This window comes from Gopherus evgoodei, chromosome 7, assembly GCF_007399415.2.
Source record: "Gopherus evgoodei ecotype Sinaloan lineage chromosome 7, rGopEvg1_v1.p, whole genome shotgun sequence".
NCBI classification, from domain to species: domain Eukaryota; kingdom Metazoa; phylum Chordata; order Testudines; family Testudinidae; genus Gopherus; species Gopherus evgoodei.
The window spans coordinates 102,586,732-102,730,910 of record NC_044328.1 but is presented as its reverse complement, the minus strand read 5'-3'; the positions used below and the strand labels follow the sequence as shown (position 1 = coordinate 102,730,910).

Sequence of the window (144,179 nt, the reverse complement as noted above, 5' to 3'; positions counted from 1 at the left end):
ATGTACATGTCGAGCAGCCTCATTATAGTGATAGTGATAACAGAAAAGTGATTTCAAAACAAGAAGATTAACTCTGGTAACCAAGGAAGGAAGGACATGACACTAGGAGACAGAAGTGGTGACCAAATGGCACAGCTGAATACCTACAGTATCAAAAGATCTCAGGAAAAATCAATAGAAAATGTTGTTGCTTGCAACTGCTATGGCTGGTAATAAGTTTTAGGAATATGTTCCTATAAAGGTGGGAAAATATTTATCTCAGCCAAAAATAAGCATCTATGATCCTGAATCTCTGTGTGGGTTCAGCGTCTGTCTATGCTGAGCACATTGCAGATTCGGGGCCTATGAGAGGTTTGTGGGACAGAATGCAGTAAATCTTCAAGGAAAAGTGATTTTGCTTTAATTACTATAAAGAGTTACTTGAATAGCAAAGAGTAAGAAGAGTCAAATTATCGGGGAACATCAAGGCTGCTGAAACTAAAAGATCGAAGTATATAACCCACAGTACGCTAAAGATTACAATTGAAATATTTTTTTTTTAAAAATAAGCAACTTTAAAAATGCTAAAAAAAAATATTTGCTGAAATTACAATTTAATTTTTTTTAAAGTTAAACCCTAGCAAAAATCTGTCATTCTCACTTGTTGAAACCAGTTTAAGAGAAACCAATTCTTAAAAATAGGGATAAGTTAAGTTTTAGCAGTCTGGCTCATGAAAGTAAACATAAAATAAAAATCTACAACAGGGGTAGGCAACCTATGGTACACATGCCGAAGGCGGCAAGAGAGCTGATTTTCAGTGGCACTCACAATGCCCTGGCCACCAGTCTGGGGGCTCTGCATTTTAATTTAATTTTAAATGAAGCTTCTTAAACATTTTAAAAACCTTATTTACTTTACATACAACAATAGTTTAGTTATATATGATAGACTTAAAGAAAGAGACCTTCTAAAAACATTCAAATGTATTACTGGCACATGAAACCTTAAATTAGAGTGAATAAATGAAGACTCGGCACACCACTTCCAAAAGGTTGCCGACCTCTGATCTACAATAAGGCATAAATCATGAAAGCCATAATCAGGGCAGCTAGCTCAGGACAGACCCTGAGAAGCAGGAGCCTGCAGAATAGTTCTCTTTGCAGAATCAGCAACACAGTATTGCTAAAATTAAAAGTAATTAAACTGAAAATGATTTAGTAAACCAGTAATCCAGGTTACGAAACCACTGTTATGGTTCAAGAAGAAACATAGCTAAGCAGCCTCCAGAAAGGGAGTATGCTAATTGCAGACAATCAGAGAATGAGAGTACTTGTGACCATAGTTTCACATGGGGAAGCAAAGAACGCTACCTTCGTGGATGTCACACAAATTTGCCTCTGTGACTGCTGGACCACAGACTGCTCCCAAGGAGATTTTTCATACCCCACGAACAGCGGCTGGGCTTTTGAGAATATGAAATGCACATACTGCGCATGTTCAATGAATTCTTCCAGCATCCTAACCAAAGCAGCGAACTGTTTTCTGGTGACATTCAGTCAGCCAGGGAAGAAATAGAAGGTGATTTCAAACGGAAGACTTTTTCTACCTAAGGTCTGAAGAAGAGTTATCAGAACTTCTGGGACAATTTCCATTATCATCTGCTCTGCAAAAGATAGTAAAATGGGGAGAGGCAAAAACGAAGATCCCATAAACAGAGCTCCAGTCCGGGTAGCTGACCATCAGTGTAGACAGCTTGTCCTGCCAGAAGCAGGCCACTGTTAGAGGAGAAGGAGAATCGCTACCCTTTAGTTTATTTGTTTAATGTTACAATATGTAGTAGGATATAACTTTGTATTTTTCTATACTGTAAAACCTTGACTGAATAATTGAAATATAGAACATGAAGTACTTTTAATTTGTTGAAGCATAACAAATGGAAAACATCCTTCTCAAACAGAAAACATCAAAAGATCATTATGAACATCACCCCACTTCTGTCCATGTCAGTAATAAGAACTGAAAGTATACAATAATAGGTGAACATATTCCCACCATTAACTTCTGCATAACTCAAAGGAGGACAAAGACATTCACAATATACAATAGCTACTGAACTATCCTACCACGATGCAACATTTACACAGAGGTCTAAGTTTGAAGCTAAGCATACGCTTCTGTATACTTCAGGGCAGAGGAAGCAGATGGGAGCCCACACTATTCATTCATTGCTGATATAAAATATCACACAATGCGGCACCAGCAGAGAAGGGCAAGGAGAACAAACCCACTAGAATGTGTAACTGGTGTTAGAGGATGAAGGAGGAAAACAATCCATTAACCAAAACTCCCACTTGATTCTGTTATCAGTGCTCTTCATGATTCACTTTTAATTCAAGATGCAGTAAAGAAGATCTGGCACAGCAGAAAGCTGCCCTTTGTCAAGATCTTCTCGTTACATTAGTCTGAAAGCTATGTTTGCTTTAGAGCAGGCTTCTCTGAGCCTGACATAAAGATGACGATCATCCTCTTTGGTGCAGCCATTAGAAACATTACTGAGATCCAAAGTTCAAAAAGATTTTTAAATTTTTTTGCATATTTCCTTTAGTCTCTAGAATGTTAGACAGCCTTTTTTGTTTAAAATAATTTTCAAATATTTTTTTTGTTTTCCCTTTTTCGTACCTGTTTTCCCTCCATTTAATATAGGAAAGAATAGTACTCAACCACTTTAACTCACAATATACAGCATTTTACCTCATCATAGATGCCATTTTCTGCCCTTGTAAGCCCCCATTAAAGTTAACACATTTGGGGTTTGATTGTACCAGATAAACAGAGTCCTGGGTAAAGGACAATGTGGACTGATACTGCCCCTGGGATTACTTCAGGTGGGATTTTGTCACAGGAAGGCACAATCCTATCTGAAGCTTCTGGATGCACAGTGCGTGTGCAGACTGCACCCATCTTGAACCTTTCAAATGTTAATCCTTTAGGATGGGAGGAGCCTGTTCTTCTGGTGCAGCCAGCCCACTCAGCAAGCCCTGGACTCCTCCCTGCCTTTTTGGAGCAATGCAAGACTCCCAGGGTACCTGACAAGAAAAGTTCCTCATTCTTGTTAGGGGTATACACGGAGTGAGAAGGTTCTTCCACTCTGTGTATCAGTGTATGTGCACTTTACAGTCTGGCCTTTAATAGGAACCATGGAAGAATGCTGAAAAGCAGAATTTGGTCCTAGCTTTATACACCTGTATCACAAATTATATCAATGGCACTTTGACAATAGTGTTTGCTAGTTTACTACTACTGCAGAGCCAACAGAAGACAAAACTTTACAGCTTATATCAGACCCTCCAGCAGCAAAACCCCTGGAAGGGAGACAGAGAACCTAGGAACACCATAAGGTTTACCTTGTAAACTTTTCAACTTATTGCACGCCTCATAAGATTTGGGGATCAGGGAGGAGGCAGGACTTTGTACATTCCTTGTAAACAGGATTTCATCAAAACAAATGCCAGACTCCATTGTCAATTTCTACTCCCAGCTGAAACAACCTGCAGGGCCCCAGACTTTGACTAGCCGCATGGTCTAAACAGGTAGCATTATGAAGGCTTTTCACAAAATAAAACAAGTTCCCTTAGATCAAATTAAATTCAGAAAATCCACAAATGTGAGATTTTCAAACCATTTTATGAATATTTTGCACAGTCCCCTACTACATATACAGTTATATTAAATAGGCTTTGGATGGGATATAAACCCACATGTTTCAGTGCAGCAACAAACCTCTAAATACAAGGGCTTAGAAAAAAACTTGCCTATAGGCAGGTTATTCCATGGTTTTTCCATAACTGTCAACTACAACATATGTTATACTTCAAGGAGAAAGGATGGTCCAGTAGTTAGGACAATAACATAGGGCTTGGAAGACCTGGTTTCAAGTCCCACCTCTAACACAGCTCACCCATGTGACTTTAGGCAAGTCACTTAGTCTCAGTACCCCATCTGTAAAAGGCAGATAAGAGTACTTCCTTGCCTCATAAGAGTGTTGTGAGGCTGAATACATTAAAGATCACAAGATATTCTGGTAATGGGGCCATGTAAATACCTAAGATAGATAAACTTGGAGTTCTGGCTACTGTCAGACACATAATATTGGACTAGCTGAACCACTGGTCAGATTCAGTAAGGCTATCTCTATAAACCAGTGGTATCTATCAGGCCCAATTTTAATCAAAGCAAATAAGCTGAGGCTCCACCGCCATGTGTGCTAGAGGCATTACCCATATATGTCCGTGATTAATGTTGTAGCCCTGTTGGTTCCAGGATATCAGACACAAGGTGGGTGAGGCAATATCTTTTATTGGACCAAAGTCCATTGGTGAGAGACTAGAGAGTCAAGCTTTCGAGCTACACAGCGCTCTTCAGAATACTTTCCCCAGACCTGAAGAAGAGCTTTGTGTAGCTCAAAATCTTGTTCCTCTCATCAACAGAAGATGGTCCAATAGAAGATATTAACACTTTGCCTCTCTAACGATGAATGTAACACATTAGCATTCTAAAGTATTTATAGTACAACAGCCTTAACCTTACCATGTTGCAGAGGGTCAGATGAGTTGTTTCTGTGCACATGGCATATCTCCCCACTAGACAAGTAGCTCAAGGGAAACAATCTCATGGCCAGAATAAGAAGGCAGGGGACAAGGGAAAGCCTCACCCCATAAGTGCCTGTTCCCTTATTTTGTCCTCTCACATAATTGCCAGCAAGGCCCTGAGGCAGCCACATGCTCCTTCACCTCCTTAGGGTGACCAGATGTCCTGCTTTTATAGGGACAGTCCTGATATTTGGGGCTTCTTCCTATATAGGCTCCTTTTACCCCCCACCTGCTGTCCTGATTTTTCACACTTGCTATCTGGTCACCCTACTCCTCCTCCTTCTTCACCCCACCAGCTTCATATTAACTGGGCACCATTACAGAGTGGGAAAGCCCTCCTGGTAAGCAAGAAGAGTCCTGCAAGTCTCTTAGCTGTGTGAGAGACTTTAGGTGGAGCTGGAGTTAGCACACAGGAAATCTGAAATAAAACCCCATATGGCCATTTGCTTTTGAATCCCACCGTGCTGTCAACATTTCCTTGTTTAGGGTTGGTGAATCCCACAAGACTCAAGGGTCAATAACCCTGCTAAGAGTAACAAAGAATCCTGTGGCACCTTATAGATTAACAGACGTATTGGAGCATAAGATTACATGGGTGAATACCCACTTTGTCGGATGCATTCAGCCACAAAAGCCTATGCTCCAATATATCTATTAGTCTATAAGATGCCGCATGACTGTTTGTCACTTTTTACAGATCCAGACTAACACGGCTACCCCTCTGATACCTGCAAGGGTGTATGGGAGCCAGGTACATAGGAGGCCCCTCAGGGCTCCAGGGACACATCTCTACTGGAATGGAGAGTACAACCTCGGGGATTCAAGCCAAGGACAGGAATCTGTTGGTCCAGGAGTGGTGGAACCCTTGGGGTTCCAGATGGTGGGGAAGGGGGAAAAGGTCCTGCAAAGCTCCTGGAAGAGGTCCAGGGTGGGAGTGTTACTGGTTTTTGAAGAGGTGCCTGGGGGTGCAGGTAGGGGTATCAGTCCCTCCAGATTGTCTTCAATTGAAGATTAAGCTGTTGCCTAATACGATGCTAATCACGATTTTGCAGCAAGTGCAGACAGTGATTAGTCGTGTTCACGCCACCTCATTTTCTAGGGCAGGTAAACACCCCCAGGGCCCAGCTCGGGGCAGCTCCTTGCCAGGGAGGCCAGAGCGGGGAGTCCCTCGGGGCTCTGAACTCGGAACAGTGCCTTGCCGAGGAGCTGGCGTTCCTGGCACAAGTCCCCCTTAGGAGCTCTGTGGCGGTGGGGGGAAGGGTGCTGGCTCCCTGCCAGCTTCCCGGGCGGAGCCGGCGGAACCAAAGCGCAGCGGCTCCAGGGCGGAACTGAAGCCGCAGTGCTCGGGCGAGAGCAGGGAAACTGCACACGTGACTCCGCGCTGGTCGCTCTCTCCTCCTCCCCCTCCGCTTCCTCCGGGGAGCCAAGATGGAGTCGCTGAGTAAAGCGGGACAGGAGATGAGCCTGGCGGCCTTAAAGCGGCACGATCCCTACATCACCAGCATCGCCGACGTGACCGGCCAGGTCGCGCTCTACAGCTTCAGCCCCAAAGCCAACGAGTGGGTAAGTGGGGAGCAGGACCCTGCCTTCCGCCCGTCCCCTAGGAGAGCTACAGCTCCCGCCCCGTAGCCGTGTGGAGCGACACCGACCTCCCCCCCCCCCGTTCCCCGCGGAGCAGAGCTGGGCACAGGCCCTCCCCCTACTCTCGGGGGTGGGCACCGACACACCCTCTCCTCCCCCGTCCTCAGCGTGCAGATGTAGCCACTGACCCGCCCTGCCCCTTTCCCTGCAGAAACGGAAACTCCCTCCACCAGGGCGGAGTGGCAGCCCCAGCAATCCCCTTTCCCCTCCCGCCCCTCCCCGGGACAGGAAGCCACAGGGGTCTGAGCCGTTCAGATTGTGGCGCTGTGGTTTGTGGGGTAGGGGTTGTGACCCTGAGAAGTTTGAGATCTTCACACCTTCCCTCCCCCCCAGCAGCTCGGACTTTTCCCAGGCTGTGGAGACCATTTAAATCAGAGGAAACAGAGTGAAATGGAATGTCTGATAGGAAAGAACAGACTTTCCTTGTGACGTTGCTTGAATGTGTGCTGCTATAATTGTAGCAGGTATTGTAGTCTTGCCTGTTGCCCTTTATACTCTCACTGCTTTGTTTGTACACACACACCCACCTTTTTAGTTGTCACTTTCCACTAGCTGGTAATGTTGAGGTTCACAAAGCGTGGAAATTGAGAAACGTTGATAATGACTGTTCTGCTTAAATACAATTTCTGTTTAATTTCAAGAACGTTTTTCAGTTTTGAAAATAAAGGCCATCAATATACATTATATTTCTAAAAAAAAAGTTAGTAGAGTGTAGAGAGCTTTGGGATTACTTTTGATAAAATCTTGTCAAAGACACACAGGCTTCCAGTTACACGATTGTAACTGAATAGCCTCTGGCCTCAGAGATCTCAGTCCTGCAAAAACTTAAGCGTGAGTGTAACTTTCCACAAGAGTAATCCAGTTGAACTCAGAGTTATTTGCAGGAGTCAGATGTTATTTTGCAGGTGGTAAGCCGTAAGGGTTTTTTTGTTTTTAGCTAAGTTTTAATGTATAAAACAAAGTCTGAAAAAGTGTGGTTTTTTACCCTCGAAAGCTTATGCCCATATAAATCTGTCAGTCTTTAAGGTGCCACCGGAGTCCTCCTTGTTTTTGTGGATACAAACTAAAATGGCTACCCTGGATATTTAAAGTCATGGTGCGTCACATACAATTATAATAAAAGATATGTCCAAAAAGATCCCATTGTAACTTCTCATTACAAGATACATGTTTAACTTTGCAAATTAAAAAAAAAACTTCTATTACTATGCATGAATATGGGGTTACTATAAAGAAAATATTTAATTTTAACTTTTCTAGTGAAGCTGGTTAGGAAGAGAAAGTAATCAGAAATTTCTTTAAAAATTGAATAATTGTTTTTATCAACAAGGTGACATGTATAACTACATATTTGCCTGAAAGGGTTAGCAATTCACTGAAAAAATAAGGAGATTAAATCTGAGACCTATGATGTCAAACCTTTTTTGTGAGATGGTACTAAAAACTCTTTCGTTAGAATGCTGCATAACTGTGTGAGTAAGCATATCACTGAAATAACTATAATTGCTGTCTGTTGTAGGAGAAGACTGACATAGAAGGTACCTTATTTGTGTACAGAAGGTAAGTTATACAAAAATCCTTTAATGTAGTATGTAACTATTAAGTTTAGATTTTGTCACATTAGACTTTCCAGCTAATTCTGATATTTGACCAGAAATTCACCTCCAACTGCCTGTTTTAAAAATAAATTTAGCATCTAGGCATATAACTCTTCAAAAAGTACATGCATAACTTTTCAGAAACAATCTTGAAGAAAATAAATGAATAAAACAAGAGAGAATCATAGAAATGGAAGTCATAATTAGGTTGCTTTGTTAATAATTTTGGTAATACGGCATCATTTCCTAATATATTCCTGAATGCTTTAAATGACCCAAGTGATGATGTTTCCTCTACTTTCCATACTCCGGAAATGATGAATTATATAATTTTATATTTTTTTTACAAATCTCTCTTAAAATAGTTTCCAGTGAATGGGTCTGCCATTTTCCACTGGTTATGATACAGATTGTCATTTAAAAGCTAGCAGTCTGTATGTGTGCCACTTTTGGATTTTTGATTTGTTTAATAGGAGACTTTTGAGAGAAATGTCCCAATATTTCCTTAATGAGAAATAGCATGTAAATATCACCAAAGATTCATCTTAAACCAAAGATAAATTAGTGATTTAACAATGAATTATTGCTCCATTATATGCAAGATATGTGAATGGAGAATTAATCTATCCATCCTGAGACAGGCAGCAACCCATTTAATATTACTAGTATTTCCTATGTCTGTAGCACTGTGAGGTTCTGAATATCCATTGGGCACCATTCCAATATTCACTTAAGCAAATGCTTAATTTCATTACATGAGTAGTCCTGTTGATTTCAATGAGACTTGTTTGCAGTAGTAAAATTAAGCATGTGCATAAATCTTGTAATCAAGTATGTTCAGTGCCTCTCAGGAGGCGCTCAGCACCTTGCATTGTTGGGCCCTTAGTGAATGTGGCCATGATGTTGATGAAATCTGTACAGCTAATTACATCTGATTATAATGAAGCAGATTTTTGTTTCTGATTGTGTATTTTTCCTCGGGGTATCCGCACAATATGACCAGAAAAAAATCATCTTGCTGCTATGTTCACATAAGTGTTAAAAGGCATAGCTGAGCATAAGGCTATATTATAATCTAATAATTTAAGAGGAAACAAATATGAAATTGTTTTGTTTTGACCTTCAAGTGTTTGCTTGATTTTTTTTTTCTAAAGCTAGACTGTAGAGCAAGTCTTACACAGAATATTTAGAAGTTAAATGTTGTTCTGCTTGTCAAAGCAATTTTTCTATATATTCATTTTCTTTTAGGAACTATTTTGAGGTCTGGGGGGGGGAGAAATGCTCCCTTTTATGAGGCAAGTTGGGGTGCTTTTGGATCCTCCCTGAATATATTCCCTGCTCTTTTAATAATGCTCAACTCTTAATATTTTTTTATTCTAATGAAGTTGTATCTATTTAAGGTAGAGGTAAATTTTGCCAACTGAGTTTTTTAGGAGGAAATACAAACATTCTTTTCAAGCCGATAAAATCTCATAAGCCGGCAAAGGTCTTTCCACAAGACTTTAGGAAACTAGTATTTTCAATACCAGTTTAACCAGTAAGACTATCTAATCCAATATCCTGTCTGGTAGGTACAAAAAACATGAGAGAAGCTTCTTCCTAATTCCGGGCAGAAAGGGTCTGATCCCAAGCCCAATTAAATCAATATGTTTCCATTGACTTCAGTTATCTATGGACAAGGCCCTTAGTGACTGTCCTATGCCATGAAACATAAGGGGTCTAAACCCACAGGCTGATTTTTACGACGACTCATTCCCTATTCTTACGTTTATACACTCCAAGTAGTTGCATTGACTTCAAAGATACTTCACAGTGCATAAGATTCAATATATGCATGAGTATTTTCAGGATTGTAATTTTTAATAATGGATGTCATCTGTAGTTAAATCCTGTTCTGAATCCTTATTAAACCTTTTGGCCTCAATAATATCTTGAAGTGCCAAGTTCAGCAAGTTAAAATTGTAAGTTGTATATGTAAAATTATAACATTTTAAAAAGCAAAATTTAAACTCAAGTATTTCCTTCAATCAGTTTTAATCTTGCTGCTTTTTAATTTCATTGAGTCTTCTCTTCTAGTAAGATGAGGAATATTTTTAAATCTGTTACTGCTATGATTTTCACTGTTTTGCTCACCAAAAGTGTCAGTTTTATCCATTCTTGCCATTACTTATGAAAACTAAAACTTTTCCCACATAGCTCACTTTAGATAGACAGATCATGTAAAGTACTTCTAACTATTAAATTATTGTTTTTGTTTACTCATCTTTGATTATTTGTTACGCTGTAGAATTTATTTGAATCTGTAAAATGTTTCCTTATGTGCATAGGCTTGGTTTTATATTGCATGATATATTTGCTTTGGGTTATTTACATGTGAACATGATTGTATAACTAGTAACTATGTATTAATGAGATATAGTTACTGGTTTCTGCATTTATAAACATATCTGTCTATCTTGGTAAAGTTTCATGTGAATGGAAGGAACAGAGTATTAGTAATGCTTAGTTGAACTGCGTAACAGTTTGTCGTAAAAATATATTGTGAAGGTGGCTATTTTAACTAAGCACATATGGCATTACAAATTATACTCTTAATCAATGCTTTGTTTTGGCATTTGAAAGCATAGACATGTGATCATATTTTTGCTTAAGTAAAAACTTGATATACATTTAATAAATGACTCTATTCTCAATGAAACAGGTCAGCTTCTCCCTACTATGGTTTTACGATTGTGAATCGACTGAATATGCACAACCTAGTTGAGCCAGTAAATAAAGACTTGGAATTTCAACTGCATGAACCTTTTCTTCTTTACAGAAACGCTAGCTGTGAGTATAGATGTTTTAAAAATCTATTCTGTAGAAGCTCAAACTCTATCTTCTGATGTAGGCCACTTTCAGGTTCTCTGATCTAATCGTCTGTTTCAAGCATAAGGTAATATGTCAGATTCTAATGAAATGTCTGCGGCTATTTCCTTGTCTATGCTACTTGATTTAATACAGTTATGTGTAGCTGCACATTACCTTGAAGTTGCTGTTTGTTTTAACTGTTGTTATCAATGTAGGGGCACTATACATAGTTTGATATTCATCCTGTTAGGTCATAAGTCAACCTTTTATTTTAGAAAAGGGATCACATATACAGGGTGGTATATTGTATGCAAAATTTTTCTGAAACTTTGTAGAACAATTCTGCTGCACCTGGTTATGTCTTATGTGTAACTTTAAACTTACAAATAAAAACAATTGTGACTGTGACTTCTGATTTTATATGGTTTTAGTTTTTCAGTGTCTTATTTTGCAAGTGGAGGGTGAGTATAGTCAGCTGCTTCATGGAAATGAGGCGGCTTGTGGGGGGAACTGCTCAATTCAGGGGAAGGACCTTCTTCTTTTCTTTACATTAGGATACAGTGGACTCATGTTTATGTATTCCCTCTCGACACACGTGCACAGAAATATATTATATCCTTTAACCATGCAAGGAAAACATTGAGCTTGCGCCTGCATAATAATATGCAGTATTATTAGGTGAAGTTTTGTAATTCTCCATTCAGTAATTTCCCTTTGAGCCACAGACAGCTGACCCCTTTAACTGTCTCTCTGAGTCCAGCAGTGTTTGCTTAACTCCGTCCAGATCAATTTCTAAGTTTAAATACTAGAGCATAGAGAGCTACATCTTAGCTTTATATCACATATGATTCTAGTTTCTTCTCCTCCTCCCCTTCCTTTTCCCATCCCATTTCAATTTTTGAGTTTTGTCCTGTTGAGATTTCTGAACTTCCAGAATTTCCCTGACATGCAAACTTCAAAGACAACATAATATATGGAGATGTCAGGTTTTAAAAGAATACTGTTTCATAGAAAGAGTAAACCAGATAACCCCTTTGTTAGAGAAATAAAATGAGCAGGCTGTATCTGAAGAGCACTTACCCTCGATTTAGTAAGTTGTATTTTAGAGGGAGATAATTCATGACTGTTGCCTTAAATTCTTTTCCTCCTTTCAAGGTGCAACTATGCAGTAGCCCATTATCTTATCTTTGTGATAGGCTTTTTCTCTTATTTGAGGTCAAACAAATCATGGGAATAATACTGCTCTGAGAGGAGAGTCTGCCCTTTTCCTTATACAGGTAGTTGGTTGCTTTGAGAAACTCCTGTGCAATTTCAAAGTCATTTGGAAAAGAAAGCATTATTTCCAGTATAATATAGTTGAGATTACAGTTTTGTTAGCTCCTAATTACAAGTTGTGGGGCTACAGAGTAGTATAGAATTTATAAATATGTTAGTTTACTGCATTTGGAGGAGAAATTGAGGATTTACAGGAATTAGGGGAGTGTGTGGAGAAAATTCTGGTCTCTCTATATATGCAAATTTCTCCACCCCACTCTCATCCTCATGGATTACTTTATGGAAAATCAGCCTTTTGTTCTTCCCTTCATGTTTGTAAAATAAATATTCCCTCTTTGGGACTGTTAGAAACATTTTGTGCTTTTTTTTTTTTTATAAAGTCAGCCAAGCATGATGACTAGAAATAATTTAGTATTGCTGCCTTTTCAGGGACTCACTTTTAAAATCCTGAACTGGCCTAATTACATAGTCCCTTTGTTTTAGTTACTTTTTCACTGAATTTGATGAGGTCCATACATTGAGCTAAAGAAAGGTACATTTCAAAATAGGCAAGGAAGCAGGCTCATTTATGAAACCCACTATTGTAGTCTAAGTTAATGATAACTTTGTGCTCAATGTAATGAGGAAATCTTGTACTGATTATTCTGCTTCCTGAGCTGATGGGCTGGGAATGCCTTGCATTTCTCAAGAACTACTAAAACCTCAGTACATATCATGGCCACCAAAGCTGCTCCACATTTCCGATCCTGAAAGGAGTTAATCTGTTTTATTTATCATAGGAAATGTGGTCCTGCTGTGAGCTAAGGTTTGCACTTCCCTGGGGCCATACAGCAAGGGGTAAAAGATGGCAAAACAATTTCCTTTCACCAAGTTAAATGTTGATATTAAAAATATGCCATATCAATAACACTTTTTTTTAAAACACAGCAGAAACTGTGAAGGCAGTGGCGTTGCAAAGTTCTTCACCATGCCCTGCCATTATGCCTTGACCTGAAAGAATCATTGGGGATGAGAGGTACCAGTTCAGTCTGTGACACCTCTGGTGAGACTGCCAGCATGGGAACTCCTTGAGTGATACAAAAATCTATTGACTATGAACTGCATTGGTCTCATGTCAGCCACAAAGTAGCCCTCAGATGATTATTTTTATGCTGGCTGCTTTTGACAGGTAACTTGCCTGGCTGGAGGGGATAGTAGGAATGATTTGCTTGTCAGGCTTTTTTTTGTAGTCCACACATTTCATAAAGCCACCAGAGGTTATGACTTGCATGCACATTTTTCCTGTGGCAGAATTTCAATGATGAGTTTATTGTGCATTAGAGCTCATTTGTAGCTACTGCAAAACAAAAACCTCAGATATATTGCCGTATTCATCTGATGGTACAAATAGCCTTTAATGGTTTTAGTATTGGACTAATAAAAATGTTTCCTATTAAGTCATTTAGATGTGTAATTAGAATTGAATACTGATCTGTTAGAGCGGTCTGTTTCTTCAGCAGTATTTTTTGAGTACTTTGCATGTGTCTGAAAAACATTTTTGTTACACACAAATGTATTAATTGAACAGTTATATGCTCTGTCATGGGTTGTACTGTCATGCGGATGGACTAAATGACCTAATATGTGTTTTTTTCATATAACTTCTGTTTTTCTAGGTTTTCATTCATTTTTTCCTCTCATTGAATTTGTTTAGTCTTTAATGAGATCATTTATCCTTTGTATCTATCCCTGTGTGGTATGTTCCATGTCCATTTTATTCTTTAAAGTTTTGTTTTAGAAACTCTATTTCTCTTTGTATCTTCCTAAGACAAGAATATAAAAGGAAAAACTTTTTCCTGTTTCAAATACAGATGTTTTGCGAAAACAAACGTAGGATTAAGACAGATTGTTTGCATCCTAGAACAGTACCAAAAGCTCTTTAATCATTAGTGAGGCAAGTCGCTGTCAGCTTTCAAAATTGTATATAATGCTGCTTTGAAATCTTAACTCTTTATCTATAATGTATCAGATCTCTCTGCTACAGAAATGACAACTTATGATGACTTAAGATCTTATTTGTCATTATACCAATTAAGATGATATCCTGGTAGAGTGGAGTTATTACTAGACTAGATAACAAGAAGAAATATTCCATCTCTGTTTTAGGAAGTAGTGAATTCAATGGAGAAAGCACTAGAATGATCCCAAGCATGAGAAATGGAGTTATCTGATTTCTTCTAGTCTTTGACATATTTTGAATTTATCTTAAGATTTTTCCTATGAAAACAAATCTTTCCGTTGTTTCTGCCGGTGTGTACGTTATACTGTCTCATATGTATGGGACTGAATATATATTGGTTATAAAATATATGTGGAAAACAGTTTACATTTTCCCACTCCCAGTATAGTTTAATACAGAGTTGCTGCTTGCATTGTGGTCACTTGTCAATTTCCCTTAATCTTTTCAGACATAAGGTGATTTATATAGTTCATGCTGTTTGAGAAGTTTAAATTTTTTCCCTCAAGAAGCATTTGAATCACACCGATAACATCAAAAACAACCTTTTAAATGTATGTTTACTGTTGTCCCAGAATCTTGGTTAAAATCATGCATTGTGAGCTTTTTACAGAATTTCACAACCCGTGATTTCTCGTCTCTTCATTTATACTGGTGGAAGTACATATAGCAACAACATTATGCATTGGTAGTTTGAAACGTTCATTGTGTGGTTGAAATCAAATCTTAACTTCATTTAAAATATGTGCCAGATTATGATTGCTCTTCAGTAATATTCTCAATAAGTCTGCTTTACAGTGAAAGAAACATTTTAAACAGAGTCAAACATTTTAAACAGTAATAAACTTACCTCTAAAAGTTTGCAAGAAGTATGCTTCCAGTTCTGTTTCACTTATAATTTTCCCTTTGTATCTGAGGTCTCTTTCTTGATGTAGAGGTTTTTTAATCAAATCTAGTTCACTAGATAGGTCAGGAGAATTAATTTCCATGGTGCTGAAAAGATAGATGCTAAACATAAACTTTTTTAATATTAAGAGAAGAAATATGGTACTGTGGTGTTTCCTTGCCTTAGTTCTCTGCTTGCCCTTTCCCAGTTCAAGGGTGGGAAAGCTAATGCAACAGAGAAGGTAGATCCTCGGGGGCGGGGGGGTAAGGGGGGGAGATTTGCACTGATATTCAAAATGAAATCTGAACTACAAGCTGCTGTCGTCTTTACTTGTCATTTAATGGCCTTTTAAAGCTTAAAAAGTACCTTCTGTATCCAGAATACTAAAAACCAAATTAGTTGTTTCATTTCACAAGATTTACAAACAAAACATTAAAAAAAAAGTTACGTAATTGCTTTTAGTGCTGTGTGTCGTAGCCTAAAGACACTGTCCCATTATCATTCATATCAGCAATGTATCCAGCATGTCATGTCTCCATGATTGCTGAAGGAGAATGGATCTGTAGCAACTGCATTAGCTCAACCTACTGGTCCAAGATAAGGAGGTAGCTTATTTTTGCTACTTCTATAGCGAGAAGGCGTAAAATACAAGTGGTTTTTTTTTTTTTGTTGTGGTTTGGTTTGGTTTTTTGAGGGGAGAGGGCATTCGATAGAGTTCAAGTAGAGGATAGTAAGAATAGTATGGTCTTTGAGATGGTGTTTTAACAGCAGTGACTTTCCTATTCTGGGTCACTGTTGCAGAGTAGTAGTAATCCATGTTGTGGCTGAGTGAGGAAACTGGATTTGTCTCAGAGCAAATCCATTAGCACTTGGCTTTTACATGTAAGTTCGTAAAGGGTTTAGCACACACTACTAGTAAATCTGGAATACTATTTACGCTAGAGAATGTTTGTTTTTTTCTGATCAGGTTAATTCACTTAATTATTCTCTGGGACAACAGATTAAATAATTGTGTTAGAAGGAGTTTGTTTCCTTGATTATCCTCAGTTTGTGCTAACCAACTGCCAAGAAGAAAGGTGAATGTTTCCTTTATTGTCCTTGAGTGCTGTGTCTTAAGGTTCCACACTTCACTGAGATATCATCTCTTTTTTGCTTTCATGTGAAATACAGAATGTTTTCCGGCAGCTGTTGTTAGGTCTTGTTTTATGTGATACTGTTTTTCTGCAATTTTTTCCTGATTAAGAACAATGGAATATGATACAAATATATTTCTCAAAGCCTTCATCCTAGAACTATAGTATTGTGCTCCCTTGGCAGGATAAACTCACCTATCATCGCAATTTTTATTAATTTTTTTCTTCTTTTTAAACATATTTTGCTAAGTAATAGCCATGGAACAAAAAATACCGCATAGAAATTTTTGCCAGGCATTTTAATCTCACATCAGAATTAAATTAAAGATAATTTATTCCTGGTTTGTCAACTCAGTTTTGGTTATGATGTGGCCCAGGAATGACACTAATTATGTTAAAGACTGCGTGACTATGCAAAATACAAATCTAACTGAAGATATTGGTTGATGATGTGAAACAATGACAGCATTTCTGTCTTACCACTAAAGATGTTGCTCAGCTTTCAGTAAATTAAAAAATGAAAATAGAGGAAAGCATTGGTAGAGTGACATCAGTGGAAAAACCAGAGCAACACAATAATGGATTAGGCCATAATTTACTACTTTATGTTTAATACCATTTAAACTAATTCAGCAATTGTGTCCATTCTGAGTGAAAATGAAATCAAGTATTTTCTTGTTGCAGTAGGAAGAAAAGCGATTGTACACTTGGTGCATCAACAGATGACAGTGATATCATTGAATAGTGAAACTAGGTAATCTCTCACACTGAGTTTTTTAAGATATACATAGTCTTTACAATCAGTCGCACTAATCACAAGCAAATAATTTTGTGTTCAATTAGCCAGGATGTAATCAATGTAATAGAAAGGAGCCTTTACTGCTCCTTGCATACAGGGGCACATTTAGCAGGATTTTAATATAACCAGGAGAAAGGACATCAGTTTACAAGGAATTAGTAAACACTTAATAATTTTGCTGCATCTGGTAAAAGCATTGTTAAGCAATGTCTTGTATGTGCAACAATGAAATGCAGTAGTTTGCATATCAAACATGAACATATATTTGAAACACGTTCAAAAATCTAATTTTAATGTTAAATATTTATGCATAAAACATCTGATTTTGTTGTGCTATTAAAAAGAGGGAGGGAAAATGAGTACCATAATCTTTGAAAGTGTCTGAAATCCGTACAGAATAGTATCTTGTTAGTAAACCTTGTAAATAGTTTGGTAATCTGTTTTCCATCATAAATGACACTGACAGGCTTTCATGGTAACTCCCTGTGACTCCTTGCCAGCAGCACAGAATGAAACATTATGATATGTTGGTAGACAAAGCAGATTTGGGATGCATTTCTGGTCTTGTGCTGGTCTGTTTCTGGCAGAATTGAGTGTTACTGTTATCATTTTCCTCCATTAAGCTATCATTATAGGTTCCTTATCTTTATTTCTCCAGCAAACATGCTTTTGAAGAATTTTTTTTCCTGGTAGCAGTTCTTCTGATAATGGAGCGGAGAAGGGGAGGATGCTTGTTTTATAATGCTAAATTGTGCTACAGAATGGATTCCTACTAAGGGAGAAATGGCTTAAAATGAAACCAAGCTTTCATAATGTTAAGTTGGCAGCTCAGATACTTGTTCGGGTTTTTTTTAATTCTCTCTGAATTGTAAGGTTTTTTTCATAGTATTTCTGTAAAACACTTTTAATTTTTGCATGTATGAAGTATGAAGACTCTCTTTACTGGCTCAGTTTCTGGCAATAGTATATTTCTTCAATTCAGTCATATTGATTTTATGATGGATGACAGGCAACAACCTCCTTCAGTGCTGCAGATCCTAAACTTTGGGCTTCTTGCATGCTTCTTAATAAATTCCAAAGATTAGACCTAGAAAATTATATTTGTTTGCCTTAAACTGTGTGTGTGTGTGTGTTAGAATGTGAGTGCAGGAGGTCAATCTACTTTGGTTGTGTGACACAAACTAGGAAGCTTTTAGTTTGCAGCATCCACGCTGGGGAGTTACAGCGCAGCACTTTGAGCACTGCTATTCGCATTACAGAGGCTTAGTAAGTTACAATTGGTAAATTAAGTTTTCTGGATCCCCATTGAGCCCTGATAGGCCAAAATAATTTCATATCTTAATATGAATTTCAGTTTAAGAACTTTTTCCTTTTGAATTTGAAGGATAGTTTAACCAAATAGTGGTTCAGACGTAATAAAAATCTTAACAAGAACCGTAGTAGGAAGGTAGTGGATTTTTTTTTAATGTTTTTATTTTTATAAAGTGACTTCTCAAACACTTGTGGTATGTAATAGGATTTAATGGAGATGGACAGGTGAATAATGTATTTTGTGGGGTTTTGATGAAGTGGAAAACTGCATTATCACGTTTGATAGGTGGAATCTTTTACTCACATGTAGTGAGGTCAAGGGCCTCTTTATGAGGTCGAAATGTTAGAAGCTATTATCCTTTCTGTGACGTACAATAAATAAATGGAAACATTTTTGTTGCTTTCAGTATGGCATTGCTTTCAATTAAGGCTAGAGATAAATGTTATTGACAAACCCAATAAAACAATCTTCCAACTCAGGAATCTGTTCACTACCTGTTCTGCATTCCATTTGTTGGCTGTGAGTATCTGGTAAACAAATATATTAAGTACAGCTAGAAAATCCAAATACAATTATTTTAAATAAACCACATCTCCATTAGGTGTGTTCCATTTGCAAATTACAATATCTAAAACCTTGGCAAGGATATCTTTCAGAGAAATAGCTTATTTCAATAGAATACAGAAATATTTCTAATCTTTTAAAAGATTTTAATGGATTGCTGAAATGGCTCTGTCCAGAGTCATGAAAAACATCTTTGTCTTTTTTGAAGAACCCCTCAGTGTTTGTGTTACTGAACTTTAAAATGGCCCTGTGAACTGATATTTTTCTGTTTAACCATAATTCAGTTGCAGGGCACTTGAGATAAAGTATTACTGTAGATCACACACTTGGCAGATGCTTTGAGCCGTCGCTTGGAAAGACCATCTTCCAAAGGCATGAGTTTCTTTCTGACTCTTCCATCGAGGGTGGAATGAAATATTATTTTTGAAAAATTACTCCATTTCACTTGGTGTATCTTTCAACTCAGTGTGATTTAGAACCTGATTCAGCCAAGTTTTAGTTGTACTGATCTCATGATGAAAATTAAGCATATACTTAATGCCTTGCTGAATCAGAGCTTTCATGGCCTCAGCTGATCTATGCTTACTAAATGTTAGGAGTAGAGTCTACCATGTACCTAGCATTAAGGAGCTCTGTAAACATAAGTCTGGTACGATTGGAATTTCAGTGCTGCCGACCTTGCACACAGTTAGATTTCCAGTGAAGAGAGTTTTAGATGAGTGAAGGTGCCAAAAAAGACTAAGGCTTAATTACCATACTGCAGTTGAAGTCTCATTAAGGCAGTTTTATGTGTGACTTAAACTATTACTGACCTCTAAGCAACAGACTGAAATAGTTCATGGTTTTATCTCAAATATTAACTGGACTAGAACTAGGTAAGTGCTAGATGCTCTTGATGACTTTGTGATCGTTAAGCTGTAACATTTGGAAAATGTATAGTACTTGCAAAACTAAAGTCATTTTGTGAATGAAAAAAATTTTAATTTTTTGTACATTTTAAGGTGCCCAATGAAATGTAATTTCCTAACCTAACTGATTTTGTTGTTTTTCATGCCTCTTCTGCACACACTAGTAATTCTAATTACCTGCTAAGTGATACTCATTCATGCATAGAATAGATGAGTGGAGATTGATTGTAATCTGTGTATTTTAGTGCCACTGGGCTGCTACTCTGAGCTGTTTTATCACCACCTGATTTTTGACAGTTTTTTATCTTGTTTTCTTTTTGTTTTCAAGTGTCTATATACAGTATCTGGTTTTATGACAAGAATGACTGTCATCGAATAGCAAAACTCATGGCTAAGTAAGTACCTAGTATTTTATCTTTCCACCCAAAATTCTGCCCTCCAGTGTCACTTATGTAATGTTCTTTCCATTTTTACTGTGAAAATATGCTTTTTATATTTAACATTTTTAAAATCAAAACTTTGATATTCTCACTACTTCTCTTTAACTTTTTGTAATAGCTAAATCTTTAATTCACATTAGAACTTAGAACATCGGAAGTCCTTTCAAAAATGTTAAGTTCTTATAAATACTTGCGCTAAAACAAGACACAATCAATAACATGCCACCCTTCCCCATCCTCATCTCCCCAGAAATATGTGCACATGCGTTCTGGGTTGTTTTTTATATAATATACAACCCTGCCTGAAATAACATCAAGGTAACCTAAATGGCAGAATATCTACACAGACAAAAAGGAATCCAACAAATAAATTGAGATGAACGATGAATCCATTTAATTACCAGACCAAAAAAGTGAAGATTTCTGTGTTGCCTGTTAGTTCTGTAGTTTTTGAGTTTATTTAATTATTTCCTATCTAGAAGCCAAGAGATGGGGAAAATGGGTGTAATCACTGGTGATTGGAGAATGAGTGGAATTATGAACTGTTAAGAGGGCTTCTTTGTCAGAGTCCAGAAATTTACTGGAAGATAGGCAAGAAGGTCCATTTAAAGCTGGCTACTTCATCTCTTCTACAATTTTTTTAATCTTCATTGTTTAATTTAGTAATATGTTTTTGCATTCTAACTAGAGTAAATGTGAAAACTGCTGAACAGTACTGGAAACAGGTGACTATATGAGTTTAACACTAATGTACTGAAGTTGATAATTACTAATCTTGACACAATTTGCCTAAAGTTGAAGAAAGTGGTGGTAAGCAATTAGAATGGAACAAAGTAACAAAAAGTTCCTCTTCTAAAGCCAGATGTAAACATTGTGCAGAGTGAAATAGCAAAATAGAATTTAAAAAACGTGTCCAGCCAGCTTAGCATCAAAAGAGTGTTTATCACATTTTTATTGGTTTGGTCAAAAATTCATAATCAGGTGCTGAAAAAGCAAGAAAGTTGGTAAAACTATACAGGTACATACTTTTATTAATAGAAAAACAGATTCAAGAGATTGTTAGTCCTAATAAGTTAGTTAATTGGGGGTCTCGATAGCTGTGGTCTTACTTTACAGAACTGCAAGCTTTTCATTTTGGACAATATGTGCCTTTTTATATTTTTAAATATTTATATTTTATAAATATGCTTCATTGAACGACATAATATTAATTTTTTCCCCTAGGGTTATCAAGTGATTAAAAAAATTAATAGTGATTAATCGCACCACTAAACAATAATAAAATACCATTTATTTAAATATTTTTGGATGTTTTCTACATTTTCAAATGTATTAATTTCAGTTACAACACAGAATACAAAGTGTACAGTGCTCACTTTATATTTTTATTAGAAATATTTGCACTGTAAAAAAAAAATAGTAATTTCAGTTCACCTAATACAAGTACTGTAGTGCAGTCTCTTTATCATGAAAGTTGAACTTACAAATGTAGAACTATGTACAAAAAATAACAATGTAAAACTTTAGAACCTACAGATCCACTCAGTCCTACTTTAGCCAGTCGCTCAGACAAACAAGTTTGGTTACATTTGTAGGAGATAATGCTTCCCACGTCTTGTTTACAGTGTCATATGAAAGTGAGAAAAGGCATTTGTGTGGCATTGTTGTAGCCAGTGTCACAAGATATTCACTTGCCAGGTGCGCTAAAGATTCATATGTCCCTTGATGCTTCAACCACCATTCCAAAATACATGTGTCCATGCTGATGACGGGTTCTGCTCGATAATGTTCCAAAGCAGAGCGGCCGACACATGTTCATTTTCATCATCTGAGTCAGATGCCACCAGCAGAATGGTGAATTTTCTCTTTTAGTGGTTCAGGTTTTGTAGTTTCCACATCGGAGTGTTACTCTTAAGACTTCTGAAAGCATGCTCCACGCCTCAATCCCTCTCAGATTTTGGAAGGCACTTCAGATTCTTAAACCTTGGGTCGAGTGCTGTAGCTATCCTTAGAAATCTCACATTGGTACCTTCTTTGCGTTTTGTCAAATCTGCTCTGAAAGTGTTCTTAAAATGAACACGTGCTGGGTCATCGTCCGAGACTGCTACACCATGAAATGTTCTGTTTTCTGCCATACAAGAGACATACAACTCTCCCCCGAGGAGTTCAATCACAAATTTAATTAAATTAAATTTTTTTAACGAGAATCATCAGCATGGAAGCATGTCCTCTGGAATGGTGGCCAAAGCATGATGGGGCACATGAATGTTTAGCATATCTGGCATGTAAATACCTTGCAACACTGACTACAACAGTGCCATGTGAATGCCTGTTCTCACTTTCAGGTGACATTGTAAATAAGAAGCAGTCAGCAGTATCTCTTCTAAATGTAAACAAACTTGTTTATCTTAGCAGTTGGCTGAACAAGAAGTAGGATGGAGCAGACTTGTAGGCTCTAAAGTTTTATGTTGTTTTGTTTCTGAGAGCAGTTATGTATCAAAAAAAAATCTACATTTGTAAGTTACACTTTCGCAATAAAGAGATTGCACTACAGTACTTGTATGCAGTGAATTGAAAAATACTATTTCTTTTGTTTATCATTTTTTACAGTGCAAATCTTTCTAATAAAAAATAATAATATAAAGTGAGCACTACACTTTGTATCCTGTGTTGTAATAGAAATCAGTATATTTGAAAATGTAGGAAAAAAATCTAATAATATTGAATAAATTTAAATTGGTATTTTATTGTTCAACAGGGCAATTAATCTGTTAACTTTTTTGAGTTAATCATGTGAGTTAACTGCGATTAATCGACAGCCCTAGTTTTCTCATTTAATAAAACCTCCAATGAGAGTTTTTTTGGCGCTGTGGAAAATCACAACCCTGATTTCAGTGAGAGTAAAGCTAAAGATCTGATTGAAAGCCCATTGAAGGCAGTGGAAAGAGGAGAAAGATATTATTGGTGAGATTTTTGGATACCTGTCCAATATTTTATTAAAACTTCTATCTTCATTTCTTAAAGACACAAAACAGAGGGAGAAATTACTGCCCTTCGCCCAGAGGGTGAGGGGACGAGTCTTCATAATACACATTTAAATTAAAATCCTGATTAATGTCTTTTTGAGAAAGAGGGAGGGGAGATTTTCAAGTTCATGCTCTCCTTCTGCCTTCCCTCTCTAAGTTGCTTTCTCTGGCTACGTGCTGGCTGTCTTTGAGCTTTGGCAATCCCTGTGCTGCCTGAATGCTTTAGTCAATAAACTTACTATGCAGTGATCCCACTTCTAAGTTAATAGAGCTGTCTCACACCTGCTTTTAAGATCCAAGTCATGAACATTTGGAAAGTTACAGTAATATAGCTAATTCTTAAATAGGAAAGTGGAATTTACTTAATCCAAAAATATTCTTTCCACCTGTATTTTTTCTAAAGCATCTCTTCTGATTGTCTGTAACTATTAAAACAGCTACTAAAGACTTCTAGCTTTAGATGACTTTCAAAATTTTTTTTGCAAGAGTTTACATCAATTTTTTTTAATGTATATGTACGTATTATGTATGACGTGTTGTTGAAAATACATTTCTGATTTTTGAATAATTTTTTTGCTATGGCATGTATAAAATACACATTTAATTTGGTATGCATGTCTGATATATTTAGAGCATTACAAAACCTGAAATATTAAAGAAAATTAAGGAATTGTAACTGTCTACTGTGGCGTTTTAACTATTGCTTTTATAGTTCAGCTGTGCTCTTGAAGCTCCTTCCTCATTGAGGTGAATGGTGTCAGGGAGATTTGCCCTTCGAGCATGCTCAGAAATTATTCTTTTTCAGTCAACCTTTCATTTAAAATATTTTCGCTAACCTAGCAAAGGCATTTGCTGCTGTTAAGGATTGTGTACCAGCAAAGTTTATAACTAAAGCTGGATGGGTTTGTTTTTCTGTCTTTAGTAAAAAACGTAAAAAACATGTATTTACAGTATAGCATGGTGGAAAAATAGCTGCTTCTCACAAAACCCACCAAAAACTGACCAAAATTTTCTCAAAACTCTGGAGAAAACTTTATGGTTTGGGCTAAGGCTAAGCTTGGGAAGTAACTGCCCTAAAAAGCTGGGTGGGAACCAGATTTCCATTTAATGGGAAATTCCATATGTTCTTGAATGGAACAAAAGCTTCAATTTCCTGTGAAATGAAATTCCCAGCCCAAACTTGTTTTGAATTTTTTGATGAAAATATTATATTCCGATTTTAATGGGTTGGTTTTTTAATTAAAAGAAGTTTCTAAACAGTCATTTCAAAACAAACTGATTGAAACAATGTTCCAAACATTTCACAGCAGAATGCTTCCATGTTATCAAAATGTTTCATGTGGTGTTTTTCAAAAATGAAAATTAGTAGAAATTGACATGTTTCTACAAAATGTTTTTAGCCTTTGACCGATGGGCTTTTTCTGATAGAAGAACATTCAGTCTGAAAACTCCCAACCAGCTCTAGCTGCCAGTATGAAATCAGATGATCTGAATCTTCTCTTTGCCCTCTCTTTGCAGTGCACTTGGGCAGTGTTACTGTCCAAGGTTCACCCTGAGGTCTCCTTTTATTAACTTATGTGACTTGGCTGTTCTTATTGCTTTTTCCTGCAAGACTTGTTGATTCATTACTTAGCTTTCCTTTTGTCTGACTCTCTTCTTCCTCCTGAGTTTGAAGCTACTGAAATCTGCCTGCTCTGGTTGTCAGAGAAGTCAGCTGACTCGCCCTGTATCTCCATCTCTATAACTAAACATGCTGTCACATGCTGTCGTAGACATAGAAACTGTATCATCCAAATCAGCAAATGTTATAACACTTAGAAAATATCTGGCAGAGCAAATATATAAAACTATGGGTTGGCATCCATATTATGCCTTTTAGTGAATATATGTCTGCTAATGGGGAGAAATTTAAATGCAATATAACTAATAAAAATGAAATGTAAGGCAATCCAGCAATTAGATCGGCAGTTTTTTGTGTACCTATACAATTAAATGGGTATAAAACTGCCTTGGGTAGTAAACTGGGAAAGAAACTGTGTTCTTCTGCCTTTTTCCTTGAACTGTACAGCCAGCTGTAATGTCTAACCTTACTTTGAAAGAGCTTTTCCAAAATCAAGTGAAACAAATTAGCTTAACTGATAGACCTTCCAGGGAAAACTTTTTAAAGTTTTTTAAGCTTTCTTTTTAAAAACAAGAATTAAAAAGGTATACATAAATAGCATATTTACTGGCCACTCTGTAAAATCAGCAGAAGGAGTTAACTTATCCTGGAACCCTTTATGACCTGAAAAAAACTGAAGGGTTGAATGATTGACGTTTTCTGTGATTGTTATGATAGCACCTTTTGGCTTTCCCATCAGCCATTAGTTACACAGCTTGAGATTTCTGAAGTGACATGCCAGATCCTAAGCTCTACCCTGTCTACAATGCTTGTTTTTCTTGAATTACTTTATTAATGCAGACTTTAAAAAAGGCTTTTAAAGGGTGTTTAAAATTTATCCTCTGAAGTAATGTTTTTGTATAGATATGTCTTATGACTATTGAGAGAGTGAAAATGTGTGCCACGTTTACTCTCCTCACATCACTGAAATGCATTAGCCATGTGCCTTCTCTTCTTGCACCTGCTCTCCCTTAGATGGGGAGATAGGAGAGAGGGCGGTGAAAGGGCTAATGGTGTGATGAAGAACCAGCTATACCAGTAATAATGCATACCTGTACAGAGCTGTTTTATGGCAGTGGTTGCAGAGTTAAGGTATTATGTTGCTTGAATTCAGTCTTCCCACTGAAGATTGCATTATGTAAATAAAGCTCTAGTGAACCTTAGATGCTGAAAATGTATGAGATGAAAGTTTTAGGGTTGTGGTTTTTTTTTTGTTGTTTTTGTTTTTTTACATCTTAATGCTATAGAATCGATTTTACCTTCTAATTGTTGCTGATGACCAAAATTATATGTAGAAGAATCTTTCTTCTAATAGGCCTGATTTTCCTCCTGGTAGTCAGTAATGCCCCAGCTCAGTGTCTGACATCATATTTGCTTCCATTCCTACATGCAGTAAACACATTTTCTTGGTACAGTCTTTCACAGCCTAATGCCAGTTGCACAACCTTTTAAATTATAAAAATAAATCCCAGATAATTTCTGAGAACAGCAGCAGTTCTTTAAATGAGCTGGTTAGTCAGTGTAACACAGTAGTTGTTATCCTCAGAAAAACAGTTTGAATATTCCTGCTATAATCATGTGAAAACTGTTTCAGATGGAGCAGCTTTCCTATAACTTTCCTTTGTTATATATATCTTGTAATCCTCCTAGAAGGGCTGTTCAGGCCAAGGCAGTTATCACATCTCTCTCTAAAAATGCATCACCTAGTGAATGGACTATGTCACATCTATTTTTTTTTTTTTTTAATCTATGGTAGCCTTAACTTCAGTAGCTCACTTGCCTTTATGTCTGACCCTTAACATGTCTTTCCCTGTGCTTAAACAAAAAACATTGAGGAGTAGATTTACTGGGGATTAATGATTGGCTAGGAAGCATTGAGGGCTCAAGGCCAGTAAACCCAGTCAGTGTTATGCACTGAACTAGTTACTGCTGCTGAAAATCGATATGAAAATTTTAGAGTATTATGTTAATATTGCCGAACGCAGCGGTGTTATAGCTGTGTTGGTCCCAGGATGTTAGAGACACAAAGTGGGTGAGGTAATATCTTTTATTGGGCCAACTTCTGTTTGGGGAGAGAGACAAGCTTTCCAGCTTACACAGAGCTCCATGTATCTCTTCCCAACAGAAGTTGGTCCAACAAAACATATTACCTCACCCGTCTTGTCTCTTGAATAATATTGCTGTTTTAAAATTACTTAGATAACATTTTAGTGAAGTCACTTCATGGTTGCTCATTGTGCCCCTCAGTCCTCTACATACTGTTTTAAAATTGAAGTTTGCAGATGTTTGCAAGGCTAGCAGGGAAGTGAGAAGTAGTGGGTCAGAGAAGGAGAGCTCCACTACATCTGCAAGAAGCAGTGAGTGGAAGAACTGCAAGGAGGCTGAAAGAAACCAGGAGCTCACTCTTCTCTTCAGAAGCTAGAGGGGAAGTTGGTGGCAGCCTGCTCTTACATCTCTGGTACTGAGGAGTCTTTATAATGAGGCCATCCAGTGGCAGCCAGCTGCCTTCCCCAGTGAATGTGTTTTCACGGCAGGCCAGATCCTTAAGGATATGTCTGTGCTGCAGTTGGACACCCATGTCTGGCCCATGCTAACTGACTCGGACTCAGGCTGTGTGGTGGTTTAATTGCAGTGTACACGAACCTGAGCTTTGTGACTCTCCCACCTTTTGGGTCTTACAGCCCTGGTTCTAGCCCAAGCCTGAACATCTACACCGCTATTAAACAGCCCCTTAGTCCATGTCCTGTAAGCCCAAATCAGCTGGCATACCCTAAGGCCTACAGTACGCGTTTATACCGAATTTAGCAGCGTTAAACCGAATTAACCCTGCACCCGTCCACACAACGAAGCCTTTTATATTGATATAAAGGGCTCTTTAAACCGATTTCTGTACTCCTCCCCGACGAGGGGAGTAGCGCTGAAATCGGTATTGCCATGTCGGATTAGGGTTAGTGTGGCCGCAACTCAACAGTATTGGCCTCCGGGCGGTATCCCATAGTGCACCATTGTGACTGCTCTGGAAAGCCATCTGAACTCGGATGCACTGGCCAAGTAGACAGGAAAAGCCCCGCGAACTTTTGAATTTCATTTCCTGTTTGCCCAGCGTGGAGCTCTGATCAGCACGGGTGGCGATGCAGTCCCAAATCCAAAAAGAGCTCCAGCATGGGCCGTACGGGAGATACTGGATCTGATCGCTATATGGGGAGACAAATCTGTTCTATCAGAGCTCCGTTACAGAAGACAAAATGCCAAAGTATTTGAAAAAATCTCCAGGCTATGATACAGAGTCCGCAGCACAGTGCTATGTGACAAGCATAACGGAAAGCCAAACAATGAAATGGATGCTTATGGAAGGAGAGAGGGGTACTGAGGACTACAGCTATCCCACAGTCCCCGCAGTCTCCGAAAAGCATTTGCATTCTTGGCTGAGCTCCCAATGCCTGAAGGGTCAAAAACATTTTCCCGGGTGTTTCAGGGTATATGTCGTCAATGTACACCCTCCCCCTCCCCCCGAAAGAAAAGTGAAAAAAATAGTTTCTCGCCTTTTTTTCATTGTCACTGTATGTCTGCTGCATGCTGCTGGTAGACGGGGTGCTGCAGTACTGAACACCAGCATCCCCTTCCCAGTGGCAGATGGTGCAGTATGACTGATATCCGTCTTCATCATCAGCCCGTGAATGCTCCTGGCTGGCCTTGGTGAGGTTGGCCGGGGGCGCCTGGGTTAAAAAGGGGAATGACTTCCGGTCATTCCCGGCAGATGGTACAAAACGGTTGGTAACCGTCCTCGTCATAGCAACTGGAGGCTGAGCTCCATCAGCCCCCCCTCCCCCTTCATGTCTGAAGAAAAGATTCTGTACTGCCTGGACTATCATAGCAGCGGGGGGCTGCGCTCCTCTCCCCCCCACACACCCTTTAATGTCCTGCCTGGGCTATCATAGCAGCTGGAGGCTTCCTCCCCCTCATTTTATCTCACTAAAAAGTCAGTGTTTCTTATTCCTGCATTCTTTATTACCTCATCACACAAATGAGGGGACACTGCCACGGTAGCCCAGGAGGGTTGAGGGAGGAGGGAAGCAACGGTGGGGTTATTGCAGGGGCACTCCTTAGAATGGCATGCAGCTCATCATTTCTGTGGGATCTGGGACTCTGACTCGGAGCAGCTGTGCTCTCTGGTTCTCTAGTACACTTGCCCCATATTCTAGGCAGGACTGACTCTATTTTTAGACAAAACATAAAGAAGGGAATGAGCTGGGGAGTCATTCCCATTTTTGTCCATGCGCCCCTGGCTGACCTTAGCGAGGCCAGCCAGGAGCACCTATGACAGCAGCAGAGGGTACAAAACGATTGATAACTGTCATTGCCAATTTCCAATTGCTAATGGTGCAAAATGACTGATAACCATCATCTCATCGCCAATTTACAATGGCAGACGGTGCACTAGGGATGGTAACCATCTCTGCTACCTTGCAAAGGCAAATGAATGCTGCTGTGTAGCACTGCAGTACCGCGTCTGTCAGCAGCATCCAGTACACATATAGTGACAGTGACAAGGCAAAACGGGCTCCATGGTTGCCATGCTATGGCATCTGCCAGGGCAATCCAGGAAAAAAGGGCGCAAAATGATTGTCTGCTGTTGCTTTTACGGAGGAAGGATTGAGTGACGACATTTACGCAGAATCACCCGCGACGCTGTTTGTGCATTGGGATCTCAACCCAGAATTCCAATGGGCGGGGGCGACTGCGGGAACTATGGGACAGCTACGGGATAGCTACCCACAGTGCAATGCTCTGGAAATCGATGCTAGCCTCAGTACATGGACACATACCGCCGAATTAATGTGCTTAGTATGGCCACATGCACTCGACTTTATACAATCTGTTTTACAAAACCGGTTTATGTAAAATTGGAATAATCCTGGAGTGTAGACATATCCTAAGTGTAGCCAGGCACACATTTTATTTTGGTGTTGTGGCCAAAAATGGAGGGGCTGTGCATTAGTCAGTGAAGACCGAGGAACCATGTTACTCAGTTTAAAATGTAATATATGTGTTCTTCGTATAATCCATGTTCAGGTATTTACAAATTTATTTTATTGTAAAAAAACTTCTAAATGTGACAGTTATGCAGAGACAGTTCATATTGCAGAAAAATTTTGTGGGACACAGACCAGTGCAGTCTAGGTTGGATGGTAATCATAAAATAGTCAAACTATCAGATGGACTGTACAGATTTGGTCGCAAATGCATAGTTCTGATCAATGACATATTAGCTTTTGATTCACACAGTACAAAATGTCTTCATAAATAGTAGTGCAGCATTCTATATGACAGATTCATTCCAAATAATATTTCTTTGAAATCCAATTTCTTTTCCCTCTTCTCTTCCCCGTTATAGAGTGCTACAACAAGAAGCTCAAAGATCTCAGCAAGTTTCACAAGACAGAAAGAGTCCCAGCAGAACTAATGGTTGCAGTGAAAACAAACCCATTGATATCCTGGAAATGCTTAGCAAAGCCAAGGATGAATATGAACGAGTAAGGAAACTTGTAGGGGAGGGAGGATTATCTGTATTATTAAAGTAAAACTAGTCTGAGTACTTCTTTTGATTAAAGACCTAAGGTAGATCTCATTGAAATCAAATGGAGCTTTGCCTTTGCCTCCAGTGAGAGTTGGATCAGAGCGTAGTCGAGCAGTTTTGTACATAAGCATTATAACCTGTTTCAGACTTCTTCAGTAATTCTTTACATTTCAAGTTCATTGCATTCACTTCTTGAGGTTCCTTTTTCCTTACAACAGCAGTTCTAAAGTGAGATGCTTAAGTAACATGGGTATTAAGTTGTAGATTGAGGCTCCCACTGGAGGAGTACACTATATATGTTTTAAAGAAATAGTATTTCCCATAATTTTAAAACTGGATGTTAGGAAATAAAAATTAAAGTTGTAATATTCTGATTTTGTTGTCTTTTCTGAAATTGAGATAAAAGTGATTAAACACACAATACAGTATTAGAATCATAGAATATCTGGGTTGGAAGGGACCTCAGGAGGTCATCTAGTCCAGCCCCCTACTCAAAGCCGGACCAATCCCCAACTAAATCATCTGAGCCAGGGCTTTGTCAAGCCTGACCTTAAAAACCTCGAAGGAAGGAGATTCCACCACCTCCCTAGGTAACCCGTTCCAGTGCTTCACCATCCTCCTAGTGAAAAAGTTTTTCCTAATATCCAACCTAAACCTCCCCCACTGCAACTTGAGACTATTACTCCTTTTTCTGTGATTTGCTACCACTGAGAACAGTCTAGATCCATCCTCTTTGGACCCTCCTTTCAGGTAGTTGAAAGCAGCTATCAAATCCCCCCTCATTCTTCTCTTCTGCAGACTAAACAATCCCAGTTCCCTCAGCCTCTCCTCATAAGTCATGTGCTCCAGCCCCCTAATCATTTTTGTTGCCCTCCGCTGGACTCTTGCAATTTTTCCACATCCTTCTTGTACTGTGGCGCCCCAAACTGGACACAGTACTCCCAGTGAAGCCTCACCAATGTTGAATAGAGGGGAATGATCACATCCCTCGATCTGCTGGCAATGCCAAAATGCCATTAGCCTTCTTGGCAACAAGGGCACACTGTTGACTCATATCCAGCTTCTCATCCACTGTAACCCCTAGGTCCTTTTCTGCAGAACTGCTGCCTAGCCATTCGGTCCCTAGTCTGTAGCAGTGCATGGGATTCTTCTGTCCTAAATGCAGAACTCTGCACTTGTCCTCGTTGAACCTCATCAGGTTTCTTTTGGCCCAATCCTCTAATTTGTCTAGGTCCATCTGTATCCTATCCCTACCCTCCAGTGTATCTACCTCTCCTTCCAGTTTAGTGCCATCTGCAAACTTGCTGAGGGTGCAGTCCATGCCATCCTCCAGATCGTTAATGAAGATATTGACCAAAACCGGCCCCAGGACCAACCCTTGGGGCACTCCGCTTGAGACCGGCTGCCAGCTAGACATGGAGCCTTTGATCACTACCCGTTGAGCCTGATGATCTAGCCAGCTTTCTGTCTACCTTATAGTCCATTCATCCAGCCTATACTTCTTTAAGTTGCCGGCAAGTTACTTGCTGTCTTATTTCTTTGACACTATTTGTAGTCTTTGTTACCAAAGATATATCATGAACAGTTCAGGAGAAATGAGCACTGAAGAAGACTTTTGTATTAAATATAGTCATAAATGTGTAATTTTTTGTAATACACATTCTCAAGAGATTCTGTTTTGTACTTGTTCTGCACTGTATTTCAGACTGCATTTTTTTTTTCCCCTTACTGAAATTCACTGGAGGAGATGGATTGATTGAGACATGAATCATGATAGGATGTGCATTACAGGTCCAAATTTAAATACTTCAAGGGGTGTTGAATCGTGAGACAAAAGGCCAAGGGCCTTCACCTACCCCCTAACTGTGATTTAGGCATGTTGTATAGTCCGAAATGACTTGCTGCCATTAAATTAAAAAAACTAAAAACTTCTGATGTATTTAGAAACAAAGCATTACAGAATAATATAGGGGTTGACATGTTTGATGCTGTATGTATCAAACCAGTTTCTCCTTTTACAATTTCCAGCCAATCTGATACCAAATTTGCTTTTGCCAGTTGTGTGTTTGCAATTTTTTTATTAACTTCTCTCTAAATATACATATGATTTTAAACACTTATGGATGTTATGTTTTATTTAATTTGCGAAGTGACATTCTCTCAGATATTAGTTGTGACTATATTAAAAAAAATCTTTTAAAATAGTAATTAGTATTAGTTTCATTGCTTTCTTTGATTTTGTGTCAAGCTATAAAGTGAATCAAAGCCAAGGATAATCCCCTGGCTTTCCACTCTTGTGTATTTGTTTGTGTCAGATTTTACCAGATAAGCAAAACTGAGCAATGCTAGTTCAAGATGTGGTATTAATAAAAGAATGACCACATTAGTTTTAGAAGGAAACCTCTTGTGGCATAGATTGACATATCTGCCATTATTTAATTATAGAGTCTTTCTCTTTATTCTTTTGTCCATGTATTTCTACACTTATGCTGTGTAATTTAAGTAAGCATATTTGCTGTAAAGAAGAGCGTTTCTTGGGAGAACATGCAGTCTTATTTCTTTACAAATTATTCTGGGGCACTCCAGTTGATAATTACACATGAATTTGTATTTAAGAGCAGAAAGTACTTATCTGCCTAGTACATTCCAGATGGATCATACAGTAATCCTTGTGTGCAGCCCACATGAGATTGGCAGAGAGTCAGCATGAGAAGGGGACAGAGGGAGAGCAAAAAAGAGATTTATAAAGGCCCGAGTGATTTAATCTAGGATTCTAAATCAGTTTAATCCTCCAAATACACTCTACATCAAGTCCATATGTGAAAATGAATGAATTCTGAGATTTTTGTATCAAGTGGGTGGATGTTTTTTGTTGGTTGGGGTTTGTTTTGCTTTGTTCCCGCCCCCATGATTTTGGAAGATAATGAAGTGTATTATAGCCAATCCCTTGGTCAAAGCGAAAAAAGGCCACACTTCTAAATCTCATTTGTAAGCCACAAAACAGTCAAGGACTTTAGGTCTAATGTATGTTACTACTTAAATGTTAGAAGCTGATATGAGTTGGGGAGAAATCTCCTGGAATCTAAATATGTAGTCTTTGTTTTGTTCCTAAATCTATTGCTCAGTCACTGTGTGCGTAGACTGTCGGTCCTTCATCAGTTGAAACTGAGCCAATCACAACACGTCTTCCAATCTTCTCTCCTTCTGGCCATCCTTCGCCATGCTTGTCCATATCTCCTTGTTAGAAAATCATCCCACCTCTTTCGAGGCCGACCGCGTGGCCATTTCTGTTCTCATGGATACCACTTGGATATAGCTGCAGTCCATCTGTTGTCGCTGAGATGGGTCACGTGACCCGCCTACCGCATTTTGCTGAGCCTGCTTTCAGTCACAACGTCTCACGCTCCAGACTGCTGCCTAATTATTTCATTGGGGATGTGATCGCGGAGCCAAATGCCCAAAAATGTTTGTTCCATTGCCCTCTGTGTAACAGACAGTTGATGTTCTTCAGTCTGTCAGCGACCATGTTTCGCTGCCCTGTAACATATCTGGAAGCACGGTCAAGTTGAAAAGATTTGCACGAGTTGTTTTGCTGATCTTTCCTTGGAGGATGTCCTTGATGTCTGTCATTGAATATGCACCATCCAGCCTTTTTTCTGCGCAACAGTTCGCCTTTCTGATCGTGACACATGTTGACTTCCTGGCCCAAATAGACATATTTATCAGCCTTTTGGATCTGCTCTCCTCCAAGAGGAGTCACTGAGAAATTTTAAAAACAAAAAATCACAGCCTCATAGCCCTTTCAGAAAACGCTCAAAATGAACTGTAAGATGCCATTTGCTGGTTTTGCAGCTGTAGCAGTTAAGTAATGAGCCATTCACCTGTTTCGTGCTGACATCACTTGATGATGCTGGTGTTTAGAGATATCTTAGGTGCTATATAGGCTGAAGTTCTTATAGTAAGTTACATCAATTTCAGCTTTTTAAATAAATGCATCATGAACAATACTCAAGTGAAAAGCCACTTGGATCATGAAGTTGCCTTATTATCTTACAGTTGGGACATTTATCTAACATCTCTAAAAAAACATGGGATCTGTAGTCTCAACTAATTTCCTGATTTTCTGTGCTCTCCTTGCCTTGTATTTTATAAGTGTTAATTTGTTCCTCCATTAATGCACTTGCATAATTAAATAACTACAATAGAGATAACATAGATAACTAGTCCTTTTTTCAGTGAATGAACATGTACAAATTCTTGAAACGTAATTTCTTATGTGGTATAAATCTTGCAGGAATGAAATGTAGCAGATTTTATTGTTTACAGCAAGTGTCCGTAGTTACATGATTAGCACCTTTTTAATAAATTGAACATGTTTCTATTAAGTGTGTGTGGGGGGGAAAATATGAAACTGAAGTCCTGTAAATTTCCCAGTAAGAGAACAACAAAATAATAATGAGCACAGTTGATAGATATAATATGTCATTGTCTCATTATATTTAAAACTTATAAAAATCAACAAGATCTACATTCTGTATATATGAGAGTTGAAAAGGAAGTACAGACTGAATTATAGCAATTGTGCTGCTGGGGGAGGGATAGAAAACAGATATATTTATGTAAATGTTTTCTTTTTTAGGCTCAGTTCAGTGACCTAAGTATTATATCAAGCTCTGGAATGCAGCAAATTGAGAATCCCACGAAGACGGAAAGCATGGAGACTTCAGAACAAACATCTTCAACATTGCAAATGCAAGACCAGGTATGTTCAATCCAAACCTAAATGAAGTGACAATCCTTTACTAATATTTATTATCAGTAATAGAAATACAGCATGTTCTGCACAAGTGAGATTTTTACCAGTACTTCTGCAGCACAAAAAGTGTGTTTACAATTCAGTTACACATCTTGGCAATTCATTTTTTATGTTCCTAAACCAATGACTATTAGATCTGTCTCCTGTGTTCTTTCTCACTTCTTCCTGGTGTATGCTATGGGCTTTTTTTGTCTGACCTTTTGGCTTTGGGTAAAATTTTCAAAGGCATCTATGTGATTTAGGAACCTTGATCCCATTTTCTATAGAGACGTGAACATATAGGAAAATCAGTCTCATTGAAAGTCAGTGGGACTCAAGTTCCTAAGTTAGATGCTTTTGAAAATTTAACCTCTTTTCTATATTTGGAAACTTTTTTTCTAAAAATTCCCCATCGTTATTACTGCTGTTTTATTTCCATTAGTAATAACGCTAGTATAGACAAGAAGGTAGAACTGGTATATAAGTTCACAGCTCCCTTGAAATCAGTGGAGGTATGATAGTTTACACAGGCTAAGGATCAGAACCAAGGGATTTGTGGTTACTAACATTTTAAGTAGTGTGTCTGCTAGACCTGCTGTGAACAGGGTTAGAAGACATTATTAAAAATCAACAGCTGGTCAGAGATTTGTCTATGTGAGTGATCCATTGCTGCTCCTACCAATAGAGTTTTAATCTGTGCAAAATATCCTAACGTAAATGCATTGCTTAATTTTCAGTTTCTCTCTAACAGAAGTTTCCCATGGTTCAAAACAGGTTTCCTTTCTGATTGGTAAGCAGCATCACTGGGCATTTTGTAGCATGGATATTGTCAGAAGATAAATAACTGTCTAAATTGGCTCATAGGCATTCACCCACAGTGAAGTCATATAGCTTCCTACTTTAGAGAAGATTCGGTTAAAACAGTTCTAATGCTGTAATTAGATGCCACACAATACATCAATAAATTGTGCCTACTAACAATGCCACCTAGTGGAGGCAAAAATGTAATGCTTAAGCATTAAGTAATCCTTAACTTCAGAAAATGTCCTTTAGCGATTTGGCTTAATAATTGGCTGCTTTAAATTCCCTGATATGGTTGTATTCTGCCATATCTTCATACAAAATAAAAAAAACCCCAAGTGTTCTTTTTTCGCACTTTTAAATTCGTAAATGAAATATAAAGATGTCTGTAGTTTGACATCTTTGGACGAATGACTGCAATTAGCAAGGCAGCTTAATATTTACAAAATAAATCCAGAAGCAAACACATATGCAAATTGCCCTGTAACAATAATACTTGGGGAAAAGGGAGATTTATAGAACAGTTGAGATTAGATATATTTTATTAGACTCACTTTAATAAAACCTTTTAAACTGAACTATTAAAATATTTATATATCAGCAATTTTAGAAACCTTTAGTCTAGTTATTAAATAAAAGATTACAGCCAGTTCTAGTGTCAGTGGGAGAAATGACTATAAGTAGCTAAACAGAGGTACAGATGCAGTCAACAGTACGTGAGCAAGATTGATGTTTTTCCCTTTATTAATCTAGAGAAGCATCTGCACAAGTGAAAGGAGAATAAGGAACAGCTCCATCTCCAATGAGTAAAATCATTTTCAATGAAATGAAAAATTCGGAAGGGCCAAGTTTTTCGTACTTTAAAGCAGGGGTGGGGAAATTCCAGGCCCCTGCTTAATTTCATCTGGCCCGCAGCAAGTCTCCTCACCACGGGTCAGAAGCCCAGAGCCTTGGCGCCTCCCTATGGGGCTGGAGCCACGAGTGCCGGCTCGCCCCGCTGCAGGGGGAAGCTAAGGTGCCAGGCTGGTCAGTCAGCTGCCCCTGCAATCCCTAAGCGCAGAGGCAATCAAGAAAGTTCTGAGTCCATGTGCACCTACCGCTGCCCACAGGCACTGCCTCCGCAGCTCCCATTGGCCGGGAACCATGGCCAATGGGAGCTGCGGGGTGGCGCCTGCGGGAGCAGACAGCGTGCACTGCACAGAGCTGCCTGGCCACATTGTGGCAGCTTTTGGGAGCAGCATGGTGCCAGGGTAGTGGGAGAGCCTGCCTTAGCCCCGCTGCCAACCGGAAGCCACCTGAGGTAAGCAATGCCCAGCCGGAGACCGCACTCCAAATCCCTCGGCCCCAGCCCAGAGCCCCCTCCTGCACCCCGAACCCCTCATTTCTGGCCCCACCCTGGAGCCTAAGGGAAGCCCCAAGCCACTGCGCCCCCCGTGGGGCTGTGAGAGGGCCATGACTGATTTTTTTCCATGGGTCAGTGGTCTCTGATAGAAAAAAGGTTCCCCACCACTGCTTTAAAGGATAAGATAAAGTCTTTAAAAAACTGTTCAAAATATTATCTATTTACAAAGTTCATACTATACCCACTCCAATAAAACCCCCACCCCAAAACGAAAAAAAACCAAACTTGTTATCTATATAACATTTGTTAATTCCACAACAAAGAAATACTTCTGACAGGTGGTTTAAAAAAAAAATCTACCAGCCCTGAAGTACTTTGAAGTTCCTCAAAAGCTCTGTATCTCAGCAATTAAGCAAGGAAATCAGTTATGTGGAGTGTTCCAACAAATCAACAGAACTAGATAACTTCTAAAATAAATGACTGACTATCAAAACAAAGCTCTCAGATTAATTGATCTAAGCACTCTGAAAAGCCTTTGCTCAGTTGGAATTCTGTACAATTTGGATTTAGCTGGGCAGCTATTGGCCCACAGGAGTTTAGCTCTGTGCCATTGAAGGGTCCTGTCTCTTTCAAGGATCTCTTTCATTCTCTTAATAATGCCAGTTTTGGCCTCTTGCATTTTATTAAACCTGCCCTCCCATCCCCCTGCCATGTATGGCAGTTGGGCTCTTTTTGAAGTGGCTTCAGGAGATGCACTGAGCATGCTACTGTGGAGAGGACTCAGACCCTAATAAATTTGGTAGCCAGATGGGCTTGTTGTTCAACCCAGGGGAAAAAGTACAAAGGGATTATATAGTCCAATGAGAGACCCTACTATCTTGTTGACAACTCTGAAACCCATCTCAGCCCGGGAAACGTCCTCAACCCCCAAAGTGGAGGTGAGAGTCTGCTCCATCAGCATTTGAGGCGATAGATGTGGATGGAGAAGGTTACGGTCACCTACACTTAGAGAGGAGCTCCTTCCTCTGCCATGACCCAGTATTTGAGGACTATAGAGTATCGCTCAGGAAAGACTTGTGAGCTTTTCATATTTAAAGGGACTGGTCTTATCCTTCTCCTCCCCTTACTCCTCTTAACTAAACCCTTCCTGATCCCAGCACAGAGGACAAGCCTCAGAATAGAGAGAAAAATATACAAGAGGTGGGGAGCTCACGGGAGGAATTCCTTGGCCAGTGAGCAGCTCTTCAACTCTGAGCTATGCAGTGGGATAGTGCTGGAGACCAAGTGGTATCCTGAACAGAATGGCCTACTGCCCAGCCCTCATTCTCATCATCTTGGGACTCATGCAGTCTAGAAGGCAGAGTAAACCCAAGGATAGATAGGGCTCTCAGTGGTTGTCTCTTGAATGTCTCCCAAGTGAATGAAAACATAGTTGGAACTAACCTTTTCAGCTAATACAATTTTACAAGTATTTAAAATCTCTTATTAGGCTGGCCTGATGACCTAGTAAACTATGATTTGGGTTGTCACATGGCAGGCTGATTCAGGATAATCTTTAGGACTTATGTTGTAGAATTGGCTGGGAGAATCACAGAAATAATGTTCTCTTTCTTAGAGAAGAGAAGGAAACAATGTGTATGTGACATTTGGGGGTGATCCATACCAGTAAGGGGTTCTGTCTTCATCTGCCTCATAACCTTGGATGCCTTTATGCTGTGCTGCTTTTGTTCAGAGCCCTGACACCCCTAGCTAGATCACAAGCAGAAGGTTTCAGCCTAGTTACTTTTTGCAAGACGACACCAACACTGCTTCCATTGTGAGGTCTCTCCAAATCCATCCATCCATCTTGAGTTCTTAACTCTCACACGTGGATTTTTTTCCTTTCTGGTTCCTCCTTTCTGATGTGTCATCACCAAAGGCATGAAACCTGGCACTCAGACACTATCTTATTTTGATGCATACACTCCACACAGTTTGCGCAAGAGTCCTCCTTGGGGTAAAAATAAACCAAAAGTTTAATAAATAGAAAAACCACAGATTCAAAAATGAAATAGTAAAGGGAAACAAACATACAAGTAACCCAGAAAATAAACATAAAGACCCAACCTCAGGCTTTACACATTCAAATTAAATTAAATCCCTTTTCTAATACAAGTTACCTATTGCCTTTGAACAGTTTCCCAGTAGACCCCCTGCCATAGAGGGAATCCAGCATTTGATGGAGAGAACCTGCCAAGTGACTGTCCCTTTCTTTCTGGATGAAGACCTCCGTTTCAGGCCTCCTTTTTTAAAAGGGCTTTTGCCCTTTTTCGTTCTCTCTCTGTCTCCTGGCTTGGTGACTCCTGGTTATTCAGGGTGGGGAAACTGTAGCTGGGATGTCTGTCTTTTCCCATTAAATCTAAAGACTCACTTCTTGTCTTTTCCTTGTTTTACAATGCTACGTGCTTGGAGCTAGGTCTGATCTATGCTACAGACCTGTATCAGTATAATTGTCCGGGGTGTGAAAAATCTGAGCAATGTAGTTATATAGTATCTCCTTGTTTAACGTTATAGCTATGTTCCTGAAAAATGCTGGAACGATGTTAAGTAAATCCAATTTCCCCATAAGAATTAATGTAAATAGAGTGGGTTAGGTTCTAGGGAAATTTTTTTCACCAAACAAAAGACTCCGTCTGTCTGTCTATACACATACACAGTATACATTTTAAACAAACGATTTAATACTGTACATGGCAGTGATGATTGTGAAGCTTGAAGTGGTGAAGTCAGAGGGTGGGATATTTCCCAGGGAATGCGTTGCTCCTAAATGATGAACTAGCACTCGGCTTAGCCCTCAAGGGTTAACACGTTGTTAATGTAGCCTCACACTCCACAATGCAGCACAGATGGAGGGAGGGGAGACAGCATGGAAGAGAGAGACAGAGACACACACCGTGTGTGTGCGCGCGTGTGTGTCTGTGTGAGAGACAGAGAGAGAGATGCGTATTGCCCCTTTAAATACACTGACCCCACTCTAAGAACATGGCCTTTTTAAGTAGATCAGCAAGTTAAGACAGCGGCTCCTGCCAGCAAACTTCCTCCGTCCTGAGCCCTGTAGTGTCTCCCCACCCCACCCCCAAGCTCTGTGGAGATGGGGGGTAGGAGCAGGGGGAAGGGGACACTCTGCCATTAGCACCCCTCTTACCATGACCCCCCTGCACAGCAAGCAGGAGGCTCCCGGGAACAGTTCCAAGGCAGGGGGCAGGAGCAGCACACGGCAGTGGGGGGAGGGACAGCTGAACTGCCTGGCAATTAATAGCCTGCCAGATGGTTGAGGCACAGGGAACTTAGGGGAGCAGGGAACTGATACGGGGGCTGCCAGTCCACTCGGGGTCCAAGCCCCCACCAGCTAGTTCCAATGGGTTGCTCTTTCTGTAAGCAGTGGACAAAGCAGGTGGCTGTCAAATAACATTATAAGGGAGCACTGCACAACTCTGAACAAGCATGTTCTCTAACTGATCAGCAATGTAACAACAAAACAACATTAACCGAGACGACGTTAAGTGAGGAGTTAGTGTACCAACCTAATCCACTGTGTAGATAGTTCTTTGTCAGCAGGAGAGCATCTCCCGCCAATATAGCTACTGCCTCTCGGGGAGGTGGATTAACTATGCTGATAGGAGCATAGAGTGTTTTCATTAAAGCGCTACAGCAGTGCAGCTGCGCTGATGCAGTGTTTTAAATGTAGACGTTCCCCATGTCTCGTCAGATTGAGGAGGCAGTTCCTCCCTGCCTGACTGCCTACAACCCTGCTGTGACATGGAGGTGAAGCTGCACCACAGATTATGAGCACAGTTTTCCATATACACAAATTCATAAATTCATGACCATAATCTGTATACATGTCACATAATGATGATTAAGTTTAGAACATTACAGATTTTCATAAAAGACCTTACTTGACATATTTTTATACACAGTAACACTGCATACAATCAGTTGAGTCAACTGCTAATTCTTTGGGGTTCAGACGCCTTGTTCTTCCCTTGGGATGTTTGGACTCTGATTGTGACAGTGTTATTCTATCATTCTCTTCATCATGGAGGCATTGGTAAAAACTCCATATAGATGAGTGCACCTCCTGCTGTGTAAATGAATAATTTTGAAAAAGCTTCCAAAATAATCTTATTTGTATGGAAATGCAAAGTGAAAAACTTGCCCTTCTTTACAAACTTAGCCAAGATTCCAATGCTTTTTCAGATCCTTAACTATCACACTATTTCACTTCAAACTTTCACACATTACATTATATAGTATAACTCTCTGCATGAGATTAATCCATAATAAAAAACCTAACAAGAAATCCATTGAAGCCATTATTCAACTTTAACCTTTTGTTTTGTGCCACAGCAGCTGAAAAAATTTTCATCATCCAAATTAGGTGTATAAAATTTCACATATCAATATTTTGCGGACACTGCCAAGTTCAGGGAGTGAGGGTAAAATGCACTGGCTGGCAACTTGGAATGATTGGACAAGAGCAGGACTCCTTTGAGGTGCTCAGTTGTTGGGAATCCCCAGAGGCCATTTCTGTAGCAGTTGCATACAAGCAATGATGTTTTTGAGAGATTGCTGGTGGAGCTAGAGATGATTTTGACCTGCAGCATTTTGATTATAATGATTACATGCAGCTCTGTTACCTTTCCATCTAAGTCTGGTGGCTGATTTCCTAATACCTCATCAAACCTAGAATCTGGATGAATGTGAAATGATTGAATCTCAGTCCAGATAAAGCCTGAAAATAAACTGGTGTGTTGAGATAAGCATTGAGGATATAATGGGGGTATTGCCCCCCCCCCCTATTTTTGAGGATGTGCCTCAACTCTTTGTTAAGGAAGTTTGCAGCTCAAGGGGGTGATTCCTGTATCACTGATTGCTCCTGGAGTTTCAGGTGGCATTACTGGTCCCAAATGCCTTTCATCTGCATCTGGGGAGACAACTGTGCATTTCACATTGTTGCGAAAACTGCAAAACAAACAAAACCATGCCTTTGTGACCTCCATATTGGATTATTGACTCATGCTGTTAACTGAGCCTATCTTTTGAAGATCGTCTGGAAACGACATCATCTGCTGTAGAAAACAGCTGTCTGCTTGGGTGGCAATGGTAGTTATTGCACATTCTGTATACAGGTGTGTCGCATCTTACGTGCATTTAACATGCGTAATTTCAGCTTTACGCGGTCGGCAAAAAAAAAAGAGAGAAAAATAACAATTTTAATACTGTACCTGTAGTGCAGGCGATTCTGCCTGCCATTATACTTGATGTAATTTTGATTATATGCAATTTTTGCTTTACGCGCTGACTGCGGAATGTAATCCCAGCGTAAAATGTGACAGACCTGTATTGCACCCAGAAGCCGGTAGATAACTGATGTACTTCAGGCTGTTGACATTGATTTCTAAAGCCTGTGTGGTTTGGAACCTGGGTGCTACTTCATAGAATCATAGAACAAGAAGAGACCTGAAGAGGTCATCTAGTTCAGTCCCCCGGTGCTCATGGCAGGACTAGGTATTATCTAGATCATCCCTGACAGTTGTTGTCTAACCTGCTCTTAAAAACCTCCAATGATGGAGATTCCACAGGCTCTCTAGGCAATTTATTCCAGTGCTTAACCATCCTGACAGTTAGGATGTTTTTCCTAATGTCCAGCCTAACTCTCCCTATCAGCAATTTAAACCCATTGCTTCTTGTTCTATCCTCAGACGTTAAGAAGAACATTTTTTCTCCCTCCTCCTTGTAACAATCTTTTATGTACTTGAAAACTGTTATCATGTCCCCTCTCAGTCTTCTCTTTTCCAGACTAAACAAACTCAATTTTTTTCAATCTTCACTCATAGATCGTGTTTTGTAGACCTTTAATCATTTTTGTTGCTCTTCTCTGGATTTTCTCCAATTTGTCCACATCTTTCCTGAAATGTGGCACCCAGAACTGGACACAATACTCCAGTTGAGGCCTAATCAGCGTAGAGTAGAGCGAAAGAATTACTTCACGTGTCTTGCTTGCAACACTCCTGTTAATACATCCCAGAATGATGTTTCCTTTTTTTTTTTTTTTTCCGCAATAGTGTTACACTATTGACTCATATTTAGCTTGTGGTCCACTATGACTCCCAGATCCCTTTCTACGGTACTCCTGCCTAGGCAGCATTTACTGTTTTGTATGTGTGCAATTGATTGTTCCTTCGTAAGTGGAGTACTTTGCATTTGTCCTTATTGAATTTCATCCTAATTACTTCAGACCATTTCTTCAGTTTGTCTAGATCATTTTGAATTATAATCCTACCCTTCAAAGAACTTGCAGCCCCTCCCAGTTTGGTATCATCTGCAAACTTTATAGGTGTACTCTCTATGCTATTATCTAAATCATTGATGAAGATGTTGAACAGAAGCGGACGGAGAACTGATCTCTGTGGGACCCCACTCATTATGCCCTTTCAGCATGACACTTACCCACTGATAACTATTCTCTGGAAACAGTTTTTCGACTAGTTATGCACCCACCTTATAGGAGCTCCATCTAGGTTGCATTTCCCTAGTTTGTTGATGAGAAGGTCATGTGAAACCATATCAAAAGCCTTACTGAAGTCAATATATACCACATCTACCGCTTCCCCCCATCCACAAGGCTTGTTACCTTATCAAAGAAACATGTGATGTCAGCTGGCATACTCTTGATAACAGTTCTAGATTTGAATTTCTGAGTGCTGCTGGCAGGGCATTGTCTGGTGGAATTACGAATTCCTTATGTGTTTCCTCAGTTAGCCAGAGGAAAAAATGCTCATATCAGTTTTTCTGTTGATTTAGGCAATAATAGTCCCTGTCCCCTCCCCCCCCCAGTGATGCACTTGGGCCATGTGACAATGGTAATATGATCTTTTTGTAACTTTTTCTTGCATGTATTAAAGGTAACACTGAGTAGGCTGATAGGTCCCAACTCTGCAGTCCATCTAATTCCCAAATGCTCTGTACTCTTTGCCCTATTTTGGATACAGTTTTTAGGAGACTACCACACCCATCCTTTTCTTTGTTCTAACTAAGCTGTACTTTAATTTTGGGCTCCTTTTTGGTTTCCTTTTATTGAACAGCTGCGAATGTGTGACTTGATTTATTTTCCCTATAACCTTCGTCACTCTGAGTGCCTTGCTAATCTTCCTGCTACTACTTCTCCAGTGTAAAGAATCCTTAGCTTTTCAGTTGCTTTTAAAGTACAGTGAAACCCCGCTATAACGTGATCTTTGGGGTCCAAAAAATTCCATCGCGATAAATGCGCGGTCACGGTATAGAGGGGTTTCAAGCCAGTCTGTTTAAGTCGGTGGTCCCCACACGGTGCATTGATGTGTGCCCCCTAGTGTCCAGCAGGGGAGAGAAGCCGCAGCCCCATGCCTGCTGGGGACAGAGAACTCTTGAGGCTGCGGGTGCCGGTGCTCTCTGTCCCCAGCAGGCGTGGGGCCGCGGCTTCTCTCCCCTGCTGCACGCTAGGCAGGGGCACATCAATGTCCCGGCGGGCGCCATGGCGTTGGGGACCACTGGTATTAGGCCTTAAAGGGGAGCCAACTTATGATTGCATTATATGCAATTTTGCGTTATGGCGGGGCGCGTTATTGCGAGGTTTGACTGTAATTAAAAGGCAGCCATTTTCTGTTAGAAGCACCTAAAGTTAAAACATTTGGAAAATTAAAATCAACAGAGAGTACAATATTTTCCATATGTGTTGCACTGGAGAATGAAAACAAATCATACTATAACTGGTAATTGACCATGTTCTTCCTTTTCTGCTAATATAAAACAACTTGTATTTTAATATTATCATGTTTAAAAGTAGCAAAGCAAAATTTTAAATATAGGAAATCCCTAAGATAGTAAGACGTGTTATGACAAGCCAGTCATGCAGTGTAATCTAGGTGGGCCTAAGCCTGCTGTTCCAGGGTTCTTTGATTTAAACAAGAAGACGCTTGTCACATTAATTTTGTACAAGATATTTAATTTCTTTCAGAATATTTTGTTCTTCAGTGAACATTCTTTTAAAAAGTATATAGAGAAAAACTGAAGTTAATAGCAGTCAGGTTATAACTCAGAGGTACATAAATCAGATTTTTTATTTTTTTTAAGTATCGAAATTCCAAGAGTTCACTTGTCACAACATCTGTTGTGTTGCCTACAAGAAGAGGTTTTGTTTTCTTTAAATAAAAATCTAATACAACTATCAAGATGTGTATATGCCTTACTGACTAACTGCTTAATCTTATTGTTGTAACCATTCTGCGTCCTCCATCTCCCTCTCCCACCTTTTAATCCATTATTATTGATGACCTTCACTTTTTTCAATGTCTGAAATTTCTATCGTAAAATTCATCTGAACGGATGCAGTCTGTTTCTTCCAAAGTGCAGTGCACAATTATAAGTGATCAAAGTAATACGTAATGCTAACACTAATGGTGGTGGGTTTTTAGTTTGTGTAATGGGCTTGTTTTATTTAAAAATAATAAAATATATAGGAAAACTTATTAAATGTACACACACGAGGCCCCTTTGGAATGGATACAGCTTGCATGTTTAGGCCTTCCCTATCTTTTTTGTTTACCAAAAAAGGTTTGTTTATTTACTACAGAAACCTTTTAAGTTGTTACACTGTCAACTTTATTGCTGCAGATAATGGCATATGAAAGTAGATGAGTGGTCACCAACCCATCGATCGCAATCCACTGGTCAATTCTGGAACCTTGGCCAGTCGATAGCGATCTCTGGGAAAGTCCGGCAGCGCAGCGGGGCTCGGAGGCTGCTTGCTTGCCGTGCTTCCACACCACTCCCAGAAGTGGCTGGTTGCTGACATGTCTCTGCAGCCCCCTGAGGGCAGGGGGGCGGTGAGCCAGCTCCGCATGCTGCCCTCGCCCCTAGCACCATCCCCGCAGCTCCCATTGGCCAGTTCCTGGTCAATGCAAGCTGTGGGGGCAGTTCTTACAGGCACGGGCAGCTCACGGAAACCCACTTCTCCCCACCCCCTGGGGGTCGCATGCAGAGATGTGCCACCAGGCAACTGCTTCTGGGAGCAGTGTGGGGCCATGGCACCTCTTTGTGCCACCAGCCAGGAGCTGCCTGTGGTAAGCGCCTCCTGGATGGAGCCTGCACCTCACACCCCCTCCTGCACCCCAAACCCCAGCCCAGAGCTTCCTCCCAGACCTCACACCCCCCCATCCCAGCCCAGAGCCGTCTCCTGCACCCAAACTCCTCCCAGAGCCCACATTCCTCATTCTTGCACCCCAACCCTGTGCCCCAGGCTCAGCCAATGCACACCCCACAGTTGAGAATATTACACCGATTGGTGACCATCTCTGAAGGATTTTGCATCTATAAACCACAAATGACACTACTAAAAAGTAAAATTAATGAAATGTCCTGTGGATTCTATGAGATTAGGTGCAGTGTGACCATATGACGCCTGCACCTAAACTCCCCCCCAGAGCTTGCACTCCAAGGCCCTGCCCCAGGCTCAGCTGGGAGCCCCCACCCACACTCTGAACCCCTTGGCTCCAGCTGAGAGCCTGCACCCCCTTCTGCACCCCAACCCCCTACCCCAACCTGGTGAAAGTGCATGAGAGTGGAAGACGGTGAGCAACAGAGGGAGGGAGGAATGGAGTGAGCAGGGCAGGGCCTCTGGGAAGGGGCAAGGTAGACCCTGGGTTGATCTTTAAGTTCAAAAAATGATCTTGTGCGTAAAAAGGTTGGAGACCACTGAAGTAGATCTTGTAGATAAAAAATAAAACATTCTGAAAAACTTTCAGTACTCTTAAAAATAGGGTAAAGCATATTTTACAAATCTGATCCTGCAAGGTTAGCTGGAAGCTATGACACTGAAGCACAATTGGGAGCCCTTGATAACATTTTTGTCTCCCAAGCAGTTCTTCTGCACCAAGTGTAATTGCAGTGTTTTTCTTTCCTTTCATGGATCATGGGTTTCTGAAACTGCCTTTGTTCTTACATTACCACCTACTTTAAAAAGCTTCAAGATCATGTGGTGAAAGTTGGTGTCATTCAGTTAGTTGAATATCTGGTATAAATTATTCTATCCAAAAAGACCAAGTATGAGCCATGTTGATATGCACTGATTTTTTATATTCCATTTGTTACCTGTTTTGGCATGCAATTCTAAGTGTGCAGTATCTGGCAGATCTTGAATACTCTGCCATTCAAGGCAGCTGTGTTGCTGTCAATTGATTAACACATTGTATATCTATGGAGTGATTGTCTTTTTGTTGAATTTATGCTGTAGAGCATAGCCTAAGGCACTCACTGAGTTAATTAGCTTTGTGGCAGTACAACAGTACTTACAACCCGGATCCATACAATGGTTTTGTAATTAATTTACAGTTAGTATGTTCACTTGGGTGAGATGGCAAGTTCTGAAATTCTTGCGTGTGTAGTAAACTATTACTTTCTGCTTAAGCTCAAAAGCTTGTCTCTCTTACCAACATAAATTAGTCCAATAAAAGATGCTACCTCACCCACCTTGACTTCCTGTTTCAGAAAGTATTCTTCCCAACTGTTTTTTGCTCTGAATACTGTAACAGCTTCTGTGTGTGAGATGGGATGTATTTTATTTTTTCACCAGTTCTCTCAACACTTTTTCTTCCTTTTTCTAGCCATTTCAGTCAACGCACAAACATCTGACAGTGGAAGAATTATTTGGAACCTCCTTGCCAAAGGAACAACCAACAGTTTCATATCCTAATCCAGACAGAATGGAGAAGTTACAAGCTGACACTGCTGGCAGAGAGCACAACTTATTTTTGCCTTTTTCACTTGAGCAAACAGCAGTGACACACCAACCATTGGGGAAACCAGAGGGTACAAGTGTCAAAACCAATGGCAGTACCTTGAATCAGCAAGAGCGTGTAACACCCATGCTGATTGCTCCAGCTTCAGTTTTGCAGCCTGACGTGAAGAATGTTTCAAACTATACAGTTCAATTAAGCCCTATTCTTAATTCAGCCTCAACAACAGAAGCTCCTTCTGCTCAGATACTTCCCAACCTAAACCCAAACAGTAATATAATGCAAGTTATGCATCAAGCTGCTAAACAAATGTCCCCACTTATGAATCAGCCACCATCTGATGTGAATCACATGCCACAAAATCTAATTGCTGGTCAAAACCAGTTCATAGCACCTTTGGCAGCAACTAATACAGGAAATGCTTCAAATACACCCTTTCCAAATGTTGACCTTCTCCAGAAACTCAGGTTGACCCCACAGCAGGACCAAATGCAACAGTCTCTTAGTAAAACTACCATGGCACCTAGCATTTCATCCACAGTTAGCCAACTTGCAACACCAGAAAGCTTCAAAGAATCCCACACCAAACCAGCATCATTGAGTACCAAAATAATCACACCCCTTCAGGTATTCTATGGCTTTATATATGCTTGTATTTCTTTTAAAATATTGCCAGGCAATAAATGCTTTGTCCTTTAAATTTGAACTTCTTTAGAAATTAGCTTTTAACTCTAAGGTTTCATTGTAAGCATTAAATGATTTGTTAAAATACTTGTGGATGAGGAATCTGCTTTCTTCTGCTTTCTCATTAAAATGTTTATAATTGAAATTTTTCTAACTGATTTAGGTGGTAGCTTTCTCAGAGCCATGTCAATGTAGCTCTCTGTCATGCCAACAGAATTTCTAATTTTGACGTGGCATGGACTTCATTTCATTGAGGTTGGTTTGCCATCATTTTCCAATCTGGGTTCCAAATTTAATTTCTGTTTGTTTCTTTTCGTTTCAACTTCTATAGTCCCTGTCTTTGGAATTCTTTAACTATGGTTGAAGAAGGGTTGCTGATTCTGCAGTCTTCAAATGTAAACTCCAATCTTGTAATCTTTTCAACTTGCCTTTACATGTTTTCATCTATTATTTTGCTCCATTTATGGAATATGTAAATATAAAAAAACTGCATAGAATTGGATACCCTGTCTGTCTTATTGTAGACCTTGACTTGTAATATCCAAGAAAATATATAATTTAGTTGGAGAAAAACAGAAGATAACACAACCAGAAATTCAGATGCTGACAATAACATATGTACCATACTTTTGTTTTTCAAATTGCAGACCATACAGCAAAACAAGGAGCCAGATGTGTTTCAACAGCCCAAGGCTTTGCCAAAAGCTAGCCAAGTAAGCCTATAAACTTTTCTCCAGCAAATGAAATATTTCTCATGTCAAAGTTTTCTATTTTACAGCAAATAATTTCTTGTATTGTGAAGATATCGTGAAGACTCAAGTACAAGACTGTAGTCATTAACATGCCCATTAGTCCTAGTTCCATCTCTGAAAGGCTGAAAAATGCTATCATGGTTAGGAAAGAGACTATATATTAAAAATAGCTTCTCTTCAGTGTGGGATCTCTTCCCTGCATGTTAGCTGTGCAGTGCCATGGGTGAGTGAACTAGTCTCTTCTGCTTTGTGAAGTATGAACAGGAATAGCAGACTGCATCATCTTTTATTCTGGTGTTGTTGCATGAACTAGAAAGAATAGATCTTGACTCTCCAATCCCAGGTTCCGTTTGAACCAGTAGCAGTTTTTAAAAGCATTTTCATTTGTAGAGGGTGGTAAAATTGAGAAGCAGTAAGTAGAGAACGACATAGTTCCATACTTATTTTTACTTAATGTTTATGTTGGGGTAATAACTAAGGCCCTCAATCTGTGCAAAGGGAAGGACAATGTCCAAAAAAAATATTGTGCTTTAGCACAGACTAGTTGTGAGCACAATTTGTAGCCAGTTGGTGATTACAATGATTACTGCTACCACCTGCTGTTTTTATAGACTCCGTTTTCAGATTGTTAGAACCACAAAAGAATAACCTTTAAACATCCAGGTCAATATAATATCCAAGTGAACTTTGAGAGTCCAGTCAGAAAATAATTAGCAGTAGCCAAAAAGCAAGATCAGACCTTTTTAAAATATACTTGACCTCTAATGATTTTTATTTCATTATTTATGTCTAAATGAAATACACAGTGAAATGTAGTCCTTACTGGTGGCCAGCAGCATCTAAACTGATCAGTGGCTTTACAAAAATCATGAATGGTAAGGCTTTTAAACACTATTACTAAATCATGCCATTCTAATTCCTTCTGCATTATATAAAAGCTGCTTTAGTAGCATGTTCATCTCTAATCGGGAGGGCAGCAAAATGACTTTGTTCACAGTTCAGTGCAGTCTGTAAATTGACCAGAAGTCAATGATCAGTTAAGCAGTGTGCCCACAGTAAAAAATGCATCACTTTTTAACTCAAAGACAATTTAGTGTACTGGTGGTGTGCCACTGACTAAATGTGCAGGTTTAAATGTGCTGTGATGATTTTCAAATTGAAACTTAACTGTGGTATTTTCCCTACTATGTTGAATTTAATATATATTTTGCTATATATTTTAACCCTTTTGATATGACTCTCTATGTAAACATTCAGGGTAGATAGTTTTGCCCTATTTCTTTTTATAAAGGAAGATTTTAAATTTCCAAGGGAAGCTTTTTTGTTTGTGTATAAAAGTTTATTTGAATTTCGCTGTTTATTTCTGCTTTCCTTCTTTGGCGAAACTGTTGGTGTTGTCAAAATGAATCCCAAACATTTTGGTCATCCAGAAAGCCTAAGCAAAAGAAGCAGGTAGATCAGTATATTCAATATAAAACAGAGGTGACAGGGAGTCTTCAGATTAATTACCTGAGAGAGTGAGCTTTCCCTACCCTCCTCACACAGATCTAGCCTTCTGACATTCTGGGGCTCTTAAACTTGAGGAGATGGTATGCAGTTATACTGACCAAACGCCCGGTGTAGATAGCTCTATGTCGACAGGAGACACTCTCCTGTCAGTGTAGGTGACTAAGTGCTACAGTGGCGCAGCTGCAGTGCCGTAAGTGTACACAAACCCTCATTTCCTGCTACTCTGATTTACTTTATATGGAGTTAAGAACACAAGAGGGTAGTGACTGCAGAGAAGAAATGTGCCTACAAAGAAGATAAATCTGTATCTTGTTCAGCTCCTAAAAGTTTTATATTTGTAAAGTAAACTGATATGACTCAACTAATTAAGCTCCAATGCACTTCTTTTTATGCATGTAGAGCTTTAATGTTTTATACTGGTATTTTGTGTCTTACATGCTACAAAAGCCGGCTTGGTACAAGTACACATTTTAAGGAACTCAGTATGATAATGGTCAACCTAGGTCCCAGTGCCCTGAAGAGCTAGTAAATTCTCTAGGGTTCCTGAGGTTCCTAATGTCTCCCAGTAGCTGTTTAATCTATTTTCTCCATCCTGTCTTCTTTGAAATCATGCTGTATATGGTTCTATTTGTTAGTTTTAAAAAATTGCCTTTGCATGAGATTTTTTTCAGCTGTACAACTACCTAAAGTGCCAAGTGTTTAAAAAAATAATTTATGATCAAAAGATCCATAGCATAGACAGACACCAGCAGTGAGATTTCAAATTGAGCCATTTTAAATCCTCCCAGTTCTTAGTCTAATTAACTGATTTATTTGACCTTAACAAAAATGTAATCTGCATCCAAAGAGTAAAGAGAACTTCAAACACTTTTCTCAGCCCTGTCATAGGTTGAAACGGTAAAATGCATCAGTCTTATCTATGAAGGCGGTAAAGGCTCTTCCATAATCTACAGATATAGGTGTTAGTCTTTCCAAATAGGTATTTGTCTGTTCAGAGTTTGATATAAGAACACTCTCTAAATGTCTGTTTAGATAACATGTGTAGCAATAATGGCTAATTCATCCAGGTTCTTTTAAAGGCACTCATCTCCACAGTGTATGAGTGCTTAATTTTCCTTTCTTTTGCAGGTCGTACCTCCGCAGTTTGTTACAGTTACAACTACAGTGACTCCTTCAATCCTCTTGTCTCCTAGTGTTTTCCAGCAGTCAGCTACAAAATCCACTGAAATAGAGAATAAAGCCAGCTCCTCTTCTCCTCTAACACTTGGAGCAACAGAAATTCAGACAACACCTCCTACTGTTCTCAGTAGGTCTCAGCTCCAGGAAACCTTAATACATCTAATAAAGGTACTGTCAGTATCAGATTAAACCACTTTGGGTTTTTTCTGAATACAGAGGCAAGTAATGAGACTCCGTGCACTGGCAGCTCCTACTGGATTCAATAGACGTTACAAGAGCTCAGCACTCTTGGGAGCCTGATGATTCCACACAGGTCCCATGTGTAGAGATGGTCCCTTGACTCAAGGTGTCTTCCTTCCCAGGATGGCACAATTTACTTCCTCTCTGGGATCCAGGTTTAGTGATTAGGTGGGGAACAGCTATGGGTAAGCCACGAGGGACATGCATTGGGCATCTTACTTCTCCATCCACATACATCTCTGCAAAAATCTGCAGAAAAGTTAATGCAGCTTCAGGATTTATTAACATTCCTATGGAGCCCCTCCTGCTGCTTAGTACCTTCTTAAATGGAATTCCAGGGGAGCACTTCAGGGCTGCAGTCTTTGGCAGCACAGCTCCAATGGATCTGCACTGAGTGGAAAGGAGCTCAGAGACCTCTGTATAATATTGCAAATCTCAAAGGATCTGCAAAATTTGTGGGTAAAGAGAAAAGTTGCAGAGTCCCTGTGCCATTCTGTGGGATTTTTATGCTGAAAGGGGTGATTTGATACAGAATTTTGCCCACAAGAAGTTGAAAATATGTATGTAAAATCAAAATATATTTCATTAATAGCTCAACCTGGAAGTAACTTAACCATTATATTTTTATTTAACAAAATATTCCAGTTACAGATGAGTTTTCTTTGTTCCTTTTTTAGGGGCATGAGCTCACCTTGAAATGGAAACTGCAAGCATTCTGATTAATGAATTAGAAAGTTTTAAATGAGTGTGCTTTAATGCTTCAATTAATATTTCTACTGCAATTCTGTTTTGCAACTTCTGCTGCAATGTTCCTCAGAGCAGGTCCAAACTTAGAACACTGTAGCTGCACAGCTACACCGAAGCAATTGCTCTCCTGTCGGCGTAGTAGCATCTTCACTGAAGTGCTACAGTGGTGCTTTTCCTGTCAGCGTAGTTAATCCATCTCCATTAGAGGCGGTAGCTGTGTCGACAGGAGGAGTCCTCCCATCAGCATAGCACTGTCTGCATGGGGGGCATGGTCAGTAAAACTATATTGCTCAGGGATGTAGATTTTTCCCACCCCTTGGTCATGTAGTTATACCGATGTAATGCAGATGTGGCCTCAGTGAATCACAACAGAGCTATTGCTCTGATAGAGCCATATAGGAAGCGGGTTATTTAGCCACTTTCTGTTGTAAAATTACTACCAATGTCACAAAACTTTGTGCAACATCAGGGGTCTCTTGCTCTTTCCATGCTGATATCAATAGGTTTTACGCACTAAATGCAGCTCTAAAAATAAGACTACAGGAACATAGCTCCTAGTGATAGAATTGTTAGGGCTGGAAGGGGCCCATAGTAAGTCATATAATCAGCTTGGTGGCTGTTTTTGTTCTTTTGCATGACCTGCTTTTTTTTTTTTGGCAGGACCTGCAGCTGCAACAAAAAACACTTGCTGACCCAGGAAAAACCTGGAAACTGAGCTCAACTGCCAGTCTTTTGTGTTCGTTCTTTCTTTCTTTCTTTCTTTCTTTCTCTTTCTTCCTTTCTTTCTTTCTTTCTTAATTAATTATCAGAGGCAGATTGCACAGTTTTCTGCCTGTAATCTTGAGGACGCTATTTGTGCTGTTCCAGTTCCAAAGGGAGCAGTACTTTTTATGTGCAGTCTGTATATGCCGTATTTAGACAGGAACCTGAAGGTTTAACAAAATTGTCCTCCCCAGAAGTGGGGAATTACTATAAATAGTGACTGCAGTAGAATACAAAGGTCTGAAGTGAATATTCTTCTCCTTCAGCATTATTTGCATCTTCATGGTGATTGATTAGGTGTCTGTTGTAGGCTTTACCATTTGACTGTTTAGAACCCAAGAAAACTAGAATAGCTTTAAATATTGCATATAAGTTAGCATGCTTAGTTTCCCAGTAATATATTGATCTAGAATTTTAGACCAAGGAACACACTGTGCATTGTTTTCCAAATTTGTCTTGGAAGTGTAAGAAATTGCAGAAAGTCTTTCCATATAATTGCTGGCACTGCTTGGAGATGGATTTGGGAGTCAGTGCTGTTCAGGAATGCACAAAAAACAGAATTCACTGCACCCCTGCGATGCTCAGGTAATGGGACTTGGTGTGGTTGAAGTGAGCAGGAGTTCTGAGGGACAGGGAAACTAGTACCTTCCAATCTAGGGCCAGGACTGTAGTGCACGTTCTCTTCCACCCACTTAAAACTACTAGTACGCTGCAAGGCGGGAATGGTGGCTGTTGTCCCTCAGTGCTACTCAGGGCCGGCTCCAGGCCCCAGCGCGCCAAGCGCGGGCTTGGGGCGGCATGCCGCGGGGGGCACTCTGCTGGTTGCCGGGAGGGCGGCAGGTGGCTCCAGTGGACCTCCCACAGGCGTCTCTGTGGAGGGTCCGCTGGTGCTGCAGCTCCGGTGGAGCATCCGCAGGCACGCCTGTGGGAGATCCACCAGAGCCGCGGGACCAGCGAACCCTCCGCAGGGACGCCTGCGGGAGGTCCACTGGAGCCGCGGGACCAGCGAGCGGCAGAGCGCCCCCCCCCCCGCAGTGTGCCGCCGTGCTTGGGGCGGCGAAATGGCTAGAGCCGTCCCTGGTGCTACTTGTGCTGGATGTTAGGACTGCTTGCAATGTATAATCATGGATCTTACGGTCCTGACCCCCAGCCTCACACTCCCCCATTCTATGTGGTGCCTGTGCAGCAGTGCCTTCATGCAGCCAGTCCTCCCTGTATTCTCTACTCTGAAGAGACGTAGACCCCATCTTGAGGTTTAAGTAATGCACAATTAAGTAGCAAAAATCAGCACTTCAGTGTATGTTTTTAGTTAATGTTCTGCATGTGCTCTTTTCCCCTCCTGCAGAATGATTCCAGTTTTCTCAGTACTGTTCATGACGTCTACTTGCAAGTCCTGACCAAGAATACAGACATCAAACTATAACTGTCAGTTGAACTGAATTAACTTCAATATGTCTGCTTCTGAAACAATTATGCCTCATCTATAAAGCTGTAATATTTTTTTAAAAAGAATATTTAGTTTTCAGTGTCTTGAATTTTGAACCTGTTAGGAAAGACTATTCCTTAAAAATACTTCTTAAAGTAATCTGCTCAGAAGTGATCTAGGTTTCACTGTGATCATCACCAGCAAACCTTTGTTTCTAAGGAAAAGTTGTTTAGTTGCGTATGAGTTTTCATTAGCATTAAGTGAATGTGCAAATGTTTTCTCTGACTTTTATTTCTAACTATCTTCAGTATTGAAGAGTTAAGGAGATCAGTGCTGTTTTTAACCTATCAGGTATACAGTACACTACACAGATCAGAACAAAACTCAGTTGTAAAACCCACTTCTGGTTGTAAGGGCTTTGTAGAGGCTGGAAAGGCTCATTTATTATAATAAACTGGTTGGTTGGTGGAAGATACTGCAGTCAGGCTTGGAACTGGGTGCCCTTAGAGCTAGATGTTTGAGGTAGGGGTTACAAATACTTTTGCCCATTCCTGAGCAATAAACAGCTTTTACCCATTGCACATCCTTATTTTGAAACTGTTCCGTTAGATTTTGGTTTCGCATCTTTGGAGACAAACACGTGTCCGATGAAACACGTGTCGGTTATTCTAAAAAGATTGAATCCAAAGTGTGCACAATCCTAGGATAAGGCAATCATGCGCTTTTAAGTAACAGTCTGATTCTGTACATTTTTAAAATCAGATCTGGGGAGGAACATCACTCTGACTATTATTTTCCTATTCCCCGGGGCTATATATGATATTTGAAATATGTTGTTTCTGTTAAGCTAAGGATGAGCCAATGCCAGAATTGAGTTTCATTATTCAGTTGTGTTGGCACTGTAGTGTTTAAAACTATACAGATGCGAAACAATTACAAACTGACCCCTTGCCTCCAAATTTTTTTTTCACATTGTGTAGTGTTGCATTGTGTTCAGTTGAAAAGTGAACACTTCTTACATATGGTTTACCATTTCAGTATTTACCAGTGTAAGAATCAGACTTCTTCATGTCTCCCCGTTTGAAGTCAGAAAATAATCTAATGATATTTTACTATGCTGCTACTGGTCTATCTGTGACTTATATTTATTTCTATATGGGATGAAAAGGTAGTTAGTAATACTTTAAAGTAGATCTCAGCTGATTCCAGCACTAGTAATTTTGAGGGATGATTTTTGAGTAGAGAGGTCTTGGTATCTTTGGTAAAGAATAATTTGTAGTAAATGTAACCAGTTAGGATGCTTTGCTTATTTTTTCCAAGCACTATTGCAATGAAGAAGGAACAAGTTTTGTTTGGCTCTACAAAATAGGATATCCTAGGGATTAGTTGTAATAATGTTGACATAGTCAAGAGTGCTGGGTCATTTCACTGGAAATGATTAAATAAGCTTTAATTGTGACTCCATCACAAATCAGTGGGTTTCTTACAGTTATAACAAAATGTTTGTTTGCATTTTTCATGTCTAATAACTATTTTACTTTGAACTTTGTTTTTGAATAGAAAAGATTTTTGTTTAGCAAAATCTGCCTTCTGAAGAGTTTTTCAGCCTTTGAACTTAGTGTTTTCAATTAAAAATATTTAGTATTTTCATGTTAAGTGTGTAGAATTCAGGGAAACATGCTAGTGATCATGTCTATTTACCAAGAAATATATTAGCGTTAATGGTAGCATTTGAATTCAGCAACAAAGACTTTCTGGACTTTTTGTAAGGAGGAAGGCGACCTTCCTATTCACATACTAGAATTATAATAACATGCAGAAAGCAATGTGAATTTGATTGGTTTATCTAAACCCAAACACCTGATCCAAATAAAACTTGTGAAGACCTTTTTGGAGGAGAAAGGACAGGCAAAAATGCCAAACTAAAGAGCAGTGCTCTTTGATATAGTCCTAGTGGACAATAACCAAGACCCTCAAACAGGTGTCTTTCTCTGGCTTCAGCAAAAACTGAAGCAGTCCTTTCTTGACTTTTATGAGCATTTCTGCTAGCTTGAAGAGGAGAGTGGATGGAAGGAGGAGTTCCCAAGGATAGAAATGAGAAAAGAAGTTACTGAGATGATACAAATTACAAACATTTCTGTTAACTTTCAGTTAAATACAGTCTCATCTTTAAAATGTCATAGCCAAAGATTTATGTAAATGATGGGACGCTGAGGATTTCCCTCATATGGATTGTACTTTCATTTTAAGTCTGTAAGTCATGAATAGTTGACGATAAAGGCAAGGTTATTTTAAGTATCAACATCATTACGAGGGTTTGATTATGATCTAAACCCCAAACATTTTATATTTTTGTTTCATGTGCTTGTGTTATAACTGTCCAGGAACCTCAACACGATGTTGGTAGATCCAAGTTCTCTTCATTTTTATATTCTGCTAACCTGAAAAAGTGTCTTCCCAGCTTGCAGAATGAATTTAAATCATCATGACTAAGCAAGCTTTCTAATGAGTACAACTGATTTCTGTTCATATTGAATTCTTACTCACATTTACTCCAACTGCTGTATGTATAAACAGATGCACACTGGGAGAACAGTAGTCTCCTGCATATGCAGAGTGCCATGATAGTGCTTTTTGTAATATGACAACATTTATCAGATAAACCTCTTTAATGAAAAACTGCATTGTAAAACAAGCTCTGCTGCAACATAAAACTGGAGATGTTTTATAATCTGGAAGTTGTTTGACAGCTTTATTCTGATTATTTTGAACTTTTGTATTCGAAAATGGTCAAGTTTGTTTCATTGCTTGATTCATGTTAGCTGCATGTACTGATAGCTAATGCATAGCTAGTTACCATGGGTCGTCACAGCAACTTAACATGATCATTTAAAGTGGCTTTTTGTTTTGGTAAAACTACTACTTAATGTGATTGTACTCATTAATTCTGAGAGTGAAAATTCGTTTAGACTATTTTCCCAAAATTAATTATCCATCTAAGCATGTGTTTTCTGTGGTCAATGTTAAGTTACTTTAAAAATGATAACCTTCTAATCAAATATGGTTTTAAGATTTACAGCTTTATTATTATTCACAAAATTAAAATTGTTTCTCAGTTTTGTAGCTGCTAAGTTAATATTGCAAAGTTGTATGAAAAATACTGAACAGCTATTAATTTGGAAGCAATATATCTTGTAAAAGTAGAAAATACTTGCAAAAGAATTGGGGCAAAAAGTGTGAAACTGAAAGAGTGATTATTAATTTTAGTTTCATATAACAAATGTTTGACTTGCAGATATTGATATTCAACATGTTTGAACATTTGCAGCTGGACATGTTTCATTTTGCCTGCATTTTGTTTTGCTTCATATTGGTACGTTCCTTGAACCTATAATACCCCATCTAATCAAGTATGTAATTACTGGGAAACTTTAAAAAGACAGTGATTACTTTGGAAAGTTATCTTTAAAAGTATGTGAGAAATCAGCCACTTTTTCCAGCTATTTGAATTGCTTCTTGCTTACAGCATATCTTTACAGGAGGAATGTGTGCAATATATTTCACCTCAGTTTAGTCTGACATTGTTGTGAAAATGTTAAGATGCAATATCTTCCTTCCACTTTAACTTGGAAAAAATTGCAATATCTTTCCCTGATGGACTATTTATTTTTATCTATTCTGTGCATGGGCACATTGGTGGGGGGTGTTTTAAAATGTAAAGTATGCATTTTTAACTGTCAGATTATTTTTTTTCTTTTTTTACCACTTTCGGCTGAATCAGTTATTTACTTGCATGTTCTTACAGTATGAAGATGCTCAAGACATTGGAATTTCTAGTAATGATTTCTGGAAATATACGGTATGCAAACAGGTTTTTTTAAAGTCAGTAAACATAGATACTGCATCACTAACATTATGGTATGGACTTCTTTATACCATCTATATATGTTTGCAAATATTAAGTTATTGCATAAATGTTTAAGAATTAGCATTTTTCATCCAAAATTTTGTATGTTTGCAAATATATTTTTGTAATAAAATTTCAAAAACAAATATTTCAGCACTTCTTACCATCTTCCAGTGTTTTATTTCATTTGCAGAGATAGAAACTAGCTATAAGTGTAAACTCAAAAGGTTCATTGGGGTCATTCATCCTGGTGCCTTAAATTTTAGATTTTGAATTTGGCAAACCAACCAATCTTCATCCTGTTCTAAGAAGTAAATCTGTAACATCTGTGTTGCTACTACTGCAGTTGCTTCCATTGGCTTCCATCTTAATATTTAATTTTTGTAGTACCCTTCTCATCCATTCTAGCAGATGTGACACTTGATAAACTAAATATTAATCTGAAACAGTTTAGATGTAGACTTGGTGGTGGTCTGAATTAATTCAGCAGCTGTCACTCTATACTAATTGATTATGGTAATACTGTGCTATTGTTGTTTTTGCTGCCTAAACCACTGGTGAGTATTATAGTTTTCAGAGTAGCAGCCGTGTTAGTCTGTATCCACAAAAAGAACAGGAGTCCTTGTGGCACCTTAGAGACTAACCAATTTATTTGAGCATAAGCTTTCATGGGCTACAGCCCAATTCATCAGATGCATGGAATGGAACATATAGTAAGAAGATATATATGCATAAAGAGAACATGAAAAGGTGGAAGTTGACATACCAACTCCAAGAGGCTAATTAATTAAGATGAGCTGTTACCAGCAGGAGAAAAAAACTTTTGTAGTGATAATCATGATGGCCCATTCCAGACAGTTGACAAGAAGGTGTGAGGATACTTAACATGGAGAAATAGATTCAATCTGTGTAATGACCCAGCCACTCCCAGTCTATTCAAGCATAACATTAAAAAAACAGTAGGAGAACACTTCAACCTCTCTGGTCACGCAGTGACAGACTTAAAGGTGGCAATTTTGCAACAGAAAAGCTTCAAAAACCGACTTCAACGAGAATCTGATGAACTAGAATTAATTTGTAAACTAGATACCATTAACTTGGGCTTGAATAGAGACTGGGAGTGGCTGGGTCATTACACAAATTGAATCTATTTCCCCATGTTAAGTATCCTCACACCTTCTTGTCAACTGTCTGGAATGGGCCATCTTGATTATCACTACAAAAGTTTTTTTTTTTCCTCCTGCTGAAAATAGCTCATCTTAATTAATTAGCCTCTTAGAATTGGTATGGCTACTTCCACCTTTTCATGTTCTCTGTATGTGTATATATATCTTTTTACTATATGTTCCATTCTATGCATCAGATGAAGTGGGCTGTAGCCCATGAAAGCTTATGCTCAAATAAATTGGTTAGTCTCTAAGGTGCCACAAGTGCTCCTGTTCTTTTTATTATAGTTTTGGTAATCTTGGTTTATTTGCAACAAAATCTTGTAGCACAATTTCACTATAACACTAACTTTTCCCTTTTATGAAGATTTTTTTTTCTGGATTCTCCTTTGCATCTTGAATGCCAAACTTATTTTCAGCTGAAATAGAACATAAATAATATTATAAAATTCTTCACATCTTCCTTACAAACGTTATTTAATTGTTGTAAGATAAATCAGATGGGGAAATTGAGACGGACAAGGGGACAAATTCAGAAGTTATATGTCAGGTGGAGTAAGCTAGATGCTCTTGCATTAAACTCCCATGAATTCAGTCTGTCTTGATTCTACTTACACACTCACAGATCTTGGGAGACAGGCCAGTCCTCGCTTACAGACAGCCTCCCAACCTGAAGCAAATACCAGCAATCACGCACCATACAACATAAACACTAACCCAGGAACCTATCCTTGCAACAAAGCCCGATGCCAGCTCTGTCCACATAGTTATTCAAGTGACACCATCATAGGACCTAATCACATCAGCCATGCCATCAGGGGCTTGTTCACCTGCACATCTACCAACGTGATATATGCCATCATATGCCAGCAATGCCCCTCTGCCATATACTTTGGCCAAACTGGACAGTCTCTACGCAAAAGAATAAATGGACACAAATCTGACATCGGGAATCATAACATTCAAAAACCAGTGGGAGAACACTTCAACCTCTCTAACCACTCAGTGACAGACTTGAAGGTGGCAATTTTGCAACAAAAAAACTTCAAAAACAGACTCCAAAGAGAGACTGCTGAACTCGAATTAATATGCAAATTAGATACAATTAACTTAGGTTTAAACAGAGACATTGAATGGTTGGGACATTACAGTAACTGAATCTAATCTATTTCCCTATGTTAAGTTTTCCTCACACCTTCTATGGGTCATCTCAATTATCACTTCAAAAAAAATTTTTCTCGTGTTGCTGATAGCTCATCTCAATTGATTAGACTTCCTGTTGGTATGCATACTTCCACCTTTTCTTGTTCTCTGTATGTATAAATATCTCCTGTCTCTGTGTTCCATTCTATGCATCCGAAGAAGTGAGCTGTAGCTCACGAAAGCTTATGCTGAAATAAATTTGTTAGTCTCTAAGGTGCCACAAGTGCTCCTGTTCTTTTTACTTACACCCAGTCTCCCAACAAATTAGCAAGTCTAAGGCCATGTCTACATCTAAAATTTTGCAGCGCTGGTTGTTACAGCTGTATTAGTACAGCTGTATAGGGCCAGCGCTGCAGAGTGGCCACACTTACAGCAACCAGCGCTGCAAGTGGTGTTAGATGTGGCCACACTGCAGCGCTGTTGGGCGGCTTCAAGGGGGGTTCGGGGAACGCGAGAGCAAACCGGGAAAGGAGACCAGCTTCGCTGCGGTTTGCTCTCGCGTTCCCCGAACCACCCTGCAAACCGCAGGGAAGGAGACCTGCTTGCTCGGGGGTTCGGGGAACGAGAGAGCAAACCGGGAAAGGAGACCAGCTTCGCTGCGGTTTGCTCTCGCGTTCCCCGAACCACCCTGCAAACCGCAGGGAAGGAGACCAGCTTCGCCGCGGTTTGCTCTCGCGTTCCCCGAACCACCCTGCAAACCGCAGGGAAGGAGACCTGCTTGCTCGGGGTTCGGGGAACAAGAGAGCAAACCGGGAAAGGAGACCAGCTTCGCTGCGGTTTGCTCTCGCGTTCCCCGAACCACCCTGCAAACCGCAGGGAAGGAGACCAGCTTCGCCGCGGTTTGCTCTCGCGTTCCCGGAACCACCCAGCAAACCTCAGGGAAGGAGACCTGCTTGCTCGGGGTTCGGGGAACGCGAGAGCAAGCCGGGGAAGGAGACCAGCTTGATTACCAGAGGCTTCCTCAGGTATGCTGGGATACCTGCTTATTCCACGGAGGTCAAGAAAAGCGCTGGTAAGTGTCTATACTTGATTACCAGCGCTGGATCCTCTACACCCGAGACAAAACGGGAGTATGGCCAGCGCTGCAAACGGAGTTGCAGCGCTGGTGGTGCCCTGCAGATGTGTACACCTCCTAAGTTGCAGCGCTGTAACTCCCTCACCAGCGCTGCAACTTTCTGATGTAGACAAGCCCTAAATAAGTCTAAGAGGATGTAACTTACACATTGAAGAAGCAAAACTGTATGTTAAAACAGGATGGTGCTATTTTTGTAGCTGTTAGTGGACTGGGAACTGCACTATATATGCAAGCAGATACTCTCATTGCCTTGCATGGCAGCCTTCCAGTAGGAGAGTGATAACTTTTATGAAATAGTCATGAAAACAAAACAACAGCCATAATGGCCTGAATTCTGGCTTTGCTTGCCATGTCAAATTTGTTGCATACCACTGTCAACACAGAGGTGGAGGATCGTGTACTGTGGACACGGTCTCTTCTGCTTATAGAGATTCAGGGAAGAATTATATTTTCCTGCATCTAAACTACATCATCCACTGCGTAAATAAAATTCTCCTCAAATTTGGGCCATCTCACATGTCAGTTTGAGCTCAGAAAATACTCTTGTCCATTGCAGAGTGAGTTTGGGTGGAAGCATGTGTCAAAAATCAAAGAAAGAAAGGTGGTTACAGTATTATGGAGAAACAGGTGGGAGGCTGGGAGCTTGGGGCTCTGCTTTCTGGTCTTCCTTCAGCAGGTGCTTCCAGCAATGCAGTATACCCTCATCTGTGTTTGTAAATGTTTCAAATGCTGGGGCTAGCTCGCTCCTTTCCAGGCTATCGAAGTAGCTGAAAGGAACACTACACTTTTCTCTAATGCCTCTTAAAAAATGAAATATCTACCAAAACTAAATATATGAAAATGAATTTCCCAGTGTGTTTTGAAATACCTATCACTGTTTTAATACCTCCCAACAATGAACTAGACTATGTGACTCTGAGGTCTGACCTCTTAGTGATGCTGCATTGTACTTCCCAGCAGGAGGCAGAGTTTCATGAAATAGAATTAGGGTGTAGAAAATTCATCCGCTGAAATCTGACTCTTCCAATTGAATTTTTGGGTAAATTCTTATGGGGTTAGAGGATGAAATTCATATATGCTGTGGCACATACAAATAGCACATGCTGAAGAAAACATTGTGACAAAGATCCTCAGCTTGTGTAAATAGGAACATCTCTACTGACTTCAGTAAACCCACACTCATTTACACCACTTTCGGATGTGATCCATTGTGCAACAGTATATTTATTAATGCTCAGTTATGCCTCACACCCTACAAAGTGACTGGATTGCCGTGGGGCTGACCAATATCATGTTACTGGATCAGAGGACAGGAAAACTGCTACCACCCCTTCTCACAGTTACAAATGTTGTTTCATGAAATAGGTGGATTTTTTTTCCCTTTCATTTAAGAGTTGAAAATGAATTGTGTTTTTATTTTTACAAGTTTTTTAACAATGCATTTAAGCAATTCTTAAATTAACCCAAACTTTAAAAAACACACCTTAAAATAACTTTTAAATGGTTTTCAACGCTTGCTAGTGGAACTTGATTTGTCTGTCTTCATTCTGGTTTATGAAATTGTACTTTCCAAGAGTGAAGATGGTGGTTTCTTCCTTGTTGCTTTAAATATTGTATTATATGTCAGGTAAATGTTTTTTTATCTTTGCAAGTAGACATCATGATTAGAATCACATTTATGCTACTCTGCTGTTTTCCTGAAAAGATGAGCAACTTAAACTGTTCCACAGAGATGAACTCTCTTGTCTTTCTTAAATTGTAAGTGTTGTTATTAATGATTACTATAATTTCTCTAACCTGACAGGTTTACTAGTCTAGGCCAACTTGGAAATCTGATGAGAACAGCAGTCCTATATGTTCTCTCTACTTCTATCCAGACTGAAACTGGGAAATTTCGAGTCCATTTTTCTTTGCTCGATTGAACCTTCAAACCGCTTGGCAAAGATTTAAAACTAGTTAATACCAAACCGTTTAGCCTATCAGCCTTCTCCTAGAGATGGGCAATGTAATTAGCTACATCAAACAACCTTGCCCTATCAAAGTTAACTTCTATTAAGGATTTATTTTATCTGGCAGATAAACATTAAATGTACATATATATAAATTTGAAAGTCTCCCACAGATGTTAACTTTCATTAATGTATAGAATTGACATGTGCGACCATATTCTGATCCGTTACTGTAATTTATATAAACCAGGCTATTGATCATTGTGTCAAAAGCTCAATCGCTATGAATTGGTGCACTAATAATTTTGTTTGTAAAATGTTTGTACGTCTTCCAATTTTCTTGTGCTTTCCATTAAATTCCTTCTTTGTGCAGGACTCCCAAAAGGGCCAGTTAAGCAGTGGGAAAGAGAGGAGGCTTAGGAGTGAGGTAGAACAAAAGGAGAGCAAACAGGAAATAGAAATGCAGGTAACAGAAAAGAGTTGAAGCAAAATGTAGATGGGAAATGTGGAGAGAGGTGATTAGCAGTGAGGTGATAAGGGATGAATGAGAAATACAAAGATGTTACATGGAACACAGAAGAAACCAGTCAGTCGCTTTGCTGTAAGTTACCATTTCATTCCTGGGCTGCTGCATGCCTTCTTTGGGTGATTTACCAGGGTTTAGTGGCTGAGGATGAAATGAGGTTCACATTGAGGAATCCAGACTATTTCAGTCCATACATTGATAACCAAGCTGGGTTGGGCATGACCTCACTTCTGCAGTCTGTGCTGTGGTAGCACTGAACTATTTGCCAGATACATTATGGATTTTTTTAGTCTTCAGATATCCTGATCAGCATAATGGAGTCGTCAGACTAAGGACATATCCAATTCCTATTTCTTTGCTAATGGTTCTTACATTAGAGCCCAAAATCTTTAGCTCTTGCTAAGAAAGAAATTGTTCCTAGTGAATTGGCTCAGTCTCCCATTTTTCATAAATCTGGAGGGTTTTTTCCTATCTAAAATGTAAGTGCAATCCTATAAAATGCCCTGCAGGAAGTCTAATCACAAAAGCATAAGGAATATGCTTCCTTTTCAGGTTGACTGAAGGCACTTGGCCTTGAGCCTCACTTAAAGCATACAGGTATGTGATGTAAATCATATGGTTGGAAGGGACCTCAGGAGGTCATCTAGTCCAACCCCTTGCTCAAAGCAAGACCAATCCCCAGACATTTTTAGCCCAGTTTCCTAAATAGCCCTCTCAAGGATTGAGCTCATAACCCTGGGTTTAGCAGGCCAATTCTCAAACCACCGAGCTATCCCTCCTATACAGCTTGTGTTTATTTCTTACATAAATAAATCAAGAGGCTCTGAGAGTAACCACCAGAGATGATCTAGTGTGATGCTAGCACAGTCCTTATGTGCTCTTACCCTAGAGAGAATATAGCTCTCGCATCCTGCCCCACTTTGTAGAAATCAGAGAAGGGTGGAGGAAGGATGACAACACTTTCTATTCCATCTCCTTGCCAATGTGGGATTGTGATCCACAGTATATTTTTCTAGTGTATTGTCCAGTTTACTTCTAAAATGCCAAGCAATAAGGCCCACTGGGGAGACTAATCTCCAGTCTGATAGATTTCACTGTAAGGACATTTTTTCTAATACCCAAAACTTTCCTTTCCACATCTTTATCTCATTACTGTGTTTGTGTTCCCTTGCATCTAATTATTTTCTCCATCGTTGATGCCCACACTGTTCAATGTTTGGAGATAGTTTTCATCTCCCCAATTGCCCCTTTATTTGTTGCTTAGCTAAATGATACATATTAAACTGCTTAGACCCTATTTTTGGATCCTGTTCCATCCAAGGCAGAAATCAATGGATCTTTGCACCGGTGTAGTGGTTTGGCAGTGCACAACAGCTTGCATAATTGGGGCAAGAATTTGGGCCCTAGCCAGTCCTACTCCTAAAGGGCCTCCTCTCCTGCTGCTCTTTCGAAGAGGAATAATAATCCCCAAAACTGTTATGTTGTAGGAAAGAAACTGAAATCCCTTTTCCAGGAAAACATTGCGTGAAATCTTGGCCCCACTGCAGTCAATGCCAAACTCCCATTTATTTCAATGGGGCCAGGATTTCTCCCATTGTAGTTTTACAGAGTATGACCTAATGTAAATGGGAAGCCTGTTTTATTATTTATTAGTAGTATAGCAGGAGTTGCCTGTGAGACCCAGTCATAAACCAGGACACCATTGTGCTAGGTACTGTACAAACATTGAACAAAAAAAGTCTTAATTTGGCTGTTGTAGATGCCTCTCCTGTTCCCCTTCTCCTTTCTATTTATACTGTAAACAGGAAATAGTCAGTTGTTTCTTTAAAATAATGTCTCCCTATTTACACAAAGTAAGTTATTCCATTTTTGGTGACAAGATCTTTAACTATGGAGTTCAGTCGTTTGAACGTAGATATTCCTTTAAACAGTGAGTCCTGATCAGATATGCCAGCTTATAATGACAAAGCAAATTCCTAGTCCGTTTGAATGTGGGGGGGGACTAGTTTGTTTACTTATCATGAGTCAAATGGCAGACAGTTACTCTGTAGATGTAATGAAGTTACTTTTAAGAGTGTGTGTGTACTGTAGAGATTTGCTAACATTTATCTAACTAAAACTGTGATCAGACAGAGGTAAAGGCTTGGCTTAAACAAGCACAAGCAAAGATCTTCATAAGTAAGGCATCTGAAATCTAGATCTGGTTCTGAATTTTGCAACTTGGGTCAGTCGCATACTGAACACTGAAACACTCCTGTAAATGACCCGCTTTGTGCTTAGGTATTGGATTGCATCTGTTATCCAAAGTAACTCATTAATGGGATTCCTGCAACTAGGATGACCAGATGTCCTGATTTTATAGGGACAGTCCTGATTTTTGGGTCTTTTCCTTATATAGACTCCTATTACCCCCCACCTCTGTCCTGATTTTTCACACTTGCTGTCTGGTCATCGTACCTGCAGCACTATGGTGAGATGGATGACTGTGTATGTGTGTCTACAGCAGTTTTCAATGGACTATCCATTCATTAGGGAAAGGGTGGTAGTCTCCCTGAGTAAAGGCCGCAACAAGCTTCAAATATAAAGCAGTTTTGCCTCTTAATATTTTGGCTTGAAAAATAGGTTTGGTCTGGAAATTGCCAGATTTACCCAGAAAACAAAGAATTATTCTTGTTGGCTTGTTTTCTGCAAAGTTTAAAAAAATTATGACACTTTTTGAGTAAGAGGCCATTTAAAATATATCTTGACTTGAAATTTTGTTTTTTGTCTAACATCTGTTTGGGTCTCTCTAGCTCAAAAACAGCTGGTTAGTTATCCTCCAAGCTTTCTAGAAAATTAAATCTTAAACTCCTGGGCCAGCTATATTTGAAGAAAACAGGTTGAAGTTAAAAATACGAATATGTTTTTTGTGCAGCTATCCTTGGGTTCTGTCCTGTTCCCAGTGACTCCAGTGGGAGTTGATTTACCACTGCTGCCTTTGGGAGCAGGTTCAGGCCCTGCATGAGCATGTTGTACTCTATGGGCTGTTGGTTGCTTCATAGAAAGAGCATAAGAGTGTTTTATGTAGATAACAGAGAATAGATACCTTCCTTTAGCTCCTGCACTCAAGTCCCGTGTGTGTTAGCAGACCCATACTGGACCCTCATGCTTTATCTCAGAGATAAGGCTCTTTTCTCAGCTCTGTGGCAAATTTTCTACGTAATCTTTAGCAAGTCACTTAAACTTCATTCACTGGTTACCTAATCTGAAGAAATGCCGTGCGTGTATTCTCCACAGATCAAGGGAGCCTTTTAGTGGGAGAGGCAGGAGTAATTGTCATTTTGCTAGACCAGGCATCTCAAACTCCCAACCCGTGGGCCATCTACAGCCTGTGAGCCTCCCCAGTGTGGCTCGCAGGGCTCAAGCAGTTTTGGGGCTGGCTCTCCCTTGGCTCCACCTGCCACATCCAGGCACTCCCCACTCAGGGCCCCAGGCAGTGCAGCGGAGCTGAGAGGCGTCTGCCTACTCGCTTCAGTTGCTGCTGGCCCCTCCCTGTGGCCCGGGGCATGGCTGTGCCTCCGTGCGCTTTCTGTGGCCCGAGCGCCCCTGTGGCCAATGGGATGCTGTGGGGGCAGTGCCTGGGGGCAAAATCACATGGAGGCCCCCCCGGCCTGCCCCACCTTGGAGTCCCAGGTAAGCGCCCCACCTCTGACCATCTTCCAGAACCAGCACCCCCTCCCCTTCCCACACCCCCCCCTTCCATCTCCAAACTCCATTCCAGAGCCTGCACCCTCTTCCCACACCTCTCCAGCCCCAAACTCTCACAGACCCTGCACCCCCCTCCCCACACACCCCTTCCTGCCACCAAATTCCCTCCTAGAGCCTGCACCCTGTCCCCGCATACACCCCAGTCCCCAAACTCCATTCCAGAGCCCCCTCCTACCCAAACTCCCTCCTAGAGCCCAATCTCTCACCCCTTCTGCACCCAAACTTCCTCCCAGAGCCTGCACCCCAATCCTCTATCCCAGACCTCCTCCCCCACCCAAACTCTGTTTCAGAGCCTTAGGCAGGTGAGGGGTGGAGTTTTTGTAGGGAGGGTTCTGGGCAGCATGAGTGACAGTGGCCCGCTGGGAGTATTTGAGGTCTGGCACTGGCGCTAAGGTAAATTGAGTTTGAGGGCTTGTCTACATCAGAAAGTTGCAGCGCTGGTGAGGGAGTTACAGCGCTGCATCTTTGAAGGTGTACACATCTGCAGGGCATCACCAGCGCTGCAACTCCCTGTTTGCAGCGCTGGCCGTACTCCCGTTTTGTCTCGGGTGTAGAGGATCCAGCGCTGGTGATCCAGCGCTGGTAATCCAATGTAGACACTTACCGGCGCTTTTCTTGACTTCCGTGGAAGGAGGAAGCCTCTGGTAATCAAGCTGGTCTCCTTTCCCGGTTTGCTCTCTCGTTCCCGGAACCCCGAGCAAGCAGGTCTCCTTCCCTGCGGTTTGCTGGGTGGCTCCGGGAACGCGAGAGCAAACCGCGGCGAAGCGGGTCTCCTTTCCCGGTTTGCTCTCTCGTTCCCGGAACCCCGAGCAAGCAGGTCTCCTTCCCTGCGGTTTGCTGGGTGGCTCCGGGAACGCGAGAGCAAACCGCGGCGAAGCTGGTCTCCTTTCCCGGTTTGCTCTCGCGTTCCCGGAACCCCCCTTGAAGCCGCCAAACAGCGCTGCAGTGTGGCCACATCTAACACCACTTGCAGCGCTGGTTGCTGTAAGTGTGGCCACTCTGCAGCGCTGGCCCTATACAGCTGTACTAATACAGCTGTAACAACCAGCGCTGCAAAATTTTAGATGTAGACATGGCCTGAGACTCCTGCGCTAGATCTTGGAGTTTCCTCTTACAGAATGTGTCATCTATTTGAACAAGCACTTTTTAAAATGGATTTTGTTTTGTATTTTGAGATCCACTGGTGAAAGAACAGTATTCACCCTGAGGCAGAGCGTGAAGATGCAGCACAGCCGGGGGGCAGGGCGTGTGGCTATGGCAGCTTTAAGTTCCTTTTGTGCCCTCCTGATCCTGGGCTGCTACAGGCATGGGAGAGGCCCCCTTCCTCCAGCATAATTTACACAGACTCCCTAGGCCAGGCTAAGTTACGACTGCCCTATGAATCTCCCAGAATCTCTACAATTGTTCCAAGCTGCACCCCCAGCCCAACACTCCCTTCCTGCCCTTGTCATGCCTCCTGACAATTCAGGCTTGCAAGGGAGTCCTTGGAGGAGAGCCTTACAGCTGTCCTCTGCAGTGTCTCTAATGAGCGAATCCCTCCCATGGCCTGACATGGGACTTTTGGGGGTCCTTTACACCATTTTGGCCCTCTTGCTTGGTGTAAAGGGGCTGGAGTGGAGGTGAGGGTCTCAGAGCTTCTGTACATTACTTTATATTTGATGTTCATAATTTGTTTTTATATGAGGTGCGTAATGTCCTTAATTATTTATATCCTTGCTCTTAAGTGCTTAGGTTTTGCAGATGATATGCTAGGTAAGGACATATTTGCCAGTCAGCAGCCTTATTACTTTTTGGTTTTGGAATTTGATTTAAGGTCAAAATGTTAAAGCTAGGACAAAAGTTAAACAACTAACTCCATATTTAGATATCTAAATGAGTGGCCTGACTTTCAGTGGTGCAGAGCATCTGAAGCTCCCAACAAAGTCAGTGGAGTTGCCTCCATTTCTGTCTCACAGAGCCACATTCATTGCTGTGCTGTTTGCACAATTATAGCAAGAACAGCATTTTAGGTTGGGGGGGGGTCTCTAAAAGGTGCTAATATGAGCACAACAAATTTTCTTATGCAGGAAGCAGGAAACTTCATGAGTTTTGATTTTGAGTGTCTAGCTCATGGTTACAATAGTTGTCAGAATCCCCAGGCGGCCCTCTGAGGCAGGAACAGATGTAGGCTGCAGCACAGGCTGGCTAGCAGGATCAAGAGTAGTTTGTTGAAATGACTGGCAGTGGGAGTGTTTGCACCCAGGTAGTGATGCTGAGCAGACTAGAGAGACTGCTTCCCTACATACCTGGCGTGGGATCACCTGGGTGGGACCTCACCTGTGGATTCACTGGACCCTGGTTGAATGGCATGGGGCTATCACAAGACCTGCAGTTAATTGCCTCTGATGTTTCATCTGGCTAAAGAGGCTCAGGCTCAGAGGTAACTCAGGGGATGACTCAACATTCTTAAGCAGGCTCAGAGGTAACTCATCACAATAGGTGCAGTAGGTGGTAGGATTTATCTCCTTTTGAACCCAGTCACATCCAGAATGAAAATGAGGGGTTGTCTCAAACCAGTAGCTTCTCATGATTGGTGGAAGCTCAGTGCCTTTGTGCAGCCACCCGGTGGGCACCAATATCTTTTGGCACCATGTCTCCCAAAGGAGCTGGATCAGTAAGGAAGTTCACAAGTGTTAGGCCACGTCCAGACTACCCGCCGTATCGGCAGGTTAAAATCGATTGCTCGGGGATCGATATATCGCGTCTAATCTAGATGCGGTATATCGATCCCCGAGCGCGCTTATATCGATTCCGGAACTCCATCAACCCCAACGGAGTTCCGGAATCGACACGGACAGCTGCGAACATCGATCCCGGACGATCTGGGCGGGTGAGTAATCCGATCTTAGATATTCGACTTCAGCTAGGTTATTCACGTAGCTGAAGTTGCGTATCTAAGATCAATCCCCCCCCCCCCAGTCTGGACCAGCCCTTAGTGCTGGTTCTAGCATATTGTGGAACTAACACTCTTCTTTCTGTGGCCTCTCCTCCCACAGCTGAAATCTGCTTTTTTTTTCTGGCTTCATGTTCTGAGGGTGCTTAAGTGGCAAATATTATATGTAATTTCCAAACTCAGTATAGACATGGCTTATTATAGTGCCCTCTGTGAGATCGTGTAGGTCTTGCCTATCTCACAGGCATTAATGGCTTTAAGTGTTGCAGTTGCTGTTATGGAGCCTTGCTGTGTGGTTTGGAGCTCCTGATATTATGGACTCTTTTTCTTCAAAATTCTTGAATTAAAAACTAAGTTTTAACTCCCACCAGGTTCTACCCCACCTCAGTTTCTTATTTTGTTTAATTATGACAGCACATTCTTTGAACATGTTGGGTTACTGATTCTACACAGAGAAACCTATCTAATCTAGCTATGTTATTTCTACAGTGCCTATGAATGCAGTATCTGAGGGTAGGTCTACACTACAAAATTAGTTCGATTTAATAGAAGTTGATTTTTTAGAAATCGATTTGATACTGTCATTTGTGTGTGTCCCCACTAAGCACATTAAGTCGGCGGTGTGCGTCCACAGTACTGAGGCTAGCGTAGACTTTTCCAAGCATTGCACTGTGGTAGCTATCCCACAGTTCCCGCAGTCTCCGCCCCCTCCCATTGGAATTCTGGGTTGCGCTCCCAATGCCTGATGGGGCAAAAACATTGTCACAGGTGGTTCTGGGTACATATCATCCCTCCCCCCTCGCCCCCCCGTGAAAGCAACGGGAAAAAAATCATTTCTCGCCTTTTTTCACTGTCACCGTATATCTACTGGATGCTGCTGGCAGATGCGGTACTGCAGCGCTACACAGCAGCATCCCCTGTGCTGATCAGCTCTCCACGCTGGGCAAACAGGAAATGAAATTCAAATGTTAGCAGGGCTTTTCCTGTCTACCTGTCCAGTGCATCTGAGTTCAGATTGTTGCCCGGAGCGGTCACAGTGGTGCAGTGTGGAATAGCTCCCAGAGATCAATACCATCAAATTGCGTCCACACTAACCCTAATTTGAACCCTAATTTGGGGAGAAGTACAGAAATTGATTTTAAGAGCCTTTTATGTCGACAAAAATGGCTTCGTTCTGTGGACAGGTGCAGCCTTAATTCGATTTAACGCCGTTAAATTCGACCTAAACTCGTAGTGTAGACCAGGCCTGAGTGCCAAATACAACAGTGAACAATTGCATAGGGTTCTCTGGAGTGGATTCTGCCCTTTGCTATTCCTAGATTTGGCAACTTTGTTCCCTTTTCCTGGTTGTGATGTTGGACTCAGCTGGTTGTTCCTTATCTTAGGTTACTGTGTGAAAACTTTTGCAAAAAGATGAATCTTCAACATGGCCTGAAAATGATTAACAGCAAGGAGGGAGGGAAGAAGGGTGTGTGTGATTTCTTCCAGTGAGCCCTACTGTACATTATTTGTTATTTGTATTACAGTGCTAAGCACTGTACAAACAGAACAAAAAAAGACCAACCATGCTGTATCTCCAGTGCTCGTAAGTTTCATTGTGAACACTTCCTGCTGCAATGTCCATTACAAACTTAGCTCAGTTATGGATAGAGAGGCAATTTCTGGCTGAAACTTAACTCGTTGAGAGCCTTAAAGATTAGGGCCTGGTTTTGAATTGATGTCACTGGTACACACCAGTGTTGGCCTCTGACTTGGCATGAGGTGAATGATACATCATTTCATTTAACCTCTCATTAAAAATACATTTTCAAAAACCTGAATGTGGTGTTAATTACAGAGTCATATAACATGGTTCACAAGATTATATAATTAGTAATAACAGGGGGAATAGGAAATTGAGATGCAAGGAATGGGTAGTAGAGGAAGAACTGATTTAATATTAAACTTTGAAGTATTTGATTAAGTCAAAAATTGCTTTTTCCTTCAGATATTATCCTTTGGAGATTCATAGATTATATAAGGCCAGTAAGGATCATTGTGAATCATTTAGTCTGACCTGCATAAGACAAGCCATAGGATTTCCCTGAATTAATTCCTGTTCGAACTAGAGCAGCATCTCCTTTATAAAAACATGCAATCTTGATTTAAAGATTTCCAGTGATGAAAAATCCACCACCACCTTTGATAAGTTGTTTCAAAGATTAATTACCCTCACTGTTGTTAATTTATGCCTTGTTTTTAGTCTAAAGTTGTCTATCTTCATCTTCCACCCATTGGGTCTTGTTAGACCTTTTGTCTGCTAGATTAAAGAAGCCATTGTAAAATGTTTGTTTCCAATATAGGTACTTGCAGACTCTGATCAAGTCACCCCTTATCCTTCTCTTTGTTAAGCTTAACAGATTGCTTCTGGAGTTTCTCACGATAAAGCTTCTACTCCAATCTTTCCAACATCCTTCTTGAACTGTGGACACTAGAACTGGATGCAGTATTCCAGTAGAAGTCACCCCATTGCCAAATACATATGTAATAGAACCTCTATATTACTACTCAGAGGTGCCGACTTTCTACCGTGCCGGGAGGTGCTCAACCCCTCCCCACTCTGCTCAAGGTCCTGCCCCCACTCTACCTCTTCCCCCAGCCCCCGCCCCACCTCTTCTCACCCCATTCCATTCCCTCCCCCAAGCACGCTGTGCCCTCGCTCCTCCCTCCAGCACCTCCTGCACACCACAGAACAGCTGAATGCGGCAGGTAGGAGGCACTGGCAGGGATGAGGAGGTGCTGATCCACAGGGCCTGTGACAGGCAGGAGGTGCTGGGGGAGCTGATGGGTGGTTGCTGGTGGATGTTCAGCTTTCTTCCAGTCCTCTGGAACTTCACCAGTGTCTTGGCCAGCTCTTTTAAAACTCTTGAATGAAAGTTATCCAGATTTTGCCGATTTAAAAATATCTAAGTTCAGTATCTGCTGTGTAACATCCTCTTTAGTTAATGTTAGTTGAAATGGAAAGTATTTTATCACCATAAGATAAGAATACATCACCTAGCTTTTTCCCAAATACAGAACAAAAATATTTATTGAACATTTGTGGCCTTTTCTATATTATTGACAAGTCTATCATTTCCATCCAGTAATGAACTGCTAATATGTCCTTTGTTCCCAATATACTTTTTTTTTTTTTAATCCTTATTTTCCTTAACTATGCAGGCCATAGATTTTTCCCCTTGTCCTGCTTCCCTATCAATTTTTACAATTCCTAGTTTCTAATTAATATTCATTGCTATCAACTTCCCCTTTCTTCCATTTGTAATATATTTAACCAGTGTAGCCGCCTTTTTCTTCTTACTAGAGACAAAAAAATGTTCTTAAGAAATTCCGATTATAATTCACATTTTCTGTTTAAATTACTTCTTTCAGATGATTTGGCTCATAGCTGTTTTCAACTTTATGAAACTGGCCATTTTAAAGCAAAAGTAAGAGTGTGTGTGTGTGTGTGTGTGTGTGTGTGTGTGTGTGTGTGTGTGTGTGTGTGCACTCTGTTCAGAATTAACTGGGTTGGACTTGATTATATTAGCACATAACAAATGTAAATCATGATCACTTACACCTAAGTAACCACTAATTTTTAGTTATGTGATCATCTGTCAAAATAAGTTCTAACATAGAATTCGCCCATGTTGGATGCAACACTTTTTGAATTAGGAAATTATCCACAATTTTCAGAAAGTCCAATGACCTTTTAGTACCGGCAACATGAGACCTCTAGTGTATGCAGATAGATGTATCCCATGATAACATAGGGTTGTTGTTTTTTCATACACCTTATAGACAGGTGCTTCAAGAATTGTTCTTCCTGTTCTCTACTGGTTTGGTGGTGTGTAGCAGACACTAGCTAGTACCCCATCTTGAATTTCCCTGTTCGGACATTGATCCATTAGCATTCAAGATCACTTGCTTCTGAGTTGTCAGTGACGTAGAAACAGGTAATGTCATTTTTGACTTAGAGTGCCACTCTTGCTACATTTTTGTCTGCTCAGTCCATCCTAAATAGGTTATATCCAATTACTTGAATATTCTGATCATGCAAATCTTCCCACCAGGTTTCAGTAATATCAAATAGGTCTAATTTATGTCTTAAGAGGAACTAGAATTGCTCATTTATTTACCTGTCTCTTAGCATTGGCATGTAGGCAGTTAAAGAATTTCATCTCTTTGCCTCCTTTGATGGTACTATTATGACTCATGGGCACAATTTGAAATTTGTCATGTAACTCTTGGTCAATTGTGAGTAAGAAAAAGTTTCCCATATCTCACAATTAAGCAATAAGATGTAGCAAATGGGCACACTTCAGAAAAGATGCTGTTTAACACTGAATGCAAAGATTTCAGCAGATTGGGTTGCACTCTATAATCTAAACTATACAGCAATTGTCACAGTTCAGGATAACTGCACCTATAGGCTGTAGTTCACCTCTGTGGTCCAGCAAGGGCAACTACTAGAACAGGGGTGGGCAAACTTTTTTTGGCCTGAGGGCCTCATCAGATTTCGTAAATTGTACGGCGGGCTGGTTAGGGGAGGGGATCATGGCCTGCCTCCCCATCCACCCCTCCCCCAGACTCCTGCCCCTTCCAGCCCCCCTTGGACCCCTGCCCCATCCACACCCACCCTGCTCCCTATCTCCTGACCTCCCCTGGACCCCTGCTGCCCTATCCAACCCCTCCTCTCATTCCTGAGACCCCCCCGGGACCCCTGCCCCATCCACACATCCCCATTCCCTGTCCCCTAATCTCCCCTGGACCCCCGCTGCCCCATCCAACCCCTCCTCTCATTCCTGATGTCCCTTCCCCTGGGGGACCCCTTCCCCATCCACACATCCCACTCCCTGTCCCCTGACTGCCCCCAGACCTCCGCCATCCTATCCAACCCTTCCTCTCATTCCTGATGGCCCCTGGGACCCTGCCCCATCCAGCCCCTCCTCTCATTTCTGATGGCCCCCTGGGAACCCTGCCCCATCCAACCCCTCCCCTTCCTGACTGTCTCCCCTGGAACCTCATTCAATCCCCGGTTCCCCCCAATCCTTATCCACACCCCTGCCCCCTGACCAACACCCCAAACTCCCCTGCCCTCTGTCCAACCCCCCATGCTCCCTGCCCCCTTACTGCGGTGCCTGGAGCACCAGTAGCTGGCTGGCTGGAGCCAGGCCACGCCACCCCACCACTGCCACCACGCAACTTAGAGCACTGGGTCAGGCCCAGTTCTGCAGCTGCACTGCCCCAGGAGCTCACAGCCTGCCACTCAGATCATTGCAGCGGCAGTGGAGCGAGCGAGCTGAGCCTGCGGGCATAGGCGGCAGGTTATATATGTTTGCGGTGCTCAAGCAGCAGGAATATTCAGGACTGGGGGCCCTGCTCCAGCAATATTTGGAGCTGGGTCTCTCCCCCGGCCCTGCCTGGATCGGGCCCGGCCCCCGCGGGTCTCCCCCGCGTCGCATCCCTGCCTGACAGAAAGCCGCGCAGCGCCTCTCCCCTGCCTGCTTCTGCTGCAGAACTGCTGTCTGCTGCCCCAGGATCCTAGCGCCTGCCATTCACTAACGGCAAGGCAGGCTACCCTTACCCTGCCCTTCCGCCCTAGCCCTGAGCCTCTCCAATGCCCCAAACCCCTCAGCCCCAGCCAGAGCCCTCATCCCCCTGCACCCTAATCCTCTGCCCCAGCCAGAGCCCTCATGCCCCCGCACCCTAATCCTCTGCCCCAGCCCTGAGCCCCCCCGCATCATGAACCCCTCATCCTCAGCCCCAACCCTCATCCCCCCGCACCCTGATCCTCTGACCCAGCCCTGAGCCCCCCTGCATCATGAACCCCCCATCCTCAGCTCCACAGCCCTCACCCCACACCCCAACCCTCTGCCCTAGCCCTGAGCGCCATCCTGCATCATGAATCCCTCATCCTCAGCCCCACAGCCCTCACCCCTGCACTCCCTCCTATCCCCAAATTCCCTCCCAGAGCATGTACCCCCTCCCAGAGTGTGCACCATCTCCCCTTTCCCACACACCCCTTCCCACCCCCAAACTCCCTCCCAGAGCCTGCACCCCTCACTCCTTCCTACACCCCCAGCCCAGAGCTTGCACCCCCATCCCCTGCCCTAGCCCGGAGCCTGCACCCAGCACCCAAACTCCATCCCAAAGCCTGCACCCTGCACCCCTCCTGCACCCTAATCCCCAGCCTAGCACCTGCACCCCAGACCTCCCCGCCCCAACCCGTCCCAGAGCCTTAGGCAGGTGGGGGTGGAGTTGGGGGGGGTTCTGGGCACCACCAAAATTTCTACAAACTTGCCACCCATGGCTGTGGGCAAAAGGGGACAGCGGGGGAGGGGGAAGGGGAGAGGGAGAGGGAGAGGGAGAGGGAGGGGCCAGGGGCGAGCCTCTCAGGCCAGGAGCTCAGGGGCTTGGCACGACAGTGCGGTGGGCCGTAGTTTTCCCACCTCTGTACTAGAGGCTACAAGCTCCTTTAGCTCTCACCTCTCCTGAGTAGAGACATGCATCTCTTCTCCTCCTGAATAGAGTATTTCCACACTACACATTTCTCTGCCTACATTGTGGATGCCCCAGCAAGTCAGAATGTCTAAGCAGGCCGGCTTTGCTTTCTTCCTCAAGGATAGTAAACAGCATAATTGCCCACTACACAGTTAAGTTACTACATCACTCTTTATACACACATTTATTCTTAAGATAAAAGCATTACGGAGAAAACATATTAAAACCAATAAAGGAATCTACACGCATGCTAATAAACTTACCAGAGATCACCCCCTCACTCTAACGAAAGCTTGGGCTGGTACCATTCCTCCAAGCTACAACCAGGGGATTTTCTGTGGTCACAAGTTCTGTGGTCACAAGCTTTCCGTCAGAACAAGCACTCATATGAATCTGTTAGTTACTCCTTTATCCAATCTGGTCTTTGAAGCGACTGTGAGTAGGTAATCAGACAGATCAAAGGTCCCTTCTTCAGGGCAATGCCTCAAAAGGCTGAGTTCTTGCATAACCTGATGCGTTATAGCTTCAAAGAATTTTAAACAAGGTGCCAGACAAGAAGGCACTTTCAGGACTAACGAAGTTAAGTGAGGCCATGTCTACATCTAAAATTTTGCAGCGCTGGTTGTTACAGCTGTATTAGTACAGCTGTATAGGGCCAGCGCTGCAGAGTGGCCACACTAACAGCAACCAGCGCTGCAAGTGGTGTTAGATGTGGCCACACTGCAGTGCTGTTGGGCGGCTTCAAGGGGGGTTCGGGGAACGCGAGAGCAAACTGGGAAAGGAGACCAGTTTGATTACCAGAGGCTTCCTCAGGTATGCTGGGATACCTGCTTATTCCACGGAGGTCAAGAAAAGCGCTGGTAAGTGTCTATACTTGATTACCAGCGCTGGATCACCAGCACTGGATCCTCTACACCCGAGACAAAACGGGAGTACGGCCAGCGCTGCAAACAGGGAGTTGCAGCGCTGGTGATGCCCTGCAGATGTGTACACCTCCTAAGTTGCAGCGCTGTAACTCCCTCACCAGCGCTGCAACTTTCTGATGTAGACAAGCCCTGAGTTTCCTAGGAAAAAGGGGATGGGGAATGCAAATTCCCAACTTTGGACCCACATTTTTGAAGCTATGTTCTCAAGAGAGAGCCATTATCTGGCTGATTACCTATTCACAGTCTCTGCATATCAAAGACCCAGGCTGCATAAAGGAAAGGCTAACCTATGCATAGGTGTTCTTGTTCTAAGTAAAAGGTGTAATGAACTTGTAACCATAGCAAACCCCCTGACTCCTACCACAGCTTCTTTTGGAGGTGGGGTGATTTCTGATAAGCTTATTAGCATGCACGGGGGCTCCTTTATTGTTTTAATACTTTCTTTTGTGCATTGCTTTCACCTTAAGAATAAATCTGCCTACTTCGGAAAAGATGTGTGGTACCTTATAACTGTGAAAAGAACAGGAGTACTTTTGGCACTTTACAGACTAACAATTTATTTCAGCATATGCTTTCATGGGCTACAGCTCACTTCTTCGGATGCATAACCGTGGACGCTTATGCTGTTTACAGTCTCTGAGGGGAGGGGAAAGCAAAGCGGGGCTGAGTAGGCAGTCTGAATTGCTGGGGAATGCAGTGTAGGCAGGGAACTGTACAGCCTGAAAAACCCCAGTCACGATGGAGAGAGACACGGGTCTGTGACCAAGAGAGAGAGAGGATGGTAGGGGAGCCATGAGCCTAAAAGTGGGTGCCCCTGTTGAACCAAAGAGGAGGAATACAGGTGCAGTTGCCCAGAACTGTGATCGTGGTACCTACTGATTTATTTGTAAGTGAGTAGCTGGTTAAATTCTGTCCATCTTCAGTCTAAACTTTCTTCTCTGACCTTAAACTTCCAGTAAACTTCCCATCCCCAGAAGAATGCATTTTTCTTCTATTTTTCTGTGTTCTCTCTATTTTTCTATCGTTTGCTTTATTATTGATTAAATACAGTTATGGCACTGTTCAACAAAGTCCATAGTTTTGATACATTTATGAGACTTCCTCTATGACCAGAAGAAGAGCTCTGTGTAACTCAAAAGCTTGTCTCTTTCACCAACAGAAGTTGGTCCATTAAAAGATATTACCTCACTCATGTAGTGTCTCTGATATCCTGGGACCAACACAGCCACAAGAACACTCCAAACATTCCCCTCATCCTTCAAATTCATAGAGAAAATCTATTTAGTGAAGAACTTATGGTAGCTTTTTATTCAAATTACATCCCCTAGATTTCAGTCTAGAGGAAGAAAAATCCTACAATAGCTTTATTTTGTGCTGGTGTTGGGGTGGGCCTTTTAGAGCTGCAAAACTATTATTGGGCGGTATTTAGTTTTGTAGTAGGATGGTTAACTTTTGCAATGAGTACGGAGACTACAAAAGAATAAGCTAAAGCTAAGAAGACAGAAGTATTAGTATGGCCCAAGAAAACCACTGAAAGAATTTGATCTTAATATAAACTAACAAAAGATGTTTTGGTTAAAATGTAGTTTTAAAGTAAACTTACGGGCACTTCAATGGAAATCTGACAATTTATACAAGCTGAAGAACTGTTCCTCAATTTTTTTCCCACTCCAGTTGTATTCTGAAATTCCTATATATCCATGTCTAAACCAAATTCAGGAATGAGGTAGTATCAGTTGAAATTATGCAGAGGACTTATTCAATGTCTGTTTGTGTTTTTTTTTTAATTTATCACTTAAGCAAATGAAAATAGATTTTAATATCCTTTGAGAGGAAGGATGGTCCAATGGTTAGAGTGCTAATCTGGCACACGTGACGAGTTCAATTCCCTCCTCCATCACTGATTACCTTTGTGACCTTGAGCAAGTCACTTAATTTCTCTATGTCTCCATTCCTCTCATCTGTGAAATGGCCCAGCATCACGGCCCAGCATTACAGGGGTGTTGTGGAGATAAATATATGAAAGACTGATATATACCCAGATGCTGTGGTAATGGAGCCTATATATTGTAAATACCAAAGAGACATGTTAATACTAATATAATTTGTCTTTCTACTATATTTAGGCCTAAGTCAACTCCTTCTAACCAAATAGTTGTGGAACATTGAACATCTGAGATACAGACCAGCCACAACATTAGCAACCAGAAAATCAACCCACAAAACTTGGGAGAAATTTGGACTCAGGTCTGAAAAATTTGCGACTCAGGCCCATCTCTACCTTCTAGAGATATCTGCAGGCTGCATTCCTGTGACAGACATGTAGTGATGTAGGTACCTAAAACAGGGGTTCTCAAACTGGGGGGTCATGAGGTTATTACATGGGGGGTCATGAGCTGTCAGTCTCCACCCCAAACGCCGCCTTGCCTCCAGCATTTATAATGTTAAATATAAATTAAAAATACTTTTTTATATAAGGGGGGTCACACTCAGAGGCTTGCTATGTGAAAGGGGTCACCAGTAAAAAAGTTGGAGAGCCACTGACCTAAAACATCTCTCTTATCTCAAATCTTTAACCTGCCAATGGCTGGTCAGCAGTTTAGGAAGTCTGTTGAAATGCACTGGTGGGTGGAGCACAGGTGGGACAGTGAAGTGTATGACCAGACATGCCAAACCGCAAAAAAAACCCACAGAAATTGGGCTTGTTTTTGGCTTAATTGGCTTGTGAGTTGCTTGTTGGCTAGTTCTGGGCATGTAAATTGTTGCTTTTTTTTTTTTTTTTAATCAGTTCCCAGCAACAGGGGCGGCTCCATGTTTTTTGCCGCCCCAAGCACGGCAGTCAGACAGCCTTCAGTGCCATTTCTGTGGGAGGTCTGCCCTGGTCATGCAGATTCAGCGGTGGTTCTGCAGGTGATCTCCTAGTCCTGCGCTGGTGTACCCGCCGCCGAATTACCAACAAAACCGTAGCACCGGTGGACCTCCCGCACAAACACCGCCAATGGTGGCCTGACTGCCACGCTCACAGCGACCATCAGGCTGCCCCATGCAGCTTGCTGCCCCAGGCATGCGCTTGCTGCGCTGGTGCCTGGAGCCACCCCTGCCCAGCAAGCAGAGGCAAGGCAGGGTGGGGAGAGGAAAGTCGGGGTACATAGCAGGCCCACCATAGTCCCAGACTGTAGGCCGGGAGAATCTCGTCACAGAGTGTTGGGGTTCTTAGGGATTGGCTTATTTTGAAATGGAGTTAGCTTGATTTTTGGCTTATTGTGAAAGTCGGGGTGCTTATTTACCACGTGAAAGTTGGCAACTGGTATATGACAAATTGCAATGCATGTGATAGGCAGCAGTGTGTGTGTGTAAAAATATCCCTGGGCTAAGCCTAATAAATAATCATTTTGAAGTTACTATGCAGAAAGGAATTAATTCAGCTAATCTTTTATCCAAAAGATATCCATAAATTCCTCCTTTTAAAAAAAAAAATCTTTAAAAACAGTGGGGGAGCTTGGACCCAGTCCCTTTGTTAGATCTAAAATCCCCAAGGATGCTTTTGTATTCACAGAGTGGATTACAGATCGATTTTATTTCATCTATTTGTAAGAGGAGAGCGAACCTGGGCCCTTCCTCGTAGGCGCCCGGGAGGATACTGCAATCCTACCTCCCCTACAGGCTCCTCCGCGAGGGAGAGGCTGCAGGATCAGCGCCGCCATCCCTGCCTTGGTGTGCTACCCGCGCCATAACCAGGGTGTCTGACATGTGCTCGCTAGAGCCTGGCCCAGGGAGCTGAAATGCAGCCGCAGAGGCCCCGTGGCCAGACGCTGGGTCATGCCGCACTGGCAGAAAGCAGCCGCTTCTCCCACACAGGGGGAGCTCAGTGGGGTGAGATCCGTTGCAGGGGCTATTAGCCCGGGAGTTCCTGGATCAGGACCCTGGCCCCCAGCCCCTTAATCCCCGCGGCAACCACCCGCCCCACCGCCGACCCGCTAATCCCCGCGGCTGGCGGGGGCAGTTCCGGCCGCGCTGGCCCCTCCTGTGGGTGGGTGGCCCCGCGGCGGGCTGGGTGTGTCTCGCTCCGAGGCGGCGCGGCGCGGCTTGTCCCTCACTCTGCTCCGAGCCCAGGCCCGACCCGCCGCCCGAGCCGCGCCGCGCCCTCCCGCCGCTCCATGGAGGCTTATCACAAGCCCGACCAACAGGCGCTGCAGGCCCTGAAGGACGCGGCCAACCGGCTGCGCATCAGCTCCATCCGGGCCACCACTGCCGCCGGCTCCGGGTGAGTCCGGGACTGGGGCCTGGCGCTCCGTGGGGCCTGCCAGCCGCCCCAGGGATTCCCGCGCATCATACTCCTGCTGCCCCCTCGTGCAAACTCGCCCATTACCCCCCCCAGCTCTGCACCCTCCCAACCCACCCAGCTCTGCTCCCTCGTGCAGACTGTCCCCTGCCCACCTCTTTGTGCGGCCTGTTCCTCTGCAGTCCCCGTATCTCTGCCCCCTCTTCATCCTCCATCACTGCCCCCCGTCTCAGGCCTTGCGTGTAATTCTTCCCAGGTCCCCTCCTTCTACCCCTTGTGTCAGTCATCTTTAGCACCTCGCGTCTCCCTTCCTCTGTCCTCCCACTTTCCCAACCTGCAGGTCACCTGGCCAGTGAAAGGAAGCGGGCCAGATTCTGCCCTCTGGTGTATCTGTGCACCGTCCATTAGAGTCTCTGGATTTGAGTTCAGTACGGTCGCACTGAGGTAGCTGAAAGCAGAATTTGCCGCTTGACTGAATTACAAAAGCTGCAGCAGGTTACTGCTGAGCCATGTGTAAGGAGTCTTGTTTTCGGTGCTGCATGGTATTTCTGAGAGCAGCATGCTCCTGTCCTGGGAGCAAATGCACAATATAGGGTGAGCCGACCTGAGAGACTTTTCATCCTTAGGAGATCGGGAGTTTTGAAACAGTTGCGTTTCCTAAGCTTGCTATGAGCAAAGCTTGTTATATTAGAATCGCTATGAGTGTTAAGTGAACCAGTTGGTTCAGCAGAGTGAAGCCCTTTCTGTAGGTGCAAAATGTAGCATTTGAGAATTTATATGGAACCATTTTTAGCACATATCAAAAGACCCAGTGCAAAACCTAATTCACTTTAGTTCTTTCGCTTGTTTTACTTTCTGAGGGATTTGGGTAGTAGTGTGTGTGTGGGGGGATGGATATATGTTTACACAGTGCCTTAATTTGTGCCAGGGCTGAGCCCTGGCAATACAGGCTTGGCAGTGCCTTCCCCTGGCACCTCTGGGCTTACTGCATCAGTCATGAATGTGAATAAATTGCTTGAGCCCCAGCACCTTCTTCATTCCAAATTAATCATTGTGTTTACATGTGGATTAGAGATTCATGCAGGGTCTGGGGTGTGCAGTTTTGGGTGGATGGTACTGTATTGGGGTGTATACAAAGGTTTAGAAGCAAGCTGTGAGGGGAATGGATGTTGATGGGACGTGGGTATATAAGGAATGCATGTATGTGATGAAGATAGTGATAAAAAACCTTTCATGTTGGGGATGTTGCTTCAAAAACTTGCCAGTTTAAAGATCATCAAGGTAGATAACTTAAATATCAGGGATGTATGTTCCCTTGCTTCTGAATGTGCTACTTGTATGGCTATGGCTATATGTTCATGGGGTGTGAGTATGTATGGATGTAGTGTTGGGGGAGGGGATTTCTGTGTGTGTTGGGGGAGGGAGGGATTTACACTTTCTCTCTTTGGAGTGTTGCCTCTTTTTAGTCATGGATTCAGCTTTGATGATGCAAGATTGGACAGGATTCACATTGAGAAAGCGTGCATTTAACATTTTGACAGTTTAATTATGACCCTTTGGGGGAAATCTGATTGTTAACAAAGTGTGTATAGGTTCACTGTACTAGTAAATATACTATGACTGGAAAGAAAGGCCAGGAATGCTAAGTTAATGCGGAACTAAAAATCAAAGAATTTATGCCTAGGGCCAAATCTTTTCTTTTTCATTTTGTGCCCGTCAGCTGGAACTAATTCTCTACAGAATTTCAAGTTAGCCCCAGTGGGATTATCTGCAAAATGCCTGCAGTCTCAAATGGGCAGTTTACTAAGGCCTCTGGACAGGATTTAGTTTAGGCTCTGAAGTTTGCCGGTTCCAGAGTTGGCCTTGCTTTGATTGTGCGGTATGGAAAAAGTACTATATATATTTATTTATATAAAATTAAAGTCAGAGTTTTGGCTGATCATCACACTTAAACTTTTCCTTGTGGAAGGCCGCCTTTTGGTATTCCATCTTTTTGCAATTTACATTTTGTTCACTCCTTTGAAATGTGACTGTAAATGCATCTTTTCAAAAAGAAGAATTGAACAAATAATCGCTTGACTACTAAGCCCTTGTTGGGATAGGATAGTCTACTACAAAATATTTTAAAGCTGTCTCTCAATTTGCTAATATCTTTCACTGTGTTTCTGACATAGGCAGTTTTTTACCTTTTGTTTCTGAGAGTGTTGTATTGAAAATTGAAAGTGCAGAGTTGCTTTATGTCGCTCCATATACACACTGAGAAGATACTTTTTGGTTTTTTCTTTGTAGCTGCCAAGTCAATGGAAGCTGAAGACGCTCAATCTGTCACTGGAATAGATCCTTAATTTCAAATGCTTGGTTTGGTCCAGACTGGGTAGTGAGTTTTGATTGCAAAATGTTCACCAGTTCCTCTTTTTAATTATTAATTTGTTGTTAAAGCTACAACATTTGGGATTTTGTTAGACAATTACACAAAAGTATGTGTAGCAAAAGTGGGAGAAGACCCACTAAATATAAGGGGTTTAATTCTGTATTTCATGCTGGTCACATAATAAGTGTCATCGCTTTCCCACAGATGTAATTATTTCTATGTTATATATAGGTATATAATACTGCAAGGAATTTAGCACAAGCTTAGTTCCCTTTTCTGCTCCCCTTCAATTCAGTGGTAAAATTCCCATTGACTTCAAGTGCAGCAGGATCAGGGCCCCTCACAGTTTTGAAACGATACCTGATTATTATCTGTAGAAGTGGGAATGGAATGATTTGCTGTAGTTTCCTTATTTTAAAATATATGAAAAACCATAAAAAAGTTTCCTTGAAATTTTATTTATATATAATCAACGAGACTTGATTACCAAGAAGGGTGACACAACAATGCATTTAATAGGAGGAAGGAGAGCGAAGTTTCAAGAACATTCTGATAGCATTAGGGAGTCAAATCAAGCTCATACAGCCAAGTATGTGCACGCACCTGTCCAAATCTTGATTACTTGAACAAGGCAAGAAAAGATATCTCCAGGTGAGAAAGTAAATAGAACAGAATGGCCTTTAGCAGCATGATTGTCAACTACATTTGGAAGACAAGCTGAATGAGATAATATCTTTTATTAGACCAACTTCCGTTGGTGAGAGACACAAGCTTTCTCTCTCACCACCAGAAGTTGGTCCAATAAAAGATACTACCTCACCCACCTTGTCTTTCTAATATCCTGGGACCCACAAGGCTACAACAACTCCGCATACAAATACTTTTGGTTTACAGGCTTATTGCAAAGAGAGACTGTATGTCTGAGTCACATTTTACATTTCACTCTTTTAAGGAGGTTAAGGTTTGGTTTAAAGAGATGGTTTGTGAACAACAGGATTAAGAAAAAATACAGGAAATGCTTGAAATTAAAGCAGTTAAGAACAAAAGAGAACTTGTGGACTTCCTTGAAGGAAGTGACTTTGTGAACTATGACCTGTGTTGCAAGCAGTGTTTGTGAGGTGATAGATATATTGACTAGTTACTGCAGTGTTTTCTCATATTAAACTCTCATTGAAGACAACAGGAGCTTTGCCTGAATGAGAACTAAAGGATCTGGAAACCAGATCCTGCAAAATGATAGTGTGTGCAATTTAGAGATGTTATGGCTGTTCCAGTGAAAAAATGCAGTTTATGGGCAGAGAGAGGTTTTGTTTTAACTCTCCTGTTAATCCACTGCAATTATATTTGAGAATAAAAATAGATTAATAAATATAAAATCAGTATTTCAGTTAACAAAACTACAAAATTTAGGTAATGCAGAATTAAGATTGTTGCTCCTGTTCATTCACCCAAGAGTGTCCATCATTACAGATGTCTGGGATTATGTGCTTCTATTCCTTGTTTTAATAAGTAGTCTTGCATAACTGTAGTGATGCAAGTCTTGTTGCTTCACAGTGATGAATGCAATGCTTGCAAATAAATTTTGCCAGCTTCCTTTAAATTGAGACTCTAAACCAATCACACACAATGATTTATTTTTATTTATTTATTTATTTATTTATTTTATTGTCCTTTTGGTCAAGTGAGCTTCTGGAATTTTTTTTTCCAACTGGTGCATTTGGCTTAGCTAATTGTGAAGGCTGAGCTGCCATCTTTGGCGCTGCATCTTCATTGCTTTTGCATAGAGAAGAAGGTGGTCCTTTTATTAATGCCAGCAGTTGATTGGCCAAAGCTGATACAATCTTAACTGTTAGGAGATACAGTGTTTGAGGAAAAAATTAAAGGGTGAACTTCTGCAGTTTTTAAAACAATGGTTTCCTTATAAGATTTGATAAGACTCTTAACAGTGGAAGCTGCAAGAATTTCTTTAGAAGCAGTTAAATTTCACAACTTGGGGTATGAACAGATCATGCTACATTAGAATTATCCTTTTTTAGTTTTGGCATTCTTTTTTGGCATTATTGTTCTTTTTAATTAAACCCTTTTTAGCTGAAGCGTGTAGCAACTTATATATATATCAAGACTGGCCGCATCAACAGATCCAGGATTTCACCTCAAAAGCCGAAGATACAGAACCTAATTCCTTGTAATCTCTTGTATAATGGAAATAGGTTCAAAAGTGTGGTGGCCCTTCTATAAAAGCCAGCTGGAAATGAAGTTTACAAACCACACCACCTTTTTAATATTCAAAATTGGATATCCATTCTGAATAGAATATAGAAGATTATGTATGAATAAAGTAAATATATTATTTGCCATATTTTTCTCTTAATTGTAATTTAAATAACTTATTTTCTAAAGACTTAGAACTAATAAACAATGCCTGGGCTTTTAATGTTATTTTGCACCAGTGGAGCTCTCTGTATTCTAATAAAATTAAAAATAACTGCAACAATAGACCATCATATTTCATCTGATTAAACAAAATTCTGTACACTGGTTTGAGACTGTACATCAGATACCGGAAATCAATCTCATCTTTGGTTATTTTCTATAATTAAAAAAGCATTTAATTAACCAATAGTTCTACAAGCATATTTTTGGAGCTCACTTCTTATATTTTTATACTTTTTTTATTTTTTTTCCACATGCTTACCATCCTAGGTTGCTTAAAACCTTTTTTCCCAAGACCGAGAGTTCATAGAAATATGGTTAAGTATAAAGTTAATACAGTTAAAAGAATGAAAACTTTAAACAAGCATGTAAGGTTTATTGATTAACTCGTGTTTATTGATTAACTCATGTATTTACTAATATATGTTTGAGTCATGGTTTATACCTAATTATTTTGGTTCCCTGTATGTGAATACTTACTTAAGGGGTGGACACTAATCTTTACTCCGCATTTTGCTAGAGTGTTTGCATGTGTCTAACTTACTTCAAATTGAAATAAGAGAATAGTACTGGGCGGAGAAGTGTCACTACCAAAAGGACTTGTATTCTGATTTAAGTTCTACTTTAAACTGTCTTATGAATGCTAACATGCATGGGAAGTGTAGAAATGGAAAATAAAAGTTTTGCTGTGTGATATTCTTAACTAAACGGTTCTTGCTTTACAAATAGGGCTTCAGGTTTTAAATAAATATAATTAAAAACGTAATGGTAAATATCTGTAGACAAGAAAACCACCCTATAATTTGAACACTGGAGTTTCCTTCCAAGCCCAGTGTTGATGTCTACATCCTAAATTACGTCATCACATAGTGACTGCTGAGATCAAGAATAATCCTATTTCATATCAATAAATGCCTGAAAATTGCTACTTTGGGGTCTAGTAAAGATCCCAAAAATACCTGCTAGGTGGTTGGCAAATAAATGGTGAAAACCAGAGGCCCTGTTTACAGGTGGCTAAAAAATGCCTTCTATTAGGAATGCATTTAATGTTAAGACTATTTTTTCATGTGTATCTTCGGAGACGTTTATAAATCACAGCCAGGTATACAATTCTTTGTGTTCATTTGTTGGGCAATGATACCACAGACTGACTATACAAGGGCAGATAGTAATTTCAGATGGTAATTTATTTAAGTTATGGTAGTGAACACAAGTAACAGTGTAAGAGTACTTTTCTGTGACATTTGAAACACTGCAGCCCAAAAATTTGCAGTCTAGAGCTGGAAATAAGACTTTTTATGCTTACCCATTTCTGGTTGATATGCTGTGTGGCATGATTACTTCTGAAATTGGGGTGAACACTTTTCTGAGCTTCTGTAGCAAATTATGGTTGAAGTATTCCGTTGTGCTCTTGTTGAAGTCTATGGCAAAAGTGCTCCTGACATTAATGGAAGCAAAATTGCCTCCAAAATGTATTAACTACTGAAATATGTATTAATTTGCTCAATATTTAACTGTAAATGTAGAAAATACTCATCTTTCCATTAGTTAAAGATTAAACAAATCAGCATTTTTCAGTTGCAGAACTGACCATGTTTTTAAATTTACTGCAAATAAATTGATTATCACAAAATTATCCTTCCAATTTTCACTAGCTAAAAATTTGGTTTTTTGACGTGAAAATAAAATGTGAGGAATGTGTCTCTTATTTAATACTGTCTTATAAGACACATTCTCTCAAAGTCCCTTTATGTTAACTGCTCTTATGATATAAGATAAACTGTAATTGGGATTTATGTAGTACAGTTCTAAATGTCCCAGAGTTCTTTGCAAATATAAAACGTGCAGCATTTCGAGGGTGAAATTTTCCCCTGTGCAAAAAGGGTCTGCACAAGACATTATACCACACTTAACTCTGCTCACTTAATGTGAGTTCTAAGTGCCATGGCCTCTGCTCCTGCCCTCTGCTTCAGGATGAATTTCACTCTTACTGATAAATTTCAGGCACGTATTGCATATTCTCTCTTACACCTTAGGATTGCTGATTGTGATGACATTCCTTGGTATCCAGAGGAATGGAGTGCACAAATAGATAAGCCAGTGCCCTTATCACTAAGACCTGCATTTTAACATCCACTTTGGTTTAGATACTAAGACATCGGATGCTCTCAAAGTACAGCTAATCAGCAGTAGGATAACAGCAGATGGTAGGGGTTATCAAAAACACTTAGAGTTACGTATTTTAATGATGAGGGTTAGAGGACCGGCACAGTGGTATTCTAATTATATGAATGCAAGTTGACAGTGGGCAGCAGTGATAATCTTGTGTTTGCTTTGACTTGTAGCCACCCGACATCATGTTGCAGTGCTGCAGAGATCATGTCTGTGCTCTTTTTTCATACCATGAGGTACAAAGCAAAAGATCCCCGAAACCCCAGCAATGACCGGTTTATACTCTCAAAGGTAAGACCCAGAACTAGCTGTGCTATACCTTCTCAATCTAATTCACAGATTAGTTGTTTATTAAATAAATTTACCTGTTTTCTTGACTAATGTTCACCGTAATTCTTTAGGATCCTTATCAGTACACAACTCTAGTAATGACAGTACAAACCTTTTCAAAAGAGTTTTAAGATTATTATATGCAATAAAAGAGGAAAATGCCAAGTAACATCTTGCTGAACATGGGAAAGGGTAAGCATAGTGCCTAAAAGGAATTGCCAGATTTCTATGCATCAGTGTGTAGGTGTAACATACAACCTATTTAAGCAGTTAAGTTGTTTAATTACAAATTATATATTCTTTCCTGGTACTGCCTGTGAAATATATCCAGAAGTAATGTCATCTTAAGGCAAAGGTTATTTTTTAACATTGTTGCAAGAAATTATGCCATTATGTATATTTTTAACCCATAAGTTATGGTTAAACTTTTTGTGACGTCTTTTCTGTCTGTGGCCATGCTGTCTTTTCTGTGATCCTTTCAGAGCTCTGAGGTTAAGCTTTGTCAGTTTAGTAATTTGTTGGGAGCCTTCCAAGGAGCATGGTAGGAAGTATCGTTGGTAATTCAGTGAGTGAGTGTCTTCCCCTATGCACTAGTGAGGTACTAAAGAGAACAGTGCTCCTGAAGGTATGTTCAGCTAAGACATAAAACAAATGTCCTGACTGCTTGATGTCATCAAAGTTTCCATGGCACTTTTAGTCAAAGTTGAATGATAGCTTGGAATTCTGGCTAAATTTCAGCTCAGGTAATTACATCCTTGTTGTTTAGTCAGTCTGATGTCCTCTGTTCTGATCTGTTCAATTCTGTTAAATCACTGGCATCTTGCTAGCATCTTCAGTGGCAGATGCAATGATCCCAGAGTATGTATTTAAGTTTACAAAGCGCTTTGGAAGACTTTATGATGAGTGGCATTTCAGACGTCAGGTGTCGTTAAGTAAAAGTGACCAAAAGTACTTGCGGAGCTCTGTACCAGATATTGTTAAACAGTTTGAAACTGCAGAATGGGCTGCAAACAGGGAATCTGAGTTTTGATATGACCAGGCTGAAGTTTGGGACATTACAAAGGTAGTGATCCCCTACAGAGGAAATGTCTATAGCAATTCCTTTAGCCAGCTCTGTCGATCCTTTGTATAAAACAGAAACAGCGCTGGCTCTCAGCTTTCTTGGTGCCTATATGAATTCAGTACCTGGATGAGGAGGAGAAGCCAGCTAAAGAAAGAAGACAAATTTTGAGATGATCCTGATAGGAAAAGGGAATCACTTAAAAGTACTTGATTCTGCTTAGATACCTCCTGCGCCCCAATATTGAAGCCTTCTGCCCTTGAATTGCTAAACTGGTCCGCAGCTTTGGGTTCCTTTTGGATTCCTAGAGCTATTGGGCGCCAAAGTAGCCATGGTTACATAAAATGACCACCTCATCTGCAGTTGACCAGAAGATTATATCTATTCATATCAGGTTCAGACCTGGTCACAATGACCTGTGGAGTCAAGACCTCTAATCTTGATCGTTATTACTCACTGTATCTAATCTTAAATCCATACACCCTCAAAAAGATCCAGGTGGAGCAAAACTCAACATCCCATCTATTCAGCAACACTGGTGGCCATGGGTATGTCACCCAGTACTTCATTCTCTGCACTGGCTACTCATCAAATAGAGTCCAAATTAAGGTGTCTTTCTTGATACTTGAAGTCTTCTGTGAGATTAGGCCTCCCTACCTGAGCGAGAACCTATCCCTACTCAAGTATGATCTCCTAGAAGAGCTTTAAAATAGGTACGAGGGAAGTCACATTCAGTCTTTCTTGGCTAGAAGTCTAATTGTTGTAGTGCAGGCCTTGACCATGGAGAGAGTAAAAGCAGGAATCTGTGGAAATCCCAGGTCTCTGAAAGGAGCTCAAAGGGCTTAGAGGCAATATGAAGCATTGATTTATTTGCAAGCATTTTGGAACTTGGTCCCTTAAAAAGTAAATTTTAATTTATATTTACACATTTTTATTTTGTCTTGGTATCGAGATACTGTGGAAAGTTGTTCTTTGTTTAGAATTTTTTTTTTCCTTCTAGGGCCACGCGGCACCAATTCTGTATGCTGCCTGGGCAGAGGCAGGCTTCCTACAAGAAGCAGAATTATTAAACTTGAGGAAAATTGATTCCATTTTGGAAGGACACCCTGTACCAGTGAGTATTTGAGGAATAAGCTTAATAATTATTAAAATTGGAGCTTCATGTGAATCAGGAAGTACATGCATCTTATGCAACAAGTTCTATTTGCTAACTACTAAACAGTAAAGATAAAAGTTGTGGGGTGTTGTTTTTTTTTAAGAAGATGGTAGCACCTGTGGTTAGAAAAACAGAGAACTGGATGTCCCAATAGAAGTGGATGCCCAAGAATATGAATCTTAACATTTTAGTAAAGTTATAAATGCCAGTGATGTTCCCATACAAACCACTTTTATGGAGTTCCAGCATGGCTCATCTTCTTTCCCTGTAGGGAAAGTCTGAGGTAGCATCTCCTGGTTTCAAAGGAAGCTTATCTGATTGCCTCAGTGGCTTTTCACCCCCACTGCTGCTCGAGCCTCCTATCCAGAGCCATTAGCTCTTTGCTGTCACTACCACAGGGAGAAGAGTAAGAGAAGAGTTTTTTTTCAAGCAAGGCACCTCAGATTATTTATTGGAAGCTAATACTGTTCTTCACAATGTCAGCTCCTGATCTATCACTTCCACCCTGTCTCTGACGGGATCAATTTATTGCTGCAGGCCAGTTAGTAGGTGACACTGGGGCTGCTAAGCCAGCTGTACTGCCAGTGGAGAAACATGACAAGGCAACATGCTTAGGGACTTTGACTCCATTCAAATGTGCTGAAATCTACAAGCTTGATTTAGAATGGACCTTGGCCTGGCCTCATCTCCTTAATCTCTTCTTAGTGCCAGATTGGAATCCTGTCCTGCTGCTGTGAGAGTCTACTGGAGTGGGAATGGGCTTTCTCATCAAGACAGGAGTTAGTCCTGTGAATTTAGTCGCTGAAATTCTCAACTGCAAAGTAACTGTTGCTTTTTTATTTTCAGAAACAACCCTTCACTGATGTAGCTACTGGATCCCTTGGTCAGGGACTTGGTGCTGCCTGTGGTATGGCCTATACTGGCAAATACTTTGATAAAGCCAGGTAATCCTTTTCAGTGTTTAGTGTTTGTAGATGTGTAGGGGAGAAAAAATTGCTGAGAAAACAGATTGTGTTCTTACTTTGGTTAAAAATGGTTTATTCCATTATTTTCCACTCCCTTCCCCAGCTCCAAATTCAGTTTTGAAATTAAAGGTGGTCAGTTGAGAGATCTAGCTAATAAAATTGCACAGATCCAATGACTGGCAAAAATTGATGCATACTGTTCCTGTGTAATCAGACAACGTTACAAGGGTGATGTTACTATTCCTGAAGAGAGAAGGTGGCATGCTATGTGGAGTAGCCACTAGTCTTCAGCATATGGAGAACCACTGTTCTTTCAAAGCTGTTATGCCCACAGGGAAGAACCTAGCTGAATATAGATGTCACAGGGTAAAGACGGGTGCTTAAGAAAGTATGAAGCACAAACACCCCGTTGTGCACCTATTAGAATCAATGGGAATGCTGCTGGGCCGTAAATAGGGGTCCAAAATGTCAACTGAAATCCGTTCAACTCCAGTGGAAGAGGAATGAGCAATTCTGCCATTTGTAGGGTTAGAGGACAAGGAGAGTAGATGTCAAAAGACATATCTGTATGAGGAAGAAAGCAAGCTGATAAGGTTGATGTGTATTATACGACAGCTTTAGAACATTCAAGTGCAGCTTGCTGAGTTAATATAGTATTAAACCCTACGCTTCGTTAGCTTGATATCATTTCCGTGAAAGATGATTTGCTGATTTTAATACAGTTGAACAGGTGATAGTTGTAGGAATAATGTATGCAGTGATTACTGCCTGCAAATAGTGGTACTGCATGTAGTATTGGAGAGCAGCCAATATGTATGAAATTGTAATTCGTCTGAGTGAATTACCTAGTTTAGGCCAGCATCTTGTGAAGTGTGTTTAAGTAGATGACCTTTACTGTGGTAATATGGAATAGTTTAGTAGCTCTTATAAGACTTAATTTTAATAGCCTTTTGCTGAATTTTGTTTTAAAATTATATATTTGAAGGTAAATATATTGCTATTGTGATAGTCAACAGGCAGTATTAGTTTTACACGGAGTCCTATGTGGCCATCCAAAAAAAAAGGTGACAAAAGATAAAGCTTAAAGGGCTGAATCCAGCAGCCCCTGCTCAGGTAATACTCCTGTCACTGTGAGTTTTGCCTGAGAATGAGTTCAGTATTTGCGGAAATAGTCTTCAAAACTATGTGATGCTTTTACATTTGCTATGGATGATCATGCATATTCTTACTACATAGTTTAGCCCAGTCTCACTTATAGTTTCAAAAATATAGGTGTTTTTTGTAAGGAGTATATTAAATGGAACAGCTGAAATGAGGAAATAAAATGAGGAAGTAAAAAGCAATCCTCAAATAGTTTCCTGCATTGTCAGTGGTCTTGCTGAGTCACAGTGACTGTGTTTAACAGGCATGTTCACTCCAGCTTTATTTATAAAAAGATTCATTGTTACAACTCCATTCCCAAGGTTATCTGTATCTTAGCTTGCAGCTGCATTCTATCACTATTATAATTGCCATTAATAGAGCATTTCCTGCCTATTGATATGTCACACAATAGGCTTGAGTCTGGAGGCAAGGGAGGTAAGAAGAATACAATATATTTCACATCATATTTATCACTTGTAACAGTTTTTTTTTTTTTTAATTTATTTGTGCTCAATACCATTCTTACACTGGGACACACATTGCCGAGTACGGTGTAAACTTACCTGAGAGGTTTGCACATTTAGAACTGGATTAGTATTTGGACTAGAATAGTGGAAGATCTTGTGAACTATTAAAGAGATTTTGAATTTGATTTTAAATAACTAGTGGCATAATACAGAATAGTATTTGGGCACAGTCTTACTCCCATTGAAAACTATGTAAAATTTCACAAAGACCTATGCTGAGAATAAACTTTTTTCATGTAAACCAGAAAATTCAAAAAATCAGAATGTTGAAATAGGATAAATGGTATTCTGGAAAAAATATTAATTTACTATACATGGTTTTCTACACATATGAGAGAAACCCATCTTTAAAGATATTTAAACATTTTTTCCTCTGGAGTTTTTTTTCTCTCTCCCCCCCTCAGCCCAGCCAGGGAGCCAGACACTCCTCCTCCCCCCCTCCCCCCCCCGAACCCAGCTGCAGGGTCCCCCCAGCTCAGACACTTACATCCCCTATCCTCCTAGAGCCCAGGAAGCCAGAGGGAGAAACAACCTGAGGCTGGGTCCCAGGCTTGCATGGAGTTTCCTGCATGTCACCGTCTTCCTTCAGAGGGTTCTGGGAACTGCAACAGCTGGGAACCCCCCAGTTCCCTCCCTCTCCGCTTTTTCCACAGCCTTGTCTGCTATTTGTGAGCTGGGCTCTGCCAGGTCCAGTGGCTCCTAGTGGTGTCCAACAGCACTGCAGTCCATTTCTGGGTGGGGAAACAAATTCTGCACACACATGGTTAATTTCTGCATTGCGCAGTGGCACAGAATTCCCCCGGGAGTATTTAACAGACCCAGTGGTCCATATTTTCCAATATTCTCACTCCAACAGTTTCAGTACCAGATACAACAAACCTCAATCATTTATGCAAGTGTACAACACCATACCAGTGGGGGAGTTTAAATCAGACACAGATTGTGTTGGTCAGTGTGAAAAAAAATCTAAGGAAAAAGACCATACACTTATAACAGAGAGAGCCTATAATATATTTAGTCAGTTCTGTTCAATGAGATTTGTACTTGTTCTGTATAACCCTAATTGAATATTTGTGTCTTATTTTTATGTAACTTGACATACTAACTAATTTAAAAAACAAACAAACTCTTTTCTAGCTATCGAGTCTATTGTCTGCTTGGGGATGGGGAACTATCTGAAGGCTCCGTCTGGGAGGCAATGGCCTTTGCTGGGTTCTACAAGCTGGACAATCTGGTTGCTATACTTGACATTAACCGTCTTGGACAAAGTGACCCTACACCTCTGCAGCATCGTGTTGAGATCTACCAGAAACGCTGCGAAGCCTTTGGGTATGTAGTTGAAAGAAGTTCAATTTCCTGTCTTCTCAAAACCATGTGTTGTGTCTGTTTTTCACGTATTTTCAAATATGCATATTAAAGCTAATTGAATTCCGATAACGTCTAACAGCACCATGCAGGATATTGTCCCCACTTGTGAGGATCAGATCCTTGTTTTTGTATTGTAAGAACAATACAAAACTGCAACTTTTTTATCTTTGTTTTTTTTTGTAAAGCTCTTTATTCATGTAGATTTATTAGAGGAGCTTGTCTAGTACTTTAGGGACCTTACATTGTTTAAAAAAAAATATGCAACAGTTATGCATCTGGCTATGTGTACTATATCTCTTGAGAAACAGTGGGTGCCTCAGATGTACAGGGGGCAGGAAGAAGGGATAAAATGTCATTTTTCTCTTATAGGCATGAAAAACATTATTCAAATAAATATGTTTTAATATTTGTACTGCTTCCTGGAAGGTCATCAGCTAGCTTAAAGATTTATTATAATTTTTACATGTGTGCACAAAAGTATTTACAGGACCTTATAGAAGTACACAGGCAAATTATAGTTTGGTCCATATTACACTAGTTTACAATTTTATCAGTCTTCAATGTCAGTTCTTATTCATTTTTTAAAAATGTGGATCACTTGCTCTTGTAATGAAAGGTAGCTGTTACATGGCAAGGAGTGTTGTACAGTGGGTTAGAATAGTGGCCTAAGAGATTAAAGTTCTAGATTCTGTTGCTCACCCTGCCACTGTTACGCTGTATGGCCATGGACAATACCTAATCTCTCTGCTTTATTTTACTCCTCTAAAAAAATATGTGATTATATTACTAGTTTAATGAGTGTTAATTAATATTTTTAAAGTGCTTTGAGAGCCTCTTGTATCAGAATGAAGTAATATTAATTATTACTAACTCTTTCAGAGATTCGTTTCTATAAACCCTTTAGAAACAATCTGTCTGTTTGCATTCCTAGCTGGCATGCTCTCATAGTGGATGGGCACAGTGTGGAGGAGCTTTGCAAAGCCTTTGGCCAGACCAAAAATCAACCAACTGCTATTATCGCAAAAACTTTTAAAGGCAAAGGAATATCAGGTAATAACATGGGAATTTAATGGCACATGTATGTATGATTTACATATGAGGAATGTTTCAAACAGCATTCATAAAGGTATAGTCATTTAAAAGCACATAAGGTAAGTAAAATTTAACATTTGAGTGGTTAGAAACAAGCCAAAATCAGACCCTCAGATCTGCAACCTTTTGAATTTGAGAGGATTTCTTGAATCTGAAACCATCTCTAAACTTTTTTCTCCAGTTCTGTGTTGTATGAGACCAGAATTGCAAGATGGCTGAAATCTGCCCAGACCTCTTGAGGGTCTTTATCACTTGGGACTGAAATTTCATGAGAAGAGCTGGTGAGATTTCAGTGCTGTTGAATGTGAACCTGAATTCTAGACACAGTTTGGTCTTTCACTGAACCCTGACCTTAGACTAGTCTAGATAATGAAACCTCTCTTTATTCCATCTCTACATTTGGTATATGAAACCCAATTCCTAGATAACAATTTCATTAAATGTATAAACTATTGATTTTCTTTATCCGAAGTGCTTTTTAAATTTCTGTGTAAAACTTAAGTTTCCAAAGCATTATTAGCTAAACCTTAGATATTTATTTAATCTATTTAAAACAGAAGATGCTGTCCCAGGCAGATCAGGTCTTTGCTCGGTGGACTAACTGGGAAGTTGATACGAACTGTGGATCTGATCATTCTCCTATATGATGAAACCTGGTGGGGAGGAGACTCCATGATGATTTTCTGCCATTCAGGTCCTCCTGCATTCTTCCCTTTGGGAGGACACCAGTGTTTGCCACCCTGCAGAGGAAAGAGAGGGTCTGCCCTACTCACCCAGTGGTTGTTTGAGATGTATACATAACACCAGGACATCTGTGCCGAAGCCTCATGCCTCTGTGGGAACTCTGGGTGCTTAAAGCACCCCCAGCACCACAGTGGAACTTTGTCCACTAATTACTGCCTTTAAGACTCTTGTTAAAGGGGTTTCCTTCACATGGAAGAAGGCCATGGAAAATCAGTCTCAGGCAATATTACTCTATCTTTAAAATTTCCATGGAGACAATACACATCCCCCTGAGGTCAGTTACTCTCTTCCTGTCCTGCCCTCACTAATTCACAGAGAATCCTCCAATTGACCAGAGGACGGGAGTAGCATTACTGCAGAGGCAGCTGAAATCCTGTGGATCAGAAGGAGCGATGGTGTGCAGTGTGTCCCAGCCAGAGGCTGTAAATGCCCATAGTGTGTGGACAAATATGAAACTAAATCCATGTTAGACATGCAGTACTCAGTGCACCAACACTTGATCATATATCATACTTAATTTTACATAATCGGTAATTCCCATTAAGGTACATTATACTAGGAAGCTGTTGTAGTAGGCTAGCAGCCACTTTAGTCTTTATTGAATTAACTTGGAATTTATGGTGGCACCGAAGACCCTATTTTAAACACTTCATTAGTATTACTTTTCCCACTGAGATACTGACAACTGAACGTATCTAACACTTGTCAGTGTATAGGAAACTGTTTCCTCTCATTTCTGCCTAATACTTGTAAACTACAAGAAGAAATCCATCCAAACTGATTGTACTTCTCAGGTATTACTGTCTGACAGAAAGCTTTATATTGGTTCTTGCATGGCAAGAAATGCATGCTGGCTACATGACACTGTGCCTATAATAAAAATGCCAACTATACTCTAGCTTGCACTAAGGACTCTACCATTGCTGAATTTGAATACAAATTTTAAGTGGTAGGATGTGAATTCCTCTTTCTGATCACCTAACGGATCAGTGGAAATTGGAATGCATAATGCTCATCTTTTCATTACATAAGCAAGCAAGAGTAGTGGAGTTCTGCCAGGGCTTATGTTCTTCTCCCAGTACTGTTAGGCACACAAGGTTAAAACTGTATGTAACTATTTAATTAATATTGTAAAATTTTAGGTCTTGCTTAATATATATGGAGATATACCTATCTCATAGAGCTGGAAGGGACCTTGAAAGGTCGTTGAGTCCAGTCCCCTGCCTTCACTAGCAGGACCAAGTACTGTCCCTGACAGTTTCTTTTTATTTTTTTTGCCCCAGATACTTAAATGGCCCCCTCAAGGACTGAACTCACAATATTGGGTTTAGCAGGCTAATGCTCAAACCACTGAACTATCCGTCCCCCCGTTCTTGAATAGATACATAAATGATGGGATGTTAGTGTAGTTTTTGAGGAGTGAATGCTGTTTGATATTTAACTGGTATTTGCTGACGCTGTAGGTATGTTTACACTGCAGTCAGAGGTGCATTTGCAGCATGAGTTGGCATACCTGCCCTAGCTTTAATTTAGCTAGCATTTCTAAAAATAACAGTGAAGGCATGGCAGCATGGGCTTCAGCATGGGATGTAGAAACCCGCCGGGGACCCTGGGTGCATATTTACCTTGTTAGCCTGCACTAGAGCCTGTGCGCTGTGTCTTCACTGCTGTTTTTAGCCACGCTAGATTGCAGCTAGTGCAGGTATGCCCACCTGAGTTGCAGTCGCATCTCTGATTGCAGTGAAGACATGCCCTTTATATGAAATTTGTGTATGTGTTTGGTATTTAAATTCTGTCACTATTTTGGGGCCAAGTCTTGTAGGTACTCCGTGCACAATTCCAGGTGGTACCACTGGGAGTTCCGTGCATGGAATGGCTGCTGCTCCAGGCCCATAGATGTAGAATACCTAGGATTTGATCTTTTCTATTCTGTTATGCATTAACATTTTTTTATTTGCTTGATGCTAGCGGGTGATGTAGTTACTATTCACGATGGGCATAATAGTGGAGTCCTTCAGTTAGAGCACCCATTGATTTCAGCACTTTCAACCTTGGTAAGGACTGTGAGACTAAGGGTTTTAATTCCTTTTGTTATATATTCCATTTTATTATATATTTTAAATGCAGGTATTGAAGATAAGGAAAACTGGCATGGTAAGCCCCTCCCAAAAGACAAGGCTGAACAAATCATTCAGGAAATTGATGACAAAATCCAGAGCAAGAAAAAGCTTTCCCCAGCCCTCCCAGAAGAGGATGCACCAGTCGTAAATATTAGAAACATTAAGATGTCATCTCCACCAAATTATAAACTAGGAGAAAAGGTACCATGCTGTCTACTAACACATACCTGTTTTACAGATGAGAGGGAGGGAAAAAATGCTGTCCAGGAAAGTGCTTCCTTGTACTTTCCATTCTGTTGGGTGAATTGTTTACCAAATGAATGACAATAAATTCTGGGTCTTACCCTAGACCCTGTATAAATAAAAACAGTTCTCTTTTTGTGCGGTGTCCTTCACCTGTCTACCATAAATGCTCCCCCTTCATTTCCTTTTTTAACTCTGCTTCTCTGCCCCACACTTCTGCCATGTGACCTGCCTGATGCTGGGAGATAGTGTTTAAATGGGTAGGGTTTTTATTTAGAACGGGCTAAATCATGTTCCCCTTATTCACATGACGAGATGTACACCTGTGGAGTTACACGATGGGGCAAATGGGAGCAGAATTGAAACCATTGACTTAAAAGAGACTAGCTGTGTAAATATGATGACATGGGTTTGACTCCGAATTTCCAATGTGGTAGTTGGGAGGGACTCGCTGATTGCCTCAAACCCGTTAATATTGGTGTGAGTTTAAGTCATTGGTTGTCCACTCTGTTTAAGAAATAGCCATGTATCCTGCATTCAAGTAGAAGTTTAAAGGGCAAAGAATTGTGAGCGAGTCCTCTATAGCAGCTCTTCAGTGATTGAGAACATCAGTGTGTGGAAGTCACTTGTGTGGCTGAATAAGTATTCAATTTCCATAGAGTTGTTAATATTTTCACCTTGTTGAAGTGTTCAGCCAAAAATAAATCAGAGTGAAGAACAAAGTTGTTTGCTGAATGTTTATACCACATGGAATTTTGATCTACATTTTTTTAAAAACAAAGTCTGAGCAGGCAATTTTTTGACTATGCAGGTGGTAGATTATAGACATCATGTCTGGATTTAAAGAAAAGCAAGTATATAGGTGTTCTGTGCAGACTAAATAGACCTGATGCTGTGTTGTATTGCATTTCCCCTACTGTTTTCTCTTCTGACTTCTGAATTGGGTTTATTACGTTTCTTGTATGTGTCTTAATAATTTACATTTAAAATCTTGATAGAGTTTACACTTAATAAAATTTTAACATACCTCAAACAAACAAAAAAATCCCATTCAGAATCTAATAAGAGCACTGTTTTATTTTCCTCTTCAAAGATGGCTACCCGCAAAGCTTATGGCCTTGCACTTGCAAAATTGGGCCATGCCAACGACCGAGTAATTGCTTTAGATGGAGACACAAAGAATTCCACCTTCTCTGACCTGTTTAAGAAAGAACATCCCAGCCGCTTCATTGAATGCTATATTGCCGAACAGAACATGGTAATTATTTCCTTTGCTCTATGAAATACTGTGTACCCTGCAGCAGCAGATGAGATTTTTAGATAATTTTGTCTTGATGATAAATGTTTTAGCATTTGATTTTAGGTGTTTATCCAGGCATTGTAATTTGATTTGCCCTCTGCTTAGAAAAAACTGCATGGCAGGAATAACAACACAATGGAAATGTGTCTTCAACAGATGACTTAAACTCCCCCTCCCCCCCCACACACACAACATTTGGCTTCTTAGCAGAACTTGCAAAGAGACAAACAGAGTATATGTAACAACAACGTATCCCACAACATGATCTGTGGAGAGTAAGTTCAAGAAACTTGTTAACTCTCACTTCTAACTGGAAATAGAATGGCATAGCTTGACAATCTGCAACACAAGAGTGGGTGTAAAAATTTGAGGACAGAGGGAGAAAATTAGGCAATATTGTCCTCGTGGTTTTTATAATGACAGAGTTAAAAAATCTATGTCAGAGAATAATACAGTGTTCTTTCAGCTAAATTCTGTCTGAAACTTGTGCAACCTCATTGAAGCAAATGAAACTGCCTGGGTGTAAGTGAGAGCAGAATTTGGCCATTGGTTTTCAATAACTTGTAGCCTAAGGACCACAGGGTCTCCTCTTGCATGTTACGTTTCAGTATACTTGCGGTGACTTCCGTGAAGTTACTCCTAATTTACGTTAGTGTCAGTGAGAGAAAATCAGCCCCAAGAGCAGAATAATATCTCTGGGATAATGAAATAAAAGGTACTGTGTAAATGTATCAAGGGATTCCAGTGATTCTGTGTTCTGCACTCATCTACATTGGTGAAGCACTTTTTTGGTAGATGTCAGTCGAAAGCAAAGGTAGACAAAACCGTCCATAGCTGTTATCATCACTCTCCACAAACTGGAGGTAGTAAAATCTCCAGATTGAAAAATGTACAGCTTTCGTTTACAGAAAAAGAAAAGAGGGAGTCAGGTATGAGAGTCCTCAGAATGGTTGCCTGGAAATAGGTGAAGAAAAGGTATTGATGCTACTCAAACAATCGATAAGAATTAATAAATAGAATGGACTCTACTGGGGTTTCCAGAGCAGAAGGATTGGGTAGAAGAAATTGCCTTTGCTTTCCTTAAGTGAAGATCCAATTAATAGGGACAAGATTTGAAGTTAGTGAAAGAGAGAGATTTTAAGTAGGAATTTCTGAGGTACTAGTCACAAAAGATAAAGAGGTTTCACAGTGAAAACTCCCACAGACTCCCACATCGTGTACCCTTCCCTGTTAATTGACTTTCCTCTTCTTGCTCCTCCCAGGTGAGCATTGCAGTTGGCTGTGCCACTCGTGACAGGACTGTTGCTTTTGCGAGTGCCTTTGCCACCTTCTTCACCAGAGCTTTTGATCAGATCCGTATGGCTGCCATTTCTGAGAGTAACATCAATCTTTGTGGCTCTCACTGTGGCGTTTCTATTGGTAAGTGCAACCTGGGGTTATTTACCAGAAATATTCAGTGGCTTCAGTGATGACCATTCCCATCTTTGCTATTGACTTGCGCTGTGTCACTTTGAGAGTCACTTGCTGTCTCTGCCTCATTTTTCCCATCCATAAAATGGGAGAATAACGATACCAACTTTTGTCCAGCGTCTTGAGATCTATGAATGAAAGATACTACATCCATCTTAGATATTAGTAGATTTTTATTATTGTTATGGGAGATAGGGCTTGCTATTTAAACTTACCCATTTGATATAATAATTTTGACTTATCACAGTATTTCTTACTTACTGTAGTTGTTAATAAACTTAATAAAACTAAACTTCCTAATGTTACAGAGAGCTTAGAAAACTAGAATCTGTGAAGTAGGTGCACAGTTAAGGAATTTGCAGTACCCCTTCCAGTTTTTGCTTACCTCCACAACTGCCCAGTGCAGTCTGTTCATATTGGGGATGGAGCAGGCAAAAAGCATAAGGATTGCAAAATGAAAGCAGGAGCAGATATTCATAGTGTGTGTGTGTGTGTGTGTGTGTGTGTGTGTGTGTGTGTGTGTGTGTATTCGTAAATGTACATAAATAAGCTATGCTAATATATAAATTATACAGTATAATGGCATCCACACTGGGGATCTGTACCGCTTTAACTTTACCACAAACCAATATAAAGCAGTACCAAAACTTCCAGTAGACAAGCCGGAAGATAGAGCCTTGTCCCAGCTCAGTGGATGTTCATGTGCTATATGTCTTCATAGCAAACACTTAGAGTTTGTCTATGGTGGCACTTCTTTGGCAAAATTTTTGTCATTCAGGGGTGCTGAAAAAAAAAAATCCTCCCAAACGATAAAAGTTTTACCAACGAAAAGCACCAGTGTGACCAGCGCTTTGTCCGCATAGGCGCTCTCCTGCCAACAAAGCCGCTGTCTTCTGCCGACAAACAGCAGCTACACCGTGTGCCATTTAGCAACACAGCTGTAGCAGCACAGCCACGTCGCTAAAAGCCTCATAATGTAGCCATAGGTGAGTGTCTCCACACTCTCTATAGCATATAGGATTATGGCTTGGGTATATCATTAAGAGTTTTTCTTTACAAACCTTGTTCCTGTAAAGTAGAGGTGGACAAAATACAGCCTGTGGGCCACATCCGGCCCATGGGACTGTCCTGCCTGGCCCCTGAGCTCCTGGCCCGGGAGGCTAGCTCCCAGCCCCTTCCCTGTTGTCCCCTCTCCCCTGCAGCCTCAGCTCGATCGTTCCACTGCAGGCGCAGTGGTCTGGGCAGCGGGGCTGTGTGCTCCTGGGGCAGCACAGCTGCAGAGCCCAGCCTGATCCGGTGATCTGTGCTGCATGGTGGCTGTAGCACTGCCAGCCACCGGTGCTCCAGGCAGTGCAGTAAGGAGGCGGAGGGTTGGATACAGGGCAGGGGAGTTCGGGGTGGTGGGCAGGGATGTGGATAGGGGTCAGGGTGGTCAGGGGAAATGGGGTTGAATGGGGGCTGGGGTCCCGGGGAGGCAGTCAGGAAGGAGAGGGGGTTGGTTGGAGCGGCAGGGGGGCAGTCAGGGGCAGGGGTTCCGGGTGCAGTCGAGGGACAGGGAGAATGGGTGATTGGCTGGGACAGGGGTCCCAGAGGGGCTGTCAGGAATGAGAAGAAGGGTTGGATGGGGCAGCAGGGATCCGGGGGCGGTCAGGGAGCGGGGGGGTGTGGATGGGGCAGGGGTCCCAGAGGGGCTGTCAAGAAACAGGGGGAGTTGGATTTGGGGGTGGGGAGCAGATAGGAGGTGGGAGCTGGGCCATGACAGCATCCCCTAACTGGCCCTCCATACAATTTCCAAAACCTGATGCAGCCCTCAGGCCAAAAACTTTGCCTGCCCCTGCTGTAAAGACTAGTTCTCCTTCTTTTTCATAGTCTGTAGCTCCCACAGTCTAACGCTAATGAGTTTAACCAGCAGCAAAAGCTAAAGGAACAAAAGCCTCTTCCCCATCAGAGAAATCGGTGTTTATTTTTAGCCTTCATTGGCTGGGGAAAATGAGACTCCAATAACTAGTTGAACTGCCTTTGTGAGAGCAGTGATTTCTGATCTGCTTCACGGCCTTTGTCATTTGAACTGTTTTACTGTGGAGCTACAGAGGGGACTCCATAGTTATGGTTATAAGACCGTTTCCATTATAAGTTGGATTTTGTCCCCACTTCTAACCTTCTAAAAAAAATTTCTTTGCACCTAAAATTTTGTATGTCTACCAACAGTCTTGCAAAGGAGAATATTTGGGAAAAATTGGAAAAAGTCCTTTTGAAATAGGAGGGCTCAAAAAGAATTGTTGTTTACATTGTTTGAAGAAGAAAAAAAATTTTTATAGATACCCATGGCTCTCACTGATTTCAGAACTGGCCAGTGGTGGAAATTAACTGTAAAGATGGGGCACACAACTGTGTGTGATCCTGGGCTTCTGTGGTTTAGATAATTGGGCAATTAAATAAATGAACAGTCAGAGTCAGATTTGTAAATATGTACTTTAAACAACAACAAAAAACTAGTCAGTTACCTGATTAGATCATAATAGTTTGAGCCATTACAGTGTGCTATAGGAGCCAATAAATGGACAGTATAAATATGTATGAACAGAAATTACAATGTGTACATGATTGTGCCATCTTAATGATTGTTTTAATGTACAATTTTAGTGATTATAACATGCTGACAAATCACGTGACATTTTGTAATTCAAGCCATTTTGCGGGGAGTTCAAAACCCCAACATTCCTGGGTTTTGTTGGAGGCAGGGGGGTTGTTATATATGTAACTTGAATCATTTTCTATTCTTAAGTATCAGAGGGGTAGCCGTGTTAGTCTGGATCTGTAAAAGCAGCAGAGTCCTGTGGCATCTTATAGACTAACAGACGTATTGGAGCATGAGCTTTCGTGAGTGAATACATCCGACAAAGTGGATATTCACCCGTAAAAGCTCATGCTCCAATACATCTGTTAGTCTATAACGTGCCACAGAACTCTTTGCTGCTTTTTCTATTCTTAGTTGCCCATGTATGCCAAATTTCTGCTTTAACAGGATTTTTACTTAAATAGTAATTTTTGGGCAGAACTGTGTCTTAATATTTATCTGTAAAGCACCTTAAACATTGTTGGTGCTAAACAATAAAGGATAATATTGAAGGTGGATTGTAAATGCCTGACATAGAAGTGGACCTAACACTAGAATCTTTATCTTGGGTTTTGATTCAATGGCCTGTTAATATTGTTGAATTTTAGGGTTTTTTGCTTTGTCCATTAGTTGTTGTCTCTGCCTTTCTGCTTTACTTTCAATGGGAAGCGTAACCACTGTGCAGACCTAATGATGGGAAAACTCCTATTGAAGTCCCATTCAGTGCAAGTGCTTGTATGTACGTGGATGTCAGTGGGAGGGTCTTCCCATGCCATGACTGTAGGTTAAGACCGCTTGTTCACTTTTGCCCTGGTTTGGACATTATTTTCATTGGTACTTTTTTCTTTTTTTTTTTGGTAGTGTTGAAAATTCCTCCGGTGTGTTTTTTGGGGTGGGGGTGGGAAGGGGCTTCTCTTACAAAAACACATTCTTCTTGTGAACTCCTTTGTAACCTCTTTTGTAGCAGTTAGTGGGCTTGTACAGAAAGGCTTTGCTCCTGATTGTTCTTTGCCATTGCAGGCAGTGACATGATTGGATTCAGGAGTCTTTGAAGGGTTAGTCTGGAATAGTGCCATCTCCAGAGCTCCATTACATAAGGGCATTCTGTTGGGTTGTTTTGGTTTTTATTTATCTGTGGCGACTCATGGCATACAGAACACTTTTCTGTGTCAAGTCTTTTTTATAGACCTGCAATTTATGCCATAAGATACTTAGAGTTAAATGAATAATATCTGTACTTTTTACTGCTCTTTCATGAGACTATTTACTACAATATATGGATCCTTGTTTAATCTTTTAAACCAGGCCTGCACAACATACGGCCCGTGGGTCACATGCGGCCCGCGGAGCCTCAGTATGCGGCCCACGGGGGGATTCTAAATCCCCCGCACACGGCGCTCTGCGGGGAGCCCAGAGCCCTTTGAATCTCAGCAGTGGCTGGGAGGAGTATCAGGGAACAAGGACCAGCGGTGCTTAGATAGGGGGTGGGGATCCTGGGGGGCAGTTGGGGCAGGAGTCCGGGGAGGGGGCAATCAGCGGCCGCGGGCTGGGATTCAAAGGGCTCTGGGTTGCTGGCAGCCGTGGGGAGCCCTGAGCCCTTTAAATCCCAGCTGCAGCTAGGAATCTCTGTGGGCAGCCCAGAGCCCTCTGATTCCCAGTCGCGGCTGGGATTTAAAGGGCTCTGGACTCCCCACGGCTGCCAGCAACCCAGAGCCCTTTGAATCCCAGCCCGCGGCCGCTGATTGCCCCCTCCCCGGACTCCTGCCCCAACTGCCCCCCAAGACCCCCACACCCTATCTAAGCACCGCTGGTCCTTGTTCCCTGATACTCCTCTCCCGGGACCCCTGCCCCTAACTGCCCCCCAGGACTCCATTCCCTATCTAAATGCCGCTGCTCCTTGTCCCCTGATTGCCCCCTCCCGAGACCCCTGCCCCTTGGGACCGCAGCCCCTATCTAAGCCTGCCTTTTCCTTGTCCCCAACTGCCCTCTCCCGAGACCCCCCCCAGCTTCTCCCCAGGACCCCACCCCCTACCTGTCCCCTGATAAATCCCTGGGACTCCCATGCCTATCCAACTGCTGCCTGTCCCCTGACTGCCTCTCCGAACCTCCGCCTCATCCAACCCCCACCCCCCCCCGCTCCTTGTCCCTTGACTGCCCCCCCCGGAACCCCCTACCCCTTCTCCAACCCCCAGCCCCCTTTACCATGCCACTCAGACCAGCGTGTCTGGCTCCATGCAGCTCCAGACAGTTGCTGTCATGCTCCTCTGTGGAGCCCACAGTGCCCCCACTCAGCACCTGCCTTCCAGATTTGAACACCTCAAAACTAAAGAGTGCTCAAGCTCAGTTTGGGCAGCTGTTACTTCATTTCTCCCAAATCAAATATACTGATCCACTGTAACTTGCCGTAGAAAAAGTAGGATAAAATTGAGCAAGAAATGTTTATTAGGACTGGAATTGCTATTTTCAACAGCCATTGCCTTTTTGTTTGTTTGAAAGGAAGACAGTGATATTGCGTTGACAAATTCCCCATAGAAACAAAAAGTGGAACAGAATAATAATAAAGGCACCTCAACTTTTCCTCATTTATGGAGGACAATCTTATAATATGCATCCAGATATCCTCCAATCACACCAACTGAAAATTGTTCCACTTTACTGCAGCTCTGTAACCATATGGGAACCAATCCTGTCTGTGTTTTGTGCACATCCAATTTTCCTGCTGAATGACCTGCCCTGGGAGCGAGTTACCAGTGACCCAGGGCTGGGGTGGCAGGAGGTGTGGTGGGGGGGGCACTGGTGGGGAGTCCAGGGCTGGGGCAGCAGCGGGGTGGGAGGAGGGCACTGGTGGGGAGGAAAGGGTAAAGCCTAGCGCTGTAGTGGCAGGGGGTGTGTGTGGGTGGGGGGAGAGCCCAGGACTGGGGCAGCAGGGAGGTACAGGGGGGAGCCCAGGGCTGGGACGGGGGACAGCCAAATTTTTTTTTTTGCTTGGGGCAGCAAAAAACCTAGAGCCAGCCCTGCTGGGTTCCCCCAGCTGCCAGAGCCCCGGGCCCTTTAATATGACCCTGAGGGCTTCCAGCCACCTCTTCAGCTGGGAGCCCCTGGCTGATTTAAAATAAAGTATCACTTCCCCACCCCCAACCTTCCTTTTTGGCCCACAGCTGTTTTGGTGGGGCGGCGCTGGGGAAGGAGGGTTTGTTTCCACAGGGCTGGGCGGCCCTAGGGCAGGGTGTTTCTGCAGGGCCGGGAGGTTTTGGCCCTCAGCTGTTTTCTTCGGAGTAATGTGGCCCTCACCGCTTTACGAGTTGTGCAGGCCTGTTTTAAACAAACATAAAAATCTGAAAATAATCATATCAAATGGGCTATTAACTGTTAATGAAATAGAAGTGATTCTCCTTTCACATTTCCAGCAGCCTAAATACAGAATGACACTATTTACTTGAGCGTAACTTTTTCTCACAAAACTTCTGTGTTGAACTGTAAATCTGAAGGTGCTTTGATAACTTATAGCTCCTCTTCTTTCTTCCATACACTTCCTGTTTTAGTTGCTTCTTTCTTTACTATTGTTTTGTTGTTGCATTTTATTTTTCTGTTTTTTTTCTTTATAACCCTAGTTCTCTTTCTTTTTAGTTTCCTTCTGTCTTCTTATTTACTATTTAGATGGGTCCAAGTTTAAAGAGAAGATGATTCTTTTCTGAAGCAGGTAGACTTGCATGTCCTCTGTGTGCCTGATATATATTATTTTGACCACCTCTGCTGTAATGCGTCCCCAGAGCAGATTTTAATTCCATTTTGTGCTTGTTTTTTTCCTTCTTTTAGGAGAGGATGGACCTTCTCAGATGGGGCTCGAAGATCTGTGCATGTTCCGTGCTGTTCCAAATTCAACTGTCTTTTATCCTAGCGATGCTGTATCCACTGAAAAAGCAGTAGAAATAGCTGCTAACACTAAGGTTTATGCCGTTGCATTTCTGATTTGGAAAATATGTATTTGTTTTAAATGTATTTTTTTTATAAGTGATGGAAATCTTGTTTGTTACTAGCCCATCTTTTATATGCCTCAGTTTCAAAGGCATTGGCATTGTGGCAGCACATCTCCTTCAGTTAGAGAGGTCTGATGATATGTCTATCCTGGAGTTGCAGGTGTGATTTCCAGCTTGGATAGATGTTGTCATGCTGTATGGAGTGTCTTAAGGCACTGTCAGACTGTCAAAAGGCAGGGCAGACACCCCAAATGGATGGTATGTTCTATAAATAGATTTCCCCTCCACTCCAGAGTCCAAACTGATGGGATGAATGCATGCATAGGTCTCTCCTTCCTGGAGGGAGTTAGGAATGCAATCAACAGGGCCTTTCTCCTTTGATGCTACACAATACCCCATTTGCCTTGAGTGGACCATCTTGTGGGCATGACAGGCTTTGTGAGTTACCCAATTACAGAGGTTTAGAATGCAAATGCGCAGTATAATTTATACCATGGGCTATAGAGGTTATAAGTGACATCAGTACATGCAGCATCCTACAAGCATTTTATAAAGTTTAAACACAGTCTTGTTGTTTTAACATCTAATATCTATTTTGGTAATGCTACATATTGGCAAGCAAAACTGGTTTCCAGCTATGCATTTGTAAGTGTTCAGTGAGGCCTGGGGCCTTGACATAAGCTGCCACCTGATCTGCCAGTGTCTCTAAAAATAGAACATAGCAACAGTGGTGCAAGCAGCAGGATGGGTTAGTCACCCGAGTACGTGCCTAGGATTTCAGACGGGATTGTACTCGGGGAAGCTAGCCTGTCCTGCTGCTCGCAGTTCTGTGTCTGCACTTCATTTTCAGCGCTCTAGCTCAATCAGAGCTAGCATGCATATATCTGCCCGAGCTGGAAATTAGAGCTCCAGTATAGACAAACTCTGCCCTGACTGGTTCTGAGTGCACAAATGGGAGATTTGTTGTACTCTAGGGCATGTTCACATAAATGGTTGAACAATGGTTACACGCTGGGTCTAAACTGGTTCAAAAATGGGGGAATGGTACGATGTAACTAGCTCTGATTTGGTATTTAGGGGTGGGCAAAAAGTGTAACTTACCCCACGGTGGTGTTCTGTGGGGGCCACATTCAGCCCAGCTGAGTGTGACTTGGAGACATTGGGGATGGAATAGACAAAAATTAAAGCATTTGGGGCAGTTCCTCAGCTGGTGTAAGTCACTGTAGCTCCATTGGACCTGTGCTGACTTACCCTGCCCGAGGATCTGGCCCATTTTCTTCCACTCTCCTGTTAGTGAGGATGCACTTGTGGTTAAGAGATTGGGCTATGAGAGAGATCTAAATTCTGTCGGTGGTGCTGCCACAGACTTCCTGTGTCACCTTGGGCCAGTCCTTTAACTTCTCTGGGATTTCATTGCCCATCTCACAATGGAGATTTGAGGATAAATCCATTTAAGTTCCTGCTTACTTCAGGCTGCCTTTGACTGAATTTGATCCATTGTCTCCAAAGATTGCTGGCAACAAAAAGTCAGATTCTACAGTCCCTGCTTGTATGAAACTCCTACTTACTTATTAAAGTTTTTTTGTCTAAACAAAGATTGAATAATCTGAGCAGCTGCTCCTGTGTCTCTCCTAATGCTGCCTTAACCAATGCAGTGTTGAGATGTTGGTGTGTCAGATATGGCCAATAGTAAAAGAGATGCAAAACAGAACGGGAGAGCAAGAGCAAGGGAAAAGAGGGATGGAATACAGGTAGTGGTTTGTTAAAAGAATTGGTACTTTCCTTTAGAAGAGCATTTGAACATGAACAGAAGGAATATGAACTTCCTTGCTTTTAGCTGAGGCTTTGCTCTTTTGCCTAGTTTGTTTGATCTTCAAGCTGCTAGACTGACTAGAGATTTTAGCTTTTCTAGCAGCGTGGTAAGATTTTAAATCCTAATTAGGCCAGGTAGGATTTTCATTTCCAGAAGCAAAAACTGGATGACCTTTGGAAGAGAAGTAAGATATTAAATTGCTTGTGCACCATGAAAAAGGGGTTAACTGTGCAGTGGTGACTGAGAGTAGGGTAATTGAAAAGCACCAGTGATGGATTTAAGGAGAGTTGTTGGGCAGGGAAAGTTCGCTCAATAAAACCACTGATAATATCGAAGGGATGAAACCAGAGCTAAGTGGAATGAAAAAAATCAATTTCTGGAAAGTTTGTTTTATGTGTATAAAAATTAGAATGCCTTAGCCACAGCTATTTTTGTAACTCAGGCTGCGTTCCTTTTGGAAACAGGGCGTTTGTTTCATAAGGACCAGTCGTCCTGAAAATGAAGTTATCTATAGCAGCAACGAGGACTTCCAGATTGGACAGGCCAAGGTAAGTACTGTCTAGAGAACGGTGCCATCTGAAATAACATACCAGGTTCCTTCTCAAAAACCCCTTCTTCTCCAGGGTATTCTGTCTCCGCCTAGTCAATATGTAAAGAAAACTAAAGGAATCTTAGTCAAATAACCATCAACAATATTTATCATAAAGAGGAAACTAAAAAAAAAATTTAATTCTTATTTGCCTTTTCCTCTCAGGTGATGGTCAAGAGTAAGGATGACCAGGTCACTGTTGTTGGAGCAGGAGTGACTCTGCATGAGGCACTAGCTGCAGCAGAGCAGCTGAAGAAAGGTAAATGGAGATTATTTGTCTAACTAGACCGAAAGAAATCAGTATCAGCCAGCCTGATTGCTGGATAGCTGAGTCTTCTCCACAGATAAATGTAAACTCTGCTAATCAGAAACTCATTTAAAAACATGTTATAGAACAGCTGATCTTCCGTTAATTGAAATATCACAATATGCATCCCATCCTGTAAATCTTCAGTCCTGTGAGTAATCCTGTTTACTTTAGTCGGGCTGCTAGCAAGAGTATCTGTTGCTTCTCTGTTTTCTTTAACCAATCAGAATATACTAATACAGCATACAGTGGCACACAGGCTGGCTACCATTGAACTATGCCAACAACCAGGACTCAAAATGATAAAATCTGCCTTGGGTTACAAATACCACCTTTCTCTGTAATATTTTTAATATTATCATTTACACTTACTCTTTAAGTCAGGGGTAGGCAACCTGTGGCACACATGCCAAAAGCGGCACGCGAACTGATTTTCAGTGGCATTCTCACTGCCCGGTTCCTGGCCACCAGTCTGGGGGGCTCTGCATTTTAATTTAATTTTAAATGAAGCTTCTTAAACATTTACAAAACCTTATTTACTTTGTATACAACAATAATTTAGTTATATATTATAGACTTCTAGAAAGAGACCTTCTAAAAACATTAGAATATATTACTGGCACGCAAAACCTTAAATTAGAGTGAATAAATGAAGACTTGACACACCACTTCTGAAAGGTTGCCAACTGCTGCTTTAAGTCCTGCATTATTTTATCACCTTAGTTTTTGATTATACCTTGTATATTTGAAGATGGAGTAGTACACTGCAGGAAGCCAAAGCTTTTCTAGGATATCTGAACCAGTTGGCTGAGTACTAATTTATTTTTTTATTGTGCCCAGAGTGTGCTAAACACTATATAAGGATGTGATTCATTGTGTCGGCACATTTAACTCTGTTTCAGTAAACAGGCGAACTGAATAACCAGTCTGACCTGTTTATTTCAAATGTTCTGCATAAATTATTTGCTGTAATAGGAATAAGATAATTGAAATAAGACTTTGGTTCATAATGCTTCTTGCTGTAGGCATGTTTCATTGCTAGCTTGATTTTTTGATCAGTGCCTCAGCATTCAAATAGAAGCAAGAAGCCCTTATCCTTTGACAATGTTCTAGTCCACTGACATCTCTCAGAGTAAACAAAAATCCTTCAATGGAATAATAGGAGAATGTGACCAACACAATCCATCTCTTAATTCAATAGCCTATGCCCAAGAATAGATTACAAGATATTCAGAGTGTAATACAATTAATACTTCAGATGGCTTAGTGGGCGCTCTGCACACTGTGCCTGGGTAGACAGAGGTTCTTCCATGACCTTGAGCTGCTTGCGGCATTGTGTAAGTTTGATTCTTAGGTCCAGATTCTCCTTTTGCACTGTAACTGCTTTGCACTTCATCGCAAGCCCTTAAGTCAGTATAACCAGCCACAAATGGATCATCCCATTGTAGGGGCATCCTCTGATGTCCTAGAACTGCAATAGCAGTTCCTAAGCCATCCCCTGACTGTCAGCATAACGTGGCAGAGGTTTCCTTGTGCCTCAGCGATCCCTGGCTGTTGTATTGGCCCCTTGCGGTAGTTGGTAGCTGGTACACATTAGACCAGGCCTCAGGCTGCTCTGACATATGTGAGAGCTGGCTCAGCATGCAGCCAGCCCAAGAACAAGGAGAAGCTGTGGTAGCTTAAAGCCATTTTGTACGTGCCCTTGAGTTGTGCAGTGCCTTAGCAGACAGCCTGGGCCTCAGACTCTGAGTTAATGGCAGAGTAAACTCAGATTGCGTTGCTGGCCAAAGGAGAAGTAGGGATTGTGGCTTGTGAAATTCGAGCAGTTTGCAAGTAGCAGATGACTTGCAATAAAGACTGTTTGTGAAAAGCCTTCAGTCTGGGTTCAGCTACCATACTGTACTTACTGTGAGGTAAAGGTCTCTGTGCTGGGAGCTGGAGTCATCTCCAGGGAATAGGGAGGGAGCATGTATGACTCATGAGTTCAGAATAAAAAATTTGCAAATCATACTCTAGAAATCATTAGAGCCATTTTTTCAGTAATTATGCAAGAGCCTCTCAGGGTTTCACACTGCATTTCTTACAGAAGTTTTTAATTCTCGCATTCTTCAAAGGCACATACTATATTGTACAATAACTACAATTCCACTTCTACAGAAAAAATCTACATCCGAGTGATTGATCCATTCACTATAAAACCCCTGGATAAGATGACCATACTTGAAAATGCAAGAGCAACCAAAGGCAGAATTATCACTGTGGAAGACCATTACCCTGAAGGTAAGCTGATTTCAGCTGGTGATGGTAAGGCTACGTTTCAGTCACGGGTATTTTTAATAAAACTCATGGACAGGTGACTGGCCCTAAACAGAAATTCACGGGCCCATGACCTGTCCATGACTTTTACTAAAAATACCTGCCTTGACTAAAACTTGGGCGGTGGGATGAGGGTGCTTGGGGGGGCGAGGAGAGGTCCGGGGCCGCCACAGGTGCTGGAGGAGGTGACCCGGGACCCCTGCTGGTGTAGGGGTTGGGGGTTGGCGGGGCTTCCTACCCAGCTCCATGTCCCTGCAGCTCCTAGGCAGTGAAGGCAGGGGCCAGGGAAGGAGCTCCTCCACTGCTCCTGCCACAAGCACTGGCTGCCATAGCTCCCATTGGCCGGGAACCACAGCCAATGGAAGCTGTGGAGGTGGGGCCTGCAGGTGCTGGCAGAGCACAACACAGAGACCTAGGAGCTGCAGGGGGACCCCACCCCAACTAAGCACTCCCCAAACCCCTAGCCATGGAATCTGTGACTTCTGTGACCTCCGTGACAGACTCGCAGCCTTAGTGATAGCCCACAGAGCTGACCTGTCAAGCCTACAGTCTCTTGACTTTTGAGACTCAGAAATATCGTGGCTTATCTCATGGTTTTATTTCTTTAAAAAAAAGTTTCCAGCCATCTTCCTTGCAGATTTATCCTTAACAATTGAAACTGATTGGGAGAGGTGAAAGTCTGTTTTTTCCTTAAGGTAATGGGTTAATTAGAGGCCACCTGTAGTTATCATTTACTTTAGGGTCCTCCCTTAAACATAGATCAGGTGAAATCTTGATCCTTCTGCTCCTGCTAATGCTATAGACTCCAGAGGTGGTGAGGTGATTGTGGGACTATGGCGATTGCCTCTCCACACTGGCCAGCAGAGAGCATATACAGCAGCCACTGTGTTAAAAGATGTAATAGATGCCACTGCTATGTGCACTTTCCTTGGCATTCCCTGAGTCATTGGGCTTGATTCTGGATTGCTTGGCATACATTCCCTCTGTCCTCTCTTCATTCCATAATCTGTGCAGCAGCGGCTTGCAGGCCTATTATATTCCCTATCATTGCTGTGGGATACCTGGAGAGCACCAGGAGGGTAAAAAGTCATGTGCATGGCCTGTGGCAAATATCTCCTCCCTGCACAATTCTTCAATGGCTTCCCTGTGTAAAAGCGTCCTGTGAGGGCAAGCCTTTACATTACACGTTTCCATGATCTATGTGTCATCCTTGTTCTACTTGGGAGAAAAGCATTAAAAGGGACGTCATCAGAGGAACAAACATGAAGTACGGCATCACTGGATGTTGTTACTGTGAGTTTGTCCTAGACTGGTGTTTGTGGTCAGTGTTTCAACATGAGTGAGAGAGCATAATTATAAATACTGGTCTAGATACGCCATTGTTCCAGAAAACCAGTGCCGGTAGTTTGATTGAGCCACATGCTTTTTTGCACCTATTCTCAGCTTTGCAAGATGTTTTTACTGTAACTTTGTATGAGTAGACAATTGCCTTGGCAGTGTGAAATTCACTTATTGAGACAGTTACACTGGCTCAGCCACCTACATATGGTGTAGCCCAAGAGAATCAAGCCCATTGTGTCTGCCTCTGCAAGACAGCCTGCAGCAGCTGTTGTTAGTAGGTAGCTCTTCTTCGTACCTCTCTCCCAGCATCGTGCAATAACTCAGCCTCAGATTTACAAAGATATTTAGGCACCTAATGATCGATAGACATCTAGTAGGATTTACAAAATGCCTAAATCAGGGTGCCTAAATCCCCTTGAATTCAGTGGGGATTAGGAACCTAACTCAGGGATTGGTTGCACCATTCTCTTGGGTTGAACCATATGTCGGTGGCTGCTGGGCCAGTGTAAATTTGGTGTTAAACTTTACCAGTAGTTTAATTGCACACTGCTGAGGTGATGGTCTTGTCATGGAAAGTTACAGTAAATCTGGCTCTCAGTGCCTGGTTCTGAAAGATGCTGCTGGCCTCTTGAGAGTTCTCTCTCTTAGATATATTTATATAGCTCCCCATTACCATAGTATCTGAGCACCTTACAATATCCTTGTGAGATAGGAAAGTTATTCCCATTTTGCAGATGGGAAGCTGAGGCACAGAGAGACTAAAGGTAACATTTTCAAAATAATTTAACTGACTTTCAATAAGACTTAAGCTCCTAAGTGCTTATAGATCACTTAAGGTCTTTTGAAAATTTTACCTGAAGTGACTTGCCCACTCACTTAAAGTCTGTGGTGAAGTGGGGAATTGAACCTGATTTGCCTAAGTCTAGCCTATAGGAGGTGATAGTGCTGACACTGCCGCCTTATCATAGGAACAAAACAAATGTGTGTAACCTTTAGATCTTCCAAATTGTGGTTATTTTAATAGCTGCAGGAAGTTGCTTATGCAGAAATAAACTGTTAGCCTAGACACTATGAATGTTATGCATGTTACTGTCTTTTTCCTAGGTGGCATTGGAGAAGCAGTGTCAGGTGCTGTAGTTGGAGAGCCTGGTATCACAGTCACTCGTTTAGCAGTATCCCATGTGCCAAGAAGTGGGAAACCAGCAGAGCTCCTTAAGATGTTTGGCATTGATAAAGATGCCATTGTGCAGGCTGTTAAAGTGGCAGTTTCCAAATCAAGGAATGCAGAGTAGTTTGAAGCATCGCACATTGTGTTACATTGGACCAAGTGTTCAAAACAATACTGTAACTTGGAGGAGAAGGTGCTTATAATATTTGCAGAGAAGGTCTAATAAAAATACAAGATTTAAACAAAATAGTGTTAAATCATTTTACTTACATGGGCTTTTATGCATTGCAGTGGTGTCTGAATGTAGACATTCTAGTGTCTTTTAGGTCACTTTGTACTGTTCTGGAATGTCAGGCTTTTGGGGCATGGAACATGCCTCCATTTTGTCTCTCACCTGTTTTTTCACAATTTTTATTGCCATGTTTCTTAGTTACATAACGTATTTGTGTTTGTCAAGGTTTATTCCCCTCTCAGGCCAGCAGCTCTCTGCTCAATTCCGTAATTAGGTCTGAATGCTCAGTTTGTGACTCTGTGTCGATATCTTTTATAAGAAGCAGGGAAGTCTCAAATGTAGGAATATATCAAGCTGGAGGAGAAGCTCGATTGGATTGTAAACTTCCATTCAAAGATACGCCTGAAACAGGTGTATACACTGTGTAATTCCACATCCCTCACCAGCATACTCCAGTTTGAAACACCATCTTTTTAAGTTCTTCTCACAGGACTTTATATTTGCACCATTGTGATGCTTCCCAGCAGTATCCAGGGTTCTGAAGCACCCTGCTACCACCACCTCAGCATGGGGGAGTCTTGTCTGTGCCTGTTGTGGCTCGGCTCCCTTAATCCATCACTCTCTGGCACCAGAAGCATTACCTTGCCAGCCCTCTCAGGCCTCACTCTCTCTGTACAGTGATAGGCACACACCAACTGCCTATCACGCCAAGCATCCCTCTGGAGTACTCAGCCCCAATCCACTGGGCGCTCACAGAACTCTGATTTCGCTGTTCCTGAAGGAATAGTACACACAGGCTTGCCAGGTCCAACTCAGGATCACTTAACACACAGCACGTAGATACAGATAGTGAAAACAAGAATAAGTTTATTATGAAAGAGCAGAGATTCAAATGGTAGAAAGTACGAGTATTAGAAACAAATGGTTACATTTAAAACAAAATCATAACATGCTTTCTAGAGTCTAAACTTAACTCTCAAGATATTCCCCTTGCTGCTACAACTTAGCTATCCCAAAGTCCTTTTCTCAATATTTGCAACCAGTTTGGCTGATATCCCCCCAATAACTCCTCAAATTTTCCATACACTCATCTTACAGTGATTGTGATGAGCAATGTGACACAGGTTTTCACTAGAGACCTTACATGACATACCTTGTTAGGCTAGAATGTAGGTACCACACCCTGGGGATCCCTGTAACCCTTGTATATACTCCATTGCTCTCTGCCAGTTGGCATCAAGAGGTCCTTGAGTCACACCCATTAAAAAACTTTGATATGAGATTCTGTGCTTCAGCCTTGAAGATGTGCATCACAGATTTTGTAGCCCAGCAAGATAGTGGGCTAAGGTGCTTTAAGTTACTTTTGTGACCTGATTCTGAGCTTTTTGAGGAACAGGAGAGGCCCCCAGCATAATTCAGACAGCCCTGGGCACCTAAGTTATGGCAACCTCCTGGGGATATACCAAGGGCCACAGCACTTCCCAGAATCTCTGCAGTGATGCTGTGGCCCTGCCCCCAACACACTCTCCTACCTCTGGCATGTCCCCTATGATAAGGTTTGTAAGGGTGTCCTTGTAAGTCAGCCTGCTGCCTGTCCTCTTGAGTGTCTAGTGTCTGCCTTCTCCCCCAGACAGAACTAGAGCTTTTAGGGCTTCTTTTCCTCACCCCATCCATTTTACCCAGAATAAAGGGGTTAGAGCGGAGGTGAGGATCTCCTAGTTCTTTGGAAAACATGTTACTGAGGAGCTAGATTATCCATATGCAGAATTCACGGACCCACATACAGGAGCTGAGATAACTTGTCCTTGTGCAGTGTCTCCTGTTATGAATTCCAATTTACCCCACCTTTTTGCTCTAGTTTGATTAAGTACAGTACAACAGGTTAGTGCTCTGGCAGAACATTAATTTCAGTATATTCAACGAAGAGGGAGGAGATACTATTCCCCTTCTTCTGCCCAACCTTGCCAAAGACAGCTTATCCAAGCTGAGTCACTGCCGTCCAGAACAAGACACATTCTACAGAAGAAGAAAAGGAAGATCTTTCTTAGCCTTTGTTATGAAAGCAGGATGAAAATGTTCTTAATATCTATTACAACAATTGCAACACAGTGCTATTCTGCATGGGCAGTTCTAACTTTGTCTGAACTTGACTTTTGTTTTCAAAGTGAAGTTACATTGTGTATGACAAAGGATTGTTCAACAAAGGCATAGAAACAATGTACATAATCAGCTGTGAACATGAGCATTTCAATAATGCTACTATTAATACTCTTTATACATCTATTTATACTCTTAATTTAATACATTAATTCCTCATTTTACATAAGCTATATTTCAATGATCCACTGTGTTCATGCAGACCACCTCACATGCATCCGACGAAGTGGGTATTCACCCACGAAAACTCATGCTCCAAAACGTCTGTTAGTCTATAAGGTGCCACACGACTCTGCTGCTTTTACAGATCCAGAAATAACACAGCGACCCTCTGATACTCACAACTAATGTTATTCCTGAATAAACAAATTGAACTAAATGAAGCAAAAAAGGTAAGAGTGGTTAAAAACACATACTTACAATTTATTTTCTCTAGTCTGCTGAGCAAGACTGAAAATATAGTTCCTTTGCCCTTAAAATAGGCAGTGTTGGGTTAATAACTTAAGATCTGTCTTTTTTTCAGTTTCTTTCTCTTGTACATATCCCTCCCCATGCATTTTGATGCCTTCATATACTATAGTATATAACATTTTAGTTTTTTAACCACTTTTTTTTGCTGTCTCTCTTCAGCACTTTCTACTGTTTATAGTTCTGCAAATTTGCCAAACAAACAAAAAACCCTATAAAATGACAGGCGTTCTAAATCTACAGTTCATTATTTATTCTTTTTTGAACCACTCATTTATTTTTCCTCAAACTGCTGTCACAGGAAGAGAAATTAAATTTGCTGTCGCTAATAATACATTTCTGCATTTTGCTATACACTGTAACATCTCACCTGGCTTTCATTGCAAATCATTATATTTTAAGCACAGTTTATCAAGGTCTGCTACAATAAATTAATCTAATCCAAAGTAATTGTACTGCTGGTGTTCAAGCAAGTAGGTGAGGTTTGCCTGGCTCATGGGTTCACAAGGTGTGAAGAAAGCAGAGCTTCTGAGCGCCAAGGTTGCCTCTTTGAAGAAAGGTGCTAACACGGTGCTTAAAAACAGCCTTGACTAGTCCACATACTCAGGTAACACTCATAATGCAGGGCTCTAGCCAAAGGGGAATAGCTCCAATCAGCACTGGTGCTAGCTGGGAGGTTATAGGTGGTGCAACATGAAAAGTAAACCTGACCCAGAATGTGGGGGAGGAAAAGAACCCCACAAGGGTTTCCAAAGCCTGATCCAGAGCTCAGCGAAGTCTATGCAAGTCATTCCTTGACATCAGTGGTCTTTGGATCGGGCTTTGGATCAGACTTCTCAAGTGCAACCGACATGATTATATAGATGGGGAAAATAACATGATGTACACTATTACCCGAATAGCTTAAAATCAATTTATCAATCTAAACCCAGCCTATTTTACTGGCTGCACGGAGCCACAAAACATGTCAAAGAAGAGGACAGGCCTACTGTACCGTGGTTTTTATTCCCCAGTAGAGAGAAAAACACATTTTATGGTTAACGCTTCAATATTGTATAATAGCCATTAGATTTTATGGCCACCATAAAACAGATTTATTCACATTAGTGCAATCAATCCAGAAACCAGAGACTTGTTGAACTCTCAGAATCTTCTGTTCAGTCAACTTTTCTAATACCTACATGATGATACAAAAAAACATGACTGTCAGGAGAATTCTGTTCAAATTAACTCCACTGGGTTGACTATTAAACTCCTCCCCCTCCATGCCACATGTCCAGATTTTCATACTTAGACATTAGCTGATACTTGTAGGAAGACCAAAAAATAGGTATTTGTCCCAGCTCAGTCAGATTTCTCATTCAAACATTGCCAAGAAGTAACTGCAGTCCTCTACAGTACATTAAGAATGTGAAAATGCTCTGCCACTCACAATTGAGAGAAATGAATTTCTAAATAAAATAGGCTCAAGGAATGAATGATAGCCTACAGTCCAATCTTTTTAAAAAACAGAACTAGTTCTCTGGCCCTAATAGAAATGAGGTGCTCTGAGATAGCTAGGAAATATACCCACAGAGAATAAGACTGAACAATAATGTGGTGTTACCTGGTATTTTGAATCTCTGAATCAGAGGAATGAAACCCTCAAGGACACTGTGAATTTGATGCACTATTTAAAAACAAAAATACAGGAGTTGTTCAGGACCAGCTAGTTTTCAACACAGAAGTGAAATAGTAAAGGACAAGAGGTGGGTGATATTTGTCCCCAACAAATATATAAAGTGTTTCAGTTTGATTGTTTAAACTAGGTCCTTCTGCAGTTCTATTGCTAACAAAATACTGACTGTGAACAAAGTTGCTTGCCAACAAAACTTCCACAAATTGTCATGTGTCTTAATATTTGAGGACTTCAGTGGCTCAGACACAGGTTTGATACAGGAGTGAGTGGGTGAGATTCTGTGGCCTGTATTGTGCAGGAGGTCAGACTAGATGATCATAATGGTCCCTTCTGACCTTAAAGTCTATGATTCGATGATTAAATAAGGAAGAGAGTTTTCTACTACTCTGTGATGTAACAGGAAACCTTAAGTTTCTGTTAACTGCACTTCCCTCCAATGAAACCATGAGGATCTTTTTTAAAAAAATATTATTATTCCAAGAAGCAATATTTGAGTGTTTTCTGCTTGCAGAGCCATTCCTGCAAAGTGTGCTGAGCATCTTCAACGGCCTTTCCTCTCAATGCGAGTTGAGGTTGTCCAGCACCTCACAGAATCAAAAACTTTTGAGTGCTTCCACCTTGCTAGATGTTGGGAGGATAGTATTATTTAACCACTGCTGGAGAATGCGTGTCTGTATCTTCAGAGAACTTGTGATTGGTAAGCAGAAGAAAATGAGTCAGCATCTCGTTTCAAATGTCAGAGGCCAGTGTGTCGCCAGGTTCGGCATGTAATTCTGAATTGGGGGAGGAGGGGAGGATTATGTGATGTGATATTTTACGTAATCTCAGCCATTAGCATTTTTCTACATCTGTGTTTTTACATGATCCTATAAACTCTGCATTTCCCAGGTACTGATACAAAGCTGCTTGTTTTCTTAGGTACTATAAAATACACTTACCAAGACCAAAATATATTCCGGTGGTTTCTAGCGAAGCAAAGGTGATTAAGCCAAAACCAAGAGAAATGGTCCAGTCTAAAGAGAATAAAATAAATACAAGTATTTGGTTTTGCTCTGTCTTCCAAAATACAGTAATTCATCCTTACACTAAAGTTCTGTCTTACCTTTGTAGTGGTAATAGCCAATTAGTGCAGCTCCAATGCCAAAGCAAAGAATGATAAAATGAAAGAACACATCTGAAATAAGAGAGAGAGGAAATTATATCACTAAAATCATGGGCCTTGATCATACATATTCACCTACAGCAGTTAGCATAATAAATCATTTCTATTTCCACCTCAGTTGCCTTACATAGTTCTACTAGACGGAAGTGTGAAAAGCATATGCATAACTTGAAGTATGAGCAACCCCATTAATCACATGCTTCAAGTTATGCACCCGCTTAAGTCCCTTGCTGAACTGAAGCCAAAGCCCTCAGGTCAGGTTCTTCTCGGGCTCAAGATTCTCTAGGCTTGGGATCAGCTAAATAAAAGAAGATTCTTACCATTTTTCCGTATTCTTATCCACTGTCTTTGACATCTCTGAAGATAAGTAATCTTTTCACCTGCTAGAGGAAAGTGACACCACTATTAGTGCAACAGTAACTCTAAAAGAGAAATTTTGAGAGGTGGTTTTACTTTCAGAATCTGAAATGAATTTGCTTGAAAAATCATTGTAATATTGATCCCAGGAAGACTAACAAGGGCCTTTCAAAAAAGATCAAATTAGTGATTGTAGAAAGATGTAATAAAACCCCAAAACAGAACTTTTAACTGATAGTGATGATTTAGGAGGAGCTGTATTATTACACCACTGAATTAGCAAAACATAATTCTCTAAGAAGCAGACATTTCTCTGGCCTTCAACTCTCTAGCCTATCAAGCTTGAAGCAGTAGTAGTATCTCAGGACTCTACTGAGACCCAGGTAAACCAGAGTTTTGTCTAATAAGGCATTTCAGCTTGAGCCTAAGCTCTTAAATCTGTTTTCTAGGGCTTACAGCTACTATAATGGAATAAATAAAAATTACTCATCATTATGACGATGCGGAATAGACTCTGTTGTAATCCGATGATTAAGTGTGTGATGGATATGGCAACTTCCCACAATAACCTGACAAACCCTACTGAATTAAGTTAAATCTTACTGACTTAACTTTAAGTATTGCAAGAGTTCCTTGTATGAAAACTGCAAATGTTATGCATTAGTGTGGGATTGTAAGTAATGTCTCTAGGGAGGAAAGTGTTATGTGCTTCACAGGACTATTTGGAACCATGTGAACTTTTAAAGTTAAGTCGACTTCCAGGAAATTGCTACAGGGAAGTGTATGAAAATGTAACCCTCTGGTTTTGCAGATATTCAGCCATTTGAAGCTTTGCCAAGGGGCCCTTTTGGCTGCTGAGCACTTTTTACATGAGGACACCAATCTGAGGCCCAACTGTATAAAGGAGTGACTCGCAGGTTCATGGGAGTGGGGGTGCTTGTTCTGAGCCAAGGCAGTTATGAACTTGAAACCACAGGCAAACTCCTGGGTGGGATCTGAAGGACCTGTTCATGTGCCAGAACCCTAGTTTGAGTTGGGGCTGATCTTAGTAAGCTTTTTTGCATGTGTGCAGATTTTTATTGTTTTAATATGTTTTCCTCTGCAGTACTTTCACCTTCAGAATAATGCTTTCTCAGAAGAAAATACACTGTTTGTAGCTTCTGAGGAAGGCAGGCAAAGTTGGTCTGCTGAGGCAGTCTGACTAGCTAGAGAATTCACAGTGGAGACAGGGAACTGTGCAGAGTGAGAATACCCTAGTCAGGGGAAGAGAGACACAGCTCTCCGCCCATGAGAAGTGACAGCTGGGGAGCTAGAAGCCTAAAAGAGGATGTCCATGCTGGATCATGGAGGGGGAATATAGGTGAACTGTGACAAAGTGTTTCTATAATAGCCCCAAAAATAAGAGTTATATCTGGGAGCAGGGAATCTGTTTGGATAAAATAAAAACTGACCCAAATCTCTTGAGACTTAAAAGAAGTTTTGAATATATAACTAGAAATTTGACCAGAATTACCAAAATCCACTGGGAGATACTGTGCTTGTGCTAGGGATGGACTGAAAGAAATCAGAAAGGAATGGAAATTTTACCATATTTCCAGCCAAGTTTTGAAACCAAAGAGTTTTGACAAGAAGATATTTTTTTTCTTTTCCTAGTCACTGTTCATTTGACAAGGGTTAAAGCAACCCCCTCAAAACACATTTTCATAGCTAAATCATCACAATCTATAGCTCTGCTATGTCTGCCTAATTCAGCTGAATTCACCATACAAATGATTCCACGGGGTGAAGTTCATTTTACCCATAGTTATACAAATTATTAATAACAGTTGTGTAAAACACAACAATTTGGTTCATGTGGGTTTTGTATGAACCCTGATTTCACCATGGGTTTGGAGATCAAATAGATCTCCAGTACTCAAAGTTAATTACTGAAATACAATATACATGAAAGAAAAGGCACCCATACCTCTAGGGAAAACAGAACTTCTGTGTTCATTTTTTTATATTTACCAGCAGCAGTTGCATTTTCTCGTCTTGCAATCTCTGAAAAGCAACCAAATATTAGGACTTAGTCCCTTGTAGTTTAAAACAAAAATCAATTCATGTGATACCCTTCATTACAACACACATGCATATTTACAACTAGAAACAATGTGCCTTTTGTCAACAGCTGAGCGCACAAGAGATTATTCCCCACTCTACCCAGGGACAAATAACAATCTATCTAGGGATTCAAAACAGGAAAAAGACATCGAAAAGGGCACCAGACCAGAGGACAGAGCAAGTGAGAGATGAGGGCCCTCCAGCACCCTAGGAATTCAACACAAGGAGCAGGTAGCAAAAACACTGTGGCTGTTCACAACTGCTATGACTACTGCTTTCTTTGAGGTAGCTGGGTCCCAGATGATTTAGGGATTTATAATTCATACCCAATCCCCACAATTTCCATTGGAAGTGAGCGCAGCTCAGCATGGAGCACAGATGTTGTGTATGTATCAATCTAACTTACACATGAGGTTGGCAGCAGTGTTCAGTACCAGTGAAATATTTCCTGTGACCCCCAGGCTAGCCCTACGCACAGTAGACTGCTCTGAAGTAGTCTAGCCTGGAACTAACAAAGGTGTGGGTAACTGGTGAAGTCCACATCAGAGAAAAAAGGCGACATCTCCAGGCCCACCAAAGGTATGGTAGAAAAGGCACTGTGGGACACTGCCCTCACCTGGGAATTCAGGGAGCATGTCCAGATGTGCTTATTACCTCCTTACTATCCAGACCTCCCGGGCATCTTACCCAGTCCTGTTAACAATGGCTCATTCTTTAGGGACTCCCTCCTAGAACCACTACCTCCAAGGCAGCAGCAACCCCTATCCCCCCTCCCACCCACAACCCCTGCCAATTATTGCAGTGGAGGGGAGCGGTTGAGCAGGCATTCTCCCAAAATGGCAAAGTCTCCTCCAGCATCGCTGCTCTCAGAACCGGGTTGCTGACTAATGTGACAGATCTGCCCAGGGAGCATGAGGGATGAAGTGAAGAACACAAGAGGGCAATCAGCTCAACCGCTATAATCCGCAGTGCGGCAGCATGGTGCCCACAGGCCTTTAGTCAGGATGTTTCTCTTGCTGCCACATTACATTCCATTCACCGTGTACTGCAGGGATCAGCTCTAAGTTGCCTCTGCCTAGCAATGCCTCTACCTGGATTTTCATTTGACTTTTGCCCAGGATCCTATTTCAGCCAAGGTTTTGGAATGCATGGATGCTGCAGGATCTGGGTGAGGTTAGAAGGAGACCTGAGCTGATCACATCACCTTACTGAAAACAAACTCCAAAGAGCTCACAGTCTCATAGCCACATTGAACAAGGCATCAAATAACAGCCTGGCACATGTGAGTTTCCTGGGGAAGAATGAACAACTGTCCATCATAATCACTAGGTCCCTCCCTAAAAGGAATAACAAAACCATTGTATAGGGGATCCTATCCACTCCTGGCTGTTATAACCAATGAGTCACTAGCACCTCATCAACTATACAAAAGGCAGCTGAAAGATGTAATAAAAATCAGCATCAACACCTGATGTCTGCCAAATACCACGAAGAGCTCAAACAAAGCTAGGAATGTAGTCTCCATGTTATATCCAGGTCTAAAGCTGGACTAATGGCACTCCAGGAAAACAAGCACATTGACAAAGCACATTTATAAGCATGCAGTTATTCTTTTACATAATTAGGTTGTTGGCCAGCTATTAGAAACTTTTCCATTACAAAAGTCTGTTTCCACCCATGTGAAGTTGCTGAGGGCGGTAACCTGTGAGAATTTACCTGATTCATTATCGGGGACAATCTCTCCCGGTGCGCCTAAAATATTGCACAAATTTACAATAGATTAATATCCATCCAATTAGCAGGCATTGAGGGCCCAATTCTGCCTTCAGTCATATGCATGCAATCCCTCTGAAATCAGTACACTTGTACAAGTGTGGCTAAAGGCAGCATTGAGACCCATGTCCTTAAAATTAGTATCTTCGTTGTGAGTTATGCAGATTAGCTTCTAAAGGAAAGTAATTTATACACAATACTCAGCAACTGAAAGTAAATATTTAGAGGCTCCTATATCCTAGTCCCTGCATTAGATGATGGAGTTCTATTGTACTATGAAACTCCTGTGTGACAAACTATAGCTCATTATGTCAATCTAAACATGCTGCTATTGAATCAGACTCAACAGACATTTAGAATGGTTAGTTAAATGACAAAAGCTTTAACTTTTTACATTTCACGGTCCACTACTACGGGCTGATGCATTTTACTATCTGTATGTGGCTATCACACACATTTTCTGTATCTGTACTGCACTTGTTTTGTGGTTTCTTTTGCAGGGAAGGAAAAGTCCTGAGAACAAAAAACAGTGCATTGACTGTAGTTATATGCCTCAAATCAGTTCCAGGGGGGCTGACTATGGACACTATAAACGATGCCTGTCATTTGTGTTTGAACTCTTTAGATTAATTTCAGGTGCTGTCTCTGCCCAACCGTTACCTTAGGTATGAACTGAAATCAACAAAAAGTTGAGATCCAGATGGGAGCTCTCCCATGTTTCTGGAGGGGAAGGGCTTTAGACCTGGCACTGCATTCCAGGTTCAGCTCTAATTAATGATTTACTATGCAAACATCTCAAAAAGTTTAGAGATAAGCATATGTGCTATGGTTATTACTATTTTATCATCATCGTCCCTTTCTACAACCAAGCGCTGGCTGATGTTTGTACTTATGCATGTGGCACAAGAAGCACAGCCACGGGGAGATCAGAATGGAAGTATTCTGTTCTGCTTCTGGCTCCCCCAAAACCTGTGGTGCACCTTCTCTGTGAAGGGAGAGGTGGAGGGGTTTCCAAGCCAGGGCCTGCAGTTTAGGCAATGTGGTCTGTGTAACCACATAGATTCCTATTCTTGTCAGGAACAGAATGATTAAGAGGCTGTGGCCAGATAGAACATGTGCGCACAATTAACAGTGCTTGTAGAACATTAAGAGATACCTGAGTGAGTGGAAACAAAACAATGCCAGAAGTGTATACCCCTTTTGTTGCCTATGGATGCCACCACTAAACAAATAACTCTATTGTTATATCACCCCACCTCAAATAGCTAGGCTTCGGTGTCCTGTGCCTCTGAATCTCCCTGATCAGTATTTGTGTAGAGAAAAATAGTAATAGTCTCATCAGGCTTCATGAAAAATAGTTCAGCACTATCAGAAAAGATGGCACAAAAACTTTATTTGTTCTGGCCATAATATAATAAAGACCATTTGGATACGTGTTGGGAGGTCTGGGCCCTTTAAATACAGTGATCATTATAAACTACCTTTGTTTCATAGCTGGCTTTAGAGAAATCTGGATAGGAGAAAGATCAGCAATAACTGCTGGAATACAGCAGTTGGCCAGAAAGTTGCAGTAATAGAGGTCATGTTTTTTCACACAGCTGTATAAAGAGCCAATTAGTTATTTTTTTTTTCACCTTTAAAATACAGTTCACTTGGTCCTGGGTGCTAGAAAGTTAATGATAATAGGGCCCCCTATGGGAAAGAAAGACTTATTTGCATACCACTTCCATCTTGATTTTCATGGTCTTGGTCTTCCTGACTTTGGTTGTGAGAAATTGGCTTCACTGTTGCCACAGAGACTTTTTTCTTGCCAGCACTGGTGGCTAATAATGAAAGAAATGATAGTGACGTATTATAGCTATTAGAAGCTATTTCTGTATGTTCTTTAAACTACTTTATGAGGTGCCTTAGCACAGGTTTCAGCACACATCATGAACACCTTGAAAAGTGCAGACATATGAGCATTGACTTGGCAAGAAATTCGGGAAAAGTCAATGTTGTTATGTATGGAAATGTATCTTTATGAACGGGATGTGCGTTGATACATCATTAAAGCTCTCTCATTACAATATCTTTTAAGCTGCTAAAATCTCTAACCTACTTGTGATGGGGTGCTCCCCCCACACCAGATTGGAAGGAGTTAATGGTGGTCTTGTGGACCTGCCACATCTGATCCCAGAAAGGAGCAGTGGAGGTGAGTCCACCTGGCAGACTGGGGAGGCTCTGCAGGAAGCAGCCACTTGGAGGGAGGCTGCATGGAGCAGCCAATCAGAGCCCAGCAGGCTAGTACAAAAGGAGCTGCAGGGCAGTTGCTGTGGGAGCAAAAGGAGTGAGGGCTATATTCCCAGCAGGCTGCAGCAAGGGCAGCATATTAGACAGAGTAGTTGCTGGCAGAGACTGGGGGATCAGGAGGCAGCTACTGGCTGGCTGCTGGGACTTGCTGGCTGAATGCCCTGAGAAGAGGGTGAAGAAGGTGCTGGGGCATAGGGAAGTGGCCCAGGGAACTGAAGCAGCATTGAAGGTAGTTAAGGGGATGCAGCAATAGGCTGCTATCTACAGAGGCCCTGGGTTGGGACCCAAGGCAGTGGGCAGGGCTGGATTTCCCCACTATTTGCCACTGTGGAAGTGGCTTGACTATTGAACAGCAGTACCCATCCCTGAAAGGTGGAAACAGTGGGTGATATGGACAGAAAGCTGAGTCATGAAGAGGATGCTGGAGTACTTGGACTGAGGTGGGTCTCCAGATGGAGAGGATGACAGGAGAGAGTGCACTGGCTGGCAGAGCTAATCAACATGATGGCCAGTTGGAGGTGCTGCTGTGGTGAGTGGACCCCATCACACTCCTCAAGTGAGAAATCTTTAGAGCATTGAATAATGGATGCAGGCTTGTTTTCTCTGTAGAAGGGGTTAGAGGAATTTTGCTGGTATTTGTGTCTGTGTCATTCCAAAATGGAAAAAGATACAAATATTTAAATGGCTACCTGGATGCCAGACTTTAGCACATGACATCTGTATAGTGTGTATTGGCTCTGTCCTACTGTGGCCTGTTTGCTTCCTATCACTCTTCCTAACCCCAGTGCTGTGTCTCCTACTTGCATCTCCCCTCTATCACCATCCCATCCCCCTGTCTGCCGTGCTCTCTGTCCTCCTTCATTACTCCCTCCCTCAGCAGCTTGCCTCTACTACCTTCCACAACCATAGCACCAGCTTCTTACCTCCTCTGTTCTCTTGCTTGCCTGCCTTTCATCATCCCATCCCTAGTCCCAGAGACTTTGATCTGCTCCTTGTGTCCATAGTGACTATCAGTATCTAAATACCACCTCTTCACTGGAAATGGATAGCTACTCTTCTGCACCTGGTGAATCTGAAGATGTTGCTCTTTTGACATCTCAATTTTGCATAGTTTATTATTTCAGAAGTTTTTTGAATCCCTGCAGAACTGGCACAGGATTCTCTTGTATAAATATCTGAGCTGTTAGTCAGACTACCAGTTTAAATTTTTTTACCATTAAATTGCAAGTGAAAGCCAGATGAACTCTCTCTGTACCTCGTGGTTGTGTCTCCGCAGGCTCCTGAGATGATCTTTCAACCTCACTGTCTTGTGAAAATGTGAAACTTATTTCCAATTCCTGAAGTAGTTTCAATTTTTCATCTGTTAAACAGAATATATTTTATGTCTGCATTTTAAAACTAGTATTTAAGGTTTTCCTACTTTACGGTCATGCATTATTAACAATGGAGCTCCTCCAGGAAAATCCAATCTTAACATTTTGTCGCTTGCTAGTGCACATACAGCACTGCAAGTAACACAAGCCAAAGCATGAAATAGACAAGTGTTCAAATGCTTAATGCCACAATTTTAAAAAATGTTTAAAATGCTGCTATGGTGGGAGCCCAAGACATCTTGGCATGGGCTTTACCATGTCCATGCTGCCAACTCCAGTGAAAATTCACATTGCCCAGAAGCAGACGCAAGCAGAACAAGAGGGGTGGTTTTGTTGGAGGACTTGATTGTTCACCAACTTCTGGGCTGCTATTTTCCCATTATAATCTTGATCTCTCATTGCCTCTCTCGAATTATGCTGCACCACCAACATCCTCTTGTCGGCAGAGCTCTAAATGCTGTGCTTGCTAAACTCTTCTGGATTCTGCGAATTGGGTTGCAGACATTTGGAAAATGTTTCCAGAGAAAATTTTCAAAGAAGCAGGTGGTCTTGGGATCTCCAGCCACTCCCAACAGCGGGGGTCCTTGACAGTCACTGGTGTATTTTTAGGTAATTCTTTTTTAGTTTAAATGTAATGCTGCACAGAGATCCTGAACAAGGCCTATGTATCCAGTTATTATTATTTATTTGTATTACAGTAATGCCAAGGAGGCCCAGTCATGGACCAGGACCCCATTTTGCTAGGCACTGTACAATCACAGAACAAAAAGACAGTCCCTGCCCTACCAGTACCATTCTATTCTGAAGTAGGATTTGGGGGAGGGTGGGACATAGGCCCTCTACATAAGGATGAATTTCAGCCTTCATGAATGTATCTTAATAATCAGGACATAATTATTCTGGAACAGCTATTTTGGTAAATTTCCAAGTGTAAATAGACCCTAAGATGAACAGTCCCTCCTCCATGGTCCTAAGAGAGGGTGATGAATTAGGTTCAGCAAAAGGCAAAGCTACTGGCAATTCGTGTTCTTTCATAACTCATTACAGACTTGAATGCAGGGGAACCAAGTGCATGCCTGGGGTGGCAAGCCGTGGGGGGCAACCTGCTGGTCGCCGTGAGGGCGGCAGTCAGGCTGCCTTTGCAGCATGCCTGCGGGAGGTCCGCTGGTCCCACGGTTTTGGAGGCGGATAAGCAGAAGGCGCGAGACTGGCGGACCTCCCGCAGGCGCACTGCCAAATCCGTGTTACCTGCAGACCTCCCGCAGGGATGCCACTGAAAGCCTTCTGACTGCCATGCTTGGGGTGGCAAAATACATAGAGCGGCCCCTGCTTGAATGTGGGCTCACATCTCCCCCAAACCTGCCATATTGTGTAAATTTTTGGCTCAGAAATAGGCTTATCTGAATGGGAAAAGGGCCTATCCCAAGCAAAACCAGGCTTTCAGATTCAAAGATCAAAACTCCAAATTCTGTACATTTTCTATTCAAAATTAGCCATGTTATCAAATTTCCCAGGGAAATCAGATGAGGCACACAGAATCATCTGACACACAATGGCAAATTTTGCTAAAATATTTCCACCAGATCAGCACAGCTGTCTGCCCAATATGGCAGCTCAGTGCACTGCTAATTTGATCAATACGTCAGCTATTGTCCCAGATCAGTACAGAGGATTCCCGCCTTAGGCAAAAGATATATCAGTGGATGGAACAAAACAAAGGGGTGGCAACCACGAGAAATCCCCTAGCTACCACCTGAGCTGGAGCAAGGGCTGTACCGGGGAAGGGACTGTGCCCAGACTGGAAGGCATCCAGTCTGTGATAGAAGCTTACTGAAACATCTCTGAGGGTGAGATTTTATCTGTATTCAGTATTCTCACTGTATTAGGTTTAGACTTGCGTGTTTTATTTTATTTTGCTCGGTCATTCACTTCGTTCTGTCTGTTATTACTCGGAACCACTTAAATCCTCCTTTTTGTATTTAATAAAATCACTTATTAACCCAGAGAAGTATTAATACCTGGGAGGGGGGGTGAGGCGGTACAAACAGCTGTGCATATCTCTCTATCAGTGTTATAAAGGGCGAACAATTTGAGTTTATCCTATATAAGCTTTATACAGGGTAAAACGGATTTATTTGGGATTTGGACCCCACTGGGAGCTGGACATCTGAGTGTTAGAGACAGGAACGCTTCTTAAGCTGTTTTCAGTTACGCCTGCAGCTGTTGGGGGATGTGGTTCAGACCTGGGTCTGGGTTTGTAGCAGGCAAGCATGTGTGGCTCGAACCACAGGGCATTGAAGTCCCAAGCTAGCAGGGAAAATAGGTTGGAAGTAGTCTCACCACATCAGTTGGCAATCCCATGGGGGTTTCTGTGATCCAGTCCATCACAGCTTCTATCTATTTGGCTCCCATAATCATCTGGGCAATATGTCTTTCTAAGCACTTTCTCTGTTCACTTTACTGTAATTCACTTCTATTCCCTCCCCAGCACATTTCAGTGTTTTGAAATAAAACTAAAGCCCTAGTATGGCTATAGCCATATTTAACAAAACAGAGCTATTACTCCTTGTCTACATGCTAGATTTGGTCTGGACAGATGTGCAGACAATTAATAATCACCATTTTTCTTGGAGCTGGGCAACTCTCTGTAGGCAGATAGATCTTTCACCTTTAGCAGCAGATAAAGCACAACCATTGCATTAACTCCTTTTTTTCCTATGGTCTTCAAGGAGGCTGCACGTTCATCAGATGAGTTTATGCCTCTGTTAAGGAGCTGAAAGAAAGGTAAGTACACATCCAACAGGCCTACTTAAAAAAAACAAACAAACAAGCACTTATCATAAGCATCATACAACGCACCTGGGAAAAGCACAATAGTATCCCTACATTACAAAAGGGGAAATGTGGTCCAGTGCTTAGACTCCCTAGCCCATGCTACTTTCACTTAACTACCCCACAAGCAATCACTGTGGCATGATGTAACAGCATCAAACTTTTCATCCTACTCTCTGGCTGAGTCGCAGGACTGGAAAAATAGTGTACAAGGTTCTTGAATGGACATGTGGTCATTTGAATAGCTTGCAACGCTATCTTATAACTTCAACATTAGTGTCCTTGCTGCAAAGAAAGCAGGTGAACAGATACAGAGGAATACACTGGGGAGCTAACACTTTTTAAAGTTAATTTCTTCACATCTGCAGCAATAAAAATAAATAAGAACTTTGGGCCTGATTCTCTTTAACACTAAGGCCCCTTTATGCAACTATGACAAGCAGCATAAAGGAACTTTAGCATAAACAAGGATCAGGCGCTACATTTTATTCTCCCAAAGAACAGTGGACAAGCAAAACCCTGCCACCAATAAGGAAATACTTAATATTTTACAAAGAACAAAAGAAAATGAGGTTTCCTTAGTAACTTACATTCTGTGTTTCTTCAGACGTCAGGCTGGATGGGTTAACAGTGGCTAAACATTTTATTAACAATTCCCAGAAGGACTGGTTCATTTTCTCAGATGTTTCCAAGTAATCAGCATCAGCAGCAAAAGCTTTCTGAAAAATGTCTGGGAAAAAGATATTTATACAATTAAAGAAGGTGCATACAGGATGGTATTGTGATGAGACGTTACTGTCATGCTCTTACATAGCTCTGGTAATGGATATGGGTCCCTGTAGCGTGTCTGGCTTCTAGGAAAAGGCATAACACTTGATCAGTTGGTACGAAAACAACAATGGCATAAAAAAATGCATGGTCTGCCATTACTCAATGAGAGAATCTCATAAGTTGATACGTCTTGGTACCTTTGCAATGCTATTGTTTCACTGGAGGAAGAAGGGAAAATATTTTTAATGCTAGAGGCTGTGGCCAAAACAGAGTACTAGTGTGAATCTGCTAATCAAGGAGTATTGTGTGACTGCATGAGCCCACTTGGGTTATGTCTACACTGCAATTAGATACCCTCAGCTGGCCCGTGTCAGCTGACTCGGGCTCACAAGGGTCAGGTTGCAGGGCTGTTTAATTGTGATGTACACATTCTGGCACTGGCTGCAGCCTGAGCTCTGGCATCCTTCTACCTCCCAGGATCCTAGAACATGATCTCCAGCTTGAGCTTGGACATCAACACTGAAGTTAAACAGCCCTGCAGCGTGAGCCCCATGAGCCTGATTCAGCTGGCACATGCCAGCCACAGGCTTTTAATTGCAATGTAGATGTACCCTTAGAGTAGGAGGGGTTGAGCTCAGAATAGCAAGGGAGTAAAATCTGATTAAAGCTAGGCCCTGACTGTTGAGCTGCATTTGTGGCATATATAGTAGGTGTGATTCTGATTTCCGGATACTGAACCCTCAAATGTAAGAATGGCTGCAACAGGATCCCAGATGGACGATCTTCCAGGATGACACAATACACTCTTGATTTCTTCTGTGGGGATTTCATGTTTTTCTTTCATTGTTTGTTCTCTTCCTTAATCTCTTCGTAGGTTGGCAAATATAATGGATGAGTTCCTGGGCTATGCCTCTTGGTGGCACAAGACACACAGCACAGCACCACAGAATGGAGGGCAGAGGTGGCCTTAAGCCAGGGGTTCTCAAACTCGGGATCAGGACCCCTCAGGGGGTCACGAGGTTATTAGACGGGGGTCGCAAGCTGTCAGCCTCCACCCCAAACCCTACTTTGCCTCCAGCATTTACAATGGTGTTAAATATAGAAAAAAGTGTTTTTAACTTAATAGGGGGGTCACACTCAGAGGCTTGCTATGTGAAAGGGATCACCAGTACAAAAGTTTGAGAACCACTGCCTTAAGCCATCTTTCAGTTCTGGGGATTCTGGGCTTACTGGGGCCAAGAACACCCCCAGGGTAATGTAGGCAACTCAGGGGGCTATCTGTGAGGAGCTTCCCAGAGTCACAATGGGGCTTGTGGGTGGCTCTGGGCCGGTGCAATGCCGTGTGTGACAGAGGAGTTCATCCTGCTGCAGTGCACATAGGACTGGATGTGAGGGAGAATCCCGTCCCCTCAACTGTGTTAATGCCAAATAGAAGAGTTTAAAAAAAATCCAAAGCGAAACCAGAATAAATGCAAGGTCTCAGCCTGAAGTGGTGCTCGTCTGCTGCCTGATGCCTAGGTCTTTTACAAGTGGGGAGGAGATGGACCTAGGCACATTTTCAGAAGGACCAAGTTCTGAGCTTTCAGGGGCCAGCACAAGCTAGGACATAGGTTGTGGTGTGACATTGCCGCAGGCCTTGGCCTCCATATTTCCCTTTACGTTACCTTGTTGTTTTCTGGTGAGAACTGGAAGTGAGAAGTTAAAGTTGTCCATTGCTGTGTCTGTAAAAACCAGAATTTTAAAATGAGCATGAGCTTCTCCGTGCTTTCCCCAATGTGCTTCCATGCAGACAGAGTGTATCATTACAGCACTTAGAATTCTGAAATCACGCATGGATTGCATTCTTGCAGCCATCATTTAGGCAAAACTCCCTTTGAGTCAATGGGAGTTCACGTGAGTGAGTGCAGCAGGATTATGGCCTGCGTATTTATGAAAGAACTAGTTATTGTCGTCATGAGTAAAAACATAGGAACTCCTGACTCAATCGTTAAATATTTTTATAATAGCAACAAAAAATTATGATTTTCCATAGATGTGAGTAACTTAATGATAATTCCTCCTCATTAAACAGAGTGATCAATCTTCACTTGAGAGCTGTCATTCCTTAAACTGGAAATAGGAGATCAGTGAGGACATGGGAAACTCTGCTAATGTATTCAGGAAATTAAAGCTGTGGAGGTGAACTGAACTTAAGTCTTGAAATAAAACATATCTTCACTTTGCCAGATTTTCCCCCAGATTCAGAGTCCTATGTGTTTTCCTGGAGTAATGAGCAAGGTGCTGTGAGTTGTGAAGGCCTCAGTTTGAATTCCTGCTTAGCCATTTATTCACTGTGTGGCCTTCAGCATGTCACTTAACCACTTTAAGACTAAACCTAAAATAATAGTTACTTACCTTTCAGGTGTGTTGCGCAAACTAATTAGTTAATGATCTCTGGAGTGCTTTCAAGTTGTTATTCCAGCTAACGATACTATGAGTTTCCAAAGAAGCACAGGGATTTCAGAAAAATGCAGCTCTGCTCTGTTTAACAATAGAAATTGGTGCAGGTAAAATATAGAACCCTGAACTCTGGCCACACAAGTCAACACTTTTCGCTTCACTCTGGGTCACATTGTAACATCAATTTTTAATCAGAATGCCCCACTGATTTCAGTAATGCCCCGTTCATTATAGATGAGACTGGTAGCCTGACACAAACCAGATGAGATCCAGTTTTCAGTTGCTTATTACTTTGCCTAACTGAAATTTTCCATACCAGGTGTCTGCCACCAGTTGAACATTTTGGAAAATTGCAGCCAAAACGCTTTACCCATTTCTGAGAACAAAGCTAGGGGAAAATACATAGTTTTGCCCATGTTAAAAAAACATTCTGGCAATCTTTTCTTTGAACAGCTCTATTACCCCCTTGATTTGGAGCAGGGACTTGAAACTTAGCAGGAGGGTGGCCTGTGTACCAGGGCTATGCCTCTCACTGTGCCTATGAATTGCGACCTGGATTTGGCCAAGTTAGAAACTTTTCAAAAATTGTAGTTCGTACATGCTCTCTAGAGACATAAGATTTTTAGCAGCTAAAATCCCTGATTCCATCTGCTCTGAGCATGCTCAAGCCTCTCACCGCTTCTAGTAGAGAACAGACTATCCCCACACAGTGATCGAGCATGCTCCAGCCCAAGACCAGTGAAACTGTAATGGCTGCTCTGGGCCAGGGTGGGGCTGGGGATGGGAATTGAGTGCAGGAACCCTGTCTCCTTCTGTGTGCTTAGTGAACCCTCTACTGGCACCAGGCAGTATGGAGAAGGAAGCAGTCTGATGAGAATGGACAAGAGCTGGACCCAGGGGAGGGAAAGGAATGGACTGTAGCAAGGAGTCCAGTGAGACTGGGAATGGAGAGGGGAAAGAAATTGGAACTGGCTGGGTAAGGGGTCTGCAACTGGAAGCTGAAGGGAGGGAAGGAAATGAGGCAAGGGTCTTGTGGGGCAAAAGAGTATGTGATCAAGTCATTTAAGAGTGTATATATATGTGGGTGGGGGGAGCAGCAGCATTAAGGTTGCACAGGCAACCTTAGTTCTGGTATTTCCTAACTTCTGAGCACTTGACTTTACAACTTAATGTTACTTTAATATAGTTATTTGTGTGCAGATTAGAAAAGAACTAAATACTTGCACATGAAACCATTAATTCTTGAATTAAAATAATTTTCAACTACAATGGGCCTGATTCCAACTCACAGTAGTGTAAATCAGGAGTGAATGGATTAAAACTAGTAAGAGGAGAAGCAGAACTAATATTTTGATGAAACAATGCTTTTAACATTCTGGGTGCAATATTTTTTTTCACTTTAAATAATGGCAATTTTATGCTGATATATGTATAAGTCAGAGTATTGAATTTGGTCAAATTGAATGAAATACTAAGGGAGAAAGGAATAAAATTACTTGAAATAAATTTTCCCTTCTTGCGAGTCTGGGGTTTTGGGTGTTTAATAATACAAACAGCTAATTCAATGAATGTTTGTTTGTATTTTGTAAAAAACATTACAGGCAGGTTTCAGCCTGAAATTAAACTTCGGGAACGGGGAGGGGAATTTAGCCAGTATGCTCTGTCCAATCAGCTCTTACTCCTGGTTTTTCGCTGCAGCAGCATCAAAGAGGCCCAAGTGAGTCACCATGCATCAGTGAATCTGACAGTGTGTGTACAAATGGAATAACAGTTGGAATGTTAAAGGCAGATGTTGACAGTGTCAACATCATGAGCCATCAGAACTGATTTATCATAAAACTTTACTCATTTATATGCCTTAATGAGTTAATGCCTTCGTTGTCTCTAATATATTGGGTACATTAAACAAAATGCACTTCTGGTGCTATTCCCTATTCCAGGTATATTACAACATTCCTTAGGATTTTATTAGAACACTGGAGCTTGAAAAGAACACCGCTCTGTGCCACTGCACTATATGTCCTTCAGCAAAGGACTGGAAAAAGAAATATGCCCACAGCATATTTATTGATAAGGCCGAATCAATCCTTGTCCTTTAAAGCTGGGATTTTCAAAGAAACAGAAAGGAGTCAGGCACTGAACTCCCATTTAATGTGAATGGGATTTGGGCAACAAAGTCCCCTTGAGTTCCTTTGAAAATAAGTCTAAACACATAAGTAATAATCATATGGTGTTTATTAATATTATTATTATTCCTTAGAAAAGTACATCCTCTGTAACTATCAATCTATGAAAACTGTTTTAGTAGATTATATACAGTAATGACAAAATTATTATACTATATTGGCATTTCAAATGTGACAGTTGAGGGGGAATTGTAAGATGTGTCATAAGCCAGATTTCATTTACCAAGCTGTAAATCAGAACTTAATATCTCTGAAGTCTTTTTAGAATTATACTAGACTAAAACTTGTATGAAATCAGAATCAGGCCTGTGTTAAGAAATAGTGTAAACAGCTGCAAGAGGAAGCCATTTGCAACTCACAAGAAGTTTCATTGATCCTACAAAACCCAAGAACTATGCTTTCTGTTCTCGAGTGCCATCTACTGGCACCTTCTCTATTAACCGTCCATTTACACATTCAAAGATACAGAGCAGTGCTTCTCAACCAGAAGTACATGTACCTCTGAGGGTACGCAGAGGTCTTCCAGGGGTTACCTCAGCTCATCTACATGTTTCCCTAGTTTTACAACAGGCTACATAAAAAGCACTAGCGAAGTCAGTACAAACTAACATTTCACACAGATGGGACTTGTTTATACTGCTCTGTATATTATCCACTGAAATGCAAGTACAATAACTATATTCCAATTGATTTATTTTATAATTATATGATAAAAATGAGAAAGTAAACCATTTTTCAGTAATAATGTGCTCTGACACTTCTGTATATTTATGTCTGATTTTATGATCAAGTAGTTTTTAAATGAGTTTGAAAGTTGTGGGTACGCAAGCCAAATCAGACACCTGAAAGGGGTACAGTAGTCTGGAAAGGTTGAGAACCACTGACATAGAGCACTCTTTTAACAGTCTACATTTATGTATCTATTTCCTTGTGTAGTATTTAGCTGTACTGTTTTACAAAAGCTAAAGACTGTTTTGGGTTTTTTTTTAACATCAGTAGATTTAACACAGCCCCATAGAGCTCACATTAACAACTTGAGAAAGAAAAGTTAAGGCAAAGAACTAGTCTTACTTATTTAAAACATTGTCTCGTCACTACAATGATTGTTAATTTAAAAAAAACTTGTCAGAGAGAGGCAGACAATAAGAACCAACTTATTAGGCGAGGTGCTTTGAGGCCCAGTCCATTTAACATTGTCCTTTAAACCACAAAGATTCCTGCCATGTCAATTCAGTTCCCAGAGGAAAATAAATAACCTCATAGTTTCTATACCTCAGTTAGAGAAACAGCCCTTAACAATGTAAGAAATGACCAAGACCAAAACCCTATGACGTAACCACATTCTCTATGTGCTTGGCATTTACCTGTTCTGCTGCTGGCACTGCTGCTTCGTCCTTTCTGAAAGGCAGAGAGGGATGTGTGTGGTAGGAGCCTGGGCCTGGCAGAGTGATAACTAGGTGTCTGTGTGTATTAATCACGTGCTCTGGATTGGTTGGCGCACGGAGGGGCTGTGAAGTCACAGTGCCAATGGCAATTACATGTGGTGCTGCTCCCTTAGATTGCCTGACTCACAGAAGCAGGAATGGTCTCATTTCCTCCTCCAGGCTGTGAGCTCCTTACATTAACATTTTACCACAAACACTGAGCAGTGAGGCTGGAACTTTAACTTCCACCATGTCCGGGAGTTTTCTGATTCCGAGGAAAGGAGGTGGTAGAGCCTTGGGCCCCTGAATCAGCCAGGCACAAATGCAGATCAACTTGCCTGATGAGTCTGGGTGGAGCAGCAGCAGCTTCTGTTTTCTGGTTGCCTCCTAAAGAGCAGAGAGGAAATGAAATCTAAATTCATTCCACTTTTGTTTTGCAAGTTCAGTTATAAGGGGATTGTCTTCATTGTGGGAGGAGGCAGGGCAGGAGGAGGAGGAAGTCACATGCTGCTGCAGCTTCCCGGCTGCTGCTGTTTGAGCTAGGTAGATGAAAGCTAATTCAGATATACCTACACGTGCTGCAGTCACCCCTCTGACTGCAGTGCAGACATACCCAGAGACTACTTTACCATGTGCGGAAGTCACCCATATGGGGATATTGAATAGATGAGGCCATTGCCTGGCTGCATCATCCCCTGCAGCTGGCCAGATGTGCTGGGCAGAATGAGCTACACCATCCTAAAAAATAATGGTGTATCCTGTGCATTTGCTCTGTATGTCCAGGTAGCTGAAGGATTTCTCACAATCAGGAGGTGAAATCACTCTCAGAGCTTCCACTCGTGCAAGACAGCTCCACACCCCCAACACCCTATGTGGGACAGCTTGTAAGTTACACAGTCTGGTGGCCCTAGATGCCTACAAGAATTTGTGCTCTTTCCAGATAGAAGCTTAGCATATCAGGCAAATGGGTTTTGCTGATTAGAAAGCAAGAAAACAGACAGTGATCTGTCAGTACAGTGTGATGCACTAGACTGTATAATAGCAGACCTATCCATGAGTCAAAGAGATATTCAGGGCCAGATTCTCTCGCCTGATCTTCCCTGTTGTGGATTTCCCTAACATAGGAGAGTCCCCAGCAGGAATACAGTCAACTTAGCCTCCCTACCCACACAGCCCTGGTGCAAGGGGTGGGAAGGTTGTGCTGAGGACAAATTATTCACGGATAGCAGACAGTCCCTTGGGGCTATTACTAGCTGCCCCCAGGCTAATCTAACCTATCCTGGGGCCAGGTAGAGACTATGGGAATCATATCCACTCCCTGACAGCCCCCATCTCTGCTCTGCCAAGAGGATCTCAGTCATAGCAAAGAAATAGGGCATCAGACTCAGTTTAGACAAAAACAAAAACATTTTAATATAAATTCACTTTTACCCAAACAGCCTAGCAGCCATTTTAGCAACTATGAATGGTTACATCACCTCTCTGCACTGTACCTCAAATTTTAAACTGTACTTTCACTCATGGCAGATGCTTTCTGGGTTTCTTAGCTGGGAGTTAGATTTTATTACATTAGGTGAGTTTTCCCAGCTAGGCATGTAATTTAAGTGCGTGGGTGCAAATCCTGAGCATGCGTTAAGTGTCCAATTTGCTAACACACTCCAGCTGCTTTGTATTACTGGAGCAGCACAAGGCAGTCAGAGCAGAACAGTGAATCTGGCTTGCAGTCTCTTGTTAAGCTATTAGGATGGCATGGAAGCAGCTTGAGGGCTCAGTTTCTTTGTTCCTCACTTCAGTTCAGTCCTTTTTCAATAAGCCTAGTAGCTGACATCATTTCCCCTTCTCCCTCAAGTTCTGGTCATCAGCAACCTCAGGATTAAAGATGGACTCTCCAGAAATTAAAAGGTCCTTGTAGTCCTTGAATTCAAATAACAGTCCCTCAGATACTCATCTAGTAGGATGCTCTGTATGTCTCACTAACTGACCAAGTCATCCCATCCTTAGCTATAGACCAGGGTAGCCAACCTGTAGCTCCGGAGCCATATGCGGCTCCTTGTATAGGCACCGACTGCAGGGCAAGAGCTACAGGCACCAACTTTCCAATGTGCTGGAAGGTGCTCACTCCTCAACCCCTGGCTCTGCCACAGGCCCTGCCCTCACTCCACCCCTTCCTGTCTCCTCTCCTCAGCCTGCAGTGCCCTCGCTCCTCCCCCCTCACACCCAGAGTCTCCTGTACACCATGAAACAGCTGATGGGGAGGGAAGGGGAGGCATTGGTTGGCAGGGCTGATGGTGAGTGGGGGAAGCGGGGGGGCTGATTGGGGGCTGCTGACGTATTACTGTGGCTCTTTGGCAATGTACGTTGGTAAATTCTGGCTCCTTCTCAGGCTCAGGTTGGCCACCCCTGGTATAGACAGTGATTAATTTGTACCAGGGCTGAGCCCCGGCACTTTTAGCTTGGCAGTTTGTAGCCCCAGCATCTCTGGGCTGAGCAGTTCATAGCCCTGGCACCTCTGGGCTTGCTGCATCAGGTATGAAAGTAAAAAAATGGCTTAAGCCCTAGAACCTAATTGCTTAAGCCCTGGCATCTCTTTCATTGCAAATTAAGCACTGCTCATTTTAGGAGGAAAGTCTGCTGTTCTCCCACCTTGGCATCACATGCTTAGGCCTGGTCTTTACTGCTAAAGAGGATGCATTTTTCACCCCAGGGTAGCTAATACACATGAGGTATTC

General features: G+C 41.4%; 3 protein-coding genes across 15 annotated transcripts; 2 read left to right on the top strand and 1 right to left on the bottom strand.

Moving 5' to 3' along the window:
- Window positions 1-5,994: 5,994 nt before the first annotated feature.
- DCP1A (decapping mRNA 1A) lies at window positions 5,995-55,429 on the top strand. Of its 6 annotated transcripts, none has more exons than XR_004001208.1 (11): window positions 5,995-6,192; window positions 7,790-7,830; window positions 10,570-10,697; window positions 19,920-19,986; window positions 30,113-30,251; window positions 34,935-35,057; window positions 47,913-48,671; window positions 49,376-49,441; window positions 52,118-52,336; window positions 53,816-54,502; window positions 55,263-55,343. XR_004001208.1 is itself a non-coding variant. In XM_030568976.1 (11 exons), coding segments are annotated over exons 1-11 (1,755 nt in total). In that variant the 5' UTR covers window positions 5,995-6,057; the 3' UTR covers window positions 55,265-55,322. The 6 variants fall into 6 exon arrangements, 5 of the variants coding, with proteins under 5 accessions (XP_030424836.1, XP_030424835.1, XP_030424834.1 ...); XM_030568976.1 differs by having other exon boundaries at window positions 53,816-53,891; window positions 55,263-55,322; XM_030568975.1 differs by lacking the exon at window positions 53,816-54,502 and having other exon boundaries at window positions 55,263-55,429.
- A 27,944-nt stretch (window positions 55,430-83,373) lies between these two features.
- On the top strand, window positions 83,374-118,450 carry TKT (transketolase). Of its 4 annotated transcripts, none has more exons than XM_030569323.1 (15): window positions 83,475-83,563; window positions 85,871-85,955; window positions 90,731-90,848; window positions 92,948-93,061; window positions 93,950-94,047; window positions 96,876-97,067; window positions 98,038-98,156; window positions 101,070-101,263; window positions 102,399-102,563; window positions 103,868-104,024; window positions 110,509-110,639; window positions 112,947-113,030; window positions 113,237-113,330; window positions 115,536-115,658; window positions 118,140-118,450. In XM_030569323.1, the coding sequence occupies exons 2-15, from the start codon at window positions 85,933-85,935 to the stop codon at window positions 118,325-118,327; spliced, it is 1,800 nt and encodes a 599-aa protein (XP_030425183.1). In that variant the 5' UTR covers window positions 83,475-83,563; window positions 85,871-85,932; the 3' UTR covers window positions 118,328-118,450. The 4 variants fall into 4 exon arrangements, with proteins under 4 accessions (XP_030425181.1, XP_030425183.1, XP_030425182.1 ...); XM_030569322.1 differs by having other exon boundaries at window positions 85,871-85,958; XM_030569324.1 differs by lacking the exon at window positions 85,871-85,955 and adding an exon at window positions 88,656-88,702 and having other exon boundaries at window positions 83,505-83,563.
- An 834-nt stretch (window positions 118,451-119,284) lies between these two features.
- On the bottom strand, window positions 119,285-141,929 carry TMEM40 (transmembrane protein 40). 5 transcript variants are annotated; one of them, XM_030570196.1, is made up of 14 exons: window positions 141,391-141,929; window positions 137,796-137,921; window positions 137,066-137,122; window positions 135,221-135,360; window positions 134,418-134,571; window positions 131,681-131,785; window positions 129,855-129,956; window positions 128,077-128,112; window positions 126,268-126,300; window positions 124,221-124,283; window positions 123,841-123,912; window positions 123,677-123,751; window positions 122,667-122,729; window positions 119,285-122,237 (listed from the first exon to the last, which is right to left on the bottom strand). In XM_030570196.1, the coding sequence occupies exons 3-14, from the start codon at window positions 137,112-137,114 to the stop codon at window positions 122,218-122,220; spliced, it is 912 nt and encodes a 303-aa protein (XP_030426056.1). In that variant the 5' UTR covers window positions 137,115-137,122; window positions 137,796-137,921; window positions 141,391-141,929; the 3' UTR covers window positions 119,285-122,217. The 5 variants fall into 5 exon arrangements, with proteins under 5 accessions (XP_030426056.1, XP_030426054.1, XP_030426057.1 ...); XM_030570194.1 differs by having other exon boundaries at window positions 119,285-120,451; XM_030570197.1 differs by lacking the exon at window positions 128,077-128,112 and having other exon boundaries at window positions 119,285-120,451.
- Window positions 141,930-144,179: the final 2,250 nt, after the last annotated feature.

Excerpts from the sequence above, each read along its gene's own strand:
- DCP1A (XM_030568974.1), top strand. The coding sequence starts at position 6,058 with ATGGAGTCGCTGAGTAAAGCGGGACAGGAGATGAGCCTGGCGGCCTTA. Across the intron at positions 7,831-10,569 it reads ACCTTATTTGTGTACAGAAG|GTCAGCTTCTCCCTACTATG; the intron begins GTAAGTTATACA and ends TCAATGAAACAG. Across the intron at positions 30,252-34,934 it reads CCAAGGATGAATATGAACGA|GCTCAGTTCAGTGACCTAAG; the intron begins GTAAGGAAACTT and ends TTTCTTTTTTAG.
- TKT (XM_030569321.1), top strand. The coding sequence starts at position 83,457 with ATGGAGGCTTATCACAAGCCCGACCAACAGGCGCTGCAGGCCCTGAAG. Across the intron at positions 102,564-103,867 it reads ATATTGCCGAACAGAACATG|GTGAGCATTGCAGTTGGCTG; the intron begins GTAATTATTTCC and ends TGCTCCTCCCAG. Across the intron at positions 110,640-112,946 it reads AAATAGCTGCTAACACTAAG|GGCGTTTGTTTCATAAGGAC; the intron begins GTTTATGCCGTT and ends TTTTGGAAACAG.
- TMEM40 (XM_030570194.1), bottom strand. The coding sequence starts at position 137,114 with ATGGACAACTTTAACTTCTCACTTCCAGTTCTCACCAGAAAACAACAA. Across the intron at positions 135,361-137,065 it reads TCTCACCAGAAAACAACAAG|ACATTTTTCAGAAAGCTTTT; the intron begins GTAACGTAAAGG and ends TCTTTTTCCCAG. Across the intron at positions 123,913-124,220 it reads GATAAGAATACGGAAAAATG|ATGTGTTCTTTCATTTTATC; the intron begins GTAAGAATCTTC and ends CTCTTATTTCAG.